The sequence below is a fragment of the Nyctereutes procyonoides genome, unplaced genomic scaffold, assembly GCF_905146905.1.
Source record: "Nyctereutes procyonoides isolate TBG_1078 unplaced genomic scaffold, NYPRO_anot_genome, whole genome shotgun sequence".
NCBI classification, from domain to species: domain Eukaryota; kingdom Metazoa; phylum Chordata; class Mammalia; order Carnivora; family Canidae; genus Nyctereutes; species Nyctereutes procyonoides.
Window position 1 is genome coordinate 55,212,109 of NW_026575051.1, and position 144,179 is coordinate 55,356,287.

The 144,179-nt window shown below is 38.7% G+C and overlaps 2 protein-coding genes and 1 pseudogene across 2 annotated transcripts in view; 1 reads left to right on the forward strand and 2 right to left on the reverse strand.

The window, feature by feature from the left end:
* Window positions 1–22,041: 22,041 nt before the first annotated feature.
* On the forward strand, window positions 22,042–23,894 carry LOC129512413 (stress-induced-phosphoprotein 1-like; annotated as a pseudogene).
* An 8,750-nt stretch (window positions 23,895–32,644) lies between these two features.
* On the reverse strand, window positions 32,645–82,942 carry GPR63 (G protein-coupled receptor 63). The gene is made up of 2 exons (XM_055330872.1): window positions 82,760–82,942; window positions 32,645–38,167 (listed from the first exon to the last, which is right to left on the reverse strand). The coding sequence occupies exon 2, from the start codon at window positions 38,019–38,021 to the stop codon at window positions 36,762–36,764; it is 1,260 nt and encodes a 419-aa protein (XP_055186847.1). The 5' UTR covers window positions 38,022–38,167; window positions 82,760–82,942; the 3' UTR covers window positions 32,645–36,761.
* A 56,156-nt stretch (window positions 82,943–139,098) lies between these two features.
* Window positions 139,099–144,179, reverse strand: part of NDUFAF4 (NADH:ubiquinone oxidoreductase complex assembly factor 4) — an 8,718-nt gene continuing 3,637 nt past the window's right edge. Inside the window, exon 3 of the mRNA XM_055329534.1 lies at window positions 139,099–141,203. Within this exon, the coding sequence (XP_055185509.1) occupies window positions 140,916–141,203 (288 nt within the window). The 3' untranslated portion in view covers window positions 139,099–140,915. The remainder of the gene's footprint in view (window positions 141,204–144,179) is intronic.

The following is a 144,179-nucleotide window of genomic DNA, read 5'->3' on the forward strand; positions in this document are numbered from 1 at the left end:
CCCAGTCACTGGCCAAAAGCCTTGGAGTGATTTTCATTTCTCTCTTTTTCTCATACTTCACATCCAATAGATCAAGAAGTCATGTTGACGATGTCTTCAAGGTATATCTAACCACCTCTCACCATCTTCTCTTCTATCCTTTGGTCCAAACCACTATCATCTTCTACCTATAGAGACCATCCCCAGCTTACAATGGTTCAACTTAAGATTTTTCAACTTTACAATTGCAGGAAAGCAGTATGCATTTGGTAAAATACTGTACTTCAAATTTTGAATTTTAATCTTTTCCTGGGCTATCAATATATGGTATGATACTCTCCTGTTATGCTGGGCTCTGACAGTGAGCCCCAGGTCCCAGTCAGCCATGCAATCAAAAGGACAAACAACCAGTATATTTATAACCATTCTGTACTCATAACACCATTCTGTTTTTCAGTTTTGGTATAGTATTCAATAAATCACATGAGAAATTCAACACTATAGAAATACACTTTGGTTAGATTATTTTGCCCAGCTGTAGGCTAATGTAAGCATTGTGAGTGCTTTTAAGGGGAGCTAGACTAAGCTATGATGTCTGGTAGATTAGGCATATTAAATTCCTTTTCAATTTATGATATTTTCAATTTACAATGGGTTTATAAGGACATAATCCCGTGGCAAGTTGAGGAAGAGAAGTATTCCTTCAGCATACTTGTAACTAATCTCCTTGATCCCACACTTCCCTCATACCATTCTGTTCTCAACATAGCAGGCAGGGTAATTCTTTTAAAATATATGTCAGACCATGTCACCCATCTGCTCATAAGCCTCTGACTTCTCACTTTAAATGGAGTGAATGTCAAAGATGTTTACAATGGTTACCAAGTTTCTACATACTTGACCCCATTTTACCTCCTAGACTACTTACCTAACATGTTCTGCCTTGTTCACACCTCTCCACAAAACCATTGAATCCTAAACCATGCCAAGCATATCCTGGTCCAGGAACTTTTACACTCTTCTCTTTCTGGAACACTTTTGCCCTAGATATCAGCATAACAAGCTTCTTTACTTCTTCCAGGCCCGTATTATTCCAGGCCACCAGCCTCATGAGGGTAAGTCTGACCACCCTATTTAAAATAGGAACTTGCCTCCCACTCTCACTTCCACTCTCCTTCCTCTACTGTATTACTTCCCTGGCACTTATTTTCCAAGATAACTATATAAAATACCTATTTATTATTTATTTTCTGTCTTTCCTCAAAAAAATATAAGCTGAGGTGAGGGTCTATCTATTGCATATGCCTAGAACAGAATTAGCACACAATTTTAATTAATTAAATATTTGTTGAATGAATAAATGAGTATGTAAAAACTCACCAGAGTTAGATAGCATTATTTACTATCCCAATTACAAAAGAGGAAACTGAGGCACAAATAGGTTAAGTAATCTGCCCAAGTTCTCACAGCTAGAGAATGACAGAAAAGAGACTCGCTTTTGTTTTCCCCACTTTTTTAAAAAACTTCTATATTGTTCTAACAATTATTGCTCCTCAGTAACTGAGAACTCAAACCACAAAAACTGCCACAACAAAATATGAATATTTGAATCAAAGTAAATAAGTTTGATGTACATACTTCATCCCCAGCAGAATTCATATATTTTTCAAGCATATTTAACATATTTACCCAAAAAACCATGCTAAACAGCAAAAGGTAACAGCAAAGAAAGATTCAACATAATACAGATATGATTTTACTTCAATGCAGTAAATCTAGAAATTGATAAATTAAAGATACCTTTTAAAAGATCATATACAGGGGCACCTGGGTGACTCATTTGGTTAAGGATTTCCCTTCAGCTCAGGTTTGATCCCAGGGTCCTGGAATTGAGCCCTGCAGGGAGTCTGCTTCTCCCTCTCAATCTGCTACTCCCCCTGCACATGCTTTCTCTCACATGGGCACTCTCTCTCTCTCTCTCTCTCAAATAAATAAATAAAATCTTTAAAGATAATATACAGATGGAACCTAAAAATCATACTTCTATGTAATTCACAGGTTTAAAAAGGAATTTGGATAAGAATGAAACATAAAAGCACTACATAGCTAAATTTCTGGGAGTTACTATATTTGTTTCTTTTAATGCTTTCTATTTAAATGTATGTTAGAAAACAAGAAAGACTGCAAATATGTGAACTAACAATCTATTCTCAAGAAGCTAGGAACAGAATTTACAATAAATACATGCAAAAGTATAAAACAGGAAATAAAGATTAAAGCACGAAAAGAAACAAAGTAGATGTGATTCACAAGTTAGTACTAATTCTTAGAAAAGATTATAAAATGACAAGATTAACCAAGAATATGAAAGGGATGATAAAAATAAACAGTATCAGAAATAAAGCATAAGGTATGGTAACAGAGTAGAAATTTTTTAAACATGAAAATACAGTGGGGCATCTGGCTAGCTCAGTTGGTGGAGCATGCAAGTCTTGATCTTGGGGTTGTGAGTTCAAGCCCCACATTTGGTGTGGAGATTACTTAAAAATAAAACCTTAAAAAAGAAAAGAAAATACAGTGAATAGCTCCATGTCAATAAATATTAAAACCTGAGCAGAAATAATATGTTATGGGAATGACAATTACCAAAACTAACATAAGAAGAAATATAAAACTTTAATAGATCTACGACCATTTAAAAAATTGGGGTCAGTGGTTTAAAATCTACCTACAAAATCAAAGGGGAAAAAAATCTTCCTGTGACCAAAAAACTTTACCTATATGTTGTTCAAAATTATCAGCAATCATATTATCTCTAATACCAACAGTTTTAGGGGATCACTGGTGGCTCAGCAGTTCGGCGCCTACCTTTGGCGAGGGGCGTGATCCTGGAGTCCCAGGATGGAGTCCCTCGTTGGGCTCCCAGCATGGAGCCTGCTTCTCCCTCTGCCTGTGTCTCTGCCTCTCTCTCTCTCTCTCTCTCTCTCTCTCTTTCTCTCTCTCTCTCTCTCTATATATATATATATATAATTAATATAAATATAATTATAATATAATTATATAATATAATTATATAAATATAATTAATACAAATAAACAGAATAATTTCATCTGCTGCAAAGAGATCTTAGAATATTTCACCTTGTATAGTTGAAAGAATACTGGTTTGAATGTTGTAAACCCTGGCATTTGGGTCTCTCTACCATTTGGTAGCAGTATAACCATTAAGCAAAGCATAACTCTGGTCTTTATTGTCCCATTTCTGTTAGATTGGGCTAATAAAAATTGATATTTTACTTCTTTTGCAGTATTGTTAGAAGATCCAAATGGAATAATGAACGTAAAATGAATGCTTTGGGAAGCACATAAAGTATAATATGCAATGAGAAAAAAATGATTCATGATATATATATTATATATATATTCATGATATATATATATCATGAATAAAATTTTTTTAAAAAAAATACCAACAGTTTCAAAGAACAGAAAATGAGGAAAACTCCTAACTCATTTTATGAGGCCTTATGATATTCCTGTCAAAATGGGGCAAGAACAGTACAAAAAAGAAAAACCAGCAGCCAATCTCACTTATGAACAAGAACATAAATATCCTAAATAAAATATTAGCAAGCCAAATCAAGGTTTATGTGAACAAAATATATGAATAATCTAAGTAGGTATTTTTTAGGAGTCATAGAGGTTCAAATATCAGAAGATGGATTGAGAAGATTCAGAGAAGATGGTGGAGCAAGAAGCACCAAGAATCTCTCTCCTTGCTAGACAACAACTGCACTAGCAGAATCTGTCTAATGCATCTATTTGGAACTCTGGAGTCTTTTCAGGGCTTGCAACTTCTAGAGGAAGCCTTGGGTGGTAAATTGCCAGTAAACTTGGCCAATTTCAGCTCTCCTACAGTAGCAGACACCCATCTCCCACGTCTCAGCCACATGGCAAGCAGCTGTGCATGACTTCCTAGAGCAGCTTGTAGCAGCTTATGGGAACCAGGGGAGCAAAAAGGACCCTGCCCTCCACTATGGGGAATCTTTGTTCTGACAGCTGATGGCTGCTTCTAATCACAGAAGTGTAGAGAGGTAGATGGCCATTGTTGCAAAACCTCCTTCCCATTGTTACCAGCCCCTCTTCTAGCTGAAGTGATTTCTAGCGGATTTAAAGAGCCACTACCCTCCTTTCACTCTTAATTCTTTTTTTTTCTTTAAACATTTTATTTATTTATTCATGAGAGATACAGAGAGAGAGAGAGAGAGAGAGAGAGAGAGAGAGGCAGAGACATAGGCAGAGGGAGAAGCAGTTTCCCTATGGAGAGCCTAATGTGGGACTTGATCCCAGGACCCCGGGATCACGACCTGAGCCAAAGGCTGACTCTCAACCGCTGAGCCACCCGGGTGCCCCTGTTTGTTCATTTTAAAAAACTTTTTATAGGATGAATCATACTATATCTATTCATTGAGGACTTCTTTCTTTCACTTAATACTATATTTTTAAATTGTTGCATGTGTGTTATTTATCTCCACTGCTAGTAATATTCCATCATTCTATCTCTATTCTACTACTTGTTCATTATTGTGCATATATATATTATATTTTATAATGTATATTATATTTTTATGTTTTATATGTATTATAACTACTTGTTCATTTTATTATATTATACATTTATATCCCCATACAAGTTTTATGGTATGTGTGCCGGCATTTCTTTAGGAAATAGAAAATGCTAGATTGTGAGACTTATGCATATTCAACTTCAGCAATTAATGCCAATCAGCTTTTAAATTTGAGTATATCAATTTTTACCCCCATCAAAGTTTTTCTTGTTCTATATTCTTGACAATTTATATTGTCCAATTAAAAACACCTTTGCTGGAAATGCCTGGGTGGCTCAACGATTGAGCATCTACTTTTGTTTTTTTTTTTTGTTTTTGTTTGTTTGTTTGTTTAATAATAAATATATTTTTAATTGGTGTTCAATTTGCCAGCATACAGAATAACACCCAGTGCTCATCCCGTCAAGTGCCCCCCTCAGTGCAAGTCACCCATTCACCCTCACCCCCCAGCTTTTCCCCTTCCACCACCCCTAGTTCGCTTCCCAGTTAGGAGTCTTTATGTTTTGTCTCCCTTTCTGATATTTCCTACCCATTTCTTCTCCCTTCCCTTCTATTGTCTTTCACTATTATTTATATTCCCCAAATAAATGAGAACATATAATGTTTGTCCTTCTCCGATTGACTTATTTCACTCAGCTCACTCTTAATTCTTCTCTCTTTCCCCTTTTGAAGCTAGAACATTCAGGGGTGCCTGTGTGCCTCATTCATTTAAGTGTCTGCCATCAGCTCAGGTCATGATCCCAGGTTCCCTGTTCAGTGGGGAGTCTGCTTTTCCCTCTGCCCCAAACCCCCACTCATGCTCTCTCTATGTCTGAAATAAATAAAATCTTTTTTTAAAAAAAGATTAGGACATTCAAAAACGACTGCACATATGGGGAAAATAAGAAAGTGACCATGTGGGACACTTGGGTGGCTCAGCAGTTGAGCATCTATCTGCCTTTGGCTCAGGGCATGATCACAGTTCAGGGATCAAATAACAAAAACCAGCAGACACTAGGAAATGGGGAACATTTGATATCCATAATTACCCAGGGGCACCTGGTAATTATTAGATTCTAGGCACCTGGGTAATTATTAGATTCAAATGTCCAGTTTTCAAAAAAAAATGTCCAGTTTTCAACAAAAATAATGAGGCCTAACAAGAAACAGAGGAATATGACCCATTCAAAGAGAAAGGATAAACAGAAATTGTCCCTGAAAAAATAGCTGATGGCAGATCTACTAGACAAAAACTTTAAAACAACCATCTTAAAGATGTGCATACAACTAAAGGGAGATGTGAAGAAAGTGAACAAATGATACAGGAACACATCAGAAATATCAACAGAGACAGAAAACCTAAACAAAAAAACAAAAAGAAACTCTGGAGTTGAAAAATATAATAACTGAAATGAAAAATTCACTGGAGGGATTCAAAGATAGATTTGAGCAAACATAAGAGTCTATGAACTTGAAGACAGGACTATGGAAATTACTGAGTCTGAAGAACAGAAAGAAAAAGACTGATGAAATGGCAACAGAGTGTAAGGGACCTATGGGATATCGTCAAGCAGAAAGAGACAGAGAGAATATTTGAGGAAATAAAGGCTGAAAACTTTCTAAATTTGGTAAAAGACAAAGCAAGATGAACTCAAAAGAGATCCACACTGAGACACACTATAATGAAACTTCCTAAAGACAAAGAATCTTGAAAGCATATACAAGGAATTTTCAATTGATTATCAGCAGATTTCTCATTTTCTCATCAGAAACTTTGGAGGTTGGATGGAGCAGAACAATGTATTTAAAGGGCTGAAAGAAAAAACTACTGTCAACCAAAAATCCTAGATCTGGCAAAACTGTCCTTCAACAGTGAGGGAGAAATTTTTAAAACACTGATGGAATTCATTATCACCAGACATGCCCTGAAAAAAATGCCCAGGGGAGTTCTGGAGCATGAACACTAGACAGTAACTTGAAACCTTATGGGGAAATCAAGAGCTCAATAAAGTTAAAAACAAGGGCAATTAAAAACCTAGTATTATTGTAAGTATGGTTTGTAACTCAAGCTTTGGTTTTCTATATGATTTAGGAAACTAATAGATTTTTAAAAAACAATTATTAGTCTAAATACTAGTACTACTGTAACTTTGGTTTATAACATCAAATTTTGTTTCCTATATAATTTAAGAGACTAATACATTTACAAGAATTATTATTTTATGTTCTGGAACACACAAGATATAAAAATGTAGGGGCATCTGGGTGGCTCAGTTAGGCATCTGCCTTCAGCTCAGGTTGTGATCCCAGGGTCTTGGGATGGAGTCCTACATGACGCTCCCTGCTTAGCAGGGAGTCTGCTTGTCCCTCTTCCTCTGTCCATCATCCCTGCTCATGCTTTCTCTCACTCACTCTGCTCTTTCTCAAATAAATAAATAAACAAACTATTTTTTAAAAACATATTAAAAACATAATTTTTGGAAAAATCAACAACTAAAAGGGATGGAGACAGAGCTAATTTTTGTATGTTATAAAGTTAAGCTGCCATAAATTCAAATCAGAGTGTTATAACTTTAGGATACTAAATGTAATCTCCATGGTAACCACCAAGAAAATAGCTATAAAATATACACAAAAGGAAATGAGAAAGGACTTTAAACATTTCACTACAAAAAAAAATCAACTAAATGCAAAAGAAGGGAGCAATGCAGAAAATGAGGGGGAGAAAACCACAGGCATATTTAAAAAATAGCAATATAACAGAAATAAGTCCCTTATTATCAGTAATTACTTTAAATTGCAATTGACCCTTAAACAACATGAGTTCGAACTGCAGAGGTGCACTTACACATGGATTTTTTTTCCAGTAAATATATTATAGTACTGTCAATGTATTTTCTGTTCCTTATAATTTTCTTAAAATTATTTTTTTCTAGCTTACTTTATTTTTTTAATTTTATGTATTTATTCATGAGACACACAGAGAGAGAGAGAGAGACAGAGAGAGAGAGAGAGAGAGAGAGGCAGAGACACAGACAGAGGGAGAAGCAGGCCCCATGCAGGAAGCCTGATGTGGCACTCAATCCCAGGACTCCAGGATCACACCCTGGGATGAAGGCAGGTGCCAAACTGCTGAGCCACCCAGGGATCCCCTCTAGCTTACTTTATTGTAAGAATATAGTACATAATGCATATAACCTATAAAATATGTGTTAATAAACTGTTTATGTTATCAGTAAGACTTTAGGTCAACAGCAGGCTACTAGTAGCTAAGTTTCTGGAGATCAAAAGTTATACATGAATTTATGACTATGTAGAGACTTAGCACCCCTAACCCCACAATATTTAAGAGTCAACTGTACTCTCTCCAATGAAATTTGAATTAAATTCTCCTGTCAAGGGCAGCCTGGATGGCTCAGCGTTAGCACTGCTTTTGCTGTGTCCTACAAGTTTTGGTGTTTTTTTTTTTTTTCCATTCATTTCTCAGTATTTTTCTGGTTTCCCTGTGATTTATTTCTTCTTTGATTCATTAGTTTTTTAAAGAATGTGTTGTTTACTTTTCACAAATTCGTGAATTTTCCAGTTTTACTTCTTTTATTGATTTCTGATTTTATCCTGTTAGATGGTTTGTATAATATCTACTTTTTAAACTCTATTGAGACTTAATATGTGACCTAAATATGGTCTATCCTGGAAAATGGCCCATAAAAACTTGAGAAGAATGAGTTAGATGTTGTTGTTGATAGTGTTCTCTATATGTCTACTCGATCTAGTTGGTTATGTTAAGCCCTTTATTTACTTACTTATCTTCTGTCTGGTGAAATGAAAAACTGTATGCCAATAAGTTAGGTCACCTACATGAAATGGACAAATTCCTAGAAACACAAATTATGAGGAGATAAAATCTGAATAGACCTGTAACTAGTTAGGAGAATGGATTTCTAATAAAAAACCTGATAGCTTCACTGGCGAATTCTAGCACATATAAAGAACTAATACCAATCCTTCTCAAATTTTTCCAAAAAGAATGAAGAGGAAGGAATACTTCCTAACTCATTCTATGAAGCCTGAATTATCCTGATGGCAAAGCCCCAAAGAGACAACAATAAAATGGAGAACAATACCTCTCATGAACACTGATTGAAAAATACTTGACAAAATAATAGCAAACTGAACCAGCAGCATACTAAAAGGATCATATCCCATGACCAAGCAAGATTTATTTCTGGAATGCAAGGATGGTTCAACATACCAAAAAAATCAGTCAATGTAATAACATCACATTAACAGAATGAAGGAAGAAAAAAATTATCATCTCAATTGATACAGAAATAGCACTCAACAAAATTCAATATCTTTTCATGATAAGACATTCAACAAACTAGGAATAAAAGGAAAATAACAGCAAATATAATCATTTGCTCTACCACAACCCCTTTTCCCATGTGCCATAGGTACTTTAATGGAGAGATAAGGCAACTGCACACAGAATTCTATGAAGCCTGCAGAAAGCAGGGATAACAGCATGCTTCCTTCAGTAACTTTGTGTCCAAGTTACCTAACTAGTTATTTGGCCTCTTTCTAATCTACTCCAAGACACAAAGCTTACAGATTTCATCATCCAAACACAATTGCATACAAAATTTAATGTGAGGTAAAAAGCCCACAACATAAAAAGGAGAGCCTTCTTTACTTTCCTCACACTATGCCAGATCTGCAGAACACACACATGTGTGGCACATTTCCTTAATAATGCATTATCATTAAAATTATTTATTTTTGTGGCCCACCCCTTACCCTTAGGTAAATCAATAATCAAATTATCCATGGAAGTGTTCACACCTTTCTTCTGGCCTTCTTAAGAATATGGCTATCTTTTTCCTCCCCCCCAAAAAACAAATCAAAGAATAAAATGCACCTCTATTTCTGAGGTGAGATAGCACCAAAGGGTGGTGCTTTGCTCTATCTCTATTGATCTTTGGCCATCGCCAAACTATTATTTAAAAGCCATTGGGAATACATAAATGCACATTGTTACAATTTTATTTTTAAAAAACACACAGAAGCACAACTATATTTAGTTCACTCCTTTTATTTCCACTTTTCAACTTGAGTTAATGTAAATTAAATCACGTTTACAGAAAATTTTTTGTTCTGTATATATAATAAGGTATGTATCTCCATTAAAAGATACTTTGAATATGTCAGCAGAAGTTATCACTTAAAAGCAAAGATCACTGTGTCATTCATTCTTTCAAAAAATACTTTCTATTAAGAAAGTTTATCCTTTCTGTTATGCTTCAGTAATTAAGGAAAACACTCCTAATGGGCACTCTTTTGCCAGTAACCAAACGACACCTGAGCACAAATGTGTTAAGTTACTGACCTTTCGAAACAAACAAATATTAAATTTGTGACCAAGTGTTTAGGATAATTAGTATTGATTTCTATGTATTTAAGGGTCTTTGAAGTTGTGATGGTCACATCACTCTTAGGTTAGAAAATCCTCTTTAAAGAAAGCCTTAAAATGCTTACTGTCAAGGGACGTTGCATAGGATTTACAAAGCACTTCAAAAACACTGAACATAATTGTATTAAACTTCAGACTTCCACCCTAATTACAAAACATTATCTTTCAAAAACCATTGCCTTTCTTAAAAGACAGAGGAATTTTCATGAGTAGGCTTTAACATCTTAAAAAATTAATTTCCGTCAGTACTTCTCTATTGCTGATTTAAGGTAAACTTCTCCCTGTCCTCTCCCATTATAACCATTAATCTTTATCGGATACTACTATTTCTGAAAAATATATTCTAAGAACTTGCTAAGCCTGTGACCACAAGGAAAACTTACTACACACAGTTCAGAAAGGTTGCACTCATCTAATCCCTCCAAAGGAAATCAGCAACTCCCAATATCAAATTACTTGTTTGTTATTGTTTATGGTCAATTTGTTTTTTTATCCTGTCTGTTTTGATAAAAATGCTTAAAACTCTCTTGTAGACTCTAGGGAGCTGGGATAGCAAGTATCAAATGTCATTTCCGACCCAACTCTCCAGCTTTGACATTGGGGCATATCAAAACTCAGCCTTCCCATCCACATACACTCACTCCCCAAACATTCACTTAGTATCCCTCCATCCTCTGGTCTCTACTGAGGAAAAAAAACTTAGAAATTACTAAAAGAGAAAAAAAAAATAAATTACTAAAAGAGCTAGACATGGTATTCTTTAAAGCAGTTAATATCAGACGAGATCGGGCACGTTCAGAGTGGTATGGCCGTAGACATTCCGAGGACAAACATTATATGTTCTCATTCATTTGGGGAATATAAATAATAGTGAAAGGGAATAGAAGGGAAGGGAGAAAAAATGGGTAGGAAATATCAGAAAGGGAACAGAACATGAAGACTCCTAACTCTGGGAAACGAACTAGGGGTGGTGGAAGGGGAGGAGGGCGGGGGGGGGTGGGGGTGAATGGGTGACGGGCATTGAGGGGGGGCACTTGTCGGAATGAGCACTGGGTGTTATTCTGTATGTTGGCAAATTGAACACCAATAAAAATTTATTATTAAAAAAAAAAAATAAATAAATAAATAAATAAATAAATAAATAAATAAATAAATAAATAATGCAGTTAATATCAATTGCAGTGTTACCCAAGACAAGAAAAGTCCAAGTTTAAGAATACCCAAGGTTATTCCTTTTCAAGAAGTAATGTCAAATTTTTGTTATGATAGAAGCCAAATAAATCTCCCGAGCAACCCAAAGTTTCTCCTAAGAAAGACATCAAACCGAAGATGCTAGTAATATTTGATTCCAAATACTTTAGGATCCTAGCTATGCCTGAGGAGATGATTCTAACTCCACCCTCACACACACATACATATACACTCTGTTTCCACTCTTCCCTCCGCAAGATTTTAACTTGATCCTCCTCTCTGGAAAGCTATAAGACCCTGGAGGAGAAAAAAATTCATTGGTTTTTTTTCAGAATATGTTTGGATTTGTACAAAGAAATTATAAAGAATTAGAAATACCTGAAATTTTATCATATCTGTGGAGAAACATAAATCCTGGGAAAATGGAGAACTGAAGACACAGGAATGAGGATAAAGATCAAGAGAGAGAAAACGAGGAGTTAAGGAGGAGGGAGCAGTCCTGTGGCCCCTCTGGGGAAGCTGAGGTAGTAAGATTCATCCTTCATAAAGAAACAGGGAGCAAAGTGGTTACCTTAGGAACACAGTGTACCCTACATACTCACCCTGTCACCTACTTGGAACTGACCAATAGTTTGTAGTAAACTATTTACACTTCCAGTGGTGTCATATGTGTACTGAGTTCCATTGTTCACGTAAGGCTTCAACATGATGGCTTCCTTGACTGTGGACCACAGAGCAGCAAGGAGTATGTCCCCGCAAGAGTATAAACAATTAAGGGCAATAGTTTTTGTCAAGTTCTTTTCTTTTTTTCTTGCTATATAACAGGGCCTGGAACATAGAGTCACTCAATAAACATTTGTTGAGTGAAGCAATATTGAATTACTTCACCTACAGACTATCCAGTAGGAGAATCATAGCTCTTTGGTGGCAGATTCTAGATCAGAAACTCTTAATGTCCAGGGTGCCTGACTGGCTTAATCAGAATGGAATGCAACTCTTCATCTTGGGGTTGTGAGTTTGAGCCCCACACTGGGTGTAGAGATGACTAAAATAAATAAATAAACTTTTAAGAAAAAAAGGTAAAAAAAAAGAAACTCTTAACGTCCAGGTCTGTTACGCTTTTCACACAATATCAGGGACTAACAAGGAGTTAAGAGCTTAATGTGTAGTTAAGTAAATATTCAACTCCTTAAAACATCAAATACTAGAGAACAAGCAAGCAACCTGGGAACATGTTCTGGGAGAGGGATGAAAACATACTTTCATTTTTAAAAAGAAGAGTTTAATTTTTTTAAGTTTAATTCACATAAATCCTAATTTAATTGTTCTGAACTTGGGCTGATTATAAGTACAATCTAAGCAAAGGAAGATTTGTGGTACTTCATGCTTTTCCAGAATATTTATTTTATGCCAAATTTTCTTGGGCTCTGGAGGAGGAGAAATAAACATACATAGTAAAAGACTTACTACTCTATAGGTAATATTCACATATGATGTTTTGTGAATATATAATATTTTATAAGGTTCAAAAATCAAAACAATATTTTTAAAAGATTTATTTATTTGAGAGAGCAAAAGTGGGGGTGAGGGACAGGGAGAAGGAGAGTGTCTCAAGCAGATTCCATGCTGAAAATGGATCCCGAAGTGACGCTCGATCTCATGACCCTGAGATCATGATGTGTACCAAAACCAAGAGTTGGATGCACCACCCAGGCACCCCCATATAATATTTTTTTGAAGTAACAAAACCCAAAACCTATTCATGATAAAACAAACAAATAAAACTCACAATACTCTGGGTATATAGAAGGGAATTTCCTCAACTTGATAACAAATATTGCCATATTGTACAACTGAAACTAATATAGGACTGTATGTTAACTAACTGGAATTAAAATAAACTTTTTAGATACAAGACCAAAGGCACAATCTATGAAAGAAAGGTGAATGTGAAAGGTGACTTCATTAAAATTAAAAATGTTAAAAAACACTATCAAGAAAATGAAAAGACAAGCCACAGACTGGGAGGAAATATTTGCACAAGGCATATCTAATCAAGAATTGCTATCCAAAATATACAGAGAACTCTTAAAATTCAACAATAAAAAAAATTCAACAAGAAGAAAATAAACAACCCAATTTAAAAATGGGCCAAAGACCTTAATAAAACAAGCCTCACCAAAGAAGATATATAGATTTTAAATAGTCAAGGAAAAGATGCTCCATGTCATGTATCATCAGGGAAATGCAAATTAAAACAAGATACAACATACCCTTTAGAATGGCCAAAATCCATAATATTGACATCAAGTACTGTCAAGGATATGAAGCAGTAGAAACTCTCATTCAATGCCAGTGGAAATACAAAATGGTACAGCCACTCTGAAAAATAGTTTGGTGGTTCTTTACAAAACTAAACATATTCTTACCACATGATTCGGCAATCTCACTTTTTAGGAACCAAAAACCTATGTCCACATAAAAATCTGCACATGGATATTTGTAGAAGCTTTATTCATCATTGTCAAAGCAACCAAGGTGGCCTTCAGTAGTTGAATAGATAAACTATGTACATTCAGACAATGGAATATTATTCACTACTAAAAGGAAATGAGCTATCAAGCTATAAAGAGACAAAGGAAACTTAAGTGCATATTATTAAGTGAAAGAAGCCAATTATACATACCATGTAATTCTGACTATATGGGATTCTGGAAAAGGTAAAATTATTGAGACAGTAAAAAAGACCATTGGTTGCCAGGGGTGAGGAGGGGAGGAAGGAATGAATAAATAGAACACAGAAGCAATTTAGGACAGTGAAAGTACTCTAATAAAATGGTGGACACATGTCATTATAAACTTGTCCAAACCAAGGATGCACAACATGAACATCAACCACTATGTAAATGATGGACTTTGGGTGAAAATGACGTGTCAATGTGGGCTCATCAACTGCAACAAATATGCCACTCTGGTGGAGGATGCTGATAATGCAGGAAGCTGTGTGTGTGTACAGACAGAAATATAGGGCGCATGAATGTACTTTCCATTCCATTTTGCTGTAAATCTGAAACTACTCCAAAAAATAAAATATATGAAAATTAAATTAAAAAAATTTTAAAGTATACTTTGATAAATCTTAGTCCCATCCCCATTACTGTCCACCATGTCCCCTCACCCATTATAAGTAGGTGTTTTTATTAGTTTCTTGATCACCATTCTAAAATGTCTTCATTCAAATATAAATTACATCTTCAGTTAACAGTAATATTTCCTGGACATCTTCTCACACCATCCATCCATTATGGATGTCTCACAACTGCAAAGTACTCTACTTTGTAGTGAACCAGGTCCCCATTGATGGGCACTTCTGAAGTTTCTGGTCTTTTGCTATTGAAGACTATACTCTAATAAATAAGTTGTACATAAGCCATTTTATAATTGTGCATAGGTAACTGTAAGAATAGAGTCCAATAAGTGAGATTTCTGGAACAAAGGGTAAAACGCATCTATAATTTTAGTAGTTGATGTTAGATAATATTCCACAGGCTTCGTGGCACTTTGCTACATTTGCCACTGGCAGCAGTTCATGACTTACTGAATTTGTGTTGTCAAACCTTTAGATTTCTGCCAATCTGATAAGTGATAAATGATACCTCAATGTGTTTGATCTTTGTTTCTCATACTATGAGTGGAGTTGAGCATCTTTTCATATGCTTACAAGCATTTCTCTTCTTCTTTTTTTGTAATCTATATTCTCCTGCCTTTTAATCATTTTTCTATGGGGTTGCTGGTCTTCACAATTTTAGGGGTTCTTTATATATTAAAGAAGTAACACCTATGTCTGTGATATGATGTCAAATATTTTTCCCTAGTCTGTCAATTGTCTTTTGGCTTTACTTTATGGAGTCTTTTTTTCTATTCAAATATTTTTATCATATTGTTTTTTAAACTTCACACACCCTAGATAGTAGGGTTATTCCCATTTTAAAGAAGAGGACACTGAGTTATAGGAGTATTGAATAAACTGTCCAAGAACACACAAATCCAGCCACGGACCTATCTGAGTTTAAAGATAGTGTAATATCCATATACCACAAAACTCTTGCCATAAAAATAAAAAATAAGAAAAGCAATCACATATAACACTTTATCTTAATTATGTTTTTTTCCTCACAACTCTCTGAAATTGATATTATTATCATACTAATTTACAAATGAGAATTGGAGGCTTCAAAAGTTCAAATAAATTTCCCCAGGAAATACTGCTTCATCAAGGATCAAGTCCCCACAGTCCCTGTCCAGAACTGGGGTGCCCCATGTCCGAGCTCTACATTCCTTGTCCTCAAGAAACTTACAGAGTCCAGGAAGTAGAGACAGAAAGGCAACTGGCTTCAATAACAGAGGTAAGAGCTGTGTATGAGTACTGCTGGTATCACTCCATTTATTTGGAATCTTAAACTGTGTCTTAGAGATAATGATAAGCTATTAGGCCAGTGTCCAAGTAGCTGGGCAGTATCACCAGATGCTGTCACAACACCCAGCATTAGCCACAGTCATGTCTCCCTAGCTACCCATTTAATGAAACACAAATGCCACAGTCCAGCTACGTGTCTGGGAACATTACCTCAAATTCACAATGTTCAGAAACTCTGCAGAGAGAAGCACTCCTTAAGGAGGACTTCTTAATGTGTCAGCACTCCTAATTCCCCTCATTTTGCTCAGTGAGATCTTGCTCCAGAATAGACCAGATTGACAGAGGTAATATGTCTGTCCTGCTTACTATTCTCCCTACTGTGGAACCCGCTCTTCCTGAAATTTAATCTTAAGTGACACTCTCCACCTATAGTGAGAGGGCATTAGAAATTCTAGAAAACTGTGGTTTTTGTTAAGGTGCTATTAGGGATGCCTTTCAACATGATCTCCAGTGTCCTATCTGTGAAAGAAACCTGAAAGTGGTTTACGGTCTCAGTGCCAGGAATAGTTTTCATCCCACTGAGACTGACTTTTGCTTACCTGGTGACCCTGATTGGAACTCTATTGAATCTAAATTACGACTCAAATTACATACGTGAAGAAAGATTACTTCATCTGCACCAGAATTTCACTAAATTCTTCTCACTTGTGACAATTTGTAAGTCTGGATAAAAGAAGGGTCAAGAGCCATCAGAATTCTTTTCAGCCTTAACAATTGTCTGGCATGCTAATTGCTACCTGGTTGGACCAAGTTTACATTATTAATGGGCTTTCTGCTGATCACTGCTTTGAATCTAACAGACATGGAACCTTTAAATTAAAATAGAAATTAGTGTTCAAAATATAATCTTCCAAGAAATATATTGACCCCTGTACACTACAATAAAATCACCCAAAGAGCAAATTAAAATTACATAGAACATCACTTTTAGATATTACTTGCCACAGAACAGAAAACATGTGATTATATCAGAAAGAATCCAAATGTGCCCTAAGAGTGCATGCTTAGTATCTTATTTCCCTTAATTTTCAGTGAATTATGAATACAGGACTATTAGTACAATTGAGAGAATTTCCCTGTGTTCTCAAGCTTCTCTCTACACCACTCGACCCATGGAAAGCTACCAGCATCTCCCACTCAGGAAAAAGTGTATTTCACAAAAATAAAGCCTTAGCTCATTGTGATGAAAAATCAAAACTAAGAAAACCCAAATATGTTTGTATCTATCCTAAGAATAAAAGTAAAAACTCTTCTTTGTCTTACTTTACACATCTATTTGTTCACTTTTATTTCTTTTTCCTTTTCAATGATTTCATGAACAACTCAGGGTTTACTCACCCTAAGTCTTGAATCATTTTCTACTTAGACAAGCTGAGTCTGGTTATCTCAGGAAAAATCATGCTTTAGACTTCTGCAATATTTCTAACCTCAAAAAATTGCCAGTGTTGCCGAAGTCTAAAATGACTATGCCCAGAGGAGCTAATTTTCATCCGTGCTTTGAACTTACACAAAAACCACAGCTGCCTTTATCTGTCTGGCTTATAGGTTAATTTACCACAGGGTATTCTGTTTGGTTCTCTCTGGTGTTACTCAGCTGATAAAACCTTGGAAATATTGTGACTGTCTGTGTCTTGCCTTTATTATACTGTCCAATTGGGTTCATATCATCTCACCTCTCCCACCCTCTGCCTCTTTCTTCATCTCTCTGAAATTAGGTTTTGCTGTTGCCAAGAATAAATTGTTCCTTAGGGAAATCAGTAAAAGTCTTGATTGTGTATCACCTTGAGTACAAGTAATTTTCATTTTAACCTCAGTTTAAAATCACTGTTTCTTACTCTTGCATATCTTTGAAGGGAGGTGAGGAGAACTGATCATTATAAAGTCATTTATTATTCACACTTTCAACTATAGCATATCTACTAGCATGAAATTAAACTATCTTCAATCAACCAGAGTTAATATTTAATAGAGCCTTTGAAAATAGTCTATATCTCCCACTACTGTTAAACAAGAAAACCAACCAACCTAAGGGATAAATCTTCATTTCAAAGGGAGAATACAAGTCTTTATTTGCTGGGTTAGGGTTAATATTTTAGATCTTTCTGGATTTCATCGAATTTCTGGAACCCTCATGAAACCATTACTTTATTACTTGCAGCTGTAATGCCTCCCTAGGGCTGCTCCCCTAGGTGTGGTTTCTTGCAAATGACACAGGGAAAACATTTCTAGTTATTATAATAAGCAGAAGAAAGGACAACCTGCCTTTTTTAAGAAAAGAAAAATAAATCTTAAATTTCAAAATGGTAAAACTATAGTAGATGCCATAACACTAGCAAAGTTTATGTAACCCTTCACATTGTCTAAGCCACTCCATCAACCACTGTTTTCTTCTAATGCTCCAAATTTGGAGACATAACAAAGGTGGAATAGTCAATGAGGAAACAGTTAAAGGCGCAGACATATAGTTACAGAAAAGAATTTGAATAAAACATTTAAGCAGGGCCAAGATATACCAAGATACCGCCACTGTGTGTAGTTATTAACAAGAATGAGTTATATCTATGTAGATTGGCCTATGAAAGCAGGAAAATACATAAGTACACATAGTCAATGGTTAACACTGGTTACTTCAGGAAGGTGTAAATAAGAAGAAAGTAGAGAATAAAAGTTTTCTTTCATAGTTCTATATTGCTTTGACTATCAAAAATGAATGTTTGTTATCTTAAAATTAAACAAAACAAATAAGGTAAGAAAAAAAGACTATATACCAAGGAAGATACATGTACCATATGTATGAAAGAATTTTCTATTCAATTCTATAAGCCTTTGCTGAGTGCTAGAGAGTATCACATTGCTTAGATATGGTGCACTGGGCTACCAATACTAGAAAACCCAACTCAAACTGCCTTAAATAAGAACATTTTATTGGCCTACATAACCAGAGGTCCAGCAGTGATACGGCTTTCAAGAGTGACATGATCCATGGACTCCTAAGATTCTCTTGGTTTTTTCTTTATCTATATAATGACTCCACCCATAGTCTGATAGGAAGGATAGGACTTATTTCTAAGTATCACATGTCTAGAAAAAGAGAGAATTGCTTCCCTAGGAAATGAAGTAAATGCTTCTGTCAAATCTCTCCTTGTGCCTCATTGGCCCAAATCGCACCACATTCTCAATCTTAAAAAATTCATGGACAAAGAAAATGGATATTAGATCAATGAGGGATAGTCCTGGAGCAGGGCATGAGGACAGTCTAGTGAGGAACATGAACTGAGTTGAAGAGAATACAGGATTCCATTAGCAAATAGAACAAAGAAGTGATGATTATGGTCAAACATGAACAATGGCAACACAGTTCTTACCTAGTAGAGTTTACACTGTTGAAAAGGCAAGCAACAAAGAAGCAATTACAACTATAAGAAGCATTATGGAGTATATAGTGCTATGCTTTGGGAACAGATAACAAAGGATTTATCATTGATAACAAGAAGGTAACTCAGCCATTATTCTAATGTTATTGCTCAATAAGAAAAAATATTTGTTAATATTAATGGTCAGGGGATGCCTGAGTGGCTCAGTGGTTAAACATCTGCCTTTGGCTCAGGTCATGATCCCCAGGGTTCTGGGACTGAGTCCCACATCAAGGCTGTGTGCAGGGAGCCTTTCTCTCTGTGTCTCTCATGAATAAATAAATAAAATCTTTAAAAAATATATTAATGGTCAAAAGTATAAAATGAGACTTCAGTATAGATACTTGTCATCTGTAACACCGCTAAAGGTTTTCATCTTGAAAACACAGGAATTCTGATAAATTCCATTTCACATATTCCCATCTCAAAAGAAACATATATGTAAGCTAGATTTTTTACTGCATTACTGAATATGTTCCTAACAGGAAGAGAACATCTGTTTTACTAGGCTTCAATGAAAATTTAATTATCCACTTCTAATTTTACATATATGAAGATTGGAAGAATTTTGCACCAATTAGTTTCTGGCTCCAAACATTTCAAACATCATTTCTTCTCCATTATCCTCGTACTTCTGGTGCCAAGCATTGAAAGATGCATTCATACAGAACCTTCATGTCAGTGTGGCATGAGTCAGCACAGTGGGGAGTGGGAGTATTCCTGGAAGCCATTCCTACTCTAGATTTGCTAGTAATAACTTCTCTGTATATGCATCCCACTAAACCAGAATTAGTATGTCCCCAATTCAATCTGGATCCCAAAACACTTACAAAATTCCCCAAACACAAAGGAAATATGACAGAAGGAAAATCAAAGTAGAAAGAGACAATGGCCTTGGAGTAAATGAGAAACCCTGTGCATAAATATTACTGTTAATATATCTTATATTTTTACATTGCACAAATACATATGACCATGAGAACACATTGTTAAATTTCCACCCAAAGCCTTGAAAGGGGTTCAGGCAAGTGTGAAGCCCTGAAGTTTATTTAAGCTTCATTAGCTTTATGGTAAACCCAATTCTGCCTGTGAGAGAAAAGCATGTGGAGAGAAGACTATGCAAATATGGGAAAGAGAGAGAGAGAGAGAGCAATGATAGTTGAGGGCTTCCTATAAAGGAGAAGCCTGGAGTGCAAGACACATGAGCAGGAAAGGAGTCCAAGTACTTTCTATATAGACAAGTTTGCATAGGTAGAAACAAGAGGGTTTTTTCTACAACTTTCCACACAAAGTAAAAGGCAAGGTTGTCTGCTGAAGGTGAATGGGTAGTTGTGTCTAAGGAATAATGGTGAGGCTTATGAATAATCATTTTGAAACCTATAAAAGAGATGACCAGGGCAATGAGAAAAGTTTGCTAAGTAGTGCTGAAGTCAAAATAAAACTGGAGAACATAATCTTGACATGTCACCAATCTTCAGGGTTGTGTGATAGTCTCCAGTAGCATTCAGCAGCTCAGCTGAGAAACCAAGTGTAACGGAAATTTGTTGTTTTTTGACATCCTGATATTCATAGACCATCATTTTGGTCATTGTACCCCAATTTCTCTCTAGAGAACCATGTACTTCTTCTACTTTTAGCCCACTTACTTGGGGCCACAGTGTAGAGCATGTTCCCTGAATCCAAACCAGATTGTTTGGTTTTCTGTCACTTGGCAGTGGAAAAAGTTCTCACTGAATTCAAAGGAGAAAAGAAAGAAAGAAAGAAAGAAAGAAAGAAAGAAAGAAAGAAAGAAAGAAAGAAAGAAAGAAAGAGAGAGAGAGAGAGAGAGAAAGAAAGAAAGAAAGAAAGAAAGAAAGAAAGAAAGAAAGAAGAAAAGAAACGAAACTGGAAGTGGCATAGTATAGGTAATGGATAAACAAGATGGAATAGACAAAGATAGGGGAAAAGGTAACTAAGTAATATTTTGTCTTCTATTTGTACCTGGGGACTGAGACCATGCACCTCTTGTGGCTTCCCCAGTAAAAGACTTGACAGGAGTTCAGAGAGTATTATTTATGGTGGCTTTCTGGAAGAGCCTACAAAGAAAAGATTTACTTAGCCTAAAACTAGTCCAAGTGAAAGTGGAGAGGAATGAAAAGTATGGATATGCTAATGAAGACCATTTCTGCTTGTGGCCTGCAATCCAAGATGGCTAAAAGTCCAATGAAATGAAACCATTTGGAAAACGGTTGGAAAAATGGACTGCTTTCCTGTCAGCTAAGATTCACGCCAGGAAAGGCAGGGGAAGTTGTGCCAGGAGATCGAAATTGGGATCTTTTCCCCCTCAAATATCTGCTGTTATGCACTCTAGACTGACAGAGAATAACTAACCTAATTGCAAAAAAGCTGGGATGGAGCCTGCAAGCAAAAGGCAAATTACTGGTGACTCTCACCACAGCTATGGCTTAATTTTATCCCTAGGCAGAGAGCAAAATGGAAGCCATTTAGTTGAGAGTCAAGAGCCCATATCTGAGACTAAGGCAAGGCCAGCTGCTAAGAGATTGAAATTCTCATGCCCACAATTCAAAAACTATGTTTTCATATGATAATCTGACTCTGGGTTCCTAGCCCATGGAACTCAGGGAATAAAAAGGGGAGTGGAAGGTGGAAAGCTTCATAAATTGTTAAGGAAGTTGCTTTGATCTCTAAATCAACTCCCAGGACCCCAAAACATTACTAACCTGATTGCTCCAAGATGATACTGTTAGATAGGTCATTCTCCCCATATCCAACTGAGATGTAGCTGGGGAAAGCAAAGGACAAAGGAGAATCTCCTAAACAGGGATCAAACTGTTTATTAAACCTTCTGGGTGGTGTGTGAGGTTGGGAACGTGGAGCTGATGGAATCAATTCAACGGGGTTCCGGCTGGGCTATGGAGCAGGTAAATGAGCTGAAAGAGAAGGGCGATAAGGCCCTGAGTGCGGGCAACATCGATGACGCGCTGCAGTGCTACTCTGAGGCCATTAGGTCAGATCCCCAGAACCATGTGCTCTACAGCAATCACTCCGCAGCCTACGCCAAGAAAGGGGCTACCGGAAGGCTTATGAGGATGGCTGCAAAACCATGGATTTAAAGCCCAACTGGGGCACGGGCTATTCGAGGAAGACTGCAGCCCTTGAGTTCTTTTTATTTTTTTTAAAATTTATTTATTTATGATAGTCACAGAGAGAGAGAGAGAGAGAGAGAGAGGAGAGAGAGAGAGGAAGAGACACAGGCAGAGGGAGAAGCAGGCTCCATGCACCGGGAGCCGGATGTGGGATTCGATCCTGGGTCTCCAGAATCGCGCCCTGGGCCAAAGGCAGGCGCCAAACCGCTGTGCCACCCAGGGATCCCAGCCCTTGAGTTCTTAAACCGATTTGAAGAAGCCAAGCGAACCTACAAAGAGGGTTTAAAACATGAAGCAAATAATCCTCAGCTCAAAGAGGGCTTACAGAATTGGAGGTCCAGTTGGCAGGATGGAAATTCATGAACCCTTTCAACATGTCCAATCTGTACCAGAAATTGGAGAATGATCCTAGGACAAGGACGCTGCTTGCTGATCCTACCTACCAGGAGCTGATAGAGCAACTGGGAAACAAGCCATCTGACTTGGCCACGAAACTGCAAGATCCCCAGATCATGACTACTCTCAGCGTCCTGCTGGGTGTGGATCTGGGCAGTATGGATGAGGAGGAGGAAGTTGGAACACCCCCCCCCCATCACCTCCTCCCAAAAAGGACACCAAGCCAGAGCTAATGGAAGAAGATCTTCCAGAGAGTAAGAAGCAGGCGCTGAAAGAGAAAGAGCTGAAGAATGAAGCCTACAAGAAGAAAGACTTTGACACAGCCTTGAAGCACTATGACAGAGCCAAGGACCTGGACCCCACCAACATGACTTACATGACCAATCAAGCAGCCGTGTACTTCGAGAAGGGTGACTACAGTAAATGCCAGCTTTGTGAGAAGGCCATCAAAGTGGGGCAAGAAAACCAAGAAGACTATCTACAGATTGCCAAAGCTTATGCTCGAATTGGCAACTCCTACTTCAAGGAAGAAAAGTACAAGGATACCATCCATTTCTATAACAAGTCTTTGGCAGAGCACCAGAACCCAGATGTGCTCAAGAAATGCCAACAGGCAGAGAAAATTCTGAAGGAGCAAGAGCAGCCAGCTTACATAAACCCAGATCTGGCCTTGGAGGAGAAGAACAAAGGCAACAAATATTTTCAGAAAGGGGACTATCCCCAGGCCGTGAAGCATTATACAGAAGCCATCAAACGGAATCCAAAAGATGCCAAATTGTACAGCAACTGAGTTGCCTGCTACACCAAACTCCTGGAGTTTCAGCTGGCGCTCAAGGACTGTGAGGAATGTATCCAGCTAGAGCTGGCCTTCATCAAGGGGTACACCCGGAAAGCAGCTGCCCTGGAGGCAATGAAGGACTACACGAAAGCCATGGATGTCTACCAGAAGGCGTTAGATCTGGACTCCAACGATAAGGAGGCAGCAGATGGTTACCAGCGCTGAATGATGGCCCAGTGCAACCGGGCCTTGAAGATGTGAAGTGATGGGCCATGGCTGACCCTGAGGTGCAGCAGATAATGAGTGACCCGGCCATGTGGCTTATCCTGGAGCAGATGCAAAAAGACTCTCAGGCACTTGGTGAACACTTAAAGAATCCTGTAATAGCACAGAAGATCCAGAAGCGGATGGATGTGGGTCTGACTGCAATTTGGTGATGACTTGCTCATCATCCCCTACCCTTCGCCCTCATGTGGAAAGAGGAGCTGGGACCATGGCGAGCAGAGAGCAGGGAAAAGTGAACAATTTCTCTATATATATTTATATAGACCTATGTGGAAGACACAGAAACTCATACTCATGTTACTCATACCGCTGCAGCATCTGGGCCCTCCTAGCACACGCATGGTCTCTTCCGTCGCCTCCCCCCTCCCCCAGGTTCCCTGTTCCCTTCCCCAATCTCAGTCACTATCTCAGCTGCTCTCCCATAGTTGGTTATTTTTTATTTGGGGCAGTGGGCATGTATGGGGAGGGGGTGCTGTTCTTCCCCAACCTCAGATCCCAACTGTCCTCACATTGTTAACTCCACATGCCCTTCTCCAATAAAACAAGCCAGTCGGGAGTGGTTATAAAAACAAAAACAAAAACAAAAACAACAACAACAACAACTTCTGACTCAGATCTTGGTGGGGCTTTGTACTTTCAATCAGCTAAATGGACTTATTACATAGACACACACATGTGAAATATGGTATTTTAGGGGTAAAAGAATCTGAAATACAGGCAACTTCAGGCACCAACCTATATCAGTGATTGTCACTCATTCTGCCTCCCAATAAATTTTGCAGCCTGGGGCACAAAGTTCATCAATGACATAAGAATACCAAGCATTAGCCTGTGCCAAGGCAAATCTGTCTTCTAAAAGGATCAAAAAGAAAGCTGGGCCTGAACATGGGGTAACTCTACTGGGCCACTATCAAATAGTAAGAGAATCCCAACATCTCCAGTGGTTTCCTCTCTTTAGGATACTCTGGCCAGAAACAAAGGGGTCACTTCTGGCTCTACTGTGGCAGAAAACCCTGTGTTTTCACTAAAACTCTTCTTCTTCAACTGGGCACATATTGCAGGAAGATGTATCCATGTGGCTGAATTCTATCCAATAGTAGGTTAGGGGAGAAATGATAACACCACTTCCAGGCTAGGCCCATAAAAATCTCCCAGGCATCCAGGCATGATACGTCATTAACCTAGTCTGCTGGATGTTGGCACAATGGAATCCACATGCTGAAGATGGTAGAGCTTTTATCATCCTGGTTTCCTGGGTGATTACTTGGAGCCAGTCAGGAACATCTGAATTGGGTTGTTATATGAAAAGCATGAACCATTCTTGTGTTAAGCCACTAATTTGAGGAGTCTGTTGTCACAAAAGCTAGCACTAAATTAATGAATATACAGATTGATGTTTGTGTCACATTTGTGGGGCCAGAGTAATACACCCAGAGTGTATTGGACCAAGAGAGATGATTACAGGGTCACCTGAGGAAGCATGGCCAGAGAATTCTAGTTGTAATGTGAGAAGAAAGCAAAACTAACTGCTAGAAAAATATCCCCAAAAGTCAGGGGCAAGTGAGGAAGGTATTCACAAGAGAGTAAATAACAGGGAGCAACCCAGGAGGCCTGTGAGTGAGTTGGGTTGTTGAGCCTGAAGATAATGAGAGCATACAGTATAGGCTGAGGGCAGAGATGTGAGGGCAGCAAAGGTCTGTTTTTCTCAGGTGCCCTTAGAGGGAGACCTAAAGGTATAAAGGAACTGTGCAAATCCAGACACTTTCAGCCCCATCTCTCACAACCAACTCTGCATTCCATTAGCTTGCTGAAGCCTCAACCTACCGGCTTCATTCATACAAACCCCATTTTTCAAAGGTGGTTCACTTCTCAACTTTTTTTTTTATTTTATTCATTTATTTGAGGGGGGAGCATGAGTGAGAGGAGGGGCAGAAAGAGAAAGAGAAGCAGACACCCCGCTGAGCAGGGAGACCGATATGGAGCTCCATCCCAGGACCCCAGGATCATGACCTGAGCCGAATGCAGACGCTTAACCAACTGAGCCACCCAGGTGTCCCTCAACTTGTTTTATTTAACTTTGGTCTGTGCCTGCCACACACTGATAATGGTTTCATGTTCTACTTCCAAGTCCTCAGCATATCCACACTTCATATTTGAACTTTTCTGTAAGCTAGTAATTGTTGAGTAGGTTACTGTGGGTAACTGATCCTTCTCCAGAAGAGAAAGAACCTGCTGTTTTCACGCTAGTGTTATTCCTAACCCTCAAACTCCGCTATACCACTGTTAGCCCCTTTTGGGATTCAGTTGAAAGCTCCTAGATGAGCACTCAGGAAGCAGAAGGGAGAAAATATCCATGAAGTCCCCTGCTTCTGAGACGTCAGGACTTTATGACAAGTGCCCTAAGCCTCTAGGTGTTCCATGATCTCAACATTCCTGAGAAGGAGGCATCCAGCTTTCTGTTAAAGGTCTCTGTAGGAACTTTGCCAGCCTCAGTATCTCCCCACTCAGAAAATCTCGCCAGTCTCTAGTGGTCCGCATGTCTGAACCTCTTCTCAGGAAGAACCCCAACACAAAGAAACTACCACCATTTGGATTACTGAGATCTCAAAGGTCTTTTGTTTGCCCTGGCCTCTAGGAACTGTATGCCCATCTGGCAGGATTTCTGCCCTATGTTTACAAGTTCTCTAAGGACAAGGGCCAATAATGCTTAATAAGGATCTTTGGTTCATTTCCTCTGCTGCTTCTTTGGAAATGAGTAACACATGACTTCAGACATAATGAGAATATTCATGTTTTCTTTGCAGGGTCCACCTTTGCAAATATGCAAAGGCCCTCCCACTGGGGAGGGCTTAGTGATGCTGAACCTAGAATACACCAAGATAACATAGACAGATCACCAAAGCTTAGGACCAGAAGACCGGAGGAGTGTTGAGGACAAACTGAGGGCAGGCCCAGAGGCAACAGGATGAATCACAAAGCCAAGCTAGGTTAAATAGGACAATGAGATTCTAAAGGAAAATCCTTTATGAATTAAGGAAAAATAAGGTGAAGAAAACAAGAAAGCAGAGGTAAGAGGGTGGATAAATGATACTGCAACAGGATGAAACCTGAATATCAATGTCCACGCAATGTGCGTTTAAATTCTTGTATCTCTACTTTATGTGTCCTGTGGCCACTTAAAATTCAATGAACCACTTAGAGCCTTAAAGGGCTTATAAAATAGAATGATAATATCTACATCCTGGAGTTATTATAAGAATTAGAGACTATATGTTTATACAGATACAATATTTGTATCATATAGCAGTATCAATAAATCATGGCTGTATTAATAAGATTATTTGGCTGTGAGCTTTCTGTGGGCATTAAACAGCAGCAACAGTCTTAACCAGGAGCTAATGACCGAAGTATTACTTTTTTTTTTTTTTTAAGTAGGCTCCATACCCAACCTGGGGCTTGAACTCACCACCCTGAGATTAAGAGTTACATGTTCTACACACTGAACCTAGCCAGGCGCCCCGAGTCATTATTTATAACACTTACCTTGCTTCAGCCAACAGTGGATCTTTATTTAGTACTTAAATCTTTATTTAGTATTTAAATCATTGAAAAGAATAAGTAGACCCCTTTTATCTGTAAAAGTCTAAGCTAACTATCAAAGACACAGTACTACCTCATGTGTGCATCATAATGTTACCTGTTTTTATGTGACTAGCCATCTTTGTTTCAAATTACCGGTAATTTTAAAGATTTGTTACTAAATATAAGTTTTCTTCATTTCTATACAATATTATCCTGATTTGGCTGCCTTTTTGTTCTCCTAAATTCTTTTTTTATTGAATCAACCCTTTGTTCTGGCACCATGTTAATATACCTTTTGGTCTATTTATACATGTCACATCTTGGGTTGACTCTTTATTCCAAGTTTCTTCCTGGCAAAGACAATGATCACAGTGCGCATACTTAATAAATGTTACATAATAATAACCATTAAATGTTCCTTTAAAATCTTAAGCAGCTTTTTATCTTTAGCTTCTACTTTGAGATAATTATATACTTCCCCAAAACTATTTATAGCTCCCATCAGGAAGAACAGCTGAAAAAAAATGTGTTCTCAGTCCTGCCAAAACTATGGTAAAAGTGATTTAAACTCTGAATTTCTGTTGCAAGTGTTCAAATGGCATTCAACATATGGATGTCTAATTCCAACAATAGAAAACTTTTCCCAACCAAAATCTCCCTGATAGAGTTGTTATTGAATACATCTTATCCATACACTCTCGTCATTCATTTACCAACAAAAAGACATGCAAAACAGTTACAGAAACACACCTTTTCTTGCTATTATCATCCCATCTGTACCTGTGCTCCTCAGCTGCACCATGAGTCATGTCCTCCTCCTTCCTTTGAAGACTGAGCCCCAGCATATTTAGTCAAGACCACAAGATGTAGTCACAGATCACCTTACAAATAAGAGGAACAGATGATCTGCTCCATGATGTGATTTGCACATCACAGGGTCAAAAAATTATATTCATATGTGTACTATTCTGAGGGTTGCCAGGTTTAGCAAATAAAAATTTAGAAGCCCTATTCATTCTACAAGCATCGCCCAAACCAGCCTGGCTGCAGGGTCTGAGAACCACCAGATGAGAAGCCTCAGTCAAGGAAACAGGTCCACATAGTGGGCTGGTCACTGGATTTGGAGGCTGAAGACCGGGGTGCTGGTCTCAGGTCTTTCCACTTAGAAGCTGTTTTGTTTGAGTAAATCCATTATGATTTTTACCACCAACATCCTATTATCAAAAGGTCCATTTCCAGACTTTTGGGAACCACTACCTTTTGTGAGCCACCATATGCTAGGTGCTGGGTAAACAATAAACAAAATAAACAAGCACGGTGCTCTGCCCTCAGGGAGCCTGATGTCTAGCAGGTTAGAAACATATGAATTCAAGGGGGAAAGGTGGGGCTGAAAATCAGACCCAGCTGATGTCTTTTGTTTTTGTCTTTCAGCTGTCATTGCATCTTGGTCAGATTACACTGCTACACTTCCCTTCAGTGTGCATACTGAGCATCTGCTTTTATTGCATATTTGTTTTCCTGAGAAGCCTTTTACCCTCAAGATATCAAACACAACCCATTGCTTACAAATAGTAGCCTCTACACAGATGAACAGGACACTATGATATCTTGTCATCTAAATTAATCATCATTTTTGAGACGGTAAATACCTTTGGGGAAGTCATACATGAAAATGCCATTTTTCTTCCTGCCAGAGAGAAGTGTCTTCTGTGCCATTTGCAGTACCCTGCTCATCAGATGAGCATCCTGGAAGAAGAGATGAGAACAGAAGGAAATTCCCCGGCTGCTGACGGTTTCCCACAGAGTCCCCAGCATCCACAAAGGAAGAGTTCTTCCAGCATAGGTCCAGAGGGACAGGAGTGACAGCAATGCTTACCAGAGCAAGTTTAGGGTATGCAGACCCAGTTCAGGCCCCCTCCGAAATTTAAGTCCACAGTGAGAACAAACTGCTGGCGCATACAACCAGGAAGTAGCAATTCCTGGCCTTGTCACATTGACCTGCCTGCGTTCCTTTGTCCATGAGCTCAGCTATTTTTTTATTTTTATTTTTTTTAGTGGTAAAGCCCAGGTGAACAACTAAAAAAAAAAAAAAGAAAGAAAGAAAAGAAATTGCTTTCTTTAAAATGTTAACATGCTATTATTCTTCTTTCTACTAATAAAAATGCACCCATGCAATTAAGATACTTTCCAGGACCACTCATCTGTCCTCTGCTTACCCAATCGCTGCTTTTTCCAAACCTTGCAAACTCATTGTCCGGGCGTTCTCTCTGAGATGGTGAAATCCCACTGACTCGAAGTGAAATGGAAGAAGCTCTAAAGTCGGGAGCGGTCAGCTTGTTTGAATCGCTGCTCTACCTCCCAATTGCTGTGGGAATTTGAGCAAGTCATCTAGTTGCTCTAAAACTGTTTTGTCATCTGCTCATCAGGGTATAATGTATTTGACAACCTCTAAAAGAGGCACTCTCACAGATGGTCAGTAAGATAAATTACACAATTTAAAACCTATTTTCATAAATATATAACAACAAACTACAGTCATGGGTTTTTGGTACAGTTTCTTTCTTTCTCAGTACAGAGCTCAGTTGATTAAGCAATTCTAATTACTATACCAATCACGAGTTAATGGGCATCTTAAAACACTGTCATCTTATGTCAGGCTGAGAGAGATCTGGTGACACAGCAGGAGTGTCAAAGCTGGAACAAGGACTCCAGGGACCTCGATTTCATCATCTCCAACTGCTCACCTCCAGTCTTAGCTATACTATAAACACTGGTATGTTAGGCAAATCAGTGTATAACTGAACCCCCATTGTGCACCAGGTGAAAGCCTTTCCAAAAAGGATTCTGGGATCTATGCAGTTTAAGGGAAGTACTAAATGTCTAAGTGTCCCTAAAATTTCTGCCATCAGCAAATTCCATGAAGGTTCTATGTATGCCATGAGAGATGGTGTGTCCAAGGGTGCCAGGGGCCCAGTCAGCTTACCAGTGTCTTTTCTGATGTAGCCAAATATGATTAATGACTTAAAACCAAGAACAAATCAATCCAGGTTTTATGTTAATATCCACAACCTTGTGTACAGGTTTTGCTGCTGATTATTTACTACCTAGGGCATGGAGAGTAGTAATCATCCAGTATCATGCTCAGTAAGCTCTTCTCACCAAGGACTCCGTTCTGTTATCGGAGAATAATAGAAGCAGGGTGGCGTAGGAAACTATGAACTTCTGCATTAGGCCAAAGCTGTGAATCCAAGCTATGCCTGCAAAGTTACTCCTGGCAACATAGTTTATTTAGTTGGAAAGAGAAGAAAATATTGTGAATTTAAAAAGTGTATTTTAATATAGGTGGCCAAAAATGGCACCAATCATTATTACTGATACTATTAGCATACTTTTATGCTAACAGTTGGTTCTAACTGTAAATGTTTTCAAATTCTTTAAAAAGACATCATCCTTGACAAGTATCATAAATAATGAAAGCTCACACAGAAAGGAAGTTGGTTTACATAATTTTCCGATCAATTGACTATTACTCCCCTTTGGGAAGCTTCAAAATAGATGCAGTGAAAACCAGAGATAAATATTGTGTCCTGTGATTATGTGGATTTGAATATACTGCAGTCAGAATGTGCATCCCACCTTTTGCCACAAGCTTATCTTGGTCATTTTAATAACGTCAACACAGGCTGAGTTTTTTGGACTAACAGTATAGCATCATAGGAAGATTTTATATTTTAAATTTGGATTTCACCATTGTAATGGTCTTTGGCTGTGTCAGTTTGGCTAGGCCAGTCTCCAGTTAATCCATCAAACTTTAATTTAAGTGTTGTTATGAAGGTATTTTGTAGATGTGACTGAAGTCCATGATCAATCCACATTAACTAAGAGAGAGTATCCTAGATAAACTGGGTGGGCCTAATTCAAGCAGTTGAAAGGCCTTCAAAGTAGAACTGGTTTCTCCCAGGAGGAAAAAATTCCACCTATGGGCAGCAGCTTCAGCTAAGTACCTGCCTGTGAATTCTAGCTTGCTCCACTTAACGGCCTGCCTTTTGGGATTTCTGATTTGTCTAGCCAGTCCCACAATCATGTAAGCCAATTCTTGCAATAAATCTCTTAAGAAATATCTTCTACCGGTTTTGTTTCTTTGGTTAAATGCTAATTGACATAGCCATAGAATCTTTCTTCTTTTTGTATTAAATTTAATTGACTGCATCTTGGTATCTCAATTGCTCCTAAAGTTTCTCTTTATTATGTATGTGTTGAGTAGCATTCATGGTAGATGTGAAATGGTTTTTTTTTTCTGTTTTCAGGGTATATATGAAAATGTTTTTAATTCAACATGTTCCTCAATTTCGGTATATCTTTCTTCCCATTTCAGAAAAAACTATCAAATGTAGATTCAATGACAATCTTCTTTTGTAATTTAAAAAAAAAAGTTATTTAACTATTGCATAGGAGAAAAAAAGAAAATAAAACCCTCATATCTAATTGGCAAAAAGTTGAAACTCATATACAAATAACTGATATTTCGTATCAGTTTTCTTTTTTTTTTTTAAGATTTTATTTATTTATTCATGAGAGACACAGAGAGAGGCAGAGACATAGGCAGAGGGAGAAGCAGACTCCATGCAGGGAGCCCAACATGGGACTCGATCCCAAGACTCCAGGATCATACCCTGACCTGAAGGCAGGTGCTTTAACTGCTGAGCTACGCAGGCATCCCATTTCCTATCAGTTTAAAAGTGGATTTTAAAAGGCCTTAGCGGGATCCCTGGGTGGCGCAGCGGTTTAGCGCCTGCCTTTGGCCCAGGGCGCAATCCTGGAGACCCGGGATCGAATCCCACGTCGGGCTCCCGGTGCATGGAGCCTGTTTCTCCCTCTGCCTGTGTCTCTGCCTCTTTCTCTCTCTCTGTGACTATCATAAATAAATAAAAATTAAAAAAAAAAGAATCAGCTTTATAAAAAAAAAATAAAAAAAAATAAAAAATAAAAGGCCTTAGCTTTTAGAAATGGAAGTGCGATCTGAAATCATTTTGTCAAAATAGGAGCAGACACTGTCATTGCTTTGCCAAGTGACAATCCAATTTTAAATAATTCGGCAGTAAAATTTCCGTAATTCTCCTAGAGAGAATTCCTTAAAACTGTTTCTTAATACTAGTGGTCTTTTGCCAAGTTTCATTTCATCTTTAACTTCTCTTAGAACTTCTAAAGCTAGAATATAATTATATACACACAGGCTTTGAGAACTAATTTGAAAATAAAAACCCAAAGGAAGCAGGATTTGAAACTCAACTCAGATTTTAATTTAACAGAAAGTATTACTCATGACAAATCTAAGATGAAGTAGTCCTTAAAAAAAAAAAAAACTCCACTTTTAGAAATGTTAAATGTTTATTCATTTTCTCACTGGAAGCTCTTCTCCTGGTTGTAATAACAATATGCACACATATCCAGTTTTTTTTTTTCTTGAATTACAACCCAAAATTCAAAGTGGTTTCTTTTTTTAATATATAGGGCAGGTACTATTGTAAAATAAATTAATTTTAATTACAAAGGACTAGTACCAATATATAGCTAAGAAATGTATTACCATTTACCTGTCTTAACAAACATGTGCTTTGATATTTTTATTATTTAAAAACTGAGTCTTCAATGAAGGCATTTTAGCAGGACTATGGTTGTGAAAATAAATTTGAATTAAGCAGTTCTTTAAACTTAGAAATCATAGTAGAATAAAATGTCAAGCAAGTAGAAATTTTTCTGTGATATATACATAAATATTTTCATGTAAACAAAAGCAAAGATTAAGAACAAATTAAATATCTTTGTCAGCAACTGAAATTATACATTGAGTAAAAAGATTATTTTTATTTTCTTCATGCTTCCATTGAACACGACTGGCATAAGCAGAGCAATGGGAAATTAGATGAATTTTACATTCCCCTCATACTCTTCTGGAGATTATATACAACAAAGACATCTCTCTAGAAGAAAAGAAAATATTAGAGGAACTAGATTCTTGAAAGTCATGACTTTCAAATACTAAATCACTCCTTTTGCTCTACCATGAAACAACATGGTCTATCAGAACTTTGCCAGCTGAAAGAAGGTACAGCTGACACTGGCAAGATCCAGTACTAACACACGTGGCAGCAAATAAGGTACAACAATGTGTAGATTTTCCTCTATATATGGATTACCCATGCACTAAGAGATAATGGCTTCCAACACAAGCATTTATGTGTAAAACAGACAATATTAAAATGGGTGTATTTTCAACCAGAGTGCTTCTTGAAGCACCAGCTTCAGGATCAGGGACCCAGGGCCCTGCCTTGGAATCAGAGTGCTCAAGGAACTAAAGTGTGCATTCCCGGGCCCAAACCCAGCCCCTTTGGGGAACCCCAGCTTCTGTATTGCTAACAAGCTCCCCTGGGAATACAGAGACACAAATTCCTATTAAAGTTTGAATAGCACTACTCCAGACTATTGGGGATTTCTTCCAGACTCTTTCTCCTGATCACAAATATTTCACAATCTTTCTCATGCCTCTTACTTATTAGCCAGATGGAAAAGGAAAACTAAGACATCTCTTGTGTCTGCCTGCGGTGATAATTAGTAGTGGTATTTTCTTTCTCCCTCAAGAAAATACAGGGGAATAGGCAAAATATGATTCCGCACCTAAATTTTTCAAAGGTCCAACAGAGTACATTTTTTTTAAAGCTTTTAAAATGTGTACATGATAAAAAACATTCAAAATGATTTGTAAACTGTCCCCTATCAAGAGTCTCCAGTGTAAAGAGAACCGCTGTTGGCTGTTGGGTGGTGTTGCTGAGTTCCTAAGGCCCCACGTGGTCTTCTCTCACAAACACTGAGCATCTCAGCAGGCACTCTTGAGCTCTGCAGAACAATGCACTGCCTACCAGGCAGCACAAAAGTACCGAAGGACAGCTCATAAGGAAGGACAAAGAAAACAAAGCTCAGTTTCAACTTCTATCACAATGGGAGTCTCAAGACCTACTGCCAATATGGAAGATGAATACAGAATCACGATGACTTTCCTCAGAGAAAGTCTAATTTCAAATATCCTTATTAATATCCACTTGAAAACCAGTTTATATTGAAAATGGAAAAGCATGATACAGTTCCATGTGCTCCTACGTATCTACTACAGTGTTTACGTTCTCTAAGCTCCCAAATGGACTAAAACAATTTTAACCTGTGAATAATATAAATTAGAAACCAAAGAGGTAGGTGACTATCAGCAAAAGCTGATCCCGAAACAACATGCTGAATAAGTGCTCTGAGTCCCAAAAGAGTTCTTCATCTGGAAAATGAGTTCTAATACCATTACAATTGCCTTAAGAGCAGGGTTCCCCAGGTCCTTCATGGTGTCATCAACCTTCCAAAGTCCTAGTTCCTGATACTGTGCTAGGGGCTTTTCAGACATTCAGTAGACATTCCATTTTAAGAAACAGCTAGTAAGTAAACTGTAAAGAAGTAATACTGGAGACCAAAGATTGATGCTGACGTCAGCCGAGCTCTTCATATATCTCTACTCCCACATGGAGGAAAGCACAGTAGAGTTGGGCCAATTCATCTAATCCAACTGTGTGGTTGTAAAACTGAAGAAACAGAGGCTCATTTTTCCCACTGGCTCACAAAGTACTAAAATTCTGAAAAGAAGCTATAAAAATCCAAAAAGTATTCATGTTAACCTAGCTATTTATAAAGTCAAGAGGTGTGTGGCCAAGAGGCTACATTTTCAACCCTTATAGCCTTGGTCTGCAGCCCCAAACCCATTGGCTGCTTTATAAAGTGTGTCAGTGGCCACAGAGCAAGGGGACCAAAGGCTCTGATGTACCTAGGGGGGCAGGTCGTCAGCAAGAGGAAAAAAATGTGAAACCCTGGACCTGCCCTGTTAAAACTTGCTCTATGCTCGTACCAGGACTTATCGTTGCTTCTCTGAGCACATTTACAAACTTCGGCTCAGCCATGGGCAAGCCCTCAGGCAACCGTGCTACTTGGCCGAGAACATTTAGAACCAGTTGGACAACAGAAAATCTCTGAACCAGCAAGGCCAGGACCTGCATACAGCTGTAATTAACTTCTCCGTAGTCAGTCACTTGTTTTGAAAAAAAAAAAAAAAAAAAAAAAAAATCACCTAATTTCCTCATAGCCTTATCTGTCTAAGATATTTAAGATCCACTGTAAAAGGGTAGGTGTGAATGATTTTTTTTCTATTTTCCATACTTTCTGTAATGTTTTCACATTTCTTTTGGTTACAAAAAAAGTGAAGCTATTTTTAAAAGGTGCTAGTCTAAAAAAAATTAAAGGATACACAGAGTTCCTTCCTAACTATGAAATACTTAAACCTGAATGATATGTCTACGTGGCACAGAAGAACAGCAGTCACAGGATTCTGACAGATTCTTTTGGATTCCAGCTCTACCATTAACCTTGGGCAAGATTTTCGTCTCTCTAAGACTTACTTTCTGCATAAAAAAGAAAGAAAGAATACCTACCTCACAGGACGCTGTGAGGATAAAGATGCACAGTGCCTGGAAGATGGTAGGTGCCCAGTAAAACGATAGATCCTTCTGCTTGGTGAACTCAGAATCCTTGAGTCAGAGGAAATACCACAGCCCACACCAGCTACCCCTCAATGCATCCCATTTAAATATGCAGGGATGCTCTGTCTCCTGGATTTTGCCCTATTTGCTCTGAAGAATCACTATTGTGCTTAGAAAAATGTCTACATTTTTTATGTTCTTTAAAACTGGACATGCAGATAAAACATTTTTTAAAAACTATCTTCCTAGAAATGATAATGCAATGTTCCCTAAAGCACATCAGGTCATGTATTAAAAAAACAATTCTGAAAAACATGACTGAATTAGTTTGTACATTATTTCTTAAAGTGCACCAAAGTAAATATTAACGACCTTTAAAATGTCACTAACCCCCTTGGGTTATTCTTTTTAATAAAAGTAAATATTTATCTACTGAGATATATGTGGTTTTGGCTCCAAAGTGATGGCAAAAAGCAGCAACGTCTTCCAGAAAAAAAATGATAAACTCAATTAAGCATACCTTAGCAGCATACAAAACACCTACAATTCAATGTAACTGCAGGCTCATTAAAGCACAATCCTGATTCCTGCTTCAAAAACAAAATCAATCAAAGAAACAAAATACCATCTCCCCATCTTAAATCAAGGATTTCTCTTGAACCCTGGAGGTAACATTTGTGATTATTTCCCTATTACATATCCTCAGTAACAGAAATCTAACTAATCACCATTCTTTCTTTACACTGCACACACACACATACACACAAACCCTATAAAAAACAATAAAGTATACTTGGAGAACTCATGTGAAAGAAAACTCAAAGTCCGATAAAGAGCAACCATCACCCAAAATGTCAGGCAGTACCATATTCACACCACTGTCCGGTGTTCCCCACACACATAGACAGCACTGGGACGTATCCGCCGCTTTGTGTGACCAGGAAGACGTGGCAAAAACTTGAACGACTTGGGCATCATGTCCAGGCAGGCATCATGGAATTTTTTAATCCTCCAGTAGTAAATCAGTGGGTTCAACGCAGACTTGAGGTAGCAGAGCCAGAGTAGCCAGGTGCTAATCTCAAAAAAGTTGTGCTTATAGTAAAAGTGCTTACTGAACGTTGCCACAAGGCTGTAAGTGGTGAATGGGGCCCAGCAGACGATGAAGACAGCAAAGAGAATCAAAATGGTGGTGAAGGCACGTGTTTTAAAGCCCATATCAATGCTCATCTGGAAGGGTCTCTGTAGACTCATGAGACCCAGTTTGCTGGCCTGGCTGAGGCATATACCCTCCGGGTAGCTGTGAATTCTCAAGGCATTGTGCCGAAGGGTGTTGAGTATGCCCATGAATGAATACAGTATCACCAGGAAGGGTATGAAGAAAGAAACTAGAGAAATCAAAATCACATAAGCTTGGTAACCTGGGTTGGTTGTATACCCAAACACACACTGGGGGGCTCGGGAAGGTATCTGCAGGTCAGGGTTTCCTACAGCCAAAGGAAAGGCTATACAGAAGGAAGCCACCCAAGAAACTGCAATTAGAATCTTAGCCCTATATGGATTTAGCTTATCCTGCCTCTGGACTATAATAAGGAACCTATCGATGCTAATGATGAGCAGGATGGCTACTCCCTCTATCACAAACAACCAGAAAAACATAGCAGATATCCTACAGAAGAACGTCCCAAAAATCCATCTTGTAGTAAGAATAGTTACCAAGGCGAAGGGCATGTTCAGCACTGCAAGCAACATGTCTGCAAATGCCAGGCTGGCAAGGAGGATGTTAATTGCAGAGCGCATGGCAGCTTTTTGGTAAACCATCAGGCAAACAACCAAGTTCCCAAGAAAAGACACAAACAGAATAAATATCATTAGAGCAGAAAGGATGATCTGCAGAGGCAAGTTTAGGCTCTTAAAAACTGCTGGTGTTGGGGGTACAGCTGTGCTATTCACTGTCAAGGAACTCATTGGAGTGGAAGCCATGGTTTCCATACTGTATCTAAGCAGCGGGCCAATGCCGGGATGCTGGAATGGTGGAGGGACAGTAATGTTCACATAAGTGTTTTCATAGACGACAAATGTTGTGTTGGTTGCCCCAGTATGGGACGCAGTCAACACTGCAGAGAAGACCATGGTTTCAGCAGAATGGCAGGCGCTGACAAAGATGTGGGTGTTCTTCAAGCATTTCAACACAGAGCAGCAGTATCATGTTTCATGGATGGGTTTGGAAACACATTCTGGAAAACAAAGAGTTCCACCTTCCATAGGAGTCCTTTTGCCTGAAAACAAGCCCAAAACAAAAAGTCAATGAGAAATGGGCTTTGTAAATAACACTTGACTTACCTTTCATCATGAAAGATCAGTTCTTTAAATCTTGAAAAATATTTAAGTCTCTAGCTTAGTCAACACTAAAATATTGTTGTTCTGTTTTATATTTGTTAAAATGATGGAATTTTCATGGCATTTATATATAAAGTGAAAATGAAGAGAATCAAAATGTATTACTGCCTCAAAGGCAAAAGTTATAACTTTCCTGTTAATTTTTCTTTTAAATGTCCAATAGCAACATGGCCTTTCCACAGTCACTATTAATACCGATTCTAATATCTGTTTTTCCTGAAAGTACTAATACTTTTCTTAATAACTTTGGTACAAGTTCATATTCCATTTTTATATTAACACAAAACTGTCTGGCAAACCCTGAACTCAGTTTTCTATGGAATGCATTATAATCACACACTTTTGACCTAACACCCTAACCTAGTCAGTACTAGGTTATTTTCTATGAAAGTCTGAAACAAGCTGCTGGCTTTCTTTTTTGTGTGTTTCTTCTCAGAAATCTCAACATCAACCACTCTGGAGAAGTTAGTCAAGATGAGAAAAAATATATATGTAAAAAGTCTTGGTAATATTTTCAAGAGTTTTCTTTTTCTAAAGCTCTCTTTGCTTCTCGTATTGTCTTCTTTCCCAGGCCTACCCATTTCCAGCCTTTAATTTCTGATTTATTTATATTATCTTCTCAGTTTCTTCTCCCTAAAGTCGACCTGAATGTGTGCTTGCAACCTGATAAAAGATGTCAAACAAACAATAAAGATGGGGATTCTAAAGATGATCAGAAAAACATTCAGGTGTGGAGAATATATTATAGAAAGCATTCCAAAATATTTGGTTATCTTTCTTTTTAGGACTTTATTCTTAAGTAATTTCTATGCCCAACATGGGGCTCAAACTCACAACTTTGAGATCATACATGCTCTACCAACTGGAGCCAGCCAGGTACCTCAAAGATATTTGGTTATCTTGCTCCAGAAGTTTCTTACCACCTTTCTCTAATCCTTACCCTTAACTTCATATTAATTTCCACAAGCCTAGAGTTTTCCATAAGGGACTTTTAAAATCTATTATCTTATTAAACTACTTTCATGGTGTGGGCTCTTCCTGCTTTACTAGGGATGTAACCTCTTTAATTAGAAAGACCTCTCTTTGGCGTTTTGAGTAGATTGCTTTAATAAATACTAAATGCATAGAAGTTTAAAACAACACTGAAATGTGCTCATTATTTGGATTTAGAATTAAGTCATCAATTTTAGGGGAAAATGCAGAAAGTTCGCTTATTCATTTCTTGGGGTATGAAGGGAGGCATTCCATATGCAAGACCCTTCAAGATCCAGCACTATAGTCAAATCACAGGCTCTCTACCATACTTGTGTCTCTCCACAACCCCCTCTTCATTGTCCAGGGCTGCCTTTATGAACAAGGAGAATACTAATGTTTGTTCAAAATATTAATTTTACTATTTATTCTCATTTTTATAGCTTAAGTTCTCTGTCCCTATTAGATTTTATCCATCTTCACATATTCACTTTGAAATGCAAAATATACTTGAACAAGAAGCCACACTAATCCAGCAATTCTCAAACTTTATTAACCACAATGGTCCAATGGGTAGGAAGCAGTGGTAGCTGGAAAGGTTTACAACATAATCACCATAGGTCTCTTTAACGGTACCTAAATATAAGAAATATAAATACATATATAAAATTATTTAAGCATACATACAATTAGGAATAAAGACCATGCTTACTACATAAATCAGTTTCAATACAAGTCTACCTCTAAAGAAAAATTATAAATAGGCAATGTGTATCTTAAGCCTAATGCAATAGCTATAATTGTGCCTGAACAACTAAAACAAACACATCTTCATTCCAAAGTAATGAAGAAACAGCTTTATATTTATTTCTTTCTCACTAAAGTATAATTGACAGGTAACTTTAGTTTAGTTTCATTTGTACAACATATTTGATATTTGGATATATTGAGAAAACGATCCCCACAATAAGCCTAGTTAACATCTATCACATCTATCACCACAATTAAAAAAATCTTTTTTCTTGTGATGAGAATTTTTAAGATCTACTCTCTTAGCAACTTTTATATATGCAATTCAGTATTACTAACTATAGTCCCCATACTATACATTATATCCCCATGGCTTCTGGAAGTTTGTACCTTTGGACACGCTTCACTAATTTCACCCCCTTCCACCCCCGCTGCCTCTGGCAACCGCCAATCTCTTATTCTCTTTTATCTGTGAGTTGGGGTTTTTCTTGGTTTTTGTTTGTTTATTCTAGATTCCACATATAAGATCATACAGTACTTGTCTTTGTCTTACTTGTTTCACTTAGCTTGATGCCCTCAAGGTCCGTCCATGTTGTTGTAAATGACAAGACTGCATTCTTTTTATGAATATTCCATTATGTATACATACCACAATTTCTTTATCCATTCATGCATCCATTCATTTATCGATTCATGCATTAAACATTTAAGTTGTTTCCATACCTTAGCTATTATAAACAATGCTGCAATGAACATGGAGGTGCTTCAATCTTTCTGAATTAATGTTTTTGTTTTCTTCAGATAAATACCCAAGAGTGGAACTGCTAAATATATGGCAGTTCTATTTTTAATTTTTTGAGGAATTTCCACACTGTTTCTATAGTGGCTGCACCAATTTAGATTTCCACCAACAGTACATGACGGTTTCTTTTTCTCCACATCCTCACCAATACTTATTTTTTGCCTTTTTTATAATAGCCATTCTAATAGGTATGAGGTAATATCTCACCGGTTTTGATTTGCATCTCCCTGATAGGTGATGTTGAGCATATTTTCATTTACCTGTTGGCCATCTTATGTCTTTTTTGGGAAAATGTCTATTCAGATCTTCTGCCCACTTTTTATTAGGATTGTTTGGTTTTCTGCTGTTGAATTGTATGGGTTCTTTATAAATTTTGGATATTAACTCCTTATCAGATACATGATTTGTAAATATCTTCTCCCATCCAGCAGGCTTTTTGTTTTGTTAATGGCCACACTTTGAGACACTTGATTTCCTCACCCATGTTGAGGAAAAAAAACAAAAACCACAATTTAAAAGATGCTTTTTAGATTGCTATATAAACATATAGTCATATTTTTCTGTCATCAAAGCCCCCCCCCCCCGCCATTACTATAAAAACATCTACCTTAATTCATTCTGTTATTCATTCACCAAATGTTTAAGTACCTAGTATGTGCCAGGCACTAGAGAGACAGCAATGAACAAATGGTTTAGATCTCTGGTTAAAGGACAGACTGACCATAGATCCTGCATCTCAAAATCACACTGAAATGAAAGAAAGGGATTTTTTAAACAAAATCTACAACCCCAAAGGACAAAAGGTATGAATGAAAAATGCATCAACAGATAAGGATTTTTTTAAAGTGTCATAAGACAAAAAGCAGATGGCAATGCAGTAGCTGACTGAACAGAACCGAAGAGAACAGAGAACTGTATCCTCAATATTCCCAGGGAAATATGCTTAGAAGAAGCTGACACACCTTGTGGAGCAGCTCTGCATTGGAAAGTACCCGTTACCACAGAAAGTGGTGTAGGTGGCACAAAAAACTGTTAAACTGCCTGAAAATCTATCTCCAGAGCCCCTAGAACCCCACTCCACACCCCAGTCTCCCCTCTTCTGTGCAACCACATGAAAGCACACACTCCCATTCCTTGGGCTATTATCCCACAGCCCAAGTCTGTGGCACAACTGAATCTGAGAAGCATCAAAACTTGAGACTATGAGTGCAAAGCTGAAAACAGGGAGAGTGACTGAATGTCTGCACATTCCACATGAGAATCTAGCCTTCTCTACCCTGCTTCCAAGGTGCCAGCAGCCTGGCATATGCTACTCAGGCAGGACTAAAATGTTCATATGCTCCAGTAACTAAAAAGCCCTAGAGGAAAAGTTTCTAGATTCAACATTTGATGGTACCCCAAGAAAAATGCTAGCTTGGTGCCCAATCATCTTGTTTACTAAAGCCCACCCACTATCAAGCCCAATCCAAGCACACAGAGCTTCTAATTAGCTTCTCGGTGCCTATTAAATATAAGTAGTCAATTTCCCTGATAAAGTTCTTCAAAGGAATTAAAGCAAAGGCAATTTTGTAATTAAACATTAAGGAAAAGAATCAGAATTTATAACATCAAGGAACATCGCATGCATGGACTTAATAACACCTTTTTCCTTGTATCTATATAGTATTCTTCATTCACTGTACTCCAGGCTCACCATAACATAAACATAAATGCTCTCTGGCCTTCTTCCTTTTTTTTTTTTAATTTTTATTTATTTTATGATAGTCACAGAGAGAGAGAGAGAGAGAGAGAGAGAAAGAGGCAGAGACATAGGCAGAGGGAGAAGCAGGCTCCATGCACCGGGAGCCCGACGTGGGATTCGATCCGGGGTCTCCAGAATCGCGCCCTGGGCCAAAGGCAGGCGCCAAACCGTTGCGCCACCCAGGGATCCCCTTTCTTCCTTTTCTTACTGAAAAGCATAATAACCAAAGCAGTGCTTTGAATGCTCAATAATAACTATGTTAAAAGATTCTTTCCTCCCAGGACTTTTCATCAAATACTATTGTTACCTGAAGTTTCATTTGAATTTTATAGAAGACTGAATAAAAGTTTTATAGCCAAAATTTACATTTCCAAAAAACAAAATAAAATTTGCACTTCCAAAGGAAATGGGACAGTAGAAACCTCAGTACTAGAAAATCAGCTTAGTTTGATAATATCTGCATAACAGTCCTAATGTTAAATCTAATCTAGACTCATCTTTATTGGTCATTTGCTGGAAACTCTTACTACATTTTCCAAATAAGAAAAACTTAAAATTCTGTGTGAATGTGTGCATATATGTATATAAACACACTCCACAGGTATGCACACATGTAAAACTCACATATGGCAGAAGTAACTGATTTATGATTATTTCCCTCTTCTTGAGGCACCTATAGGAACAAATACAGAAACTGGGGTAACTAGGTTAATAATATGCATAACGTGTTTTATGTTTGGACTGTGCCAGAATGTCACAACTACTAGGGTGTCAGTGGCTAGAATGGGCAGTGGAAGTTCTAGTATTCTCTAGGCTTACCTGCTACTGCAGTGCTTTAGATGCTTGTTTTATTCTCTGAAAAGATTATATTCTCCTAGGAGAATCTCATAGTTTCCTGACTACTATGCTTTCCACAAAGCCCAATACACATTTGGAAAATTAAATTCATTTACACTATGTTTTGTGACATCAGGGAATTTCTTCTTTACTCATTTTAATATTTATTTGTATGATATATCTGCATAACTTTTTAAATAATCAAATGATTTTTTAAAGATTTTTTTTTATTTATTTAGGAAAAACAACAGCATGTGCACACAAGTGGGGGAAAGGGCAAATGGAGAGGGAGAGAGAGAATCTCCACCAGACTCCCTCATGGGCACGGAGCCCAAATCAGGGCTCAATCTCACAATCCTGAGATCATGAGCTGAACCAAAACCAAGAGTTGGACACTTAACCAACCAGATGCCCTTAAAATAATCAAATGCTTTTTTAAATGACAGTCGAACCTTGTACCACCCTTCACTAATCCATTACCATTTTCAGAGGTAGCCATTTTTAATTATTTTAAAGTTTTGTCAAGTACTTATTCTTTATATATCTAAATAATTTGAGGAAGTTGCTACTTTTGATTACCAATATTATACATTAAATCTTGATTGACTTCCTTTTAGGATAGATGGGAGTTTAGCTGTCATAGCACCTCCAACTTATTTCTCTTCCCTTCATACTATCAAAATCTTATTTGAAAATTTGAGTTACAATAGACATTAACATTTGCTGATATGCAAACAGAATATTTTCCTTTCATGTATAAATTTTGGATTTCCTAGAATTAATAATTTACTTATTTTCAATTTTTAAAAATAACCATCAATGATTTTTTTTTTTACCAGCTCCACGAGATAGATCTTATATTTACAGGTATTTTATTTTGGAAGGTCAAATTTATCAACTACATTTTTATCTTAGAGTCATAGCTTTTGTTCTTCTAGCCCTCCCTGGAACAGTTACTTCATGGGTCTGCTACATGAAGCCAGCCTGAGACACCCCTTTATGACACCCATTCTGGAAATCCTCCTTTCTGCATTTCCTAAACCCTTTGTTTTCCATTTCACTGCTTCCTTTGTTTACTTCCTACTTTCCCAAGAACTGTTTGTCCAATTGCTTTTAAAGGAAGAATATATTTTAAAAAAATAAATAAAAATAAAGGAAGAATATAAGGGAAGTAAATTTTGAGTCCCTGTATGTTGGAATAAGTCATTATTCTGTCCTTTAATTGTCTTAGTTAAGAATTATCCATTGAAAATAACTTTCTGGATCCCTGGGTGGCGCAGCGGTTTAGCGCCTGCCTTTGGCCCAGGGCGCGATCTTGGAGACCCAGGATTGAATCCCACGTCGGGCTCCCTGCATGGAGCCTGCTTCTCCCTCTGCCTGTGTCTCTGCCTCTCTCTCTCTCTCTCTCTCTCTCTCTGACTATCATAAATAAATAAAATCTTTAAAAAAATGAAAATAACTTTCTCTGAGAAGATGCTCTAAACCAGTGGTTCTCCAAGGTGAGGGATCATAAGGATCACCTGGAGTATCCGTTAAGCTACAGACTGCTGAATCCCAACTCCTGAGTCACCAATTCTGTAACCTGAGGTAGGTCCCAGAATTTGCATTTCTGGAGGAAGGAAAAAAGTAAAAGTAAATTGAGAACTTTAATTTCCAGACTCAAGGATTAGTGAAAAACCAAAAAGCTTCATTAACCACTGTGAAATAAACTCTATCTGCTACAGCCCCAGAGATGAGGTTTCTGAAAACTAAATCAAAGCCCAATCTTGTGGGTGTCTGATCATGGTGACCGTAGGAGAGAGAGAATTAGAAGCTTATCAAGTCCTACTTGATATTTATAAACATCAAGCCTATAAAATAGAAAGTAGCAGCCCCTCAATCAATTCCCAGACTTGTGCCAGTACACAGACCTAGAGTCCCTTGAGTAAAAGGAAGTCAGGTCCCATGAAAGGACCTTGCTACACAACCAAAAAGCTATTCTATAAACCTTCCTCCTAGTCTTCCTCAAAAAACTGCAGCCAATTACCAGAGTGACTACACACTGGGGAAATGGAAATAATCAGAATTTTGAAAAAAAAAAAAAAAAGAATTTTGTGGGATTGCTGAATATGGCTCTGACTGGCACTCATTCCTGGAGACCCAAAAGGGTACCATGTTGCACCATTCAGAGTAGAGGCTTGTGGAAATCATGTGATTGATGGAGTTTGGGCTCAGTTCCAACTCCCACTGATCCCAGAACTCATGCCATCATTATCTTCTGAAATGTGGAGTTGCAAGAGACATACTCAGCAACAGGAAGATTCCCTCACTGGTTCCTTGATGTGTTTGGTCTATGGCGGTTCTTTAAAAAAAAAAAAAAAAAAAAAAAAAGGTCAAGCACAAACTCCTAGTGCTATCTCTACCTATGAAAACAGTCAAACAAAAACAACACTTCATTTGTGCAGACATTGAGACATTGCAGAAATTAGGATCACCACCAAGGACTTGAAGGATGAAGGTCATCATAGCTAGCACATCCACATTCAACTTGCCTATCTGACTTTATAGAAAACAGATGAATTTTGTAGAGAGCAGATGCTGTACCAGATGTGACTTCATTGCTGGAGTAAATCAACACATTCCTTGGCATCTGGCACACAGCTATGGATCTGGCAAATTGTTATTTTTTCCCTCTATATGTGTTAGCAAAGAACACCTGAGCAGTTTGCCTCCAGCTGGCACCCTACTGTCCTATCCCAGGGCAATCAACTCTCCATCACACTGTCATAATCTAGTCCACAGGGACCTCAACTGCCTCTCCACTCCACAGAATGCTATGCTTTCCATTACATGATGAATGAACAATAAACAGTACCTACTCTACTAACCTTGGTAAGATATATATATGTGCTAGAGGGTGGGGAAAGATTCCCACAAAACTTCAAAGGCCTGCCATCTTTGTACATGTTCTAGGAGTCTTACGAGATGTCAAAATTGCTCTTCCAAGGTAATAGCTGGCTTTCCCTATCATTAAAAAATAAGCCCACCTGTTAGTAGGGCTTTTCAAATTTTGAAGGCATCATGTACCTTATATGGCATGTTATTCTAACCCATTCATCAAGTAGCTTGAAAATCTGCCAGATTTGAATGGGACATTCAAGTACAGGCTGCCATGGCAGCTGCTCTGCCACTTGGGCTGTAAGACCCAGATCCACTGATGTTTTAGGTCTCTGTGACAGACAGGAATTCTGTACAGCATCTGACAGGGCTGCGAAAAGTGCATCACAGCATAGACCTTTAGAATTTAAGAACAAAGCTATGCAACAAGAGTATTCCACATGAATTTGTTGTGGACTTACCTTCTGAAGCCACAAAGTTGGGTATGTACAGAGCACTTCAACCTTAAGCAGAAGTAGTATATATGAAATCAGGCCTGGCAAGTCCCAAGGGCACAGCTGGGTAACATGAGCAAGTGGCTCAGATTCCCAAAGCTCCTATTCTTGCTACAGTGATCCTCTCAAACTTCATCTTTGGTATTCTTTTTTTTTTTTTTTAAAGACTTTATTTATTTATTCATGAGAAACACAGAGAGAGAGAGAGGCAGAGACATAGACAGAGGGACCTTGCTACACAACCAAGAGGGAGAAGCAGGCTTCTGGTGGGGAATCCGATGTGGGACTCGATCCCAGGATCCTGGGATCAGGACCTGAGCCAAAGGCAGAACTCAGCCACTGAGCCACCCAGGCACCTCATCTGTGATATTCTTAAAGAGAACAAAGTCTCCTGAGTTTTGTTAGGAAGTATAATGTCAAAGACTATCTTAAGCTTTTTGAATATACATTAGCTTTCTAGAACTTCACAGTGATTCTAGGAGATTATTAAGATTCCCATTTTAAGGATGAGGAAGCAACAATTACATGTCAACAAATTAGATAACTTAGAAGAAAAGGATAAATTCCTTAGAAACATATAACTTACCATGACTGAATCATATAGTAACAGAAAACCTGAACAGACCAATAATGAACATGGAGATTGAATCAGTCATCAAAAATCTCCCAGCAAATAAAAGTGCAGGCTTTTTTTGCCCCAGGAATGTGACTTCACTGGTAAATTCTATCAGACATTTAAAGAATTAACACCAACCCTTCCCAAACTCTGCCCCGAAACCAAAGAGAAAGGAACACTTCCAAACTCATTTAGGAGGCTAACATTAACCCTGATACCAAAGCCAGGCAAGGAACCAAAGAGAAAGGAACACTTCCTAAACTCATTTAGGAGGCTAACATTAACCCTGATACCAAAGCCATAAATGTCTTTTCTTATAGTGTCTGCCCTATAGAGTGGCTCTGAGAATTAAATAACTCAAAGTAGATTATAAAATAATAATCACAAACATTAAGTTAATCTATCATAGTGATACCAGAGATTATTCATCATACAGAGCGAAAAAAGTCAACCTGCAGAATGACATACATAGCCCCACTATTACAGATGTATACAGATGTGTGTATATGTACTTGTGTATACACACATATAGACACATAAACAAACAGAAGAAAATACACCAAAATGACAAAAAAGGATTTCCTCACAGGTGTTAAAATAAGAGTCCAAAATATATTTTCCTCATTTACTTCTGATTTTTGTAGAGGTTTTTTTTCACAGTAAATCAATACTGATCTTTATTAGTGTGTCACCTGCTTCCTGGGTAAAAGTCCTTGAGGATGCAGGTTATAGCCTATCTTCTTTATAACCTACAAGGCCCAACACAAAACGGTGCACTCTAGCGATGCTTAAAATGCAATAACCATTTATAGCACACTTCACCCATGGAGAGGAAGGGGAGCAACACACCATTCAGACCGTGGGCCATATCAACAGATAAGACTAGCCAGGACCTGGCTCAAGCTTCTCATGGCTCCCATCAGAGACCTCTGACCACTCCAGGTCCCAGCTCACTGTATTACTCACTCTAAAGGTTGGCCCGGAGTCCACTGAGCCCAGGCTATTGAGAAGAGTTGAAGAGCTCCAGTTTGAACCAACTACTGCTCTAGAACTCTTCTGTTCCTTAATAAGTGAAGTAAACAGGTAAATAGCGACTGAGAAAGACTAGGAAAGGACTATTAGAATAGTTCTAGGAACTTCATAAATGACAGAGCTGAATAAAAACAGGGGAGAATATGAAATATTGGCCTTACTCAGACTGTCTGCTTCTGTCTTGAAGAAAGCATAAATCTAAAAGAAAGGGGGAAAAACTAAGAGAAAGGAGAGCTCTAGTCTTATTGCACAACTCTTTCCCATCCTGGACCAGAGGCTATGCTAGAGAAAAGGTCTCACACCATGTACTTCTCTGATACTTGCCATACTCAGCCAAAAAGAGAATTTTACTTGGCCCCAAAACCTTCTGCTCTTCACCCCTACCTTTCCTCTAATTCAGGAAAATAATTAAATGGAAAACAATGAGAGGAAAGGAATGGTATGTCATACATAAATCCATATTCTTTGCCTTTTTTAGACTCTGACTACACATTTGGAGATTCCCATTAGAAAATAACAGCGGTAAGCAAGGAACACACCAGGATGGAAACAAATAATTCTGAGTATACTCGTGATTTCAGCTATGAAGTAGGTGGAACCAAAAATTAAAAACCAGGCAGTTGACCTCAGAGGTAATCCAAATTTCACCTTTATTTCATTGAAAATAAAAAGAGCAGTCATTTTCATTGGGCAACCTGCTTTACAACTAAAAAGAATAGTCCAGAGATAAATGTATGCCACTATATACCACTATAAAATGCCTACTTTTTTTTTATTGCTGAATTGTTATTTTTTGGTTTATCTGTAGGTAGAGTAAAAGGAAGCTTTGAACAAACTAACCAAAAGAAAATATGCAAAACTCAAGTGGAGTGGATGGAGTATGGATGGGCTTATTTACTGTTATTTTTATAAAGAAAAAAATCATTACTGAATCAAAATTTCACGTATTTTCAAGGTGTATCTAACTTAAAACCTATATGCAATAAAGAGAAAGGGAAAAAATGCTGTGTGCACATTTTAAATATGAACTATAAGCAGTGTTCTATTTATAATACTGTTCCATTCCCAATATATTTCTAATTCCAACCAGAATATTCACTACAAAAAAGGATTTTTTTCTCACTAATGTTCAAAGGAACATTTAGTTCTTCCATGGACATTTAAAAAATGAGATTAGTAAGCATGAGGATTTATTTGCATTCATGCTACTTCTCCCCACAAATACAGAGAAATTAAATGTCAGCAAGGGTCTGTTTCAGAGGAGAATATTTTAAATGACTTCTGATGACAATTAAAACTGATATTTAAGCAGCAAAAAAGGTCAGAATTTAATATAAAAGTAAATTAATTATAATTACAAACTAGGAAAATATATTTTTTAAGTGGTTAATAGAAGATTAACCTTCTGGAACCTTTCTAGAAATACAAGAAGGAAAAAAAAACGATGAGCCCCATAGGTGACAGGTTTTATTCATATTCCTTTTGTCTCTTATTTCTAATTCTTATTCCTTGGCTCACATTCATTAGGTCATTGTTCTACTTAGAATCTTTACCTGCCTTGAACCTATTATTGGGGAAAATGCAGGCCAATTTAATTTCATCAGCATTTTTCAACAGTTCATAGATATGGTATTTACTACCACTGATATTTCTCACAATGGTGGTTTGACTGTAAATTCAACATTTGGAAGGAAATACCAAGGCTTATTAAACAGTGAACCTAGACTCTTATTTAAATCATACTGCCTGGATCTATAGCTGCTTAGTTAAAGCTTGGAAATTCCATAAAAGCAGAGATGTGACATTTCTTGGTGAGCACTGAATCCTTAAACTCAGTTAAGAGCCTCTCATATAATATACATTCAATAAAACGCTACTGAGTCATTAACTTAAAAAATTCTGACATCATATTCATAAAGCAATGTCTCCTTTTATGCCCCGTTTATGCCATCCTTTAAAAAAGAGTCTATTCTAAAGCATTGCCTTTAGAGTTCTTTACTGAAAGATTTGGTGTATCTTGTCTATTCTGGAAGCTAGCTACAGAGATTAGCATAGGAATACAAGGGAAGAGACAAAATCATGTACCTACTGGAATCTGATCCTTAAGGAAGTCTTTCTGTCCTCTAGCTAATGAGCCAGAGGGTTGCTATAGTCTGAATGTTTGTGTCCCCTCCAAAAATTCAAATGTTGAAAACCTAATGGTCCAATGTGATAATATTAGTAGGTGGGGTCTTTGGGAAATGATTGGGTCATGATGGTGGAGCCCTCATGAATGGGATTCATACCCTTTAAAAGAGGCCAATGAAGTTCTTTTACCATGAGAGTATACAGTGAGAAATCAGCAATCTGCAATCTGGAAAAGGCCCCCCAACTCAACCATGCTGGCACCCTAATCTTGGACTTCCAGCCTCTAGAACTGAGAAAGGCACCCCCCGCCTTAAGTGGTATTTTGTTATAGTAGCCCAAACAGACTAAGACAAGAAAAAATAGAAGAACACAATTATATTAAACTGATAGTCTAGAAATTATGTGAATGGGGGTATTAGGTCCATAAACTAGAAGAATATGAATCTAAGATTAAAACCCGAGGAGTACTAAAAATAAAATAGTAAAACTCAGAGCATCATAAAACTCTCAGACTTTAAACAGGAAGCTAGGGAAAAAGAATAGGGTTGAGGGTAGTTGGGAAAGTGCTTCGGCCTCCGTTTGCATGCTTCTCTATCTTCATTCCCGCCCCTGCCACCTATACCTCCATAAATCTCTTGGACCTCAGCTGTTTGCCCAAATCTGACCCTAAAGAAATCAGAGACACCAGCTCCTCCAACCACTCTTTGACTCATATTACTTACCACCTTGTAGGGCATGGGATCTGCTTCCTACCGGCTTCCCAGAGTAACCCCTTAACCCCAATCTAAGGGTGAAGTAAAACAATACCTCCATGGGGTAAACTTCAGCCTGGGAGACATACAAAATATGTATGCTCTGCCCCTGAATGACCACCAGGCCCAGGGAGAGTTCTTTAAAGTCTAGAAGACTCACTTGATGAAGTTGTAGCCAGATCAGTAACACACCATTTGCTTTTCTTTCTTATCTGTCTCACCTTCCTATCCCCTCACTCTCACCACCCTGGGATTGCACTTGCCCATATAGCCTTCTATTATGTTAGCTTTGCCTCAGGCTATGATGTCTAGGACATCCCAGCTAAAAAACACAAAAGCCCTGAAAAAGAGAAACTAACCTAAAATGATACTATTGCCACTACTTTTCTTCCTAATTGTAGTTAATGACCTCATCATCCTTTTACTTCAACTCAAAACCTGGGAGTCAAATACCATTTCTTCTCATCCTTCTACCAGCACACCAAATCAGTCTACCTGCCAATTCCACCCCCCTCCCAAGTAGTTCTTTAACTGTTTTCTCCCCTCTTTACCCCCCATGCCATGTCTTCAGTCCAGGTAGGAGCAGACTAAATGGTCTCTCTGCCTCTGGCTTGTTCTCCCTTTAGATTTTAATTTCAGCGTAGTTAGCATACAGTGTTATATTAATTTCAGTTCTATAACACAGTGATTCAACAATTTTACATATTACTCAGTGCTCATCAAGAGAAGTATATTCTTAATCCTCTTCACCTATCTCACCTACCCCTGTACCCACCTCCCCTCTGGTAACCATCAGTTTGTTCTTTATAGTTAAGAATCTGTTTTTTGCTTTGTTTCTTTTTTTTCCCTTTGCTCATTTGTTTCTTAAATCCCATTATAAATGAAATCATATAGTATTTGTCTTTCTCTGACTGGCTTATTTCACTTAGCATTATACTTTCTAGATCCATTCAGGATCTAGATCCATCCAAGCTTGCAAATGGCAAGCTTTCATTTTTTTTATGGCTGAATAATACTCTAATATATATATTATACACACATCTTCTTTATCCATTCATCTATTGATGGACACTTTGGCTGCTTCTATAATTTGGCTCTTATAAACAGTGCTGCAATACATACAGGGGTGCATAAATCCTTTCAAATTAGTGTTTTCACATTCTTTGGGTAAATACCCAGTAGTGCGATTGCTGGATCATAAAGTAGTTCTATTTTTAATTTTTTGAGGAACCTCCATATTGTTTTCCGGAACAGCTGCACAGTTTGTATTCCCACCAACAATATAAGAGGGTTTCTTTTTCTCTGCATCCTCACCAACAACAACACCTGTTGTTTCTTGTGCTTTTTATTTTAGCCATTCTGACAGGTGTGAGTTGACATCTCATAGTGGTTTTGATTTGCATTTCTCCGATGATGAGCAATGTTGAGCATCTTTTCATGTGCCTGTTGGCCATCTGTATGTCTTCTTTGGAGAAATGTACATTCATGTCTTCTGCCCATTTTTAACTGGATAATTTGTGGGGGGGTTTGTGTTGATTTATCTAAGTTCTTTATATATTTTGGGTACTAACCCCTCGTTGGCTATATCATTTGCAAATATCTTCTCCCATTCTGTAGGTTGCCATTTAGTTTTGTTGATTGTTTCCTTTGCTGTGCAGCTTTTTATGTGGATGTTGTCCTCCCCTTTTAAATTCATGACCAACTGTGGCCAGATGAATAATATTTTTAAAAAATCACAATACTGGGGATCCCTGGGTGGCGCAGCAGTTTGGCGCCACCCAGGGCGCAATCCTGGAGACCCGGGATTGAATCCCACGTCGGGCTCCCGGTGCATGGAGCCTGCTTCTCCCTCTGCCTGTGTCTCTGCCTCTCTCTCTCTCTCTCTCTCTCTCATAAATAAATAAACATTTAAAAAAATAAAAAAATAAAATAAAATAAAAATCACAATACTAATCATTTAAATACTTGATGGGCTCAACTACAGCAATGGTGGTCAACCTTTTTTTTCCCCCCTCTTTTCAAAAAACCTGAGGGATCCAATATATTCATAAGAGTTCAGAGGACAAGGGAATATGTTAGGATGGTCACTCAAAAAATTGTATCAGAATTTCTGAAGGATGTGTGAGTAGTTAGGAAAAGCGTCCTCCCTCTGCTCTCCCAGATTATAATATGCCCACTTGTTTTTCTTTTTTGCTGTTGTTATTGTTGTTTCTGACTAGTGCCTCTTTGTCCATCATCTGATAAAGACAGGGTTTCTGGGCCATGGAGGCAGTCATGTGACTACCAAGCACTCCATCTTCATGCAGTGACTATTCTGGGAATGGGCCCATGATGCCTGCTAGTCCCTCAACCTAGAGGGCCTTTCACATTTCAGTTAGGTCATTCATATACACTCTTACACATCCTTTAAGAAATCATTCTCTCCAGAAATCCTTCTCAAGGCTGCAAGTTGGACTAAGTACTTTCTCTCTCTGCACTCCAGCTGTACTCTATGCACACCTTTAATGTGTTACAGTGACAGTATCTCCCCAAAAGCAAGTCATTTGTTAGGACTTGTTAGGAAGTTTTGTCAAGCTTTTAACTAAGGCCAGGTGGTGAGAGCAAACTGATTTTAAAAAGTAATTTGGGATTCTTTTGGGTTAAATACACTGTGTTACATACAACTACCCACCAAGTAAAATAACCATTTCTATGAATCCCTCTAATAAAGTAATAAAACTATCTCACATTTTTCAAGATTTAGAGATAATTTTACACTTAGAGAAAAGAAGGTACCAAAAAAGACAAAAAAGAAAAGAACATTTCCTTTTCTTAATCATCTACTTTTACATCCCATTTCCATATATTTCAAATGCTGACAACTCTTTAAGGATCTTTTAATATAAATGATGAATATTTAGAGACCTAGTTAACTTAATAAAACATGATTCAGTCACTTTAAGTGTTATTTATGAAGACTTTAAAAACATGGAGAATTGCTTATAATGTAAAATCATAAAAGCGGGATGTAATACTGCTTCTATAGTATAATTATAACTGTCTCTCTCTCTCTCTCTCTCTCTCTTTCTCTCTCTCAAGGGAAATAATCACCCAAATGCTGTATAATATGTAAATTGTGGTAGGAATGTGGACTTTTCCTTTTCTTCCTGAATGTTTAATCTGTTTTTATTATTTCTATGAGAGAGTAAAAATAATCAAATTGAGCCCCATGGAATAATTTCAATGCAGCTGAAAGAGAACACAAAGCCATGCCTCAATGAAATTCTAATATAGTAAAACCTCAGCCTATAAGAATTATTCATTGGAGCTTTGTAACCCAGCTAAACTGAGGTTAGCGAATGAATTTCACCATCTTTTCGACCTATTTTGACAAGTTCTATTCACTTTCCTAGCTTCTTTAGTCATGCTTCCACGTTGTTCAAGATGCAGATCAGATGTGTAGGACATGGGGCTGAAGGACCCAGCTTCATGGTTTGCTCTGCTACTGTACATCTGGAGAGCTCCCAAAAGACTGCAGAAAGACAGGTTTGGAATGGTTTGCTTTCCTTAGTTGGGCAGACGGTTGTCCCCAGGAGTTAGTGAACTGTATTTCGTGAAGCCCACACCAGGGGATACATTTCAAGGAGGTTCTCACTGTGGCCTTTCATAGGCTAAAGCAGTGAAGAGAAGGTAGCTGGCTATTCAGCTCCAGCCTCCACCGCCCCAGCACTGCTTTTGATTGCTCCTCTTGCTCAAAGTATCTTCAGCCTCCACCCTCACCACCGCTGCTATTTCTTCTACTACAAGCTGCTGATGCTCTGGGAAGGTCTTCTCCATAACACTGGCTCTCTGCTCCTCTTTCCTCCCTCTTTTCCTGTGTCTTCTTCTACCTCCATCATTTCACTCATACTCTTTGATGTGATTCAAAGACTTCTTAGTATGAAGTCATTTGCTATCCTGTGCCTTGTACATGAAATACCAAATGAAAAATAGGCAAATCTGTAATATTACATAGGAACTTGCTACTCAAAGGGCAGTCTGTGGACCAGCAGCATCTGCATCACCAGCTGGCTTATTAGAAATGCAGAACATCAGGCCCCAGATCTACTGAGAACCTGCATTTTAACAAGATCCTGAGATGGAAAAATAGAGATGTTAGTAAAGCCTCTGTGAACATATTTTTATACAGTTTTGACTTTTGAACCATTTAAGCATTTTATATATTCAAAAAACATTAAATTAAAGGGGTAAATATGTAAAGTCTCAAAATTTAATACACAAAAAAATAAATGAACCTGAAATCTATATGCCAAATTGATAATCACACTGAAGAAAGAATTTATCTTTTGAACATAGCACCCTATTGTATGCCCTTAAAGCACCCAATATTCAAGGGTGTCTCAGTGGCTCAGATGGTTAAGTGTCTGCCTTCAGCTCAGGTCATGATTTCCAGATCCTGGGATCCAGCCCCTGTTTTGGACTCCCTGATGAGCAGGGAGTCTGCTTCTCCCTCTCCCTCTGCCCCTCCCCCTGGCTTGTGCTCACTCTTTCTCTCTAACGAATAAATAAAATCTTAAAAAAAAAAAAAAAGAACATCCTATATTCTAAGGACAAAAAAAAAATCTGCAAAGAAACTCTGGACTTTTAATTAGCATAATTGTTATTAGTAGTAATACTGCTATTTGATAAAATTATTTTGTGTATGTAACATAGGATAAAGCATTTATATATTTATATCCCCTTCCCACCTAGCTCTAGCCACTGAAATGTCTAGAAGCCACCATACTCTAGACACAGAGCATATTCAAGTCTTGGTTTCCAAACACCACTGACCATCAAAAGAAACCAAGGCTCCTTAGATGGGTGGCTGACCCCAGGTCTGGGATAGGAAAAGTATGAGATGGGGCTAAAGTGTCTCAGAGAAGTAAGTGCTCAAGACTAATGAGGATTTGACAACCTCACTTCCCACTCTAGAAGCTTTGAGGATCTTTTCTTTACACTTAGCGGTCTTCAATTTCATAAAAATTTGTCTACACTTGAAGTTGTCTTCATCCACTTTGCTGAGCCCTCTGAATCTGAAGATTCAGATTGTGTCTCAGAGCACAAAAGAAGTTCCTATTATTAATTTGATCTTTTCAACTCTTCATTGACTCTGTCATATCTTTTGGAATCCTAAGTATGTAGATGCTGGACCAACTGGACTGAGCCTATCTCTTTGCCCTACTTGCAAGTTTGCAGCCTCGCTTTTTGCACTGTATGCTAGGAGATTCCCTTACAGTCATCTTTCAAATTGTCCATAGCACTATTTTAATTTCAGCAAAAAAATATCTGATTTTCAAAAGTTCACCCTTATTCTTTAACTGTTCCCATTTTCCTGCATCCTGTTACTTTTCAGAGGTCATCTTAAAACATACTTCAAGTTTTCTCTTATGTACTCTCCTCAATTCCTTAATTCAGCTCTGCTTCTCCTAGGAACATCTGCTCTGTTTATGCTATCGCTGCTGTTTCTTTTCCTACATTTAATGCATATTTCTGAGTAAAGGGCATGGTGACTTTTTCCTCTATGACTGATGTGGGTTCCCTCTGCTTTTCTGCTGGCCTCTCCTATACTAAGGCAGGTGGCAGACAGTCCTGTGTGTGGAAATCCTGAATTTGTCAAAAGACTGACTTCATTTTAAGGTAAACAGGGGATGGGCCTTCAAATACCAAGAAGACAAGGGCTTTGTTTGGGGTATATGCACTGCCCTTATCAGCGCCGAATCTCCACCAGGCAGCAGTTCCCTCGACTTCTTGAGAAAAAAAGAATCTGGTTTTCGGGGCACCTGGGTGGCTCAGGGATTAAGCGTCTGCCTTCATCTCAGGTCATGATCCTAAGATCCTGGGATAGAGTCCTGCATCAGGCTCCCTGCAGGAGCCTCTGCCTCTCTCGTGAATAAATAAAATCTTAAAGAAAGAATCTAATTTTCAATTCAGGGGTAAAATGACAGGCTGCTGTATTCCACACAGTAGGGTTGCAGGTAGAGGAAAACCAATGCAAGTGTGGGCACAACCTAACTATTCATTTTACTTACTCCATTCATTGCACTTAGCACCATGATTCTTTCTCTTAAAAAACCTATTATGGCCAATGGAAGCTTGCAGAAAACAAAAAGTGATGAACTTTCCAAAAATCCTCAGGGGTAAAAGTATTCTCAATACTCATGCTTAAGAAATTACTGAACCCATCTGTGTTTATTCTTTCTCTTTTTAAAAATTTCTGTAAAATTTGAGATAGAAAAATCACTCTGCCATAAAAAATGTTTCCTTTCTCATTTTATAGACATGTACATTCTTGAGTTTCCCCTACAAGTTTGTTTTACCTTTAAGATATCTTCTGTTGGGGTACACCTGGGTGGCTCAGTCAGTTAAGTGTCTGCCACTGGCTCAGGTCATGATCCCGGGGTCCTGGGATGGAGCCCCACACTGCTCCCTGCTCAGTTGGGAGTCTGCTTCTCCCTCTGCCTCTGCTCCTCCTCTTGCTTGTGTGCTCTCTCTCTCTGTTGCTCACTTGCTCTTTCTCAAATAAAGTCTTTAAAAAAAAAAAAAAGATGTCTTCTATTCTTTGACATCTCTGGGCAGTAGCTATGTTTTGTTTTTTTTTAAAATATAAGCATGAATTAAGGATGGCAAACATATGAGCATCTGCATAAATCAACCAGATAATTTGTATTAAAACAAAGCCTTATGTGAAGACTGGCACTAGCTCAAATGTAGGATATAAAATAAAATTATTATAAAAATTCAATGAAAAAGAAGACAACTCTGATATTAATTATGCTAATTCAAAGTAAATTTTAAAAAAAACATATTTTACACAGTGATATCCAGCGGTACTCAGAAAATAATCCACAGACTTGTTCAACCTCCAACCTTCTATCTGAAACACAATAATATAAAAATATATTTTATATATATGTATGGCAATTTATATATATACATATTTATATATTTCTTTTTCAACCAAAGCAAAGTATTTGGTGTTCTGGAGTGCTGCACGGAAATACTGTCTGCCCAAGTCACATTTCCTTCTCCTTTTGGTCTCTTTCCTGACAGTGGAGAACATAGCAGAAACCACTCTTGTGAGAACATTTCTCTGCAGGCTGTCATCAGAGTGAGCTAAAAGTAAATATCTCCACCGCTATGATATTCCTATGGATCCGCAGCAGCCATGTGAATCTGTGCCAGCTTCAGAGTTGTCGATTTTTATCCCACAAAATTTGTTTGCGCCTGCTGTCCTGACCTGCAGGCCATCATTTATCACTCAGCAATGCTGTCTCTAGCCCCATCTCTCATCCTGTTACCTTTACTAATAACGACAACCAATTAATGTTGACTTTGTTTACTTCTATACGTTACTTAACCAGTGCTGATATATTAGCCAAAAAACTATTCTGTAACTTCACAAATATTAATATAATTAACAACCCCAGAAGGTGGACATTATAATTGTCCTCATTGACAGAGGAGGAAGTTGAGCTACAAACCAGGCAACTTGCCCAAGGTCGCACAGCTCACTAAGAGCAGCTTTAGGATTAGCATCTACGTAACCTGGCTCTAGTCTGAATCATCATCCCATCGGGGAGGAAAAAAAGTCTTTATTCTAGAACCAGAGAAAGAATTTAAGGAGTGCAATTATAGCTACCATTCCTTAAACACCCACCATGTATCAGACCTTCACATACATTAATCCTGACAAACCACCCCAAAGATAGAAGTTATTTTCCCATTTTTTTTAAAGATTTTATTTATTTATTCATGACAGACAGAGAGAGAGAGGGGCAGATACATAGGCATAGAGAGAAGCAGGCTCCTAGCGGGAAGCCCAGTGCAGGACTCGATCCCAGGACCCCAGGATCATGCCGAGATGAAAGCAGCTGCTCAATCACTGAGCCACCCAGTGCCCCTTATTTTCCCATTGTGATGATAAGTAAACAGAGGCTCAGAGCTCAACATGCCTCCAATCACACAAACAGTGCGAGAGCTGGAATTGGAACCCAGGGCACCCCAGCTCCAAAGTTCCTGCTCTTTATAAAATGCTTTGCTGCCTCCCTCACCACCCAAGGAAAAAGAAAGAGACTTTTATTCCACGTGATACAGCAATTTGTGATGTTAAAAATGCTGTCCTTAGATCTGACCTATGCTGCTGGGCTGATACCTTGAGGATTTTATTTTTAGACCAGCCTTCCCCAAAGGCTTCAATTTTTCTTCAGAACACCATCCCTTGGGGGCCAGAGGCAGCATGAGAGCAGACACTATGTTTTACATAGAATTGACGAAATGGCCAAAAAAAAAAAAAAAGGTGGAGGGGGAGAGCAGTAACTAAAACAAGGAGTAAAATCCTAACTTCCACAGTTAAAAAAGCCAAAGTAACCCTGACATGATAAGGAAAATTTCACTATCCCTTATCCTCAGACACTGCTTTCAAAATGTTGATTAAAAATTAAACTGGATGATTTCTTGGAATCCAAATACTTGGTTAGAGTTGGATAAACTATGTGAATGGAGAATGCTTTAAATTTTTAAAATTTTTACGGGCACGCTTCAGAACAATGCAGTCTAAAACTGCCTTACCCTTAGACTCTTCCAAAATGCAACTGGTAAGGTTGCCATTCAGCATTTATACACTTCCAGGAATGACATTAACTTAACCTCATGTGATTGGAAGGTAAGACATTTACTACCCTCCCTTTTACGTCTGTGGAGGTTTCTGTAGAAATACTTATCCCCAGGGAATGCGGTGAATCACAAAGGAAAATTTGATCCTAAGTTAGGGATTTAGATGGATGTGAAAAAGAAGGACTCAAAAATGGGATACCTCATGACCTAGACTTGAGGCCATACTCCTAGATGAAATAATAAAAAACAAGAACTAAAGAAATTTTTCATGATTAATCACTGAACACAGCATGACACAGAAAACAATCTTCCAGAGCTCCTGGCTCCTATTTCCACATGACTGTTTAATATATCACGTTAATATGGGCCGTTCTGTGCACCAGATACCAAGAAAGAATACAAAAGTAAAGGAGATAGAATCTTTGCTTTCTAAAGTGTTGAAACATTATAAAGAACAATAGAAAGGCCAATTATTAAGTCCATTAAGGCAATAACCCTTTATCTTCAGATGCATGAATTCTTGAGATCAATGAGAAGAGTGGGGGTGGGTGGGAGGATTGGAGAAAACAGGTGAAGGGGATTAAGAGTACTTATGAGTACCGAGCGATGTACAGAATTGCTAAATCACTATACTTACACGTGAAACTAACATAACACTATGTTAACTCTACTGGAATTGAAATTTAAAACTTAATAAATTTTAAATTCTTTTTAAATGGATGAGAAATAATGGAGATTAAAAAGATAACTCATAAACAGAAGATGCAAAAAAACAACAACAAAAAAATCAACCAGCATTTCAAACAGTGCTCAGTTTCACTAAAATAAAAATTTTAATTAAAAGAAAAAAAGAGTGTTATCTTTTGCCTAACAAATTTTCAAAGGTTTAAAAAAGATGGAAAGAGTTCTAGGAAACTGATACTCCACCAGTGGAAATGCAACCTTACAATATTTCAGCATGCTCTCTCATTGTGGCAGACCAATGTTCCCACCAAGAACAACTGAAAAGGCTGGATAGGTGTTTTAAAAACTTTTCTGAAGCATCTAAGAGCTACCAAAGCAAGGAGAATTTGAGAGGTCAAGACCTCAGAGAGAAGGAAGCATGGAAATGTGATGTAGCTTTGCCTCCAATGAGACTTTTCCCTTGAGGTATGAGCCAGTGTTGCAATGCCAGCTCAGAGGTTCTTCTCAAGGCAGCTGAAAAGTGGCAGCTGACAGTCTTAACAGCAGCTGAGAAGCTTCAAGTTGGGTAAGAGAGGCAGCTGGGAGGCTGAGAAGCTGAGCAGGGCACAGTGTGTACCAGTGTCCAGCGCTGGAAGCTGGTGTTCAGGGCTCACAGGAGGGTCGGGTGGTCAGAAGGACTTCCAAAGGACTTCATTCTTGGACTGCACATGGACGGGAAATCGAAGAGCTCTCAGAACAGCCAAACGCCAACCTAATTAGCCCAGGTTTAGGTTTCTTAATTAAGTTTCCAAATGAAGTTTATTTTTTGAGACACAAATGGGACATCAAAAGCCTGAGCTATGAAGAAAAGATTGATAAGTTGGCCAGAAGGCATCATTATGATAATGAAAAGGCAAGTCAAAAAGAAGTCAAAAAAGAAGTCAAAAAAAAGTCAAAAAGTCAAAAAGAAGAAATTATGCAATCACATAATTGACAAAAGACTCATACCCTGAATATCTATACATATTTTCATGCTGATAACTTATTTTTAAGATTTCATTTATTTATGTAACAGAGAGAGAGCAAGAGAACACAAGCAGGGGGAGTAACAGAGGGAGAGGGAGAAGCAGACTCCCTGCCCCTGTGAGGCTCGATGCCAGGACCCAGGGATCGTGACCTGAGCTAAATGCAGACATTTAACTGACTGAGCTACCCAGGCCTCCCCGAGCTGGTAAATTTTTAAGAAAAACTGGACAAACACATCCAGTTGAGAAATGAGCAAAGGATCTGAACCAAAACTTCACGAAGGATGATACCCACATGGCACCACACACACACACACACACACCCCAAAAACAGGTGCTGTCCCTCATTATTCATCAGGGAAATGCAAATAAATAAATAAATGCAAATAAATAAATAAATGCGAATAAAAACCACAAAGAGACAAATCTAACAGAATGGCTAAAATTAAAAAGAAAATAGTGAGTGCTGGTCACAATGAGGTGCAAATGGAACTTTCATATGTGGCCGCTGGGAGTGGAAATTGGTAACTGTCTGTGGAAAACAGTGTGCCATTTACGGTAAATTTGCAGTTATGTCTGCTCTATGACCCAGCAATCCCACTCCTGAGTATGTGCTGAACAGAAATGTTCACATCTTTGCACCACAAGTACAGGTATACTTCTAGTAGCACTATTTGAAATAGCCAAACATTAGAACAGCAAAAATGTCCATCAGTGGTAGCACTGAGCAACATGGTATGTTTATATAATGAAATACCGCACAAACATGAAAATCAACAAGCTACTGCCATGCGCCACGAGGACAAATCTCATAAATACAATACTGAACAAAAGTCACAGACACAAAAATGTATATTCAGTATTACTTCATTTATATAAAATTCAAAATCGGGCAAAACGAATCTTTGGTGTTAGGAGTTATTGGTTACCTTTGGGGAGGAATAGATTTAATAACTGGGAATAACCCTCTAGAAGGTTCTGGGATTCCTGGCATGCTAGTAACATCCATGATGGTTACACACATGTATTAATTTTTTCAAATTTCACTGAACTATGCCCTTGATTTGTATTTCTTCCTGCTTATATATATATTTTTTAATTTCCATTAAAAATAAATGTTTGTAAAGCATTTACTTCTCAGGATCCATTCCTAAGAAATACTTCCAAATACCCTTTAAAAGTTCAGGTAGTTAAAACATATATATAAAATCTTCCAGGGATCCCTGGGTGGCGCAGCGGTTTGGCGCCTGCCTTTGGCCCAGGGCGCGATCCTGGAGACCCAGGATCGAATCCCACATCTGGCTCCCGGTGCATGGAGCCTGCTTCTCCCTCTGCCTATGTCTCTGCGTCTCTCTCTCTCTCTCTCTCTCTCTCTCTCTGTGACTATCATAAATAAATAAAAAAGTTTAAAAAAAAAAATCTTCCAGATATTGGGTTAGGCATCAGAGATACGGCACAAAAAACAAACAAATCCATAAGAGAAAAAACTGACAAATTGGCCCTCATCAAAACTCAAATTTTTTTGCAATTCAGATAACATAATTAAGAAAACGAAAAGCCAAGAAACAGACTGAAAGTATTTGCAAAACAGATCAAATAAAAGACCTGTACCCAGAATGTACAAGGAATACTCACAACTTAGTAATATTCAAACCTAATCGAGAAATGAATAAGATTCGAACAGACATTTCAACAAAGAAGACATACAAATATCTAACAAGTGTATGAGAGGATGTTCAACATCACTGTCATTAAGGAAATGCATATTAACATCACTCTGAAATACTTCACATCTACTAGAATGACTAATAAATATGACAGACAACAAATGTTGGTAAGGATACGGAGAAATAGGAACCCTCAGATATTGCTGATGGGAATGTCAAATGGTAGAACCATTTTGGAAAAGAGTTTGGCAGCTTCCCAAAGAGTCAAACACAAAACTCCCAATACAACTCAGCCATTCTATTCCTAGGTGTTGGCCCAAGGGAAATGAAAATGTGTGTCCTACACAAAGACTTGTACATGAACATTATTCTTTTTTTTTTTTATAAATTAATTTTTACTGGTGGTCAATTTACCAACATACAGAATAACACCCAGTGCTCATCCCGTCAAGTGTACCCCTCAGTGCCCGTCACCCATTCACCCCCACCCCCCACCCTCCTCCCCCTCCACCACCCCTAGTTCATTTCCCAGAGTTAGAAGTCTTTATGTTCTGTCTCCCTTTCTGATATTTCTCACACATTTCTTCTCCCTTCCCTTATATTCCCTTTCGCTATTATTCATATTCCCCAAATGAATGAGAACATACACTGTTTGTCCTTCTCCGGTTACTGTGGCCAAGTTCAAAAAGGGTGTTGCCTGAGTTCTTCTCTGGGATTTTGATGGAATCTTGTCTCACATTTAGATCTTTCATCTATTTTGAGTTTATCTTTGTGTATGGTGCAAGAGAGTGGTCCAGTTTCATTCTTCTGCATGTGGATGTCCAATTTTCCCAGCACCATTTATTGAAGAGACTGTCTTTCTTCTAGTGGATCGTCTTTCCTCCTTTATCGTATATTAGTTGAGCATAAAGTTCAGGGTCCACTTCTGGGTTCTCTATGAACATTATTCTTAATAGTACAAACCTGGAAACCACCTAAATGTCCATCAGCTGATGAACAGATGAACAAAATGTATTATACCCTACAATGGAATACTGTTCAGCAATAAAAAGTAATAAAGTACTGACATATGCTATGTCATGGATGGACCTCAAAAATATTATGGTAAGCAAAAGAAATTAGTCTCAAGAAACCACATATTACAAAATTTCACATATATTGTTCCGAAAGTAGACGGCAGGGCTAGGGATAGGATGGGGGATTAATTGTAAATGGGTGTGAGGGAGCTTATCTGGGGGAAGAAAATGTTCTAAAATCAATTATGCTGATGGTTGTACCACTTGGTAAAATTACTGAATACCAATGAATTATGCACTTGAAATGGCTGAATTTTATGAAATGTTAAATATATCTCAATAAAACTGTTAAAAATTTTCATATACACAACAGCAAGAAAATAAAGCTAACCTGAAGGTTCACATTTATGAAACAGTTTGAGCTAATTATATGAGTTATATCATAGAGTGTTGTAGAGCCACTAAAACTATTTTTGAAGAGTATTTAATGACACAAGAAAATATTATGCAAATATATTGAGGGAAGAAAATAGACTACAAAGCTGTATACACAATATACTGTCGCTAGATCTTTTTAAATTTTCAAAAGGGTTGGAAAGAAACACATCAAAATACGAAGAGATGTTTCTGACCAGTTAGATTCTTAGTAATATTTTTTTTCGTGTTTTCTGTATTTTTTCTGTATTTTCCAAATCTTGTAAGTTTTCCTATATTCAAGAAAAAATTCTAAAAAAAAGGGAAAAATTCTGCTTGAATATTTTCATATACTTAAAAAATATATAATATTACTAGTTCTTTTCAATGATCATAAAATATACTTCTTTTTTTAAGACACATTTCTAAAAAACAATATTCCTTAGGAAAGATATTAAGAAAGCAAAATAAGCATCCTCCTATTTCATGATGCCTATTGTCCATGGCTAAAACATAATACAATATTTAAAACTTTAGAAACTGATGGGAATTACTCAAGTGTACTGTATCCCTTAGGCAAGTATTTCTGCTATTAGCAAGAAATGTACTCTCATTGGTAAAGGGTACAGCAGACTTATGAGTAGACTAGAATCTTGTTATCCCCAAAGCCACAAACATTAAATATGATAGTTCATCTACTAACTATTTCTTAAAAGCATCCCATATTTTGGGGCAGCCTGGGTGGCTCAGCGGTTTAGCGCCGCCTTCTGCCCAGAGTGTGATCCTGGAGACCCAGGATGGAGTCCCATGTTAGGCTCTCTGCATGCAGCCTGCTTCTCCCTCTGCCTGTCTCTCTCATTCTCTCTCTCTCACTCTCTCTCATAAATAAATAAAATCTTAAAAAAAAAAGTATCCCATTATTTCCTCCAATTATCTACCTATTAAACTAAAAAACAAAAAACAGTGCCTACCTTGCCACCTTTCTGGTTTCCACAAACATCACCTATAGGAATCAATGCAATTTCAAAGCAAACAAAAACAAACAAAAAAACCTGCCTATTTTTGTTTATTTTTATGCTATTCCACAAGAATTTGCTTTTTTTTTAAAATCCCACTTTAGTATCACCTTGATTTTCTGGATACAGCTCAACTAGCTGCTCTACTCTTTAACGCTGTTTTCTTAAGTAACTGCCCATTTGATCCCATATTCCTATCTGCATGAGAATTAGACATTTAATTTTTCATTAATAGTCACAAAGTTAGCACAATGAGAGTTTGTTTCCAAGGCCTTCAAATAAATTTATCAAATCAAAGCTATAATGTTTTCCACCATCATACAGGTGTTTCTTCTAAAATTTCTGGTACTCTCCTCTCCACTGCCTCTTATTACAAATGATTTTGGCATTTCCTTCGGAGGTAATAAGTTAGTCAGGGCCATCATAAGCTTTCTGCTGAGCATTTCCATGCTCTTCCTCCAGATACTCACTATGTCCTCCACAACACAAGCACTTCAGTGACCTTTGGGATACTACTCCATCACCCTTGCAAAATGACTGTTTTCCATATTTCGCCCCAAACTGAATTTAAATCTGTTTCTCACTTCAAGATTCTACACTATGATTTTGACATACCTTCGTTTCTCTTCCTCTGACCTCCTCCACTCCAGTTTCTGATCCCTTTATTCAGAACAGTGACTTTAATAGTCTCTTTTCACAACTAAAGAGATACAGCTTCTCTTGTTCTTTCATTGCTTCAAGCCTGTTAGAAGTCTCTATATTCCTTCCTAGACCTTTCAGAAACAGTCCACTAGGACCGTGTCCCAGTTTACCCCGTGCAACCTGTTTCCCATAACAACATTTTTCGTGACTGTGACTGGCCTTGAGAACTCCAGCCAAGTCAATTCAACAAAAACATCTAGGGCATCTACCATGTGCCAGGTACTGTGCTAGTTGGTAAAAATTCATATGATGTGCTATCTGCTAAAAACAAGTGGGGACAAATACACCTATGCCATAGGCTCCTCTTTCTTCCTACATATCTGGGCAATGGCACTAAGATGGTTCAAACATCATCTGTTGGCACAAGACATCTTATGAGACTCCCTATCCTACCACCTCACTACCTCACCTTAACTGCGATGATTGGACATTATGTTCTACAGTATCACAAAAAATGTCACAGAATATAGAATCAGAAGACCTCAATGATATCATCAGACCTCAACTAACCTCTTGATTATATATATAAGAGTCAACTGTTTATACATATTTTTTAAGGCTGCTAAAATCATTGGTCCGTTGGTATTGTCATATGGAAATATTCATTACCATAGCAAATTCCAATAATGAACACAAGGGAAAATATGGAATTACTAAATTTTTTCATGAGTGGGAGGCTAGAAGATAACACAGGAGTAACAGCACAGAACTAAAGATCATTCTGCTCCCTAGTATGCCATTTCAAAATAAGATTGCTGAAGAGCAGTGTTGACTCATCCTCAGAAATAATGGCAGATCTGTTTGACCTTGATTCACTGCCATGATCAAAATAATTCTGCTTAACTTGGGAAGATTCTGAGAAATCTAAAGGTCATACTTAAAATACTTAAGAGACAAAAATCTATGAAGACTTTAGTTTTATATTCAAAGCAGCCACCAAATAAAGACAAAGAAAATGTCAACAGAGTCCTCATGTGCCAATTAAAATTACCTTCACTTGCATACTTTGCCCTGATGAAAAGTCTTCCACCATGCTACCCGTGTATTTTAAAGATTTTATTTTTAGATAACCTCTATACCCAACCCGGGGCTTGAACCCACAACCCTGAGATCAAGAGTCGTACATGCTCCACCGAATGAGCCAGCGAGGTGCCCTGCTACACATGTATTTTATATAAATCTTTTTATATAAATCTTTGATACATAATTTTCAGCTTGACTTATACACCTCTTTAATTTCCCTCTTTCCTTTAACAAATAGTTATTAAGCACCTGCCCTAAGCCAGCTTCTGACTAAGCCCAGCATACAATGGAGAACAAAACAGATCTATCTCCTGATCTTATGTAACTCACAAGTCTAGTGTGGAGACCCATTGTGATGGTTAATTTTATGTGTCAACTCGACTGGGACAGAGGGTGCCTGATTTAAATGTTATTTCTGGGTGTGTCTGTGATGGTGTTTCTGGATGAGATTAGCATTTGAATTGGTAGACAGAATAAAGCAGACTATTCTCCCCAAAGTGGTAGGGCATTACCCATCCATGGAAAGCCTGAATAAAACAAAAAGGCAGAGGAAGGGGGATTTTGCACTCTGCCTGTTTAAGCTGAAACACCACCCTTCTACCCTCAATTGATACTTAGACCACTGGTTCTCAAAAACACATCATCAGCTTTCCTGGGTCTTCAGTTTGTACATGGCAGATCGTAGGACATCTCCACCTATATAATCACATAAGCCAATTCCTTATAATAAATCACATGTACCTCCCATTGTTTGCTTCTCTGGAGAGCCCTGGCTCATATCAAACACACACAAACACAAAATAACCAATGGATTATGTGTGCAGTAAAGGAAAACTCAGGATTCTCAAAGAAAAGAAAACAGAGAAAATTCCTCATTTACATGTGTCCATATATTCTTGCAACATCCTCTAAATCTCCTGCTCTGTGATAGTATGATATTATCCACTATAATGAACCCAAAAGTACTAGGCTAAAGACTAGTATATTTTGGTTTTAAAGTTACAGTGTTTATTTGGTATTCTGTTTTATTTTTTCGTGGGTAAGGGGTGGGAGAAGATAGGTCAGAGGAAGTAAGAAGTAAAAGAAAATAAAATAAATAGAGACTGAAAGTGGGAATCTTTATTGCAAGGATAAATAAAAACTTTACAAAATGCATGTGGTCCTGAAAAAAGTTTTCTAAAACCAAATTCTTGACAAATATTTTTTTTAAGAGACAGAGTGCCCAAGTTGGGGAAGGGGGGGTAGAGAGAGAGAGAAAATCTTGAAAAGGATCCCCACTAAGCACAGAGCCCATCACAGGGCTTAATCTCACCATCCTGAGATCAGGACTAAGCCAAAATCCAGAGTCTGCTGCTTAACCAATTGAGCCACCCAGGCACCCCTTGACATACAATTTTAAATTCACGAAAATGGTTCTTGAAACCTCACTAGCTGAAGGACTCTGCTAAATCCTACCATAAAGCAGAATTCATGCATAAAAATGGTTATCTCCTCTAGCTAAACTTTATTTCCATTTCTGTTATTTCTAAATTTAACTTTCAATCAAGTTTGCTGTACATCCAACAATGGAGAAGGATCACTCTAGGCAAAATGTGTTACATAACTGTCATTCTAAATTCAAAGTACTGCATATCACCTCCCAACACCCACCCTGCTCCCCCCACAAAAAAAGTCATGCCTCAGCAAACAAATTTATTTAAGATTTATTTATTTTATTTTAGGGTGGGGGGAGAGGGGCAGAGTGAGAGAGAGAGAATCTCAAACTGACTCCCTGCTGAGCACAAAGCTCCATCTCACAACCCTGAGATCATGACCTAATCTGAAATCAAGAGATGGACACCTAACTGACTGAGCCACCCAGGCACCCCTCAGCAAACATATTTTTTAAAGAAAATCTGCAATATTCATTTCGAACCTTTAGAAATAAAAAAAAATCAAGGTGATAAAATGGTTGTATTCTAAACATCAAAGAACAGTTTCTCATTGTGCATCACGAAATCACAGGGAAAAAGAATTTCGGTTGAGGCTGTGATGTTCGTTCGTTAGTGGGTTCCCCACTGATAGTGTACCAGTGATGCTACCATTCAGTAAGGTGCCTGCTGCTAGTTCTCTAGTCCTCTGCTCAAGGATCACAGCATCAGTAAAAGCCTTGCAAGTTCACAAGATACTGATGCAACCGACGTACGGCTGATAAGACCAAGTGCCCACAGGGAGTTTACTAGCCCAATGTCAACTGCACACACAATAGTCATAATTGCAACTCCTGGATTTTCTTACACACAAAAAAAGGAAGAAGTGCACTAAATATTGCTATACAAACATCACTGCTTATACTTATGTGGGGTTTTACCAGTTGTATTATACTTCGTTCATGCCTACTTCTCACTTGATTTTCCCTAGCAGATACAGCCTATGAAAGAGCGATGCCAAAAAGTGGTGTGTATGTGTGTGTGTGTGTGTGTGCATGAAGTTATGTGTGTATTCAATAATGGCAAGAATCATTGCACTAGAATGACCCAAATGTAGAGTTTGCCTAATGGTTGATAAAACAAATGTGAAAATTCTTCTTATATACAGTATACTTTATTATGCTAGATTTCAAGAGAATATGCAGAATTTAATACAGATTCTAGAAGGGACAGCATTCAATGAAATGATCAGTCCGTCTTTGAGTTTATATCAGATAAATAGAAAATTCCCTTTCCACAGGACCACAACCTAAATGGATGCTTTATGTAATATGGCTTTTCATATGAGTATTCTATTTGTTAAAAATATATATATATCAGAAAGATCTTTTCCTATTTATTTAGAATCTAGATGTGAGCAAAGACTTTACCAAAATAATGGGGCTCCTGGGTGGCTCAGTTGGTTGAGCATCTGACTCTTGGTTTCAGCTCAGGTCATGATCTCATAGGTCATGAGACTGAGCCCCACATCTGGCTCCACACTCATCAGGGAGTCTGCTAGAAGACTCTCACCCTCGGCCCCTTTCCCCACTCACACATGCTCACGTTCTCTCTTCCACTCTCTCTCTCTCTCTCTCAAATAAATAAATAAATAAATCTTGAAAAAAAAAAAAAAAGACCTTACCAGAAAAGATTCTAATATTCAAGCTTCAGAAATCATTTCTATACTGGTGCCTCATTACGCAAGATAAGGAAAATTAGAAGGACAAAAAGATGGACTTTAAAACTCAGAATACAAAAGAAAAATTACTTCATAAAAAGAGCATAGAAAATATCAAAGCTAACTTCATGCTACAGATAATTAGCACTTGATGAATGGAATAATTATCCAAAGGTAATAAAGTTAATTACTTTAGTCTTTTCTCTGGCTTCATTTTATCACTGTATCTAAGTTTTTATAGCTAATTCACAGTAACTGAGTATGGAGAAATAAATGTAGATTCTTAAACTCCTTCAACTGTTCATCACAACCAAGGCTGTGCCACACACCTAACCCACGTAAGGATTAAAGGGAAAAAATTAAGTATGTTATAATAACAAAAGGAAAAACTATATGCTTCTTAAAATATTTACCGAAATGTAACCATTTGAAATAAGCATAGAATAATTACTCCTTTTCAAAAGTGAGCCACCCAGAAGAACCCTGCAGTTTGCCATCTTTCACTTGCTGCTTCTGAGAGTATAAATAAGGGCAATGTGGACCATGGGTGGCTTTTTAACTTTTCCTACTACCATTTAAAATACTTTATTTATTTGTTCATGAGAGACAGAGACAGAGACACAGGCAGAGGGAGAAGCAGGCTCCACGCAGTGAGCCCAACATGGGACTCAATCCGGGGTCTCCAGGATCAGGCCCTGGGCCAAAGGCTGTGCCAAACCGCTGAGCCACCCAGGCTGCCCTCCCTACTACCATTTTAAAGGCAAAGCCCAGAAATCTGAAGGAACAGAAAACAAAATGTGACTGGCAGTGTTTTTTCAAGATCGAAGATGTAACCAGATGTAACCAAATAATTTAAAATAAGATGCGTACACTAACTCCCTAAAGAACAAAATACAAAACTAAAGTGACTGTAAACAAGATGAAGTTACATCTTAGGAAGAGAAACTGTTAATACCAGCATTTCAAATTTATTTGCAGAGGAAAATAAATTATAAAATTGGAATTAAAGGGTAAAAGAAAAAAATAAATTAAAAAAGGGTAAAAGAAAGTAAGCAGCTTGCCATCATATCTTGACACATTAGTGTCTTTTTCTTTTCTTTTTTAAAAAGATTTTATTTATTTATTTGAGAGAGAGAGAGAGAACAAGTCAGGAGGTAAGGCAGAGGGAGAGGGACAAGCAGACTCCCCCCACCCCTCCCGGCCCCCCAGGCAGAGAGCCCGATGCAGAACTCTCGATCCCAGGACCCTGGGGTCATGACCTGAGGGGAAGGCAAACACTTCACCAACTGAGCCACCCAAGGGCCCTGCCTTTTCTTTTCAAAAGCAAACACCCTGTAATGATTAGTTAAGGTTTGCATACTAATCTATAAAAAAAAAAAAAAGACATCCTATTTTGGACATGTCTACAATCTCAGAAACAAAACAGTTTCTTCAGTATAGTCAAATTTAAATCAAATTTTGAGATTATAGTATTATAATATTTGTCAGAAGACCCCAACAGTAACCAGGACTTCGAAGGGCTATATTTGCTATGTTAGAAGTGAGTAAAAAAGTCCTTCATGCCAAAAGGGCAAAGAAAGAAAAAAGTGCAGGAGCTGAACCTGATGTGAGATGAATGAAGGAAAATAATTTCCCCAAAGGAACTGTAACCACAAATTAGCACTGATTAAAAAAAAAAAAAATCCTCAAGCAGAAATCTGATTTAAAAGGTGTCCAGGTAAATAGAGTGCCCAAGCTAGTAGCAGAAGCAAAATATATTTCCCCTCTGGGGGAACCCACCTTCAACCCAGGCCTGATACAATAACCACAGATAAAATTCCAAGGAAAGTGAGCAGCTCATAGTCAAAAATCACAAAACCCTGGGGTGCTTAGCTGGCCCAGTCAGTTAAGCATCTGCCTTCAGCTCAGGTCACGATCTTGGGGTCCTGCGATGGAGCTCCTAGGCTCCCTGTCTCAGTGACAAGTCTACTTCTCCCTCTCCCTCTGCTCTTCCCCCTGCTTGTTCTCTCTCCCTCTCTCTCTCTCCTTCTCAAATAAATTCTTTAAAAGAAATTATAAAATCTTAAAATGATAAAAGCAACATGAGTGATTAAGAAGCAGGGGAAAAGGGATGACTGGGTGGCTCAGCAGTTGAGCATCTGCCTTGGGCTCAGGGCATGATTCCAGGGTCTGGGATCGAGTCCCGCATTGGGCTCCTACAGGGAGCCTGCTTCTTCTGCCTATGTCTCTGCCTCTCTCTCTCTGTCTCTCATGAATAAATAAATAAAATCCTTAAAAAAAAAAAAAGAAATTAGAATAGTAGAATAAACCTGAAAACACAAAAGGAAAATAAAGGCAAAAATGAAAGAGTTAGAAAACAAGCATACAATACAGATGACTGGCAATGTCAGAACCTGGTCCTGGAACAGATTACGAGAACCGATATACCTCAGAACTGAGAGAGAGAGAGAGAGAGAGAGAGAGAGAAATTAGCAAAATCAGGAGTTTTTAAAATTGGGACATATCACAGATGTAGCAATGATGAAACAGATAAAAGAATATCATGGAAAACTTGATGGTAATACTTTATGCTTTTGAAAACCTAGTTATCACGACAAATGTCCCTTAATAGGAGAATGGATAAATTACAGAATTCATAGACTAAAAACACAAACAAAAATGAAAACAAATTATGGCTACAAACTGACAAATCTCAAAAACATAACAGTGAACAAATAAGCAAGCATAAAAGTATATATAATATGTATTATAATTCCCTTTACAGAAAGCCCAAAAATAACCAATACCAAAGAACATGCAACTTTAGGGATAAAAGCAAGCATTTCCATTAGATGGGGAATGAGGAAACAAAGGGATTATAGGCATATCATACTTTTTAATCTTGGTAGTAGATCATGGGTATTCAATTTTTTTTAACTTACAAATATGTTTTATGTACTTTTACATGTACAATGTACTTCACAATAGATGTTCTTTTTAAAAATTACATAATGGGACACCTGGGTCAGTGGTTGAACGTCTGCCTCTGGCTAAGGTGGTGATCCTAGGGTCCTGGGATCCAGTCCCACATAGTGCTCCCTGCAGAGAGCCTGCTTCTCCCTCTGCCTATGTCTCTCTCTGTGTCTCTCATGAATAAACAAATAAAATATTTTAAAAATAAAATAAAATAATTACATAATAAAATCAGTTTCAATGGCGTATTGAACTTTCCTATATGAACATTCACATGATTGCATGAAAAAAATTTACTTATTCAATCTTTACAGGGCTGTCAAATTCCATGTCAAAGTACAAAGACGTGGTTCTTGGTCTCGGGAGATATTAAAGAAGAAACTGATACTGACCTAAACAAAAAATTTATGCTGAAGGGTATACTAAGGGCACAGAGAACCTCAGTCCAACTTACAGAAATGAAGGAAGCAGATTGTTTCACACTGGAGAAAATAATGTCTGAAAAAAGAATAACTGGCCCAGAAAATATGTTTGGTGTGTATGTGTTTACTTTCTCTTTCCTTTTACATCCAGGACCAAATTCTAAAGATGAAAAAATATGCATGAAAATGCAAATGTGACTCTGCATTCATTAGGGTCATGTTTGATGGCTAAATGTAACTATGGTCATAAAAATGAAGAGGAGAATTTCTCTCTACTTTCGACCATCCGTCATTAAGTGTCCACACATGACCTTTTCCTGGCTTTTGCCCATTTTTATCTCTAGTTTCATTCCTAGAAGTGACAATGTTTTTGTGATAGCCAAAGTGATACTGATCTTGTTTCAAAAGGTAATTTCTGGTTAAGATGAGTTTTTATATTAATGATAGAATGGGAGATAGAGATCAAAATAAAGATAAAATACAGATATGCAGAAATAGACATACATATATACACAAGACATTAAGAGTCCTGGAGTTGGCAGCAAAGGACAGAAAGCAGAACATTTTTAAATCTTAGAGATAACTGGAAACAATATCTACTCCTTCTACCACATAGCAACTATGTATGCATCAGTGTATGTGGGCAGCAGGTCAGATGGTAATAGAGCAAGGAGATTAAAAATGAAAATGGAGAACATTCTTAGGGCACACCATAACTGCTGGGCCTATTTAGGTAGATATGGCATTTATAGCTAGGACTGAGCACTAGGGAATGGCTTGGTGTGGAGGTTGGACCTTTACAGTCGAGTCCTTAGATATATCTACAGTTATTGCATTTGGGTAAAGCACTACTAGCCAGTCATGCCTGGATTCAAATCCTATCTGACTTGAGCATTTCATCTTTCGCTGACAAAAAAAAAAAAAAAAAAAAAAAAAACTGCATAAGATAATGAAGGAAAAGTATAACCTAATCTATAGATTTGATATTGAGAATAATAAAGTGCCTTAAGGTCAACAAAAGACATCAATGCAATTTATCCCTACCAAAAAAAAAAAAAAAATCTATTTCTAAGGACACCCGGGTGGCTCAATGGTTGACCATCTGCCTTTGGCTCAGGTCGTGGGATCAAGTCCCACATCAGGGGACTGCAAGAAGCCTGCTTCTCCCTCTGCTTATGTCTCTACCTCTCTCTCTCTGTGTCTCATGAATAAATAAATAAAATCTTTAAACAAAATCTACTTCTAGGGCTTTCCTCAAACAGATAATCATACATGACTACAAAAAACTGAGCTTTAAGATATTTACTGCTGTATAGTACCAAAAAAACAAAAAAGGAAAACCGATCTGAAAAAAATTAAAAAATTAATTTAAAAAAAAGAAAACCAGGATCCCTGGGTGACGCAGCGGTTTGGCGCCTGCCTTTGGCCCAGGGCGCGATCCTGGAGACCTGGGATCGAATCCCACGTCGGGCTCCCGGTGCATGGAGCCTGCTTCTCCCTCTGCCTGTGTCTCTGCCTTTCTCTCTCTCTCTCTCTCTCTCTCTCTCTCTCTCTCTCTGTGACTATCATAAATAAATAATAAAAAATTTTTTAAAAAAGCCTATCTGATACTACAGATACTACAGCATATCCCCAATCAATTATGTGACATTCACAGACTATAATATTATTCAATATTCAAAATATGTTATGAAAGACCATTCCATGATATGTATTGTGGTCCATCCTTGTGTGAAAATTAAGAGGAAGGGGATCCCTGGGTGGCTCAGTGGTTGAGTGCCAGCGTTCAGCCCAGGGCGTGATCCTGGGGACCCGGGATCGAGTCCCACATCAGGCTCCCTGCATGGAGCCTGCTTCTCCCTCTGCCTGTGTCTCTGCCTCTCTCTCTGTCTCTCAAGAATAAATAATTTAAAAAAAAAAAAAAAGAAAAGAAAATTAAGAGGAAATATATGCTAGGGCACCTGGGGTGCTTAGTCAGTTAAGGCTCTGACTCTTGATTTTTGGCTCAGGTCATGATCTCGATGTCATGAGATCGATCCCCACTTCGGGGTCCATGCTGCATATGGAACCTCCTTAAGATTCTCTCTCCCTGGGGCACCTGGGTGGCTCAATGATTTGGGGATCAAGTCTCCTGCATTAGGCTCCCAGCAGAGAGCTTGCTTTTCTCTCCCTACGTCTCTGCCTCTCTATGTATCTCTCATGGAGAAATAAATAAAATCTTTAAAAAAAAAAAAAAAAGATTCTCTCCCTCTGCCCCCTCCTCCTAAAAAAGTAAGATAAAATAAAAATTTAAAGATTAAAATTAAAAAAAGAAATATATGATACAGTATCATTCTTAGAAACTGAAATACTACAGTATTTTTCTATATTATATTAAAAATATACACCAAAGAGTTAACAATTGTTATTTCGGGCATAATTTTCATGTTTTCAGTTATGGGTTTTTTTTGGGGGTGGTTGGGGTTTTTGGGTTTTTTGTTGATCTGGATCTTATACATTTTCTGTAATGCATATGTGTCACTACCATCATAAGAAAAAATATCTATTATAGCATAAGGATAAAGAATAAAGATTTGAAACCTTATAATAGCAACTCTTTGTAAAATATGAAACCAAAAATGAGTAGTTCCCAACATCACCACACCTCTCTGTAGGAACAAATTTACCCAAAGCCTATTATGGAAAATGGAAGAACTTCAAATCCAAAACTACTCTCACTGAAGAGCTCAATGATTCAAAAAAAAAAAAAAAAAGAAAGAAAAAAAGGAAAAATGAAGAAGTAATGAATGGGAACTAGCTAAAAGATCTAAAAGAACAGACTTTCTGCTATTGTTGGACAGTGTAAAACTTTAGAAGGTACCACACTTTGTGCAAACTTAATCAAAATGGAGCAAGAAGACAGCCCATTTCACATCCGGCCTAGAGGTAATGGCAAAAGTAAGCTACAATGATTTAAAGAATGGATTTTCATTACAAGTACACATTTGGAGTTGCGTACAAAACAACTCCTGAAGTATTTTCTCTGGAAGGTAATGGATGCTATGCCTGGAATAGTCACTTTCTACTCCACCTCCCTTTGAATCTGTATCCTCCCAGGACCAACTTAAACCAAAAAACCTGCAGCAGACACCCTCAGCCAGAGACTGTACTGAACACCTGACATAAATGTTAACTGATTCTTAGGTAACTTTCAGTTGCAACTCTTATTGTAATCCAAACTTCGTATCTTTAAATGTTCTTTCTCTCAAATTTGTTTAAAAAAAAAAAAGCCAAAGGGCAGCTGGGTGGTTCGGTCAGTCGGTTAAGCATCTGTCTTGGGCTCAGGTCATGATCATGGGGTCCTGGGATCAAACCCTTCGAAGGGCTCCCAGCTCAGTGGGGAGCCTGCCTCTCCCTCTCCCTCTGCTCCTCCCCCTGCTCATGCTCTCTCTCACTCTCTCTCAAATATATAAAATCCACAAAATAAAACAAACAGAAAGAGGTGACAATATCTCCCTTTGGAAGGTAACAGTTAAAACAGAATCATGTCACTTCTGTACCACCTCCTCAAGGCAGAACAGTAGAGTTTCCACACAAAAAATTTTGCCTAAAATACTTTTTAAATACTTAATGATATATACAGGACTTAAGTCAATTGAGAGAAAAGAAGCTAACGAAGAAGCTTTGGTCAAAAACCCCAAATGGTATGTAAAATTTATTACTAAAATGACACATCATGGCTTTAACTGAAAATTATCTAAGAATTAATTAATATATATGCCAGGTGATTAGTTATGTGTATAGTATCTGCCTGGGAATGTTTTTCGATCTAAATTGGGCTTAGGAGAATAAAATTTCTTTAGAATTATTACTCAATGGAAATCATAATAATAATAGTGTTATTATTATTTCATTACCCTCCTAACTGCAAATACACACTTTTTTGCCCAAGGTCTGAAAGCTTTGTTAAAATCCAGTCTTCCCAACTCTTCCTTACATTTTTAATAAACATGAATGAGCTTTCCTGTGTTTTAAGCTAGGGTTTCATGGTTGAATTTTCTCAATCTTCTGTCATACAGACAGAAATGAGAACAAATTACTTTTACCAATCCTGTCCGAATTTGCCAGCACAGAGGCTAAAAGGCACTTTATCCTATGTGTCAAGCTCAAAGCCTGAAACAGCTCACTGTCAGCTTCAGAAACCATTTTTTACAAGCATGGCACACTGCCTCAAGCCAACTAAACACTAAAGCATGTCGGGCTACCCAAACTGCAAATTATTTGTAATGTTCTTCATGTTTTGTGGTTACGAAAGTACCTATTTTGTGGATCATCCAGTTAAAATTAGGGCCACATCTGACCTTAAACAAAAAATTCCCAGGAAACTGAAACTATAATTGACCAAGATCCCATGTGTTCTGAAAGGCTGTGATCTCAGGATTATAATCAAAAATCCCAAATGTTATTTTTTGAAAGCCAAAGATACACAACATAAACTCAATGAAATACATTACTGTTTCAAGTAAACACTAAGAACTCTCCTTAAAATACACCTCATAGTTGCAAAAAAGGAATAAAGTCGCCACCTGCAACACAGTAAAGGGTATTTGTGACAAATATAAACACATATTTAAAAAATGCCTAGCTTAAGAAAAACCAGTCTAAAAGATTTTTTCATTTCATTTCTAATTTTCATATATATATGAAAAAAAATATGTGTATATATATATATATATATGCTGAAATGTGACAGCTTCAGCTGTGGAATGTGATAAGAAGTCCTCCAAGGCTTTGCTTGTAGTGATTAGAGCACTATATCATAGCTATTATTTTCCCAAGCATTAATGGGTACCTCTTTCAAAACAAATAGTTATTTAGGACATCATTTCACAAACTGGAGTGCCAAAACTTCCCAAGGTTTGCCTCCTCCCATGCCTTTGAGATCTACTCTCTGAGTCTCAGACCTACGGAGAATGCCCTGAAGGTCATTTTTGAAGTGTTAAAAAAGAAAACATCATATTGACAAGCTAATTTTTTCCCAGAGATTCCTCCTCTGAAGATAAATTACTGAAGCATGAGAAACGCCCAGTTCAATCATCCACTGATGGGATAATTCAGTCCATTTTAATAAACATGTGGTTAAGATCGTTGGCATATGGCTCCCTGGGCAAAGCCTTGTGCAAGAACAAGAACACGTGAGAAAACACAGTATTTTTTAACTTAACTGATACTGATAAAAGTGATGAAAATGCTGAAGAGATGACAAGCCTTAACAGGAACTATTTTTAGCTTCTGATCTTTTTAGACCTGTGTTCCTACTGTATGTAGAATATTAAGTCCCTACTTTTCCTTGCCACAGATATACAAATATATAAATATGTAAGTATAGGTATAGACAGACATGGATTTTGTAAATGTGAGAGAGAGAGAGAGAGAGAGAGAGAGAGAGAGAGAGAGATTTAGTTTTAAAAAGGGTGCGATCTTGGAGACCTGGGATCGAGTCCCACATCAGGCTTCCTGCATGCAGCCTGCTTCTCCCTCTGCCTGTGTCTCTGCCCCCTTTTCTCTCTATCATGAATAAATAAATAAAACCTTTTAAAAAATATTTAAAAAATTAAAATTAAAAAAAATAAAAAAATAAAAAGAATCACTCGGGGCTGCCTGGGTGGCTCAGTGGTTGAGCATCTGCCTTTGTCCCAGAGCTTGATCCCAGAGTCCAGGGATCGAGTCCCACATCAGGCTTCCTGCATGGAGCCTGCTTCTCCCTCTGCCTATGTCTCTGCCTCTCTCTCTCTCTGTCTCTCATGAATAAATAAATAAAATCTAAATAGATAGATAGATAGATAGATAGATGATAGATAGATAGATAGATAGATAGATAGATAGATAGATAGATAGAATCACTCAGGAGCGCCTGGCTGGCTAAGTAGGTAGGGCATGCAACCGGATGTTGAGGTAGCAAGTTCAAGCCCCACAAGGTGTAAAAATTTCTTTAAAAAAAGCATCATTCATGAATCATTTCAAATCAATAAACCATTTCAAATCAAATAAACCATACACAAAAATCTCAAAATTTTTAGATTCCCTAGAAAATTGTATATCCTAGGAACTAAGTCCCATCCACTTTAGAACCCCAAATTCTCAATGAATGCAGTACTTTCTTGCCTGGACTCCAGCAAACCTAAGGTAAAACAATAACTGCAGTTAGGATTTTAAATTTTTCTATGCAAATTTTTTTCCAAGAATGGTCAGTTCATTGCAAATCTTCAGAAAACGCTTGGATGGTGAGTTCTTTGTTAAAAAGTTTCAGTTCTGGTATACTTGACAGCAGAGTGACAAAATTTTGCTCACATATGAAAATCTGTATCCCAAACAAAATGTTATGATATTAATGTTATTCTGGAATGGTTTCCTTTCAAAACTTCCCCACTGCAAATGCTTTCTTTCTACAATACCCCCTCTGTACTTTGGTAGTATTTTTTTCACGCAGAAATTATACGAAAAGCATATAACTGAGAATTTAGATACGATATTCTTTTCTTTAAAAAAGCTCCCACAATCTATCTTAATTGTCTTTAAAAAAACCTGGATAATGTAATCAATTATGTCACTAAAACTCTGGCTATGCAACACTTCACAAAATACAGGGACTTTTATCAGCATCTTTGATTTGCAGCTGACGCTGGATGTACTCAATGCGAGTAGAGAGAACAGAAACAGGACTAGACAGGTGTGGTAGCGACCTGGGGGTGTGAGAAAATGGGTTTCCTTCACCCACAGGACACATGAAAAAAGAAAACTTACCCATTTGTGTAATAAAGGTACTCACAGATTAGGTTTCATCAAATAATTACACGTATTACATACCTCCTCCAAGGGCAAAACTGTGTGAAGTAATGTCAGATGATGCAAGAAACATCAGGGGCTTTTTATGATTCTTAGAAATACTGCCCTTAAAATTAGCTGGAGCCTTTTAATCTAAGACATAATGAAAACCATATTCACCAATAAACAAATAAAGAGAAAATCCTATCTTAAAATGGCATAGTCAAAACCTCACCAGAAAAAAAAAAAAAAAAAAAAAACCTGCATACCTACTCCGGGGTGCTTCTTGCATCCCTCCAGTGTCCAGACCTAGTCCAAATATCTCATCAGAGACGAAAGGATCACTTTGCAATTTGGGGTCAGCCCCAGGGGACATATCATAAACATTTATTGTTGGAGAGAAAGGGAGGCGGTCTTTGTGTGTGTGTTTATGGCATCCTGAACCTCAATGATATTAAAAAAAAAAAAATCAGAATGTTTCCCAAATGGGGGTGGGGAAGAGAGAGGACTTAAAAATCAAATTAACAAGACAGGAAACAACCAATGTTGGTGAGGATGTGGAGAAAGGGGAACCCTCTTGCACTGTTGGTGGGAATGTGAACTGGTGCAGCCACTCTGGAAAACTGTGTGGGGGTTCCTCAAAGAATTAAAAATAGACCTGCCCTACGACCTAGCAATTGCACTGCTGGGGATTTACCCCAAAGATACAGATGCAGTGAAAGACAGAGACACCTGCACCCCGATGTTTCTAGCAGCCATGTCCACAATAGCCAAACTGTGGAAGGAGCCTCGGTGTCCATCGAAAGATGAATGGATAAAGAAGATGTGGTTTAGGGGATCCCTGGGTGGCTCAGAGGTTTAGCGCCTGCCTTTGGCCCAGGGCACGATCCTGGAGAACCAGGATTGGGTCCCACGTGGGGCTCCCTGCATGGAGCCTGCTTCTCCCTCTGCCTGTGTCTCTGCCTCTTTCTCTCTCTCTGTGTCTATAATAAATAAATAAATAAATAAATAAATAAATAAATAAATAAATAAATAAATAAATAAATAAGAAGCAGCAGCTGTGGTCTGTGTATTCGATGGAATATTACTCAGCCATTAGAAACGACAAATACCCACCATTTGCTTCAACGTGGATGGACCTGGAGGGTATTATGCTGAGTGAAGTAAGTCAACGGGAGAAGGACACACATTATATGGTTTCATGCATTTGGGGAATATGAGAATTAGTGAAAGGGAATAAAGGGAAAGGAGAGAAGATGAGTGAAAATATCAGGGAGGGTGACAAACCATGAGACCCCTAACTCTGGGAAATGAACAAGGGGTAGTGGAAGGGAGGTGGGCAGGGGGTGGGGGTGGCTGGGTGGGGGGCCCTTGACGGGATGAGCACTGGGTGTCACGCTAGATGTTGGCAAATCGAACTCCAACAAAAATAAAATGAAATAAAATAAAAATCAGGGCGATGCTGACACCGAGCAGGGCTGGCAGACGCACCCGCAGCGCCGCCAGCCCGGCCGCGAGTCGGAGCGCAGCTCTCACGGGGCCGGGGCTCGCAGGGAGCCTCCGACCTGGGCAGACGGGGTGCACCCCCCCCCCCCCGCGCAGGGGGACGGAGCGCCGTGCAGAAGTTCCAGAGGATTCCGTCCCCCTCCTCTCACTCCGGGCACTCGGCTGCGGGAGGAGAAAGCGGGCGTCGGGGCCACGCCGCAGCCGCCGGGTTTCCTAGAAGGCCCAGCTGCTCCAGCGGGCGGGCGCGGCGGCAGGGGGCGTCGGGGAGCCAGGCGGCGGCCCCGCGGGGAAACCGAGTCCCGGCCGGGCGCTCCCCGCCCCCACCCCGCGGGCCCCGAGCGGCGCGCGCTGCCGGAACCGCCCGAGCTCCTCCTGCACAACTTGGCAGTCGGCGGCTCCCGCTCGGGGCCCCGCACGCTCCGCCCTGCAGCCCGGCCTCCCCGGCGCCGCGGCTACCTGTCGGGGGGGGGGGGGGGCGCCGAGCACCCCGGGGCTCACCTCATACAAAGGGCTGCGCGCGGGCGCCGGCTCGGGAGCCCAGGGCGCATGGCCCCATCCAGTCCCTCCCGGAACTTTCCGGACATAGCACCTCTCTCCGCCGCAGAAAACGACGCCTCGAGGCAGAGGAGGCGGCGGCGGCGGCGGCGGCGATACAGGCGGCGGGAGCTGGAGCCGAGAGTGAGCAGCATCGCGGGCGAGCGCCGCCGCCTCCCGAGCTGCCGAGGGGTGCCCGCCCCCGGGGCAACCGCGGCTCCCTCTTAAAGGCGCCCGCCGCGTTTTAGGACGCGAGGGGCGGGGGGGAGGGGGAGGGGGGCGGCGGCCAGCGGAGACCGAGCGATCCCGGGGCGCCGCTGGCCGGGCTGCCCCCGCTCCCGCCGGCTCCGGTTGCCCCCCGCCAGGGCAGAGGAGGGGCAAGGCGGGGGCCCGGCGTGCGCGCCGGGACTGCCCCCTGGAGCTCCGCCCAGGCTCCGGGCCGCCGTCACCCTTTTGGGGTCCGGTCCCCGCGCCCTCCCCGCCCCCGCCCGCCCAGTGGACTCGCATCTCCCCGCTCGCGCGCGTCCCGCGTCTCCTTCCTCGGCCTCCCACGCAGTGATGAGGGTCCCACCCCCCCCCCCGGCCCCAGGAGCGCAGGAGACTGAAATAACTAAAGGCCGGTGGGGGCCCCCAGGCTGATCCCTGCAGGGTCACCTGTGAACGGCGTGGGAGATGCGCCGAATGTCCTGCCCTGCCCCGCGCTCCGGCCTCCTCCAACCGGGTAATTGCCAGATGACCTCCAACCGGGCTTCTTGAACTGTTGGCTCTGACTTTGATCGAATGAGATTGGCTGTAAAGATGCCCCCGAGATCAACTCAGGAAGGCCCCCCGGCAAAAGTTACCGGTCTTAAGATCTAAAGGACGCTGGGAAACGGTGCTTTCAAGTGCCCAGGGATAGGGATCCCTGCGGAGACCACAGTGAAGAATGGTGTGGGGACGCCCAGAGACGGCTCAGCAGCCCTCAACTCAGCCTGTTAGGAACGCACCACAGTGACAGTGGGTGTGGGCAGCGGGGGGGGGGGGGGGGGGGGCTCCAACTCTTACCTCTTTGTATTGCGGGGCTTCAGGATAGGCTGTCAAGTGTACCCCGCGCTGTGTCCTCTGGCTGAGGTGGAAATGGGCCCACAACTCAGGGCTGAGACCCAGCCTGGGCTACAAAGAACGCCCTGGGGGGGGGGGGGGGTTCAGAGACAGTGGTAGTTTCAAAATGACACCAAAGCTACTGGCACAGTAGCCTGAGACTAGACCTCAGTCCTGCCGTCTGCAGCTGTGTAACAAGCTCGTGCTGATTCCTGGAGGAAGAGGCCACAGAGCAAAAGGTTGGAGCAACTTCTCTTACAACGTGGAGGAGAAATAAGCCTTGGCTCAATAAAAGCAGGAGACATGGTCCTTCCTGGAGCAAACATCAAGATGAGAGAGGGGGTTGGCAGTGAACGAGAGGGAAGATATCTTACTATTATGATAAAGTCCTTTATAGTCAGGATAATTGGAGGTAATAGGTACCCAACTCAAAGTGACTTAGGAAAACCTACAGTGGAGAAAGTGGATCTGGGGAAAAGAAAGAAAGAAAGAAAGAAAAAGGAAGGAAGGAAAAAGGAGGAGGAGGAGGAAGAGAAGACTTCTTTTTTTTTTTTTTTTTTCATCTTTTTTTCCTCCAGATGCTCAAAGAATGTTAGGACTCTGTTTCTCTCCATATTGTGCTGTGCTTTCATTGTACGGGTTTTGTTTTCTCTAATCAGGGCCTAGACTGACAACCCCAGATTTACTTTCTCCTCCAACCTCCTTAGCAACTGATCCCATTAGCAAGAGAGCAGGCCAAAGAATGAGTCCTGTTGGACTAACTTGGATCCTACTCCCATCTCTGAACTGAGCATTATAACCATGGGTTTAAATATGCACTGCAGGGCAGCCCGTGTGGCTCGGCAGTTTAGTGCTGCCTTCAGCCCAGGGCCTGATCCTGGAGAACCAGGATCAAGTCCCACGTCAGGCTCCCTGCATGGAGCCTGCTTCTCCCTCTGCCTGTGTCTCTGCCTCTCTCTCTCTCTCTCTCTCTCTCTCTCTCTCTCTCTCTCATGAATAAATAAATAAAATCTTAAAAAAAAATATGCACTGCAGGTTGGGGTCACTTGACTATGTCTGAAAAATATCAAGGGAGATAGCTTTAGTGCCCCCAACCCTGTACACCTACACCAAATGAACTGAATGGAAGGGAAGGTTCCCCAAAGGAAAATTAGTTTTGCTAACAAAGAGAAAACGAAAGACCATAGGTGACCCACTCCCAACAGCCTCCCATTCTCCACCACACACACACACACACACACACACTAACACACACAGCACCACCAAAGGTACTGACTACTTTTCTGGCTTCTCAGCCAATAGCCTCAGGACCAGAAGAATGCCGCTGGTCTTAGGGTTGCAGTTAGCCACATCCTTTGGCCTCAGAAACCCTGGAAAGGTGCCCAGTGATATTTAATCACCACCTGCAAACAAGCAGTGTCTAAAATGTGATTGTATTCAATCATTTTTTTCCCCTAAATCATAATACCTCTGCTTCCCCATGCCCCCAACTCCACATTCCTTATTAAGCTTTGTATTATATAATCAATTCAACTTGATTAGAGCCCATGGAAATGTCTTGCCACCCATACAGGATGTTCATTCAACTGGAGAAAGAAATGAGGCCTATGAATAATCACATTTCAATATCCAAGTGACACAGGGCCCAACTTCATTTTTGAACTCCAATAAGTTCTTCTTTATCTTTTCAGACATAGCACAGAGGAGTTTATATTTTGCCTACCAAAAATGCCAGTTTCAGGCTTTTTTCTTCCCACACAAGAACTTTTCTTGTAGTTGCTCATAAAAACGCTTCCTATTTTCTTCCTTCATTTCTCCGTTTCATAGAAGTTTGTATGTATCATAGAAAAATAGACTTAACATCCTGGAAGAGACTTTAGAATTAACCTAAAACAGCCCCCTTTATTTCATGGAAGAAATGAAAGCTTAGAGATTGACTTGTGTAGGGCTGTGTGGTTGTTTTTTGCATCTGTGATGTGCCCAGCCCTGTGCTAGACATTTCAAAAAATACAGAAACAAAAGCGTACAACAAGGCCACTATCCTAAGAGAGGTTAAATTTAGCCATGAAGACATTAACCATCTAAGATACTGTAAGATGATTACAGAGAAATCACAATATATCATATAATTTAGTATTTAAAAATGTGTGATGAGCTGTGTGTTAACTATGGGCATTGATATAAGAGACATCATAAACTGGAGTGGTCTGTGAAGTACTTTTTAGCCAGGAACCACCTTGATGGTCTTTAAAAAATGCAAAGAAAAAAATGGGCTTTCCACATGAGAAAACAAACAAAATCAGAAGGCATTGATGGAGGAAAGATTTTACCATGTATTTGGAACAGAAAGGAAATCTGTACTGTAATGGTTTAGAAGAGTGTTTCTAGCTCCAAGTCATGAAATGATTTTAGTGGATTTTGAGAACTTTTTAATTAAATAAAATAATATCCATGTGCATCATACTTAATAAGATTAAGTATTGTTTGTTAAACTTGTGTTTCATTATATGTTCTTAGTTCCGATGTAAATGAAAACATTTATCTTACTTTGGATTATGTTCAAAAAAAGTTCAAAAGCCCCTAGCTCAGAAGCCAGACAGACTGGATGTGAAACTCTGCTTTGTAGCAAGACATCGATTGTATAACATCCCTCCAAGGATCAGTTTCTTTATGTGCAAGAGATATTCAGCACAGTCCTTTGCACAGAGTAAGATCTATAAGTGGCACCTCTTATTTGCTGGCTAGATTGGGAAGACTGCATATTCGAATCACCTGAAGAACTTTTTCAAAATCCTGGCACCGGGGTCCCAGCCTTGGAGAACCAAACTCAATTCTGGGGTAGAGTCTGTGCATCAGTGTTTACAAAGCTCCCCGAGTACAGTCACGGCTGCAAGCCCCTGGGCTGGACCCATAGCAGAATATATCTAGCACCTGAAAAGCATGATGAAACACTGTCTCTTTCTTCAGGAGGCACATTGATCTTCATGATTTATGTCTCTGTTTCTTTACCAAGCCATGGGTAGCACGTCAGGACGTCAGCAGAATTCTAACTACCCGTGGCTCTGAAAATCTTCAACCCTGGTGCAAACCGCTCATGGTTTATCTCAGTCAGTAACACAGCGTGGATCCTGAGTCATAATCTCTTATATATCTCTCCAACTGTACAATTTATGGTCAGTTACCAGCATACAGTAGTTTCTGGAGGTGTTAAAAAGCAGTAAAATACCACCAGAGATTCCCAAAGGAAGAGGAAAAAGGCTAGAAGCAAATAGTATTGGAAATCCATAAGCTAAATAATTAGCAAATGACTCATTAAATTTCAGCTCTTTTCATCCTTTGAATGGTGCCGTTTCCAAATACACTAATTAGTGATGTGCTTTTGTAATCTTACACATTTAGTAATCCCTAAGTGTTTGTATTTTACGTGTTTTCCCCCTATCCAGTCAGTCCCTTTGTATATGAAGCATGAGAAGCTTTCTTCAAAGACAGATTGTCCAAGAGACTCAGAACCAGCTATTTTGCCTCGTCATTTTGTCTCTGTAAATTTTGGCTTTTTTTTTTTTTTTTTTTACCATTTGGCTGGGCAAAAATAATAATGTAGAATGATTTTTAATCTTACCAGAGACAGAGCAACTGAGATAAGAAAGGAATAAAAAAAAAAAAAAACCTAAAACCTAAAATCCCAACAACCAGACTACATGCAGCGTGATATGACAAACTTAGAAGTACCCTGGACCACTATCAGGTCTTCTTGCCTGAGATAGAATCTGAATCTAATCAAGCCTCTAGAACTAATAGGAAGTACAGAGACCAAGGATGGAATTTGAAAACCAAACCACCTCAAGAAAGCAATCAGTCAAGTCCAGAATATCAAACATTCAATTAAGAAAACAAAATGACCTGGTTTCTCTACCAAATCAATGGCATGAAAAAATAGAGGCCTGATTAAAGAATAAAAGAGAGTCAAGAATCATGATCATGGGGAACCTGGGTGGCTCAATCATTTGGGTATCCAACTCTTGAATTCAGCTGGGGTCATGATCCCAGGGTTGTGTGACAGAGCCCCAAGTCAGGGTCCACACTCAGGGGCGAGTCTTCTTGGGTGTTCTCTCTCTCTCCCCCCTCTCCCTCCTCCTACATTCTCTCTCTCTCTCTTTCTCTCTCTCTCTGTCTCTCTCAGATAAATAAATAAAGCTTAAAAAAAAAGAATCATAATCATGAAATGCAGTGTGTGGACTTAGTATCCGGTTTTGACCAAACCACCTGTGAAAAGAACCCTTGAGACAATCAGGAAAATCAGATTATAGACTAAGTATTAGATACTATAAATGGATTATTGTTAATTTTCTTAGATGTGATAATGATATGACAGTTATATATAAAACAAAATTTTCAGGCAGCCCTGGTGGCGCAGCGGTTTAGCGCCGCCTGCAGCCTGGGGTGTGATCCTGGAGACCCGGGATTGAGTCCCACGTTGGGCTTCCTGCATGGAGCCTGTTTCTCCCTCTGCCTGTGTCTCTGCCCCTCTCTCTGTCTCTATGAATAAATAAAATCTTAAAAAAAAAGACATAAATAAATAAATAAATAAATAAATAAATAAATCAAAATTTTCATCAGAGGTGCATACTGAAGAATTTTAAAATCCTGTCCCCCCAAATGGAAGGAGTAATAGATGAAAAAATTACTGCTAATTTTTGAGACTGGGGGATGATACATGGAAGTTTATTATCCTATACTTTTGTTATTTTCTATGTTTGGAAAGTTCCCTAATTTAATGTTGAGTTAACCTTTTATTAAAATCATTCTCTTTATTTTGCTAAAGGGGCAGTGATAAATATATGTGAGCCTGGGCCTGCTTACATCTTGAGTATCTTTAGAAACAAGCTTCTAGGGCAACTGGGTGGCTCAGTGGTTGAGCATCTGCCTTTGGCTCAGGTGGTGATCCTGGGGTCATGGGATCAAGTCCCACATTGGGCTCCCTGCGGGAAGCCTGCTTCTCCCTCTGCCTATGTCTCTACTTTTCTGTGTCTCTCATGAATAAATAAAATCTTGAAGGAAACAAACAAGCATCTCAGCTCAACAGTCTTTTGTTATATTATTTGGGTCCAGTATCTACCAGTCATATTCAAGGTATAGGTCTGGACCAAAGAGTGATCAGTGAGGTTCTCTGTGGAAAGAGACCACAACCACTCTACATACACAGCTGGCTATCTGCATTACTGGTCAATTCTCCAAGTATCTCTGTGCCCCACAATTATCTCCAGCACCCAGCTTTGGCTGCCTCCACCTTGGAATGTCTGTGGTGAAGTCTGTGGATGAGCCCATAGGAACTAATTGGCTGAATGCTTTTACCCTTTTTGTAAGCCTTACTGAAGACATGATCTTTTGGGCTTTCCCTTCCTCTCCCTTATGCCATCGCACTATTTCCTGCTCCCCAGAGCAAGCACACACTCACACACGTGCACACACACACAGAGACACCAAATAAGCATTGCAGTGATAATATCCAACAAGCCAAGACCAGTGACAGTAGATAGAGAACAGCCATTCAGCTTGCTTTAAGTTTACGTCTTAGTCTGGTATGTCTCCAACACTCACATCTGGACCAGTATTGGCACATGATTCAGTTTTAGGAAAAGATAACTATTATGTCTATTTAATTCATCATGAATTGGAAAATAGAACTAGCACATCAATCTCATGGACATTACTTCTGTGGATGAAGCTGTTTTTTCTTAAATGAGTCAATTAAAAATATTAAGTATTTTGAGAATATGACAAAATTCATGAAAATGTTTCATATATGACTAAGAGTTTTAAAATTCTGTCTTTACAGAAGGAGAAAGAGGCTTTAGAGCTCATACACTGCAAGCCCAATTGAGCAGGAGCTTAACTCGTAATGCAAGATAGTGCAGTAGATAAATAAATCCTGTGATAATTACAAGTTCTCTTTGTAGTGCCACCATGATGGCAGGACATTGGGCGGTTGGTTAGTTAACGCCATCAACCTCAGTTTCCTTACCTGTAGATTGTGTATAAGAATGAAGTATTATGAGGATTAAATAAACCATTCATCTAAAACACTTAACATAGTCCCTGATACAAAGTTAATGTCAATGTATGTCAATCACTAATGACACCAAGTTTGTATTTTTCTGTGTGTTCTTTTATCTTATTTCCTTTTAGAAAGTTTGGAATAATAGAGAGCTGATTTGAAATTTTTCCATTAAGAAATATAACTAACAATGTTCATTATCATTGTCAACAATGAGGTTTTATTCAGCACGAGTTTTTTGACAAGTGAAGTGGTTTTTACCCTGTCAATAGTAAGCTTTGTCACCTATTGTCTCTTTGGTAACCATTCATTTTTCATAAAAATGAAAAAAACTATTTTTAAATGTATTTTTAAAATAATTATAATTGGCCCTTCCAAAAGGCATCACTTCGATAACCTTTAAAAGAACATCGAGAAGTTATAAAATTTGAGTATTCTATTTTTAAAAAAGATAATGGATAAACATATATTTGAGTTGAAAGGAATTTTGTTGCAACTTGTTGGTCTTCTTGGAAGTCATAAGTTAAAATCCATTTTACAATACAAATCACTAAGAGAAAATAATTATTCTCAAAATTACCATGTGAAATCATTTTAATTCTTTATTACACATAATTATTTCATGTAATAATCACCTTCTAAAGATTTTCTACTAGTACTAGATACATAACTTATATAGATAAAGGGCAAAGTAATAAAAAAAGAAAAGTATACCAACAGAAAGGAAAGTGTCAAATAGCAATGTGATGGCCATTAAAATGCACCATCCAGGGGCACCTGGGCTCAGTTGATTAAGTGTCTGCCTTCGGCTCAGGTCATGATCCCAGGGTGCTGGGATTTAGCCTGGTGGGAATCCCTGCTTAGCAAGGAATCTGCTTTTCCCTCTGCCTCTGCCCCTCCTGCATGTGCACGCATGCTTTCTCTCAAATAAATAAATAAAATCATAGGTAGATAGATCACCCAGCTATTCTGCAGGAATTCCACCTCACTGCCAACCTGCTGCTCTAAGAATCCATCACTGCATTCACTGAGGCCACAGTCCCCTTGGCCTGCACTCAGCCAATGACAGAGAATGGCTAGGGCACTAGTGTTGCCCATTCCTGCAAGACATGGGACTCCTCTGGAGCTTTGGCTCCAGGACTCCTCATCAGACCGACCCAAACTTTCTGACAACTGTGCTACAGTCTGAAATTCTTCATCCCAGTCATCCTTCCCCCTTACTCTGCTTGCACTCTAGTGAGACCTCCATCATAGTCTAAAGGCTCTTTCTACTTCCTATTTCCTCCTCTTTATCTTTCACTGATACTGCCACCAATAAGTCTGATACACCTCATCCCATCTTGGTGGATGAAGACCGACAAATTCAGGTAACATGAATTTGACAGCTAAGAAACACTTTTCCGAGCATAACTGAGGTTTTATTAGAAACTGTAGGGAAGTTGTAGCATAGCCAGCCTAGGGTAGTCACAAGGAATTAGTGTGTGCACTTATTTTTCTCAATATAGGAAGACTTCTTTGAAAGACCATCATGTGTGAACATTATTGGTGGGACAAAGAGATGCCATCTGCAACTTTAGGAAAGGTGTGACGTGCTTGCAGTGAGGCATAGACCAGCATTAAGGACTGGCTGGAAAAGAGGGCTAAATATATCAGCTAGATGGAGAGAGCAAGAAGAGAGCAAGAGTAACAAAAGTAAAAACTAATTGAGGATTCTTGTTTTGGTGGGTCAAAGATAACAGCAGTGCCCACTAGAGGAAGAGAAAGAAAAGACTATATCTAACTCAACATGAGGAGGGGGTGGAGGAAAGGGATTATTCTCTGAACTATTACCACCAGAATTCCCCCTAAGCAGAAATATGTCATTGTGTGGGAGAAGGAACTGATGAGGTCACTTCATAGAAGCAATGGCATGAAGGCTTACATGACAGATGTCCAAAACATTCCAGATGGGAGAACCTGGATTACAGGGATGGGATGGGATGTTATTGCTCCTCAGAGTAACAAGGAGAGAGACAAGTGAAGAGCCCAAGAGGAGGAAGAAAGAGAGGGAGAAGACCTGAGATCGAGTGAGGGGAAACATCAGTGAAACTCCTCAACAGAGGGGGCCTCCAAACACGTGGTGAGAATTATGATAAGAGTAGTTCTGCTTGTAGTTATTTGCATTGTGAAGACTGCACTAAGTCCTTCAGGAATTCTCAGAACTCTTGAGAAGTCTTTGGATTCCCATGGCCTTGACTTAGGGCCGATGGTATTGAGCTTATTTGATCCAGCTCATAAGAGACAAGAAGGCCATATTTGATGTCTGGGTTGCATTTATTATCAAGCGATAGAACTACAGAATTCTTTAATTCATCTCATATAACACCTGCACTTTCTATAGTTAAGGAACTGAGGCATAGAAAGAGTCTCAGCTCCTTTAGAAGCAGAACCTGACAGGATTTGAGTGCAAAAAGCTAATTTGGGAGATGGGAAAATGAGACGGGAAGGGAAGAAAATCAGTAAATGGTGCTTTTCAAGCAAGTTTCTTTCCATTGTGTGCAAGTAGAACTAATACTGCTGAGGAACTCTGAAGCTGGTACACAGCAAGCACTTCAGAGTTCTCCTGCCCAAGGATGAGAGACCTGGATATTCAGGTCTCAGCAATCACTACTTGAGTGGGGACTGGTAATTCTCTGGAACGTCTGGCCTAGCCTGTGCTGGGACAGAACTGGCTCCAGAGGTGAGAGTGAGGCTCTCAGGTATTGATGCAGGTTCTGACAATCAGAAGTGTAGCTAGTACGCATGGGGATATTATACACCAGGGAGACTGGTGGGGCAATGACAGCATCTGCTACATGAAGGTGAAGAGACTTGCCGGGAATCTCACAGAGGAATCACAGAGACAGGCTGAGAGACACAAACCTTGGGGGTGGAGGTGGAGGGTGGTAGGATAGGGCTGAGAGTTAGGCAGACCTGGATTTGAATCCCAGCCCTGTTCTCCAAATTCTGTGCAATTTTAGAAACCATTCTGAGCTTCAAGGTCCTCATCTGAAAACTGAACTAGCTTGTAGGATTGGTGAAAACTGAATGAAGAAATATCTGTGACAGAGATAGCAAGTTGCCCAGAACAGAGAAGACACACAATAAATGTGCCTAATATTAATAGTAACTATTATTTTATTAAATAGGATGAGTGTGTTAGGGGCACAAACTAAGAAACAAAAGGAAAAATCTTTCTTCTTCCCCTCTTACCACTGTTTTCAGCCATGCTGTGGGGAAACTCCCCCTCCTCACCTCTGAACCTTTGCCCTCTAGACAATTTCAGTTACTAACATTTTTCACTAATTATACGATAGTTTGGAGTGAAATCAAGATATATTTTAAAATCTACCAAGTCTTAGACTGGATTTAGTACTGAAGAAATTGACTCCTTTTGGTAATGAAGACTCATTTTTCATATATTTAAATCTAGTCCAAGAGCAATATAATGTTGATAGATGTTGAAGCTAGAAGATATATAGGATTTATTGTATTATTATCTCTACTTTTGGGTATGTTTGAGAACTTCCATAATTCAGGCATTTATTAAAGCTTTATTCTAGTCCCATGAAAACTCTGATTTCAAATCCAACACTTCTGAAAAATTAAACTTCAGAAAAGTTAAACATAGATTTTCATAAGTTTATTTTTTAAAGGCAGATGAAACTGAAAGGAACTGTACCATTTTCTTCCTTCTTATTTTTGTTAGGGTTTTTTTTGTTTTGTTTTGTTTTGTTTTCGCTTGTTGTTTAGAGAGGGAAGGAGGGAAGGACAGAGGAAGAGAAAGAATCTTAAGCAGGCTCCACACCCAGCACAGAGCCCAACTCAGGGCTCAAACTCACAACCTTAGATCATGACCTGAGCCAAAATCAGGAATCAGACGCTCAACTGACAGAGCCACTCATATGCCCCCAATTTTCATTAGTTTTTATAACAAGCTAGCCTTACCTACAGGGATGTAAGCATGAATGAGCACAACTGAATCAAAGTACATTTGATGACAATTCAGTAAACAAGCATTTAACACAGGATGCACAGGATGGGGAAAAAGAAAGAAGAGATTCCTTTTTTTTGTTGTTGTTGTTCTTGTTCACACAGCCCTACTTAATGATATATTTCTGTATTGACTTACATTGGGAGACAGTGGTGAGATGAACTCAAGATCAAAATTAGTGTCCCATGTGCTTTGAAAAGTAACTTTAGAGCCAGATCTACTTCCTTTTCTCAAAACCTTCCTTTTCATTATCAGCAAGTAGAATTGGAATGAATCAAGTTTTAGAATTAAATAGTAATTTTCCTTTTTAATATTAAGCCATAAACAGATTATTAACATTGAAGGCTTAGATCCTTGAAAACTGAGGAGGAGGGATAGTGTGAAATACACATCAGAACAATTATTTAGAATTTTACTTTTCTTAAAGATTTTATTTAATATTTGTTTGAGAGAGAGAGTGAGCAACAGAGAGAGAGAGCAAAAGCAGGGGGAAGGAGAGGAAGAAGCAGACTCCCCGCTGAGCAGGAAGCTCAACTCAGGGCTCCATCCTAGGACCCTGGGATCATGACCTGAGTCGAAGGTAGTTGCTTACCTGAATGAGTCACCCAGGCGCCTCAATTGCTTAGAATTTTAAAGTTATCTTACAGTATTTCTTACTGCAGTTGTCTCTCTACGCCAGTTCTTACCTCAGTCATCTACTCAGTACCAAGCACTCTTGGAAGTCAGCATTGAACAAAACAGTTGAAACTACTGTCCTCAGGGAGTGTATATTTTCCTGGAGAAAAACAGACAATAAGTACTATAAATAAGTGAATACATGGGATCTTATGAGGTGATAATCACTATAAAGGTAAAGAAAGCAGGAAAGGGAGATCAAGAGGGTTGGTAAGGAACCACAGAGTGGTCAGAGCAGTGACTAGCTGCAGAAGAGTGGCAGTGGCAGGGATACAGCAAGGCAAAGAGAGCACAGAATGGTCCAAGAACAGCCAGGGGACCAGTATGGCTGGAGAAACGGGGAGAAGAGTCGATAAGGTCTTAAATGTTTCTTAAGATATGTTTCTGTGATTTGAATCTGAGTGAATTGTCCCTATTTCTGATGATGTCGGTATTGCAAAGCGACAGGTTCATAAAGTAATGATCAAATGTTCCCTTCTTTCAGTGTGTATTTCTAAGAAATAGAGCCAACTGATTTTGTACGTAAATACCAAGAGCAATTTACCTGGTACTAAACCCGCACCCCAGTGGGAACCCTTCCCCACACTCACCCTACTCTTGTTGCAACTGTCCTGGAACCTGTTCCCATTGTGTGATCCAGCCCTGGTCCTGGCTGTGGTCAGCAGATCCCAGTGAAGGGTTATATGTGTTTAGGCCTCATTTCTTTGTCTTTTTCCTACTCTGTTCCTGGCATTTGCTGATTTCTAGTGTGTACTCTGTAGTCTCAGTCTGTGTTTGATTCCATTCCATGGAAATAAAAAGTATGTTGTAAAAAAAAAAAAAAGATATGTTTAAGTGGAACCTTAGTCCTTTAGGCAGTTTGGGAAATACTATAGTCTCTCTTCCTCTTAGGGAATCACAATGTCATCTGCGTATTAAATGCTCTAAGTCCTGCCAAAAGCAATCTGTTGAACATCTATAACCCATGCAACGGTCTGAATATTTGTATCCTCCCAAAATGCATATGTTGAAATCCTAACACGCAATGTGATGGTATTTGCTGGTGAAGCCTTTGGGAAGTAATTACGTTCCATGAGGATGGAGCCTCCACGACTGGGATTAGTGCCACAACCCCTGAGGACCATCTCACTCTTTGTGCCATGTGAGGACACAGCCAGAACTGTGCCACAGTTCAGGCAGCCAGCTGTGAACCAGGAAGCAAGGCCCTCGCCAGCGCTGAATCTGCTGGCTCCTCAATCTTGGATTTCTAGCCTCCAGAACTGAGGAATAAATTCTTGCTGTGTAAGTCACCCAGTCTGTTATAATAATCTGAACAGACCAAAACAACCCAGCATTTTTCAAACATTCCTGACCACAGATCTCTTCTGCATCAAGCACCTGATTTTGGAATACACATTTCGAGAAAGGTGGTTCTAGCTTGTGAACTCTTACAGTAAAGATAAAGTGTTGTCTTCTTTGTGTCTGTTTAAATACATTCTCAGTATTTGTTGAAGAGATCAACCCTCATTAGGGTTGCCTAGTGCACAAGCTCACTGTGCCTTAAAGGAAGATGCCAAACCAATCCTTTCCTTTAGATCCTGTTTCCATGTGCAGTGGTGGGTAAGCCTTCAACCTCCTTTGGTGAACCACAGTTTCCTTCCTCTGTCCTTTCCTGGATGAGCAAGTTAGTATTAGTCCAGCAGCCCGGATATACTCAATCCAAGGGCTTAGCAGATACTTCTCTGGCTTAGCCAATTCTGTTTTTACTACAGCCTTGACCTGAAGTACCAGGTACACTCCTGGTTATTAAAAAATAAGTCTAGGAATCCCTGGGTGGCTCAGCGGTTGAGCGTCTGCCTTCGGCCCAGGGCGAGATCCTGGAGTCCCAGGATCGTGTCCCACATCATCCTCCCTGCATGGAGCCTGCTTCTCCCTCTGCCTGTGTTTCTGCCTCTCTCTCTCTGTGTGTGTGTCTCTCACGAATAAATAAATATAATCTTTAAAAATATATATATTTTTAAGAAATTTACAAAACAACAGATACCAATATAAGTCCTGAAGAATGACCTGTTGTCAAGACAGCAATTAGCTGCATGAATATTCTTAAAGCATTTAGTGCTACCCCATGGCTACTTCATTTACATCAGGTTATATTTACTAAGACTGTGTTGTTGCCAACCACCTAGGGAACTCACATTCCCACAGGAAACTGCACTCTTCAGCTGGTTTCATGTGTACATAGTTTATAAGAAAAGCATCAATTAGTATAGACTTCAGGAGCAAATATCATAACTATTATTAGCAATATGTCACTTGTGTGACTTTCTTGTTTGTTTCAACCCCAAAACTAAGAATATGGAGTTATGTGCGTGCTTGTATCACATGTGTATCTTTTATATATAAAACTAGAAAAGCATCAAGGGTTTTTGTATTGACTATTCCCCAACCAGTCTTTTAAAATTTCTGACAGAAGAGCTTTGTCTTCTCCTAGAATTATTTCTACATAAAAATGAGAATTTAAGCTTTTCTCCATCAGTATACTCCTCATAGAAATTTTCCTAGGTTCATGAACTAAGGCAGGGCATATATGAAGATATTGATCAATCATTTGTGGTACTAGGAAGTTGAAGGCAAACTGGATGCTCATCATTTGGAGAATGAATATTAAATGTAGTAGATACATACCATGAATTACCATGTAGTGGTGAGAAATACATGAAAATGTACTATTAAGTGAAAAATGTAAAAAACAGTACAATACTCCTACATAAATTAAAAACACATATCCAAACAACACTACATACTTCTCAAAGTCCTATATCTATTCAAAGACATTTTAAAAACATTAAAAGTGATTGTCAGGTAGCCAGGGCTTGGAGCTGCTGGGGGTCCTTGGACATCTTTCTCTATTTCTATGTAGTCTCGCTACATAGTCTTTCCAGTGTGGTGACCTCAGGGTGGGTGTACTTCTTACATGGTGTACTTTCAGAGCTATATAGTACTAGTTCTCAAATTTTGGCAGACAACAGAATCTCAGGAGGGTTTTTAAAAATACAGATGACTGGGATATAGCCCAGAGTTTCTGATTCACTAGGATGGGTTGGGGTCCAAGAGGCTGAATTTCTAACAAGTGCCCAGGTAATGCTGACATTGCTAGAACTAGAACCACACTTTGAGAACCAAGCTAGAGAGGAAAGCATCTAAAAGTTCAAGGAGATGAAATTGCTCAAAGGCTTCAAGTATATGCAGTATTCTCAGCCATCTCCTAACCAATACCCCTCCAAGAGTCCTTAAGGTCCTCTTGCCACCAAGGCATTAAGAAATACATTGGGGAGGGGGCACACCATCCTTCCATAGCTCTTGGGTAGCCATCCTGAGTAAACCATCGATGATGGCATAAGATGCTTCAGTGGGATTGGGTTCCCTGATCTCAGTGACCAAAAATGGAATCCCAGAGTGGTAGAGCTGGTGATGCACCACAAGTATTTGAACCAACACATTAAATTCAGAATTCCAGTAAGCACACCATGGCAAATAATTCAGCCCAATTAAACCTTCTAGTTTATCCTCCTTGAGCTGACACATTAGAACTCATTCCCATACATGCTCTTCACACTCCTGACAATAGAATGTGGTGAGGTAATATGCCTGCTGGGACAGAAACAATGTCCTGATTTTTTTTTTTTTAAACTGGGCTATGTTGTAATATAACCCTTATATGTAAACACGGAGACAATAAAAAGTAGTGAGGGGATGGGTCCCAAGAAGAATCAGTGACAGTTTGTGCAATAGCTGCCTAAGGCACACTCACTGAAAGACTTTAATGCCGAGGTAAACTGATTTCCTGAACATCAGAAGACTCTTCTCTCAAGAAAGTTTCAAAGACTGGAGGGTTGAAATCTCTCAGTTTTACACGTCTGCCCAAATCTCTTCATCCACACCCTTACTTTAGTATGAGAGATCAAGTAGAATGGAGCATTCCATTGATGTTGCAACTCTACAGGACTTCCAACCAGGCCTTGGGGCTCAAGCTTCAGCCATATTGACCCTGCAATCTACAGGAGAGGAAGGACTCTTTCAAAGTTTCCATGGAAGCTTTTTGCTTCTCCAAGCATGTTCTCAGGTGGACATTCATAGCTTTCACTCCTCCTTTTCCTTATGTACACCATCAAGGAGAGAAGAAGTCAGCTGCTGTTACTATCTTTATTATGGTTCGTGATCATATATGATAACATTGTCTTCATAGTGATTAATTACACATAAGCTAAAATGGAGCAACAATTACGTAGAGCTGAGACCAAAGATCTGGGTAGTCTGGCAGTGGCTACAGATAGCAGCATTGGTATCTAGGAATTGAGCCTTGATCTAGCCAGGAGAGAAGAGAAGCTAGGGAGCCTCAGACTCTGGGATGAGCCAGGTCTATACCATGAGGAGCTGATAATGATCCCATGTTAGTGACACCATCTGAACATCATTAAAATCAGAAGCAAATCCTTTCCACAGAAAAGTTTCCACAATCCCCAAATTAGGCCCACAGGATTCCCACTTATCAGGATCAGTCAGTGGGATTTTAATCAAATATCATTATATGAGAAAGCAAGCTAGAATGCAAAACCAGCAGACAACATATTTTGAGCCCAAAGATTACAGATATTAGAATTTTGTTATGCAAGGAAGGTCTAAAAAATGAATAATGACTCACAAATACGATTGACCAAACAGTGAGTGTTGGAATATATAGAATAAGAAAAAAATATACTTATAGAAACTGAAAATACATTTGTTGGAAAAAGGGCCTCAAATAATTATTGTAGAGCAGATTTTATACAACTGAGAAGAATCTGAGGGCTAGTGACTGAGATAGATATAAAGAAATGGTTCAGAATTTATAATAGAAAAACAAGAGAGAAAACATGAACCAGACTATGATGGTTAATTTTGTGTCAACTTTGTTGGGCCATGGTACCCAGATGTTTGGTCAGACATTATTCTAGATGTTTCTGTGAAAGCAGTTTTTAGATGAGATTAACATTTATATCAGTAGACTTTTAATGAAGCAGATTACTTTCCATAATGTGGGTGGGTTTCATCCAAACAGTTGAAGGCCTTGATAGAAAAAAGACTGACCTCCCCGGTGAAGAGGAGTTCTGACAGCAGACTCCCTTTGGACTCCAATTGCAACTTTTCCCTGGGTCTCCAGACTGTTAACCTACCCTACAGATTTTGGACTTGCCAAGCTTCTCTCTCTCTCCCTCTTTCTTTCATCATGTCCCTCCATGAGATGTGTGTGTGTCTGTGCACATGTGTGCACTCCTGTGGGTTCTGTTTCTCTAGAGAACCTTGACTAATATAAAAATACTAAAATTGAGAGGGTGAAATGAGAGAGCTTAATATATAAAAAATGAGAGTCTTAGAAGACGAGAATAGATATAATAGAGAAGAAGAAATGTTTAGCAAGCTAATAACTAAAATATTTCCAGAATTGATTAAAAACAAGAATCTACAGATTCAAGAACCGCACACAAGCAATATGAACAAAAAGAAACCCACACCTAGGCACATGGTAGTAGAATTATAGAACACCAAAAACAAAGGGAAGATCTTTAAAAAATGAATACAAAAAAGAAAGAAAGAAAGAAAAGACACAAAGGAATGGCAATTAGAATGACGCACACTTCTCATTAGCAACAATGTATTCTGAAGACAGTGGAATAATATCATCAAAGTGGTGAGAGGAAATAACCAACCTTGAAACTGGTACTTAACAAAACTATTTTTTTAAGAATGCAAGTAGGGGCTCAGTCAGTTGAGTGTCCCATTCTCCATTTCAGCTCAGGTAATGATCTCAGGGTTGTGGGATCCAACCCAGCTTCCAGCTCCATGCTCAGTGCGAATTTGCTTGTCCCTCTCTCTCCCCTCAACTCACACACATACTCTAAGTAAATAAGTAAGTAAATAAATAAATAAGAATGCAAGTAAAATAAAGACATTTGTAAATAAGCAAAATCTGAGAATTTCCCACTAAGAAATCATTACTAAAGCAGCTGCTAAAGGATATAATTTAGGAAGAAGGAAAATGGTACTAGCAGACAGGCCTAAGATTCTAGAAAGAATGGTAAATTAATAAAATGGTAAATGTAAATATAAATCCAAACAAAAATTTTCTTCATAAAGTGATGATGATAGTTTCTAATTTTAAATGTGTGTTTTTTTTTTTTAAATAACAGATCTAAAATCCTGGAAGATCATAGTACACCAGGCAGGGATAATTGGAGTCAGTGTTCTAAGGTCCTTGTGTGTCCAGTTAAGGAGGCATATTGTTTTTACCTTGAGAAATATAAGTGGTGATTTTTCAAAGACAAGCACTAAATGAAAGAAAATAGTGTATAAATTCAGAATATGTGGAGGGGGGGAAATAAAATAAGGAAAAAACAAAAATAAATGAATCCTGACAATTAAAATCAATCCCCGTGGGGATCCCTGGGTGGCTCAGCAGTTTGGCACCTGCCTTTGGCCCAGGGCGCGATCCTGGAGTCCCTGGATAGAGTCCCGCGTCGGGCTCCCGGCCTGGAGCCTGCTTCTCCCTCCTCCTGTGTCTCTGCCTCTTTCTCTCTCTCTCTGGGTCTATCATAAATAAATAAATCTTTTAAAAAAATGTAAAAAAATAAATAAATAAAATCAATCCCCGTAAAATAAACAAACATAAAACTAGAAGCACCGAAATAGTGGAACAAAAATAGCTGTCCAAAAGTAATATGCAAAGATAAATCCAAGTATATCAATAATCATAGCAAAGTATAAATGGTTTAAATTCAATAGCTGAAAGATCTCTTTCTGTGCTCTTTAAATGACTATAGACTTAAGGATTTTACTTATTGAATACATTATAATTAATTAAATCATCATTCTTTTTTTGTGCTCAAATTATCCCAAATTTAGCCCATGGGAGTTTCTTCTGGCTGACGTCTGTAGCTTTTTGACATTATCCAATCAGTCTTTGGGTGTTTGCCTGCTTTCTGTCATAAGAAAAGGGAGAAATGAAAAGAAAGTACCTCTTTACAGAAGAATTCAGGTTAATAAATGCAATACTACAGAACTGAAATAATCATCATTTTGTAACTCCCAATGTATTATCTGATCAGGGCAAAAATTATAAAAACCATTACATGAAAGGTGGTCGAGGAAGAATATATTCTCAAGAGTGTAAAATTTCATTCCACAAATCATTTAATAGCAAACTTGGGGACGCCTGGGTGGCTTAGCGGCTGAGCATCTGCCTTCAGCTCAGGGCATGATCCCAGATCCGGGGATAGAGACCTACATCAGGCTCCTCTGAGGGAGCCTGCTTCTCCCTCCACCTATGTCTCTGCCTCTCTGTGTGTCTCTCATGAATAAATAAATAAAAATATTTTTTTAAAAAAATAGCAAATGGGAACATATGGGTTTATCATGGAGATTTCTAGGAGATAGCGAGAACTAAGTTGTCATTAGTTGCGTCCTGATTCAGATAAGCAGCATACAGTATCACCTATGAAGTAGTCTTGCCAATAATGTTTAATCTGAATATGATCAAGTGTTAAAGACATTTCTGGCCTTCCTCTTGCCAACCCCTCAACACCTCCACCCCCTCCATCCCCCCACCCCAACCCCATCTGATTATTTCCACATACCAGCTCTCTAGCCTACTTTGCTGCCTAGCAATGGTGAACCACTTCTAGAGACCACACCTAGCATGCCCACACCCTCTGCACTAGCAGGAATTTGTAACAGACTAGCTCTGGCCTTACCTTCTCATAAGTTCCTTTACCACTGGAAGGCACTAGAAGAGGCCTTGTCCCTTTGAAGAGGTCTGAATCTCAGCCTTGGCAATGGGATGCTGGGGAGCTAAGCACTTCTAGACTTCTTACCTTCATCCTTCACTTCTTTTAGTAGATAATTACCTTCGACTACTTAATAAATCTTTATATTGAATTTTCCCTGTTCAAATAATTGATGTGATTTATTTTTCCGACAGTACCCTGACTTATTATACCATATAACAAACATAAGAGCAGTATTCATAATACATGAAGGACTCCTACAACTCAATATGGAAAAGACAAAAAAAATATGGAAAAGACAATATAACAGAAAATTCAACAAAAGATGTATGTAGGCTTTTCATTGAAATTAATGGCCAATTAATACATAAGAAACATTAAAAATGTTCAATCTCATTAGCATGCCACTTCACAGTATTGTGGAGAGCTGGGGGATTAATGGAAACATATATCACTGGTGAGAGGGCAGACCAATTTGGCAATTATCTCTAAAAGTTGAACATTGTTATAGCAAGTGACTATACTTTAAATGTGAATACTTTCTCATTTCTGACTATGTACCCAAGAGAAGCTCTGGACATATGTCCACCAGGAGACACAAGAATGCTCCTCAGGAGGTAGGAAGGAAAAGGAAAAAACAAATGTCCATAGAGACAGCAGCAGCATGGATGAATAAATTGCGATGCATTCACATAATTGAATATCACAAAGATGTTAAATGAATTCAGAAAAATGCAACACAACTAATAACTCTCAGGAATATAATACCAAGTAAAGAAAGGAAGCCTAAGAAGACTGGGTACTACTACCTACTACTCTGGGTGTTTTAGAGCTCAAAAACAAGCAAAACTCAACAATGGATTATCAAGCATCAGAGACAAATGCGATGTTAAACACATAATCTACATGGAGTTGTATATCAAATAACGTACTCTAAAAAATAATAAAGACAAAAGACGTGTAACATCCCTCCACACAAGTCTGTGATCCACAGAATAAGTCACATCCGCAGTACTCCACCCAGAAAGGTAAAGAGAGTGAGTGGTAAATACAAGACGATGGATGATGTGAGTTGTGGAACTAGAACTCGATTCTCTTCTACCAAATCCACAAGCCAAAACCTGAAATTGATAAATTAAGCAATAAGCACATCAGTATTTTATTTTTTGAGTTAAAAACCAAAAGGAATACAAGAGGAACAGGGGAGAAGAGTCACCACAGTTGCATGTGTAGAGTGGGATAGAAGACACAGGGCCAGGGCTTGTTATTCTCTTCCCCGTTCTTCCATATGTTTTGTTTTTCTTTTTAAAAATTGTTTATACATGTGCCTGTATAAAAAAAATTTGAATCATATGAAAAACTATAGATTCTGAGACGATCAAAGAAATGCTTGGGATGAAGATGGAAATCCAGTGGGGATGGGGAGTCAGGGTTCTGGAAGACTTGGAATCCAGTCCCAACTCTGCTCCAAAGAGCTGGGTTACTCTGGTAAGTAATTAAACTTTCTGCTCAGACCATCTTCTCAGTACAAATGTGAGCGTTTGATGAGGGCATCATTACAGTACATTCCAGTTCTAAAATTCAATTTGTCTACTATTACTCCAGGGTAGCATTACATTTTTGATCATAAGGTTATTATCTTTTAGGGAGCACTCGCACGGGTCCATTATCCCTTCACCAGCATCTCTGTGAGACTTCCCATTCCTGGTGGCGCTGGGGACATTTGCTGAGAAAAAGTCCCTTTACACTGGGAGCTCTCAAAGGTAATGGGGACAAGCTCCCCTTGTGTTCTCTGCTGCATCACCGACAAAAAAAAAAAAAAAAAAAAAATTGTTCTTGGGAAAGGAAGGACAGAGGGAGAGGGCTTGGAGAGGCAGAGCGCTGCATGTAACTCTACTTCTCTTCCACCTCCGCAACCCCATATGAGAACTCTTTTATCTTGTTGGAAGAACAATTTAGTTGCCTGTTCCAGACTTCTGCTTCACACCTGGATAGTACACTTTGGAATTCAAGGTGTAAAAAAAAAAGCACATCTGACGTTAAGGTGTTCCTTCTTTGTTAAGGTTTTTTTTTTTACTTCTTAAGGTTCTGGAGGATCTGCTTACTCTGAAATCATTACCCCATAAGAGCAAGGGCGTCAAGTCTCGGGGGGGATAGGCGCCTGGAGGAGCGAGCACACCCAGACACCAGGTGAGCCAAAGAGACTGAGGCACAAGTAACCCCGCTTTAACTGGCACTTTAACAATACTGTCGGCCTCCATTTGTGGCCAACCTTTAGACCTAATTCATATGACATTTTCTTAAAAAAATTTTTTTTTAAAAAAACCCAAGATAATTCTTGTTTCTCTAAGAAAATTGAGAGCTTGAATTTTAAAATTAAGGAAATTTTTTTATCAGTATTTCTGGTGAATAGTCTACCACTATACCATGTACTGTACTACTTATTGTTTATGTTTATCACTCTATTCTATATCCTTAAGGGCCCTGAGTACCAATAAAACAAAATTATACCGCTCAGAATCACTCCTGGCAATTTCAACTCTGCATTCTAGGATGTTTTGGTCATTGTTTTCTTATTTCTAAACCCATTAGAAGTTGTGATAGTGTCTGTGTAGCTTCTGTTTCTCTTTTTTATAACTGTGTCACCTAGAGTGGTTTTTGTGATATATTTTTCCCAAGAAAATTTAATTATATGACTTCGTGGTTACAGTTTAGAAAAAGCTTATATGCGCGACTAACTTCAACCAAACTATTCTAGAGTCTTGAATCCCTCCATCCTCTGCTTGGGTTATGAGAGAAAAATTCATGGTGATTTTTTTTAAGTCATTCACACTGTAGTTGATTTTGTCAAATCTACTGCACTTATAATCACAGGTTGATAAGGATCTATTATTCTGAAAGTTAAGCCATAACGGTTTTGATTTCACGTCACTTAACACAAGTATTTATCAGATGCTTGTTTTGTGCAAAGGTTTGTGTGAGTACTGTTAAGAGGTATCGAAATGAATAAAACAGAATGGCTGCTTTCCAAAGAAGGAGGCTTCCTTCAAAAGCAGATGGAAACAAGTGCTATAGAGTAAAACCAAATATGGTGATGGTATGGAAGGGGAGAAACTTCATTCCACCTCAGGGATTTTGATAGGCTTTTAGGAGGAAATAAGATTTGACTGGGCCCTTGAAGAATTGATTAGAACTTCAGAGGAGGATATATACGTGAGACAAATCCAGATTTCAACAAAAAAGAGTTAATAGTCTTAGTATAGAAATACACATGTACCATACAATTCATAACATATGTCAGAAATATAACAAAAGATTGCTATCTTCAATATATATGTTAAGAAAAACACTAAAACCCTCAATAGAAAAGCAAGTTTAAAACATATTTACAGAAGAAGAAATGTATGTGATTAGTAAACAGATGAAATACGTTCAGCTCATTCATAAGCAAAGAAGTCCAAATTCAAACAACTGCAATTTTTAAGCATTTCAAATTACAAAGAGTTTTAGAAGATATTATTCAGGACATTCAAGGCATCATAAAAATGGGCATTCTTGCATAAATTGGCATAACTTTTCTAGAAAACAATTTCATAATATAAATTGAGAGCCGGAGAAAGTTTTTATCTTCTGTCTCCCCCAAATAACTCCACACCCACGAATCTGTCACGAGGAAATGATCGAAGTATGTTTAAGGTTTCTGTGCAATGATTTTCAACACAAAAATTAAGGCAGAATGGTTAAGTTGTGCTATATAAGTCTGATGAATTATCAATCATTCAAAATGATGTTTGGGAAGAATTTTTAATGATTTAAGAAAAGGCTAATGATTTATTATTGATTAAATATGATAGGATCCAAACAGTATCTACAGTGTATTTCCAGCACATATCTTGGAATATATGAGAGAGAGACAATGTATAGAAATGTACCAATATGTTTATAGTAGTTATTTCTGGATGAAAATAGATTTGTTTTTTTTCTCTATATTTTATTTTCCACTTTCCTTAATTGAGCATATAATGCTTTTATAATTAGGAAAAATAACTTTTTTTAATGAATTCATTACCCTTCCATCTTTTAGCATTGTACATCTGATCAAAAAAATCTTAAAATCATAAGCACATGTCTATGACAGTGCTGGTTTCCGCCTTGAAATTCACGTTCCCTTTGCAAAGCTTTCAGCACTGCCTAGCACTTGCCCAAATCAAATCCAAATCTGCCCTCTGCTGCTTCTACTTCACAGAAATTCTTCTCAAGGCAAGACCCCTAACTTATCATCAGAGAGTTAAGACTTTACTACTCCACACCCTAGGCCTTGTATCTAAGAATTAACACAAAAAAGAGAAAATGGGGCTTTTTTTAAAATTTTTATTTATTTATGATAGTCACACAGATAGAGAGAGAAGCAGAGACACAGGCAGAGGGAGAAGCAGGCTCCATGCACTGGGAGCCCGACGTGGGATTCGATCCCGGGTCTCCAGGATCACGCCCTGGGCCAAAGGCAGGCGCTAAACCGCTGCGCCACCCTTGATATCACTTTAGCCAGGAATAACCTCAGCCAAAATTTTTTTTCTTTCAATTCCAATCTTCCATTTATGCAAAAGAGATCGTTGCTTTTGTAAATCTGAGTTGCCTACATCCAGGTGTTTAGAAAGAGAGAGATACCAGAAATCTGTGACTCGTGCCCTGAAGCTTGACCCTCTCCAATTAAGTCCTCATCATATATAAACACCAATCCTTTTAAACCAGAATTAAAAGCTGATGGGTAGGGAGTACTTCCCTATATTTGGGGAATCTCATAAATCTAGGACATAAATCTAGGGTAATCTTACTCATTTTCAGTATTTCTGCTAGATTCCGTAAGACCAAAAAAAAGAAAAGGTGTAGATGTTGAGTCACAAAAGGAAAAAAAAATACACCCTTCACAGGAAAGGTACAACTGAATTACTTTCACAGAAAACAAGCCTAGATACATTGGTAGTGTTTGGGCAGAGGCCAATACTGGGTAAAACTACGTAGCTGTAAGAAACCCAGTCCACAGCCTCAAGGATGAAGAATAAAATTACCTAATTTTCATTAATTCAATCCATGTTTGGCCATAGAGCCTATCTCACTGGTCGATTCTATTTAGGTCGTTAATTTGGGACTCCTAATCCCATCCCAGAGCTTCTTCAGAAACAGGAACTCATTCATGATATCTGGAGAGAGAACTCTAATTAGTCATTCTAATATCCCCTTTGCCACGGTGGCTGCGGGCATCTTCATTAATCAAGCCTGATATGATCTCTCAATCTCTTTGTTTGCATGTCTGCAGTATGACACGGGGATCCTCCAGGAGGCTGGCAACTCTGCTGCTGAGGATCTCACCTCCACAGGCTTACCTCGAAGCCATCCTGGGAACTACAGATTCCAGATGCTCTGAGCCTCTTCTACTCCCTATTCCCAGGGGAACCTCATTCTAGGCTGAAATTCCTTCTTGTCTCAGCTTCTCCATGCCACTCTGCTTCTTTCCCCAGACCCTATACTTCCTCTTCTACTTTTGCAATGAGCTGTGAAGGCCTATTATGCCCAGAGTCTAAATCTTGAAATCGTAAAAGTAGTTTCTCCTTCCTTGATAGCAGAGTGGATTGACTCTCTAAACTCTCCTAGATGCTGAAGGAATATTTCAATTTATATTTCTAGGGCATCAAAGAGAAAAAGAGAAATGTCTAAATTGAACAAGTCAGGACATTCTCATCCTGTCCCCTCCATGTTAGTTTTCTCAAGTCACATGTTTCTTATGTGCCTCACAATTAAACTACTGCAGTTCCACATTATTTTCAGCCAGTTACTCTTTTTTTCCTTCCTCATATCATTTTCAGATGCCTGAAGTACACACACCTACCTTCATTCCTCTTCTCTGTTTACCAGTTGAAGCAACTTCAAGAAGTTACCCATGTAAATGGGTATGTTACCCATGTAAATATAATGTGTTTTTTTTTAAGTTACTCTAAATTCTTGATTTCTCTCTCCTTCCACTAACTATTCTAGTTTCTTTTGAAGAAAGAAATGGAGAAGTTGGGAGGAACTGTCAGGATAAGAGGTCTAGTAGTGTGGAGGCCGAGAAAAATTAAGGCCATTCCACCTCAAGTTTAGCATTAGCACAAGTACAGCCATCTTAGGCCCCTGCAAATAAGAGCTGAACTTTACAGGAAAAACTGCAGAATGTCCTCGGCAGAGAATCCCATATCAGAAAGACAACAGAGCCCACGCCCGTGGTAGAAAGTTCCCTATTAGAATGAGAACAAAGCTCAATGCCCTTCAAAGCCCCATATCAGAATGTAAACAGAACTTGAGAAATTCCTCCACCCCTTCTGGAGGTCTCCTAGACCAGCCCATAAAAAAAACAGCAATAACCCACTTCGGGGTCCAAGTCCCTGCTCCGCTGTGTCAGGTATACTTGGACCCAAGCTCGAGCTTGCTAATAAACCCTCGTGCGCTCAGGGAAATACAAATAAAAACCACAATGAGATACCACATCACACCAGTGAGAATGGGGAATTGGAGAGGATGCGGAGAAAAGGGAACCCTCTTGCACTGTTGGTGGGAATGTGAACTGGGGCAGCCACTCTGGAAAACTGTGTGGGGTTCCTCAAAGAGTTAAAAATAGACCTGCCCTACGACCCAGCAATTGCACTGCTGGGGATTTACCCCAAAGATACAGATGCAATGAAACGCCAGGACACCTGCACCCCGATGTTTCTATCAGCAATGTCCACAATAGCCAAACTGTGGAAGGAGCCTCGGTGTCCATCGAAAGATGAACGGATAAAGAAGATGTGGTTTATGTATACAATGGAATATTACTCAGCCATTAGAAATGACAAATACCCACCATTTGCTTCAACGTGGATGGAACTGGAGGGTATTATGCTGAGTGAAATAAGTCAATGGGAGAAGGACAAACATTATATGGTCTCATTCATTTGGGGAATATAAATGATAGTGAAAGGGAATAAAGAGGAAAGGAGAAAAAAATAAGTGGGAAATATCAGAAAGGGAGACAGAACATGAAGACTCCTAACTCTGGGAAACGAACTAGGGGTGGTAGAAGGGGAGGAGGGTGAGGGGTGGGGGTGAATGGGTGGTGGGCACTGAGGGGGGCACTTGACGGGATGAGCACTGGGTGTTATTCTGTATGTTGGCAAATTGAACACCAATAAAAAATAAATTTATTATTAAAAAAAAAAAAACCCTCATGCCCTTGCATTGGTGTCGACTCCTTGGTGGTTTCTCAGATTCGCAATTTTGGGCACAACAGTAGGGATGACGTCTTCCTGTCAGTATCCTGCCGCACAAGCCCTTCCTAAAATGCCCCAGTATTCTGTTGTATGGAAATGATCAACTCTCTGAGTCAAAGGTAACAATGGGTTAAGAGAGGCATGCACTTTCTCTCACCCTGATGGGTCGGGGATCATGCCTTCCTGCAGTAGCTCTGCAACTTCTTCCTACCATTAAATTACTTTCATTCCAGAGGTACCTGGGTGGCTTAGTCAGTTAAGTGTCTGCTTTCGGCTCAGGTCATCACCTCAGGGTCCTGGGATGAGCCCCATGTTGAGCTCCCTGCTCTGAGGGGAGTTTGCTTCTCCCCCTCCGTCTGTGCTCCCAACCCCCCCCCACCCCGCCCTGCCACACTCTCAAGTAAATAAATAAATAAATCTTCTTTAAAAAGATTATTTTCATCCCCCTCTGGGTGTGGAGGACTAGCCTGAGAAGTGCTGTAGTAGCAGGTCTTTCATCCTCAGGAGGATATTCATTGTTCAACCTTGAAAGACAAACAAATCTTAGCATTTGAGTGTTTCCAATGCGCTTCTCTCTACAGAAAGTATGTCATAAATTACATTTTCAAGGCTTTCTAGCTTTTCATATTATTTATAATATTAGTGAAGACAATTTTAGCTGTGAGTAACAGAAACCACCTCAAGGGCAGGACAGAAACCAAGAATCAGTGAGTACGCATGAAGAATCTCTCTCATTCTCTTCTGGGCTTCACCAGTGTCTGCTGGTTTCTTTCCTCTTGGTACGACTTCCCTGGGTTTTTCATTTTTCCATTCATGGATGGCCCCTATTTATTAGAAAAGAGTAGGCTTTTTTGCTGTTGTTATTATTGCTTTTACGAGCAGAATCTCACTGGTTATTTTTAAAGATTCTTGCTTAGTTTCCACATTATTCAGAAGCATTTGGTTTATTAAACCAAACTAGAATCCAAATTTGGAATCTTAAATAATTTGTTCCATTTTTCACTTGTTAATATTTTTTAAATAAAAACTAAAGAAACCAAGGGTCCCTGGGTGGTTCAGTGGATTAAGCATCTTCTTTGGCTCAAGTCATGATCCCAGTGTCCTCGGATCAAGCCACACCCCACCACCACCACCAATCTCCCCACCCACCTACCCCATCCCTGGTCAGGTTCTTTGCTCGGCTTCTCTGCTTTTCCCTCTTCCTCTGCTTCTCCCCTCTACTCATGCTCTCTCAAAAAATAAATAAAATATTTTTAAATTAATTAAATTTTTTTAGAAAACTAAACTAAGAAGCCAAATAAAGCCTCAAATGGAGCAGCTGTAGGCTTGGATTTGTTCCTTTCACCCATACCTGTTTTTAAGCAAACAGTACAGCTTTGCTCAGGCTAACTCCACTGTGGCTTAAACAAAAATGACTTATTTCACCATTGTTAAAGGGCCTACAGAAGTGAAACGATCCTAACTAGAGAGGATGGGGTATAGCTTTGATTGGCGCCTCTGATTTAGTTCAAGGAGTCCAAACAGCTGAATCAAAAGGAAGCCAACTCTGCATTAAAAGCAGGCGTCCTCCTTTGAACTGTAGCCCAGTGAGGAGGAGGAGGAGGAAGATGCGTAGAGCAGGAAATTACAGCCTGGTAGGCTCTGGGCAAAATCTTAAGGAGGATTCTTTTTCTTCCTCATATTCAACTACTGCGTTCTCAGCCTCTCTTTGTGAATCTGAAATTTGCTTTTAGGGTCCTAGAATTTAAGTTTACCTTAAATGTCTTAAAGAGCTCTGCTTGGACTGAACTGTAGGTGGCCTACAGAAGCATGTGTTGATGTTTAGCATGATAATGAAGACACACATGATCTCTTGATCATTAACTGGCAGAGAACAGAAGGAAGATGCTTTATGTTGAAAGAGATGAGGCTGGTGCTATTGTGTGAAGAGACTGAGGGCATGATCTGGAATCCAGGTTAAAATGCAGCCTGAAAGGGCCTCCATCCAAACCCAGAAAGTGTCCCCATTTTTGCTAAAGTATTACATCCAAGCAGTTCTTTCGTATCCTATATGAGCAGGTTACAAAATAGGGATGGCTTTCCTATAGTTCACAAGTAAGTTGAAACTTAAATACCTTCTCCGAAACATTAAAAATTAACATAGATGTTTCCATCACCATTCATTTCCTATTCATGCAACCATGGCTTCCATGACAAGTATTTACAGACTTCTCAGCTAACAAACAAGTCTCTCATTCTTGCCGTGTTGCATGTCGGGAGGCTGCTGTAGCTGGTGGCTGGGTCCGTAGGCTCTGGAACCAGACCACCTGCTTCATCCTCCTGGCTCCTCCATGTAAGCTGGGCAAGTTGCTAAACTTTCTATGCAATAGTCATGTCTTCGTTGAAGTGGGACTAATAATGATAATAATGCCTAAGTCACAGGAGGATCAAAGGAATTAAACAAAAATTCCTTAGACAAATGCGAAGCAAATTCTAGACTCTTGCTGATCCTAAATATTGCTATAAGTTAGCTCACAAAAATCAAAGGGGAACCCTCTTGCACTGTTGGTGCAAGAATGCGAACTGGTACAGCCACTCTGGAAAACTGTGTGGAGGTTCCTCAAAGAGTTAAAAATAGAACTGCCCTATGACCCAGCAATTGCACTGTTGGGGATTTACCCCAAAGATTCAGATGCAGTGAAACGCCGGGACACCTGCACCCCGATGTTTATAGCAGCAATGTCCACAGTAGCCAAACTGTGGAAGGAGCCTCGGTATCCATTGAAAGATGAATGGATAAAGAAGATGTGGTCTATATATATGATGGACTATTCCTCAGCCATTAGAAACGACAAATACCCACCATTTGCTTTGACGTGGAGGGACCTGGAGGGTATTATGTTGAGTGAAATAAGTCAATCGGAGAAGGACAAACATTATATGGGTTCACTCATACGGGGAATATAAAAAAATAGTGAAAGGGATTAAAGGGGAAAGGAGAGAAAATGAGTGGGAAATATCAGAGAGGGTGATAGCACATGATTAACTCCTAACTCTGGAAAGCAAACAAGGGGTAGTGGAAGGGGAAGTGGGCAGGGGTATGGGGTGACTGGGTGCCGGACACTGAGGGGGGCACTTGACAGGATGAGCACTGGGTGTTATACTATGTTGGCAAATCGTACTCCAATAAAAAAAAAAATCAATGGAACTTTTACATACATAAGGAAAACTTAAAGTTTGACAACATAGAAAAACATTGTAAAAAAAATTGTAAATCTGGTTTTTAAAACTGAAAATCACTTATCACAAGATCGTTTGAAGCACAAATCTGGTAAGTTTTGATATGTGAATTACATTCAGGGCCATCGTATAAAGAAACAGTGACTCTTGCCTGGCTTTCAAGGTCATCGTATTTTAGAGAAACAAACATCACCTTGGCATCAGTCTGAAGGGGAACAGAACATGCCACCCCAAAATATGTCACTTTGGCATTCCAATTACTTTGAATTAAAGTTACTTAAGAAATAGCTGGTTCAAAGACATTCTGACCTCCTTTGTCCTCTGAAAACAGGAAATAAATCTCTCAGTGGAAGTTACCCTCCCTATACTTGGAAGAGAAACATCCTTATCACTAGAGATAAGGAATTTAGGGCCTAGAAAGCTGCTGTGTAAACAAACTTGTTACTGCTTCACTAATTTATTACTCCAAGCAAGTCCAAATCCCTTTGTCTTGTCAATTATTCACAAATTTATTGTTTCTTTGTCTGTCATTAGCAGTTCTATAGCCAAGCATCTACTGGGCACAAACCTATTTCTTTTTTCCTCTTTTTTTCTTAACTAACATGGATCTGCTAGGCTGATAGATAGCCTACAAAAGTTTCAATTTCATCCAATCAAATATTTTAGGCTTAAAAGAGTATGAATGGAATGTTTTAAAAAATAGATATTTGGCAAATCTAGAATTACAGTATTTAAAAAGTGGAAAGTCCCATCACCCTTGGTCATTCAAAAAGCCAACAGATTCAAAATTTGGGAGTTTTCTTGTCTTTTATTTTATGGAATGAATGAGAGAATAATTGCATAAGTGATGAGGCCATAGGACCTGTAAATTCAGTGAGAGAACACACGAGAGGAGGAGTTTGGAGAGAATCCAAGAAATCTTGGTATCGAAAACATAACACCAGAAAAGAAACTGATATTTACAAAGATTTGCAGCTTGGTCATGAAATGTAAAATGTAATTTCTATTAATCATAAAAATAAATATTTTTATGTTACAGTACATTTTTTAAATTTGTTATACATAGATAAAAACTTAAAGAGGGCAGATAAAAATGAAAGCAGATGGAGATGTTGGAGGATAAGTTTCTGAGAGAATGCTCTTTTTCCTTTATTTTGATTTTATCTGTTTTGGACGGTAAACTTACAAGCACCAAGTTATAGGAAAATATTGTTTTCTCTTTATTAATTTGAATGTTGCTTAAGGCATTTCATTACAAACAACTGAATTTAAATTTAACTGTAAACATTTCAGTGATGATCATTAAAAGTCTTTCTAGTTGGGGGCACTTGGGCAGCTCAGTCAGTTAAGCAGTTAAGCGGTTAAGCATCACCCTCCAGCTCGGGTCCTGATCCCCATGAGTTACGGAGGAGTGGGGCTAGGCAGGGCTAGGTGGGGGCCCCAGAAGCAGGCTCACAGAAATCCCAAAAATGCTGAGGTTTAAGGAAACCAGAGATAAAGGAACAAGCCAGACTACCCTGCCCTAAGGTGTGGGTGAGGAGGATGTCTTGTTGTGACCAACAAAGAATAAACAGACCCCAAAGAAGAAGTAAGCCATTAAAAAATGTTGTCACTAGTCCTTACTCAATGGTGATATCAATGGATATGTTGAAAGGATTTAGGTTCCCTGATTAGACTTTCAATAAAAGACCAACCCAACAAGCCCTCAGTGGCAACCCTGTCCAGCCCCCTCTCACTCCTGAGAGCCTTCTCTGTATCTTTACTTAATAAACTTCTGTCCCTTAACTCACTCTCCTGTGCCCTCAAGATTCATTCTTCGACTCCGTGAGCCAAGAACCAAGCTCTCCCATATCACTGGGGTCCTGGGATCAAGCCCCACATCAGGCTCCCTGCTCAGCAAGGAGTCTGCTTCTCTTTCCCCCTGCCCTTTCACCCTGCTTGTGTTCTCTCTCTTACTCACTCCCTCTCAAGTAAATGAAATCTTTAAAAAAAAGTCTTTCTCGTTGAAACTGGACCTGAGAACTTGAAATAATCCTGAAGAATTCAAAAAGCACCCCTTAAGAGTTCAATTTAATCCATAATTTCAGCAGTTTTTTCAGCTGTAATCACCTCCAAAAGGCTATTCATTCCAGAGAAAAAGTGGACCCTCAAATATAAAAGAACATCTTAATTGCTTCAGAAATAAAAATAACCTTATAATAAAATAAACATCTTTGGTTCCTAACTACTAAAATCGCAATATCTATTTTATTCTTTTTTATTAAAGGATTTTATTTATTTATTTATTCATGAGAGACATATATAGAGAGAGGCAGAGACACAGGCAGAGGGAGAAGAAGGCTGGGAGAAGAAGGCTCCATGCAGGGAGCCTGACGTGGGATTCGATCCTGGGACTCCAGGATCACGCCCTGAGCCCAAGGCAGGCGCCCAACCACTGAGCCACCCAGGCGTCCCAAAATATCTATTTTAAATGACCTAAATTTCCATGTCATTGGTTAAAACTGGTCCTGTCAGCAAATAAACATTGAGAATAAATATGTTAAGACTTAAGAAATACCAATCCAATGGAAAATGTAGGAAACATTCAAGAGACAAATGATACATCAGCAGAGAAAAGTGGCTCTATCTCTCCTTCTTAAATCACAATGAATCTTTCAGCCCCGGACTTCTTTCTCAACCCCATAGTGAGAAAGCATTTTCCAGAGCTGTCTTCATCTCCTTGACTAGCCAATTTGCCTGCCAAGGACAAATAGAAAGATTAGTGAAAAAAATAGGCTTACTAAATAAATTAGAATGAGTATCAGCCATTAACTCTTGTCATGAGTGCACTGGATAGGGTTACATTACAAAGATAATGACCAACTCCACCTGTAGACCCAAGGAATGTTTCACAGGTAAGGTGGAAAAATGGATTTTCTCTCATATACCAATACCCACAATGATGGCTGCTGGAAGAGTCTGCTCTTGAGAGGGATTATGAGGTCATCTCCATAGTTAACCAGTGACGCTTGCCAGTCATGAGGTGCCTGTGTGTGAGTGTGAGTGTGAGTGTGTGTGTGTGTGTGTGTGTGTGTGTGTGTGTAGTAGACGGAGGTGTAATTAGGGCTTACAGGCACATATTTTATATCCTGCAACATCTCCTTCATGCCAGGCCTATTACTCGCAGTATTAGTATTCGTGCACCCTCCACTGTCTAATCCCTGTGCCTTTGCTCGTGCTACTCCCCCTGCTTGATACACACTCCTAGGTCTCGGTTCACCGCCATGTGGCTCTGTGAGTTCCGAGTCAAGATGGAGATGTGAGTAGAGACAAACCACTCTCCTCTCTCTGATCCAGACCAAAACAATTAAGGAAATGTAAAAATAGGGACAAAGCACACATCAGCACTGGAAATGAACCACTGAAATACCAGAGATGTCAAGAGATAATCTGCCGGGTGCAGTGCAGACAGGTGCGGATTGAAGAGCAGCACAGAGTCTGGCTATGCAATCCATCCCTCTGAGGAAGTAGCCTGATCTCTCCCAGGACTAGGTTGGGGGGAAATCTCCTAACTCATTGTTTGGAAGGGCAAACATAAAAAAAAAATAAAATAAAATAAAAAATAAAAAATAAATAAAAAAAAAAAGGAAGGGCAAACATAGGCTGTGAGATAGATGGAAGGGTTTGGGGGACAGCAGTTCAGTCTGGCTCACCCGCAGTATTAGGAGGGAGGGTGGTTAAGGGAGGTAGGAAGGATCTCAGAGGAAAGGACAGCTCTGCTGAGCAGAGCCGGCAGTGAAATGGGAGTGCACAAGGCACCAGAACGAGAACCCAGAATTCAGGCAGCTATGTTGAGGGGTCGGGATCCAGGTAGAGTGGGTCCACACCAAATTATAACACTTGTTTATTTCTTCCTACGGAAACCTTTTCTTAATTAAGAAAAAAATAATGAATACAGTTGGACCTTGAACAACATGGCTTTGAACTGCATGGGTCCACTTACATGTAGATGTTTTTAAGACAGTACTATAAATGTATTTTCTCTTCCTTATAGTTTTCCAAAAAATAGTTTCTTTTCTCTAGCTTACTTTCCTGTAAGAACACAATATATATATATATCATACAAAATATGTGAATCCACTGCTTCTGTTATCAGTGAGGCTTCTGGTCAACAACAGGCTATTAGTAAAGTTTTTGGTTATACACAGATTTTTTTTTTTTAAAGATTCTTATTTATTTATTTTTGAGAGAAAGAGCACATACCAGCAGGAGCCAGTGGGAGGGAGGGGAGCCAAGGGGAGGGGCAGAGGGAGAAGGAAAAGCAGACTCCCCACTGAGCAGGGAGCCCATGTGGGGCTTGATCCCAGGAGCCTGAGATCATGACCTGAGCCAAAGGCAGACACTTAATCAACTGAGACACCCAAGCGCCCACTTACACACAGCTCAGTGTGCCTAATCCCCACATTGTTCAAGGGTCAACCCTAAAAGTGTTATTAAAGTTGAGGAAAACCAGAAATGTATAAAATACAGAGTGTCTCCCGTTTCTTGCCCAACATACACATGCAGCCACCCAACAAACTTGCAAAGATCACTTTTTATGGTCTGTTTTATAGTGCTCCAAATATGTTTGTGCATGTTAGATTAAAAAATCTATACTCACATACTGAATAAATGGGTTAATACTATTTTGTAATCTGATGCTTTTACTCAAAATATATTTTGGAAAGCATTCCATGATAGCACGTATTGATTCTTTCTTTGGCTGTAGGGTCTTCCTATATATAAATGTACTACGTGCTACCTAATTTGTATTCTATGAACCTATAAGTTGTTCCCAATGTTTCTGCAAATATAAATAATACTGGTCTTGCACATGTGTGATTACTTCTAGTGGACACATTCCTAAACGTAGACTTGTTTGTTCAAGGAACACATGTGTTTTTAATTTTAATAGATATCAGGAAATTCAAAGCCCTTTCCACAGTACATACAAGATAGGAAACCTTTCCCGCACTATTTGCAAAAGAGGAATATCCATCTAAGTGCCTAACAGCAGAGTACTGCTTAAGGCAACTATGTCATACCAACTATGAGGAAATGTATATAACTGTTTAAAATTATGGTGTAAAATAAATAAATAAGTAAATAAATATATAAATAAATAAAATTATGGTGTAAAAGAATATCTAATCATATAAGAATATACTGATGATATTGTCAAGGAAAAAAGAAAGGTGCAAAAAATAATCTATAGTATGGGGCAGCCCCGGTGGCGCAGTGGTTTGGCGTGGCCTGCAGCCTGGGGTGTGATACTGGAGACCCGGGATCAAGTCCCACATCAGGCTCCCTGTGTGGAGCCTGCTTCTCCCTCTGCCTCTGTCTCTGCCTCTGTCTCTCTCTCTCTGGGTCTATGAATAAATAAATAAAATCTTTAAAAAAAAATCTATAAAATAAAATCTATAGTATGATACTATTCTTATAAAGCCTTTCTGAGATTTACCTTTCTCCCTAGTAAAATGAGGATAATAATGCCCATCCTACTTTGATGCAACCAAAATAAGACAGTTTTCTTAAGAATGATAAGTAAACCATAAAGTTTCTGACAAATTATAAGATTCCCTAATTGAAACTAATGCTGATATTTTCCGAAAAGTCCTGTCAATGGTATAATGCACCCAAATCCACTGGGTTTTGATACACACTGGGCCTACTGGAGGCATAGTGAATGGAACATCATTTTTGCTCTATCCATAGGCTGCCTGATGCTATTGGCAAACACAGAAACCCTGAGTACTTACAGACAACATGGCACAGATTTGCAGAGGGTGTGAGTTTTCCCTCAAGAGCTCTTCCAGGCATTTTCTTCACATTTCCCACCTACCACTTCTAAGAGTGTTTACTTTTTCCACAGAACTTTTCCTGACCACCCAAGTCTCAAATTATTTTCTCTTTTCTTATATTCCTCTACCCACCTGAACACCCCATCACCCAATGCCTTGCATGGATATTTTAATGCAGTGTGCATGTATGTCACCCTTGAGTCAGACTGAATCCAAATCTTTGTCCCACCTGGATCCCATTTGACCTGTGTGATCTTAGGTAAATTACTTAACCTCTCTGGGCCTCAATTTCTTCATTTGAAATATGGGGACCATTGAATTTATTTTAGAAGATTATGAGTGTGCACTACCTTCCACGGTGTCTGCCATTAATATTGATACTGCTAGTTCTACTATGATACTTACAGTCAGTGGTGAGGTCTTATACCCACAACATTAAGTCTATATACTTGTTTTAAATGAATTTATCTAGATTTTTATATCTTTTAGAAATTTGGTCCAGTATTATTTCCTTCAGGTGCTTTTTGTGTAGGCTCACACTCAAACTCACAGTATCAAAATAATAAAACATGAAAGATTACAAATAAAAAGTCCAATACTGGGATGCCTGGGTGGCTCAATGGTTGAGCATCTGCCTTTGGCTCAGGTCATGATCCTGGGGTCCTGGAATCAAGTCCCACATCGGGCTCCCGGCAGGGAGCCTGCTTCTCCTTCAGCCTATGTCTCTGCCTCTCTCTGTCTCTCATGAATAAATAAATAAAATCTTAAAAAAAAAAAGGCAAATACTTTTCTGGGGACAGAAGATGGAAGGTGGGAAGCCAAAGTGGGGAGAAACATCAGTAGAAAGAGAATACCACACTTCTCACAAAAACATGCCCCAGACCTGAGGCATTATTAACCAGGCCAAATCATGTCAGAAGGAGAAAAAAAAAAATCTTCAGTCCAGAATATGAAACATTGAAAACTGAGAGAGATAAAAATACCTCCAGCTCAAGCTGGACCCTTTGGCATTTGTAGCACATTATAAGCAGTTCCCAGATCTTTTACTTCCCTCTTCATCAACCGAACAAGTGTCATTCAGAGTTTAGGTCTGAACAAAATGTCTGGGCTAAAATTTGACTTAATGATGTCAGAGAGTCTCCAAGCAGTTTACACTAAGTGAAGCAAAACAACGCCTGCAGTCTCCAGAGTGCAGATACTCAGAGGAGAGGTACTGAAGCCTACGGTAAAATGTGCAGCAATGATTCTCAGTTTTAGAAGGATTTAAACAAATTCAAAGCCATCCTTTGTTTCATAAAGCCCTACTTGCATGTTTTCAGCCCAATCCTGGGAGAAACAAACTGCCTGTTTTTAAATAACATCCCTCCTTTGTGGCTGGTAACAAGCTGCATCTGGGCAGGGCTGCTAATTGGCAATTTTAAAGACACGTGGGGCCAGTGAGGTCTCCTGAGCACTGATCAACAGACCTGATGTCTAATAAGGAAGGGAACATTGGGGATTAATAGTAGAATGTGTCTATTTTATCAGTTTTTTAAAAGAGATTCACTTAAAAGAGTAAACCACATAATGGTTCCATCTTCTTACCTAAAGCACAAACTGTATTTTAACGCTCTTTACTGAGCATAAAATAGATTGCAGTATATAGAATACAAAATACACTAAGTGCTTTGCTATGAAACCAACTGCTCAAGGAACTTAAATTCATGAACCTTATCCAATTTTGGGTTTTCTTAGACTTGGTTAAATTGGTTTTTCAGGTGTAAGAAGAACTAGATTTATAGCAGGATTTCATGCCATGTTGGGTGAACTGATTAAATATTTGCCTACTTACTAGCTATAATCAATGGCAAAAATACAATTGATGCACTCTGATCATACTCAGAAACTTAATTCTTCCTACTGAGGAGTGAAACCTTAATGGAAAGGAGGGGTAAAAAAAAGGAAAAGAAGTATCCTTTACTCTGTACGGGGCCAGCAGTGATGCACAGGCTTTGTATTCTTTATACTACAGCGTGCCTGGGGTCAGCTGCTCAATATCACTGCTGCTAAAAATATTCCACAGCCTGAACATTACAGCACTTAGAAAATTCCTAGACTAAGAAAGCTTTTACACTCAACTTCCAGAGCCATCTTGGCCTATTAAAGGATCTATATAGATAGATGCCCCCACCCTTTCAATGAAAACTCTGGGAAAACACTGACTAGGAGGAGGCACCCTTCCACACACTTCCACACTAATGGCATCATCCTTTACCTAAGAGGAAAGTTTGGGTCCATTTTTATTTGCATTAATTAAACCTTTTGAAGCTTTTAAAAATGTACATTGTACATTCACGTAAAGCTTCCATGAGTTATACACACAAACTTCATTTTATCCTAAAAGAAGATATATTTGGAGGTAGATTTTACACAAAGCTTTTATTAGTCTAAGGGAAAATATGACCTAATGAGAGATAACTATTTGTATCATACTTATGTTTTCCTTTGGGTTTATTTCTTGATAAGCGAGATTTTATAAAATCACATTTAATTTTCATATTTTAAATCTACCTGTCACATTAATTGACAAGGCTACAACTTTGTATATTCAAGATTTAGAGAATAAACCTCTTTTTGTGTAAATTCAGCATACTGCTTTCTACTATCATTTCCTTCTTACTACTTCTTTCCTTTTTTAAAAAGATTTATTTATTTATTTATTTATTTATTTATTTATTTGAAAGAGAGAGAGTGCATGCATGTAAGAGCAGAGGGAGGGACAGAGGGGGAGGGGGAGAGAATCCTCCAGCAGACTCCCCACTGAGTGTGGAGACCAACGGGGCAGGGCTCAATCTTATAATCCTAAAAGCCAGATGCCCAGGCACCCCTGTAATATTCTGTTTTAGCATTAGAAAAATCAAAGTTGAAACTCAGCTATCTCAAACATAACTAAATAACTGACTAAATCTGGGAGCCTAGGTGGCTGAGTGGTTGAGTGTCTGCCTTCAACTCAGGTTGTGATTCCAAGGTTCTGGGATCGAGTCCCACATCAGGCTCCCTGCAGACTGTCTCTGCCTATATCTCTGCCTATTCTTCCTCAGCCTATGTCTCTGCTCTCTCTCTATGTCTCTCATGAATAAATAAAAATCTTTTTTTAAAAAACTGATTAAATCTACCCATAAAATAATGTATGGAAGAAACTATATTTGAGAAAATATTTCAATAGTCTCCATCTTTAAAAAGCTTCAAGAGACATCATGGCTGTCCTAGAGTTTAGCAATTCATCTGCCTGGAGGCATAGAATTCAATGAGAAGATCTTTAAGGATCCTGTTGGGCTCCTGAGTCTATAAAACCCCAGACGTAGAATCAAACCAGGAGTTTTTATGCCTGTGTGAGACCACATAGAACTGCCCATTCTTACTTAGTGGAAAGAATTTGGCCTTGTCTCTGCAGCAGCGATGCATCTAGAGGCCAGCAGCTCTCTAGAGGCCTGTTAACGAACACTTGATGAGTGCCTGGTACATACACAAGGCATAATGTTAGGTGATAGTGGAAAGGAAATATGGACATAGTTCCCATCCTGAAGAAGCACAGATAGGAAAAGGATTAATAAGTACCTTATATCAAGCTTGCTACATGAAGCAAAAGCTGTGCAAAAGATATCAGAGATCTAAAATAGCCAACTTTCTTCTTTCTACAAATATACATATGAACTACCACAATCTATCATAAGAAAAAGTTGAATAGAATTATAAAAATAAATAATAGTTTCATAGATCACACAGATTTACACATATATGTGTATATACATGTGTGTATGTATATATTACACATATATGTGTGTATAAATATATACAAATATATAAATGTATGTATATATTTATAAACACATGTATATTACACGTATATATGTGTGTGTACACACACACACACACACACACACACACACACACACGTGTAAAATACAGAAAGAAGACCAGATGTTCAGAGTGGGAATCTGGATTTGGTCAAATTAAGATTGTTTTGTTTTTATATTACCCTATTTTTTAAATTTTCAAAACTGAGTGGTCTTTGGTTTTATAAAGAAAAATAGTTATTAAAACATAAAAGAAACTCAAATCTGGACTTTACTTCTTTTTCCTATTTTTTTAAAGCTTATTTATCTTTAAGGAATTTGAAAGCACATTTCTAGTCCAGAAATTAAATAAAAAATGTAACTAATGGAACGAATCTTGCGTTTTGGACATCATATCTAATCTATCTTATTAACATGATGAAAGAACAGAAAGTAATGTTACAATTTGTATTCTGGTCTAAAATCTTTCTGGGCTTCCAGACACTATGATGATGAGTACTTTAAATGCACGCATGAATGAACCAAAATTTAATGTAAAATTACAAGTGCTCTATCACAAATACAACCAGCTGTGTTTAGAATTTATGTCTTGATATTTTCAAAAACCAACAAATTTAAATGCATCATAGAAGCTAATTACTTCCACAACCCATTTCCGATGGCCAGTGACAGAGAAAAATTTGCAAATAAAGCCAATTTTATTTACTCTCATTGTCTTATTCAACAAACCTATAAAAATATTTCTTAATTATCACTGCACTGAATACTGGGAATCCAAAAAAGTAACATGATTAATTAACAAGACAAACAATCCAATTTTTAAAATGTGCAAAACACTTGAAAAGACACTTCACAAAATATATCCAAATGGTCAAATAAGCAAATGGATAGGTGTTCAACATCATTATTCACCAGAGAAATACAAACTAAACCTGGATTATGTAGCTACCCAAATGACCAAAATTAGATGACCAGCCATACTAAGTATGGTAAGGGGGTAGACCAACTGCAAGGCTCATTAACAGTGGGAGAGTAAAATGCTACAACCACTTTGGAAAACTATTAGACATTTTTTAATAAAGTGAAACATATTCTTACCCTATTGCCCTGTAATTCTGCCCCTGGGTCCATACCCCAAGAGAAGTGAGGGCATGTATCACCAAAAAGACATGCACAGAATATAATATCAGCTTTATTCACAGTAGCTCAAAACTGGAAACAACTCAAATATTCAGCAACAGAAAAGTGATATATTCCTACACAGGAAAAATAAATAACAATTAAAAAGAGTAAATAATAGGGCACCTGGGTGGTTCAGTGGTTGAGCATCTGCCTTTGGCTTAGGTCATGATCCTGGGATCTTGGGATGGAGTCCTGCATCGGGCGCCCCGCAGGGAGCCTGCTTCTCCCTCTGCCTATGTCTCTGCCTCTCTCTATGTGTCTATCGTGAATAAATTAATAAAATCTTTAACAAAAATAAGAACACAAAAAGAGCAAAAAAATAAATACAGTGATGTAAATGAACCTCATGCCAAGCACAAGAGTACACAATGAATGTTTCTATTTGTATGAATTCAGAAACAGGCAAAACTAACCTATACAATAGAGATCAGAATAGTGGGGTGGGGGCTGAGACACTTAGGGCTTTCGACGAAGATGGAGCAGAAGAGAACTTTCTTGGGAGATTTAAATATTCTCCATCTTGATCTAGGTGGTGGCTACATGGGTGTATACATAAGTAGAAAGTAACTGAGCTTTACACTAATGATGCATTTTACTGAATGACAATTAGACCTCAATTTTTTAAGAAAAAACCTTCAAGAAGTTATAATAGGAAGGAACTAATAGTAATACAATGTAATAAGAGCAACAATACACTTAGTGACTGGAGTGTCCCTGGAGCTCAGAGGAGAATCAAGGAATCCTGCTGGGACAGTTCAAAGCACCATTAAGAAAGTATGGAATTGGGGTTTGATTATGATCCTCACCCCAGAGAAGTCTCTCTCAAGTATATCATTTTCTTATTTACCAGTATATAAGCATCATTTTTCAAAATGTAACTGAATTTTCATCCCAAACAATCCACCACAGGCATTGTTGGCATTATTGCTTTGTATGTAGTCTTCATTTGCTATGTTTCGTCACACAGTTCAATTTACGCTGACCTATGTATATTGGATCCTTAGAGTCGCTTATACTGGGGAGCTGGAGCAGGCACAGAGACAAGTGAAATGGAATTCCAGCTTTCAAGGAGTTTATAATCTTTCAAAATACTTCTCATACCATCTCTTTTCCATTTCTACTGACCCTAAGACCAGTTCTCTTTCCTGCAACACCTGGAGAAGTCATAACAGAATCCTACCTAGTGTCCCCTAGCTCTCAGCCCCAACTGTCACGTACACAACCATTCTCGTTAAGTTTCTTTGATGTTCTAAATCCTTCAGTGACTCTCCAGAGCTAATACATCAAGTGCAAATTCTTTGGCCTGGCTTATGAAGCCATCCGCAGTCTGGTTCCCACAATATTATTCCAGCAAGGGTCATGTCTCCTAAGAAGTGGTAGTATTGTGAAGACACGAGAGGAAAACAATTCTTAGCTTACATTTCCTTAAAAAAAATGTTTAATGGAGACTTGTCAGTTGATTTTTTTTTTGATGTGTCATATCAATTCTAGGTATGATACGTACTGGATTCTGTGTATAAGGAAATCTGCTCTAGTCTGAGTGTGAGTGTTCAGTCATTCAAAAATCATTTACTCATCATTTTCTCGCTCCACACCAAAGGAGATGTAGAAAAATAAAAGACCACTCTACTTTCAATGAGGGAAAGTCCAATATCTCAAACTCAAACACGTTTCTTTTTCTCTTTCTTTCTTTCTTTCTTTCTTTCTTTCTTTCTTTCTTTCTTTCTTTCTTTCTTTCTCTTTCTTTCTTTCTTTCTTTCTTTCTTTCTTTCTTTCTTCCTTTTCTTTCTCTTTCTCTTTCTGTTTCTTTTTCCTTCCTTCCTTCCTTCCTACCTTCTTTCCTTCCTTCCTTCCACTTCATGAACTCCTTCTGCCCTACAGGGACAAGCGCTACCAACCTGCCATAGGGCTCCCTGGTGCAGTCATAACTTCCTAAAGAAGATGAATTAAGTGGGACACTGGAGAGTGCCCTAAAAAAGAATCCCCTTAGTTTATAAAATATAGAAAAAAAAGGAAGAGGTGGAGGAGAGGGAGAGGAGAAGGCGGAGGGAGCAGGGAGGACAAAGGTGAGGAGAAAGGAGAATAAGTAAAACTCAACAGGGTCAATTTGTTGCTCTCACCCATAGGACCTTTGAGGACAGACTTTTCTTCTCTCATTTTCTTAGGTTAATATCTATATCTATATCTATATCTATATCTATATCTATATCTATTTGTTGTTATTGTTGTCTTTGGGAGAAAGAGAGAGAGAGCATGAGCAGTGGGCAGGGGCAGAGAGAGATGAAGAAGCAGACTCCCCGCTGAACAGGGAGTCCTATGCAGGGCTCCTACCCAGGACCCCCAAATCACGACCCCACGCTAAAGGCAGGCACTTGACCCACTGAGTCACTCAGGTGCCCCTCATTTTCTCAGATTTTATAGTCATCATGTCCTCAGATGTCAGAATTAATTGTCACAAACTCAACATCATTATTTAAAAACAAGGCGTTGCCACTGTAAGCAAAGAGCTTACATACATGTCAATATCTTTTAAAATACTCTGATTTTTCTTTGGCTAGGAACCATCACACAGGATCTTTTTTCAGCATCTAAAGTTGGTCGTGTCTACTAGAGAAGCAAAAATATAGTTTACCAGGTTTGCTTTACTGCCAAAAATGATTTAGCTGATCACTGTTACACATCCGTCATTGACGTTTTGCATCTTTTTCCTCCTCTCCATTCCAGTCACAGCCTTCTGGCAATATGATGTTTTCAAGCACAGATTTGATATGCATACGCCATCAGGTCTTCCGGTGATTCATAATCTGTAATTTTAGAAAGATTCGGTTCTTTATCACTTGTCTCACTTTAATAAAAGATCTTTTCTAGTATTTCCTAAAGTTCTTTTGGAAACAAAATCCCCTAAACAATTTCCAGTCTGTGAAAGTGACAAACTCATTTAAATAATCAGTTCATTAAACATTTCAGTTCAGAACAACATTTCTGTTTATGGGTAAGAATACTGCTCTGATAGTTAAAGTGGTTTAAAGAAATTCAACCAGTGAATATAAAATGAGGCACCACTGTCTCTTCTCTGAGAGTGTACAGAGCTGCAGGGAAACCGGCAACTCAGAAGACATTAGGGTGTCCTGCCTTGCTCCAGGGAGTAATGCTGAAAGCTGAGAAGGTTTGCATTTTGCAGCCTATGCCGGCTGACTGGATTTGCAAGCTTCCCTTTCCCCCTTTCTGGTGGGAGCCCACTTACACATGCCATCATTGATCATTCTGAGCTCCTTGACCTTTCCCAACATTCCACTGTAAGTCAAATATACAATTTCATACTAAGAAGGATGCCTCCTTGCACCAAGTCCAGAGCTTTGAAAGTGTGGAAAGCTTAAGAGCTGAAGTTGTACAACTTGACTCATTTTGGGCAAAATGTCAATTGTTCACTTGATTATCTGAGAAAAAAAATGCATCCAGTAGTTTGTAGGAGTAAAAGAGAATGGTGAGAGATTCAAGCAGATTATCCTTGAGCAACTTCTCAGGCAGTAGAGGTTGGATTACAGAGAATCCCTTAGGACACCTGGGAGAGTTCTGAATACTGATGCTCTCAGCAAAAGAGTCTCTGCCCCAAATGGTCCAATGTGCCCAGGAGGTACCAATTACAGGAGTGCCACACAGATTAGAGGGAACACTGAGTCAGGCTTCTTTGACATATGAACCATCTTCCTCAGATTGCCTTCCTTCTAGATCAGAACTCCCATCTTGAGGATGGGAGCATGCTGGAATGTACAACAGAAATAAATCCTGTGGGATCAGCTCCTAGAATGGAAGGATGGGCCTTGCTCTTGAGAATCCAATTTCATCTCCATAGAAGATTCTTTTGTCATGGGGCAGGTGGTCTGCACACCAACCAGTCATAACAGCAAGGATAGCATCTTTGCTTGTTGTTTTATTTTTTTTCACAGAACAGCATATTTCACAGAACAGTAACATCAGTCTTTGTCGACTGTTTCTCCACATATTGAAAACTACAGCCATCTTTTTGCCTCACCCACATTTGTTGAAAAACTTTAATGGGTGGCCAGCATGGATGTAAATTATCCTGTCTCTAATTCCATTTTCTCCATCAAATTCAACAATGACTCATTATGGGTTGAAATGTTTATTCAGAACTGGTGAAAAATTACAGCTGGTTGGACAGCCAGAGAGGCTTTTTCATTACAATGAGAAATAAACATTGAATTCTGATGGTAACAAGCCATGTACTGCCTTGAAAACCAGCATCACACGCATCTGATTTCAGGAAAACCTGAAGGCCTTATTCAGGTTAAAGTGAACCAGAAATGTAACAGCTCAAGGCACTGTGCAATTTTAGATCGAGTGTTCTCATTACAGGGTAAAAATAGAAATACCTAGAAAATATTATTGTGTTGTTTCAAGGGAAAGTAGAGAATAAGCCTGTGTGACTTCAATTTCTTCTGGAATCCTTCTGAGAACAAGATGTTTATGAAGTCCTAAGTTGATGAATGAAGACAAATGATTCGTTAAATTGTACACTATGTTGAAAAACTAAACATTTTGAAAAAAAAAAAAAAGGACTTCTGGGAAAGAAAAGGAGTTTGAATCCTAGAAAAGGAAAATGGTTTAACTACTTTTCTCTATGCCCGCAGCCATAACAGTGAAAATAAATCGACACTGCTGCAGATACTAGCATTATTTTAGTACCTTCATATTGTATTTTCATCTCTAGCTTGCCCCTTCTCAAAAATGGTCATTTTCCTCTTTCACATATAGAGTAAGTAAAAATATTTATATATGTAAATACTGTTCTTGAAAATCCAAAGGAAAATGTAATTCAAATCATTTTCAAATCCTTGCCAACTTTTTCTATTTTCCTGTTCAAAAAGAGACCTGACCTCCTCTCTCCTAACTGACGATGGGGAAGGAACATTTTTAAGAGATAAACGATAAACTAGCTTGCTGCTCCACCTTCACCTTTTGAACACAGAGTTTTCTAACACTAAGGTGTCTGGTTGCTTTATCTCATTCTTTGATGTTTCAAAGAGGCTGGAATGAAATCTAGGGCAACCCCACCACCACCACCCCTTTCCAAATCCTGAGTTAATATAGCAGACAATGTGGAGGGAGGCCATTCTTCATCTTTCATTCCTGTGATTGTTTGCAGGGCACTTCACAGCCTCCAAGATCTGACTGATACTGGTGTCCATTTAAAATTACATGCTGTCACTATCAGCTGGGAAGGAGAAAGGCCCAGGAAAGGCCTGTGATGACGTCTGGCCACTTAAATCTCTCTCAATCAAAACTGTTGGATACATGAGAACATTTGCCAGAATCTTAGGTCTCTGTGTGAAAACTAACCAATAGGATGGATTAATTCTTCCTGAGGTAGAAGTCAGCAACTGAACCTTCGAGAATGGTAAAGGTCAAATATAATTGACTGAGTTTTAATGAAAATTGTTAAAATCAACTACATAAGCAATAAAACTGGGGGATGCCTGGGTGGCTCAGCGGTTGAGTGTCTGTCATCAGCTCAGGGCATGGTCTGGAGTCCCAGGATCGAGTCCCACATCGGGCCCCTGCTTGGAGCCTGCTTCCCTCTCTGCCTGTGTCTCTGCATCTCTCTGTGTGTCTCTCATGAATAAATAAATAAAATCTTTTTTTAAAATGCCATAGAACTAGATAAATATCTTTGAAAACTCTAAATGCAACTCATGATGATTAGAATAGGAAGAATGTACCACTATTGCTTTCAGGACATGACTATAAATGTAAGGCCAGAGGTTTAAGTGATGGCAGAAGCTAGTCAGGTGGAAGATCAGAAGCACAAATATTGCAGATCTTACTTTTTGAAGATTCTTAGGTGTATTTATTATATACGGAAAAAATATATGGCATAATATATATGCAACATATCTGGAAAATCAGATACAAGTAACATGATAGCCAAGAACATTTAATGAGAATGAGCTTGGCTAAAACATGTTACAGACTACTTCCTTCCTCTCAAAGCAAAACCTTTCCCTATCCCTTCTTAGCTCCATCACCTCTCCCCCATGTGATCATCAGAACAATCAACCAATGTGCCATAATAAACATAATTAGATGTTGTTAAAAGAGGAGTTTTTGGTACCTATCTTTATATCATTTAGGGAGCTGACCTTTCTTCCCTAAGCCCTTGAGATGCCTGATGTATAAAGGTTAATTAGCACCCAAAAGCCTCTATCAGCATCCCATCACCAAGGATACTATGCATGTGTGTGCACCTCAAAAGCCAGCACTGATTCATCAAAAATGAGGCAAACAGCAAGACTGCATAGTCTCAAGATAGAACATGATGTAAGACAGGCTCTAGCAATATAAGATAGTCTAAGTTCTCCAAACCTGTGAAAGTAAAGAAACCAAAGGCATTATCCTTGGGAGGACAGAGAGATGTGGAATAAAAGAATGCAAGACAAACTATTGACCCAGATCTGAGTAAAAGGACTAACCAGGGCAGCCCGGTGGCGCAACGGTTTGGCGCCGCCTTCAGCCCAGGGTGTGATCCTGGGGCCCCGGGATCAAGTCCCATATCGGGCTCCCTGCATGGAGCCTGCTTCTCCCTCTGCCTGCGTCTCTGCCTCTCTCTGTGTGTCTATGAATAAGTAAATAAAATTTAAAAAAAAAGGACTAACCATTTCCATATTCTCTCTCTCATCTCTACACTTTGACATATGTGGTTCCCTCTCTATATACTAAACTTTCCTCCATGGTGAATTCCTACCTCTCCTTTTAGGTCCAGCCTGATAACCACTAAACCTGTAGGGTTCATTGTGGTATTTCACTTCCCTTTGAAATGTATCTTTCTGGGAATCTTAAGCAATGGTTATATTTGTTCCTAACCTCAAAGTTAAAAAGAGTCTTGCTTGTTAGGTGCTGAACATCACAAGTGGAATACAAGTGTGGTGATGGTGAAGTAGCCCCACCACCACTGTGGTCAAGACCTGGGCTTTGGGAAGAAAGTGCTCCTGGGATAGCCCCTCCCCCACTGACTAGCAGCATGACCTTAGGTCAGATAAATACTTAGCACTCTGAGGTTTTCTAAGGAAATTGGGGATAATAAAAGAAGCTACCACATAGCATAATTGTGAAGATAAAATGAAACAAAGAATGTAAAGTACTTACTACTATGCCTAGTAAATAGTATATACTGCAACTATAAACTATGATAAAAACATCATTAATGTAGGGCACCTGGGTGGCTCAGTTGGTTAAGCATCTGCCTTTGGGTCAGGTCTTGATCCCAAGCTCCTGGGATGGAGCCCAGCATTGGGCTCCCCGCTAAGTGGGGAGCCTGCTTCTCCTTCTCCCTCTGCCATTTCCTCTGCTTGTGCTATCTGGTTCTATCTCTGTCACAAAAATATATAAAATCTTTAAAAAGATGTTTTTTAAAATATCATTTTCATTATCACCATCATCATTATAAACTCAATGCTTTAAATATTTGTAGTACTCTACAAAGAAATAAAAGATTTTGTTTTTGGGCTTCCCACAGATTATTCATTTCATAAACATTTACCATCATCGGAATCAGATTAAAATCTCCCAAATCAAAGCAACAAAGTAGAAGCCACACTACTGACAATAATTTTGAAGGAGGGACGTTTTATCCTTTGTGAATTCACAGGACAAGCAAAGCTGTGCAAACAAACACATCTTTCTGTTTTAAATAGAAGTCCAGTTGGAGAAAGAAGAGATAATCATGTATCTGTAATAAGCATAATCTCCTCAAATACATAGCAAAATACCAAGTCTTTAAGGCAATTTTTTATTTTTAAAGCATATTACTCTCTAGAACAAATTAAATGTGATATCAATACTTGCCTCAAACTAACACTTTGCTTAGATAACTATTGCTTGCTTTCTTCTTAGAAATCACTTTAATTTAAATGGTCTGCTTCTATCCAGTGCCACCAAATATAAAAATTTCAAGTGATAGAGTTTAACTATATTACACTATTTATCAAGTTAAAATGTTTAAGAATTAATTTTCTCAGCATGCCTCAGTGGCTTAATTGGTTAAGCGTGCAACTCTTAGTTTTGGCTCAGGTCAGGTTCTCAGGGTTGTGGGACTGAGCCCTATATTGGGCTCCACATTTGGCACGGAGTCTTCTTGAGATTCTCTCCTCTGTCTCTGCTCTTCCCTGACTCTCACTCTTTCTCCCACCCCACCCCCTGCTTAAACAAATAGATTTTTAAAAATTAATCTTCTCTCCAATATCTTATATCTTCTATCTTTCATGGTGTTACCTCAAATCAGGTTTGACATTCTTTTATAGAATTCTCTTTCCTTTTGATCAATTGAACTCTCAGTGAAATGACTTTATTTTATACTCATGAACTGTATTATAAATTCTGAAAAATCTCAAGATTGTAATAAAAGTACACTGGGGGCACTCATGAAGTAACAAAGATTCAAATTTACAAAGCTGTAAAGAAAATAATAGCAAAAACATGTTTTTCATAGGCCTAGAAACCAACTTTATTTTATTTTATTTATTTATTCATGAGAGGCACAGAGAGAGAGAGAGGCAGAGGGAGTAGCAGGCTCCATGCAGGGAGCCCAATGTGGGACTCGATCCCGGGGCTCCAGAACCACACCCCAGGCCAAAGGCGGTGCTAAACTGCTGAGCCACCAGGGCTGCCCAAAACCAATATTTTTAATCATTATCACAGTTATGGTAGGGAAATGTATTAAAATGGTAGACTGCTATGATGATGTGGCTTTGGTTCTATTCTGAAGATCGTGAAGATCAGACATTTATTTCTTCTTATTTTGATATATTCTCACAGCTAAGTAATTAGTGGGGGAACTTCATTGGTGGGGAGATGAAATTGAGAATGTTTAAGAAATTTGTTAATGGGTGGAAAAGCCGACATTTGAACACAAGTGTGCCTTGTTCATATGCTCCATAACCTCTAATTCACTTATGAAAAATTATCACAGGTAATATATATGGGTTGCGAATATTTTTAAAGCACTAAGAAGTCTCAGTGGTTTGAATTAGAAGCCTTAAACCTGTAACTAGATGTAGTACTAGTTTTATTTCTAAGGACAAAAGACTAAAATCTTGCATTTCCATTTCATTTTTAGGAAATTAAGTGATATTATAAGATAGATATAACATCGTGAGGTCAATCAGGGAATCAAGGCTCTGTTCTAAACTCCGGTTTTAATTATTTGACTTTACATACCATACCTGAACCTGCAAAATAAAAGAGTTGGACCTTCTCCTAAGATACCACCCAATCCTGCAGGATGTTTCAAGGGGCACTGCATCATTAACAGAAATGTTCAAGGTAAACTGCAGCATTAACTAAACTTTATGCAATGTAAAAGACACCAAGATCAAATTACGTCCCTAAAAAATAATTATATGCAGCTAAAATCCAACATAAGTCAATGTTATTAGGTTGAATTGTGTTCCCTCAAAATTCATATGTTGAAGTCCTACCCCCCAATCCCTGAGAATGTGACCATATTTGGAGAAAGGGCCTTCAAAGAGGTAATTCAGGTTAAGTGAGAATATTAGGGTGGGCCCCAATCCAATGAGCTGATGTTTTCATAAAAAGAAGAGATTAGGGGATCCCTGGGCGGCTCAGTGGTTTAGTGCCTGCCTTTAGCCCAGGGTGTGATCCTGGGGTCCCGGGATTGAGTCCCACAATTGGGCTCCCTGCATGGAGCCTGCTTCTCCCTTTGCCTGTGTCTCTGCCTCTCCCTCTCTCTCTTTCTGTGTCTCTCATGAATAAATAAATAAAATGTTAAAAAAAGAAAAAAAAAGAAGAAGAAGAAGAGATTAGGACACAGGTAGAGAAGAAAGACTCTGTGAAGACATGAGGAGAAGATGGCTATCTCTGAGGTAAGAAGAAAGGCCCCAGAAGAAACAACCTTGCTGAACTTCGGTCTCAGATTTCTAGACTCTAGGACTGTGAGAAAATGTCTGTCATTTAGGTTACTGGGTCTGTGGTACTTTGTCATGACAGAGTCCTAACAAATCCATATAGTCGGCTCTACTATAGCGGCTATGTAATCAAAGGATTCTAATGTGTATAAATAGAAATACTAGGTATAAAGGGGGCATTAGGTACTAATGAAATAGGAAGATCTGCGACTTTGCTAGAGGTCACACCTTCTCTATAAAGAACTCTTTCTCTCTCTCTCTCTCTCAATCTCTCTCTCTCTCTTGATAGCATGTTTGGGCCTGCACAAAAGCCCCATAATGAAGGTCACAGTGAGAGTCTCAGCCTGCACTGCACCAGCCAGGGCAGTGCTCCTCAAGGAGAAATTAAAAATAGAAACAGTGTTTATCAGCATAAGAAAATCAAAACCACACAAAAGGCAAAAACTTTCAATAGCCTCTCAAGAAAAGTGAAAGTGTGTTCGTGGGGAGTGGAAGACCTGCGTGCAGTTACCAAGTATGCCTTAGAGCCAGAAGGACTGGACTCTCTGGAAACTTAATTATTTGATGAACTCATTACTTTTATATGATTTTCCCTCTTAAATGGCAGCTTCATTCTCCTTAGGACAATAGCATTAATTAAGGCAAATAAACCCTGCCAGGGAGGGTTCTCATCTCTCCTTCCTTTGAATTCCTACTACATTGTGTTTTTATACTTCTTAGGGCACTCATTAAATCTGCCCTGCAGTGGGGGTAATCTGTGCTCTTCTCCTATCTGAACAGGAAGGAAGGGCTGTGTTAATTCCTTACCAAAACTCTTACCTCTGTACCCAGCTCAGAGATGGCACTTAATACTCAGTAATATTCGTTTAACAGAATTGAACTAAATTACCATTCAATAAACCTCTGAGGTGTTATTTGGCACGTTAGGTCATAGGTAAATACATACATCAGTAGGAAACTTCCTTGGGAAGGCTGGAGTTCACACTGAGAAAGTCAGGAGAGAAGAATTTGGAGAGATTAAGCAGACCCCGAGTGCCTTATAATTTAACGAATTTGGATTTTATCCTAGGGCTAATGGGATGAATTTAAAGCAGGGAAGCAACAGTTTCTCATTTGCATTTTTAAAGAAAAATCCGTCTGGCTGCCAGCTGGAAAACAAATTACAGAAAGTCATGAGTGAGGCCTAAAGCTGAAGGGGGCATGGTGGGGGTCAGTTAGAGAACAGCCAGAGGTTTCTGAATTCTGCAGTCCTTGTAATTGAGAGACTAGTGGACTCACTGCCAAACTAACCAACCAGAGTACAACTGGGCAAGACAGGAAGGTGGAGGGGAAGGTGAAGATGGCAACTTTGATTTTTATATTTTTTTTATTGAGGCATTAAGCATAATAAAGTATGTAAAATACTTTATTTTGAAATGCACAGCTTGATGGATTTGTACATATGTATATACTAATGCATTGTCCACCTAGGTCAAGACAGGGAAGACTTCAGTAGCCCACATGCCCCTTCCTAATCAATATCTTATTAATTAAAAGGGAAGAAATAGTAATTTTACAGAGAAAACAACAGATGCCACCTTCACCTACCTATCAAAATGACTATCATCAAAATGAGACAGATTGGCAGCATGTGTTTCCTGATATGGCACACTGCGAAGGGCAAAGATGGCCAGAAATTCTTTGACACTTTTCCCATAGGGAAGTGTGGACTCTGTATGCCCCCTACCCTTGAATCAAGGCAGGCTAGGAGTGATGGTCTGACAATTCTACTCTGTCGGGCAAGGTCTGCTTTTGGAACCCATGCCACCTGGAGAGCTTGCCTATGGACATTCTAATCTAGTCTTAGTGGAAGTTCTATCTAACAACTGGCATCAGCTGCCTGCCATAGGAGTGGGCCATCTTGGATACCCAGTTGAGCCTTCAGATGATATCAGCTCCAGCCACCACCCAGTGAGATCCCAAGGGAGAACTGTTCGGCTAAGCTCCAACAATCTGCAAAACTATGAGATGTAGCAATGAATTGTTTAAGCTGCTAGGTTTTGAGATGGTTTGCTATGGAGGAATATCAACAGGTAACTAAAATAGCAGCCAACATTGTGAAACTGTAAGCTCTGCGAGACTTTATCTTCCCAGCTGCATCCCCAGCTTCCGGAATAGTACCTGGCACACAGTATAGACTGATAAATGATTGTGGTGACTGAATAACTAAGTGAATAATTAGCAATGTTATTGGTTTGAGGAAAGGACTTGAAAATCCACTTTTAAAAAACTAGTAAGCAAAGTTTAAGTGTCTATTTTTTGTTTAATAAGTTATTTGAGCAAGCAGAGGGTGTCTTAAAAAAATCATGCTATTAATCTTATATCTACATTCACAAGTGGGTCACATATCTGACCTACCTAAAAGTAGGCCTCTTAAGAAAATAGAATGTGGCAACCTAAATATTTAAAGGCCTCATTAAGGATGTTGTTTTGAGGCTTTAAATCTCTTAAATCTAGTCCTTCAAAAAAATCCTTTATTTTACTTACCTTTTGCTATTCATCCAGAAACACCAGGGAAAGGATGTAAAACAGAAATAACCTAAAAGGAGAAAAGTTTCTCATTTTGCTTTGGTGATGTTGTAGTATTTCTGGGATGTTTATAAAGCAAAAAAAAAATAATCTCTCTCCCTCTCTGTTTTCTTCCCCCTCTCTCCTACCCTTCCTCCCCCTCACTTCTTTCTTTCAAATTTTAAGTGGTTTTTTCCATTTCTAAGCTCCTTATCTGAACCAATAGCATCAGTTGCAGACCAGCACCAGCAGGAAGGCTGATATAGAAATGATTAATGAGTGTGTAACAGCCTAAGGAACAATGAATAGAGTTAGTGCAAGTTGAATATTCTACACAAGGGTTTCCTTACACTAATCTTAATAATAAATAGGAGCCCATTTGTATTGGCTTTTTTTGGGGGGGTTATTAAAAAGTAGCATCTGTTTACATACTCATCACCCATATAAAGACATGTGAAATCATAATACCATATATTGAAAAAAATAAATTATACAAAAATATACTGTTGTGTGATGATCATTGAAAAATGACATTATAGACAATTCTAAAATAAGATAATCATTATATAGTTCAGTTAAAATGTTGTACTATTTGTAGTACACTTACCTCAAAACGTAGGAAGACATTTAAAGAAAAATTTAGCGATGATCTTTCCCATACATAGGCGTTACAAAGTAAACTAAAATAGCAAAATTGCTCAAAATCATTATCTCTAAACAGAATTTTTACTACCAAACATATATGCATTAAATTCAATCAATACTTATCTTTCTGAAATAAGAGAAAAACCTGAGGCTTATTTTGTTTTAATAAACATTGTTTATTTTTTTCTTCCATGGACCCTCTATTTCCAGTTCTGGCTGTCAATATACAATCCTTCACTTTCCATACATTCTTTTATTAGTTTACTTGCTTTGGAGCCATAAGCAGAATATCTCACTGGTCAGGTAGCATTGTTGTTTTCTTCTTTCAAACACAGACTAACTCTTCCAAAGGTTATATCCTCTCACATAGCTGAGAAATTTTCCTGTTCATCAAGATTGTACACTGTATGTATTTCCTTTCATGTCAGGCCATTACTACTCAGCTCCAAGTACTGGCTTATCCCATATTGAATTATTCATCTTTATCATGACCCACCTGTTGTTTTTTTCCCCACAGGAAGCAAAAAGGAAGCAATTTACCTACTATATACTTTACATCAACACAGTCAAAAAATTAGAGAACCTCATGTTTGCTCAGGATTCTGTTTTTCTGTGAGCTCCTTTTCTACGATTGACTACTCACATGTGTTCCCAAGACACAGTTCTACTGTGGGAGCACTGACCATGGCAAAGAAAGACCTTGGAAGTAGTGACCCTGATGCTCTGAATGTAAAGCTTTGGTCTGTATGTAGGGATTTAGATCTAAGTGCTTCTGATATTTCATCTTTTCTCCTAACAAGTAACTCAGTCCTATTATTCCTAAAGCAGAAGAGAAATGGAGTATCCAGATAAACAGATAATCCTTCTCTCAAAATATTTAATGGATTGTTTTTTGTCAAGATAGAGTAACTGTCAAGCAATGAGTGATGGCTATTTAAGATGCATAAAGTGACTAATCCTTTATATGTGGTCATTTCTTTCATATTTCCAACTTGTACCCGATAAGTTATCTTTTTTTTTTTAAGATTTTATTTATTCATGAGAGACACAAAGAGAGAGGCAGAGACACAGGCAGAGGGAGAAGCAGGCTTCCTGCAGGGAGCCCAATGTGGTATTCGATCCCAGGACTCTGGGATCACACTCTGAGCCGAAGGCAGATGCTCAACCGCTGAGCCACCCAGCCGTCCCCCGATAAACTATCTTAATGCAGGGTTCCAATTCAGGGTGCTTAGAGCTGCTAAGTTCAATACCCCCAGTTACAGGTACAGAAGCTTCCTCATCACACTACCACTAATGGTCCAGGGCCCCACCCTCTTTTTCTTGGGATTATGGGTGTTTAAGGGCATGGAGTAGATATGGAGGGGATGTCCATGCACAAGCATTAGTAGGGGCCATTCCTGAGTGGTTAATGATGAGATGCCATTCAAGACCTCCATTAGAGCCTTTTGTGGTTAGCAAGATCACACCTCCTACTAGTTTATCTCCAGAAATTCCTCTTCTCTCCTTCATAGCCACCCTTCTATCTCCTGCTCTTTTTCTTCTCAATAATCTTTAGACCCAGACATTGTGGTTATCCAACCTGCACATATGGTTAGCACACACTGGAGTCTGCTGCCACACTGGTCAGTATTTTTAAAAACATCCCTGATCTAGATAGAGCTCACCAACTAAGGCATCTTACTAAACCAGTCTATCATGGCAGAGAGGGCCCAGACATGTTGTTCAGTGATTCTCATACATAGTGGGCACTGAGTAGTCCTGCACCTTGAATGTCATCACAATTCTTACGATCCCAGAGAGGCATCACAGGAAAGCATTTAGGAGCACAAAGTTTTTAACCTGCTAAGGTTTAAATCCAGGTTCCAAAATAAATAAATAAATAAATTAATTAATTAAATCCAGGTTCCAACACTTATGAAGTAATCTTTGAAAAGTTTTTTTAGACCTTTGTGCTTCATTTCCCCTGTAAAATATGGTTAATAGTACCTCTCTTCCTACTGTTGTTAAAGGTAAAAGGCTGAGGTCAGTGCCTTAGCACAGTCATTGCTTTTAATTTGTCATCAATTATTACCCACTTTACTTCCAAGATCATGTGGCTAATGGTGATGCCGAAGTCTACATCATTTTCTGAATCTAAACTCCATGCTTTCTGTGACACCACTAACAAAGCACTCTCGTACATATAATAAAAAACAGCAGGAAGCCACTGAAAGATTTGGGAAGTACTTTACTTTATCATGTGACACCATATAACAGCCAGATTTACCGACACCCAACCACAGTGTAGATTTGAATAGAGAAGATGGCTCAGAAATAGCAATCTTAGTAATTCAAGTATTGACCTTTACTTAATAAAGGAAAACAGTTTTGATGGTGGGTTTATCAGTTTTAAAATGCAATTCTATATAGTTCTTGTTTTCTTAAAACGACTACTGTTTTGAACCATAAACAAAGTACAGTTTATTCACATAAAGGAACTGCAGCTGAAAACAAGTTTAAAAATTCCCATCTCATTCTATTTTTCCCTTCTCAGCATTGCAAATGCTTTATTCCAACATATGCTGAAATCCTCTGCATCTCCCATACCATTTCCAGGGGAATCCCTGGCAAGTAGTGAATGTCTGTCTTCCTTCAGAAAGACACAGACAACTTGGAATTTTTCTTATCACATTCTCTAATATTTCTACAACTTGCACTTTCTGCTCTTTTAAAATGTGCTTCTCTTTATAGCATAGCAGAAAAAACATACCACTAGGAATCTGAAAACCTAGATTCTGGGCCCAGCTAAGGCAAAAACTAGACGATAATCCTAAACAGGTCATGAAACTTCCCCAGCCCTGCTCTTAACTGCAAAAGGTAAGTCCTATTTGTTCAGTCCTTTATTATCATTTATCTTCACAATAACTATTAGATTTATATAAGGCAGCATTATACTCATTTTATATAGGAAATTCAGTCTCAAAGAAGTTACACAATCTACCTGAGATCTCACAGATGGTAATATGACACAGCTAAACTTACAGAATCTCACTCAAGACCATAGTACTGGTTGGTACACATCGTACTCATAACTTAGTTCAATGGACGAAGCAGCAACTTCCCAGGTCCCTTCCAGTGATCAAATTTTAAGTTTCTTCTTGCATTTTTTTTCCTTTCTCCTTCCAACCAGCATTTAAATTAGAAAACCTATATATAATTTGTCACTAAATTTCATTTACCATGGTTCTCTGATTTAACCCTTCTTCACAATTTCTTGTATTTCTATATTAAATCCAGAGATGTTACTTTTTTCTGTTAGCTCCCATGACTGCGTGCCTCTCTGAAAGCTTTTGGATCGGTCTATCAAAACAGAGATTGCTAAAATTTTGTAAATACCAATTCCTTTTTATAATTTTAAGAAGTTATTCCATATAAAAATAAAACAGTTCAAAACAAGAAAAGTCCTCTTATTCTCTATAATAATAAAATATTCTATTGATTTTATACCACTTTCCTGTCTGCTTTCATTTGGGATATACTGTTATACCCTTCCTTTGTAAGTCAGTCTCCCTTTCCCTTGTAAGAAAATATCAGTCATAAGAATTAGGAAAACTCTTACTTTCACAATTCCATAAATAAACTAGAAGAATAAATTAATCATCTAAATTGGACGGCAAAATTTTGAATGTTAAATGAGAGATTCAGGACATTTCCCAAGAGGTCATATGACCAATCTAAAAGCTGATGATATATGATGTGCCTAAAATTACACTTTAAGTTTTTTATTTATAATAAATTTAGATATGTGATTAGTCTTGCTGATATTACATATAAACATATGCATAAAGTAAATTAAACTTTACAACAAAACAAAATTCATTCTATCAGCAATCCTGAAAATTCAGCAAAGCCACATAAATAGTACACTTTCCCAAGAAGGGAGCTTTAAACATTCAGTAATTTGTATAATTTAACATGCTGAAAACGAGAAACTAAACAGGTCATGCGAATGGGAGTACATATAGGAAAAATAATTTCAAAATTTTCTTCATTTTGATGATATTGCTTTCTTGTCTTCAGGAGGGCAGATTTTGACTTCAAAAGTGACAAAATATTTGAGAAGGGATTTTACATCTTTCTGTTCTAAATAGTATTCTTCTGCTATTTTCTCAGCAGTCCATGTTTCTGGATAAAGTTTATGATTATTGAGAAGTGTCAATGCCTCCACAACAGAAATTTTGCCTTTGGGAATGTTCTTAATATTCATCATGTTAAAGTCATGGCCTTTTACCAATCTCAACTCCTTTGGCTCTTGATGTGTTGCAGCATCTTTTACCTAGTATCAAAAAACAAAAGCAAAAAGAAAAGGTTTTCAAGATGAGAGAAAAAAATTAGACATCTATTTTCACAGTTCTCAAATCTCCACTATACTTCTTCAAATAAATACTACACATGCTTCTTCAAACTATATTTCCTCATTACAATGACACATAATTCGATGGTGCTTTTGCCACATCGCCATTACATTAACTATACATAACTATAGCTCAATCATCAAGAAATCTAGGTAGTTCCGGAACGTAACAATTCAATGTATATCATCCACTCACCTCATTATTTCATACATATTAAAGAATAAAGACAAATTGATTAGATTAAAACTGTTTTTTACAAGGGCAGAATTCTGATTTTGCCCTAAGAGCTTACTCAATTACTTCAACTCCCATTTCCTAGTTTTGTATTTCATATTCAATGTCTCCAAATACTTTAAATGATTCAAATATTGCTAGATATCTTCACTCTTTAAAAAAAAATAATAAATTGGGCAGCCCCGGTGGCCCAGCAGTTTAGCGCCACCTTCAGCCTGGGGTGTGATATTGGGGACCCTGGATTGAGTCCCACGTCAGGCTTCCTGCATGGAGCCTGCTTCTCCCTCTGCCTGTGTCTCTGCCTCTCTCTCTGTGTATCTGTCATGAATAAATAAATAAAATTAAAAAAATAAAATAAACTTATATTTCCAATATCCCAACAAACATAAAACCTATGCATACCCATCTTTCCATCTGTCTGTCCCAACCAAGTGTAATCCTTGCACTGTACTCTGTATCTTTCATTACTTGACCATGCCAATCATTCCCTTTTCCTTTTTCTTTCAACCGCACACTGCCTACTGCTGCTGTATGGTCAAATTATAAACATGCCATAGTCATTACCTTTTAAAAACACCCACCAAACCTGAACCAACACTTCCTTTTATGGCCAGTTTCCCCGTCTTAGTTAAGCTTTAAAGATATTATTTGTGATCGGGATCCCTGGGTGGCGCAGCGGTTTAGCGCCTGCCTTTGGCCCAGGGCGCGGTCCTGGAGACCCGGGATTGAATCCCACATCGGGCTCCCGGTGCATGGAGCCTGCTTCTCCCTCTGCCTGTGTCTCTGCCTTTCTCTCTCGCTCTGTGTGTGACTATCATAAATAAATAAAAATAAAAAATAAAAAATAAGATAAATAAATAAATAAATAAAGATATTATTTGTGATCTTGGATCCAAGGTCAGAGGATCAGATCTTCATACCGAGGACACTTTTCAGGCTTTATTTGAACTTACTACACCATCTGATGCTGTTAACCACTCCAACACACACCCATATTAGTCTTTCCCCTTGGTTTCCATGCCATCCCTTTTCCTAGTTTTCTGTCTCTCCACAGTTCCTTGTTCTTGTAGACTGTTTCCTTTCAACTGCCCCTGGAAGGTTAGCATGCTCCAAATTCTGATCCAGGCCCTCTTTTTAGTCTTCACATTCTACTGAAGTAATCCCACATACCCTTTGGACTTCATTAATACCTACATGTTAATAATTTTCAAAGCTGATCTCAAACCTAGACCGTTCTCCTTACTTACAGATCTAAATTCCCAAATGCCTAATTGGCACCTTTACTTGCATAATCTACAAGCACCTCAACGGGGTGCCTGGATGGCTCAGTCAGTTGAGCATCTAACTTTTGATTTTGGCTTGGGCTGTGATCTCAGGGTTGTGAGATCCAGCCCTGTGTTGAGGAGGTCCGAGTCAGCAGGGTGTGTGTTTGAGGATTTTCTCTCTGACCCTCCCCCTGCTTACATATGTGTGTGCACATGTGCTCTTTCTAAAATAAATAAACTTTAAAAAAGAAAAAAAATTAAGAACCTCAAAATCAATATACCTAAAACTGAACTTACCTCTTTCCTCTGAAAATTCAATTCTATCCCCATATTCTCTATCTCAGTGACCAATTATCACTTCTCTCCATATCCCATTCTAAAACTTAAAGCTTAGTTTAAACTTAAAGCTTAGTTATACTTGACATCTCCCTCTCCCTCACAATCAATGACCAAATCCTATTGACAGTGACTCCTAAGTCCCTCTTGAACCCATTCACTTCTCTCCCCATCACTACATCACCCTTCTCGAAGCTAATGTCTCTTGTAGGAACTACTACAAAAACCTCTCAACTCGTCTCCTTTGACTATATAAAACGCATTTTCCCCCTCTCAGCCTATTATGAAGCCAATCGGACATAAAATTCAAGGACTTCCCATTGTCAAGATAAAACCCAAATTCCTTAGAAAGACAAATAAGGACCTTCATGACTGGGTCCCTATTACCTCCATCTTATCTTATTTCTCCCAAATGTATTGCTCACACTTTCCCCTAACTGTAATCAACTCTGTTGTCCAAAGGTATCACATATTCTTCTACTTTTACACTGTAACTTTGGTTTGAAACACTCTTCCCAACTTCTTCACTTTCCAATACTCATAGCTTCTCTTAATTTTATTTTCCCAGGTAATCCTTCTTTCACTCCATATAAATTGTTATTCAAAATTCACTTCAGATTAAAATTAAATACTGAAATTATTATGACACTGAAAAAATGCTTGGTAAAATTCAACATCCTCTTGATTAAAAACAAACTCTTAGCAAACTGAAAATTTTAAAGTCTCAAATCTGACAGAAGTATTTTTAAATCAGAAACCTTATCATTTTATTATAAAAATGCTAAAACATTAGAGACACCCAATGTAAAGGAAGAATAGGAGAGACTACCAACTTCTACTGCTATGTTAATGTTACAAACATAATGAGAAGTAGTATAAATATTAGAAAGGCAAACTGTAATTCTATGCTGATGATACAGGAGTATCTTCAAAAAAATAACAGAATCAATGAAAACCCAACAGAAATAATAACTTAGCAATGTGGAAGCTGCAATACAAAAATCATTTGCTTTCTGACATATTGGCAATAAATAGTTTAAAAATTTAGGGTGGAAAAAAAAA

Bases quoted from the DNA above. Each gene is read 5' to 3' on its own strand.
- GPR63 (XM_055330872.1), bottom strand. From the start codon at position 38,021: ATGGTCTTCTCTGCAGTGTTGACTGCGTCCCATACTGGGGCAACCAAC.